Source organism: Phalangium opilio, unplaced genomic scaffold, assembly GCF_054372755.1.
Source record: "Phalangium opilio isolate 3A_F unplaced genomic scaffold, DU_Popi_V2 ptg000022l_1, whole genome shotgun sequence".
Classification (NCBI taxonomy): Eukaryota; Metazoa; Arthropoda; class Arachnida; order Opiliones; family Phalangiidae; genus Phalangium; species Phalangium opilio.
The window spans coordinates 593,211-737,389 of record NW_028324154.1 but is presented as its reverse complement, the minus strand read 5'-3'; the positions used below and the strand labels follow the sequence as shown (position 1 = coordinate 737,389).

The 144,179-nt window shown below is 38.6% G+C and overlaps 2 protein-coding genes and 1 long non-coding RNA gene across 3 annotated transcripts; 2 read left to right on the top strand and 1 right to left on the bottom strand.

Annotated features, from left to right (window-relative positions):
• The first annotated feature begins 52,549 nt into the window (after positions 1–52,549).
• Positions 52,550–60,737, top strand: LOC149694574 (uncharacterized). Its single transcript, XM_089867421.1, has 2 exons — positions 52,550–52,648; positions 60,015–60,737. The coding sequence occupies exons 1-2, from the start codon at positions 52,550–52,552 to the stop codon at positions 60,735–60,737; spliced, it is 822 nt and encodes a 273-aa protein (XP_089723547.1).
• An 869-nt stretch (positions 60,738–61,606) lies between these two features.
• Positions 61,607–82,281, bottom strand: LOC149694573 (uncharacterized). Its single transcript, XM_089867420.1, has 11 exons — positions 82,278–82,281; positions 78,758–78,866; positions 77,926–78,056; positions 77,360–77,435; positions 72,496–72,596; positions 65,132–65,312; positions 64,945–65,080; positions 64,527–64,803; positions 64,264–64,376; positions 63,739–64,191; positions 61,607–61,639 (listed from the first exon to the last, which is right to left on the bottom strand). Exons 1-11 carry the CDS (start codon positions 82,279–82,281, stop codon positions 61,607–61,609), a joined length of 1,614 nt encoding a protein of 537 aa, XP_089723546.1.
• Positions 82,282–82,944: 663 nt separating this feature from the next.
• LOC149694572 (uncharacterized) lies at positions 82,945–94,568 on the top strand. Its single transcript, XR_016382514.1, has 4 exons — positions 82,945–83,027; positions 83,111–83,202; positions 93,794–93,905; positions 94,543–94,568. It is a non-coding gene; the product is annotated as an uncharacterized LOC149694572 (long non-coding RNA).
• The last annotated feature ends 49,611 nt before the right edge of the window (positions 94,569–144,179 follow it).

Sequence of the window (144,179 nt, the reverse complement as noted above, 5' to 3'; positions counted from 1 at the left end):
AACTACAGGCCCGGATGATACATACAAACAGAAATACAAACTAAGACCTAGGGATTTTTTTCGTTTAAAGCATTCCAAGGTAACTCCTGATGCGTGAGCTGAACTAAATTGAATTCGAATTTATATACTTTCCCTTCATATCCTAAGGGATATAATAGAAGTATTTACCCCATCGCTAAATATAATGATGGCAATATAAAGCTTTAAACAGTTGCTAAAATATCTACGAGTTTGCGTTGACATGACTTAAAATTAATTAATCGCAGAAGTCCATTAAATTATCGTAGTAAATAACAATTACAATAGCTGGTATAGCGTACGTCTCTGCTGGGGTAAGAACTTCTTTAAACTCCATGGATGGGGGGTTAGTTTTTCCCCCTTTTCCCAGCCCTGTTAGAAATCTCGAGCTCCTCTCTTGGAAGTCTTTCTTCACGAGAACGGGGCGCGACTTCTTCAGCCCATGAACGCTGGATCTCTAAATGGACCGGAAGACGGGGAAGACCCCTCAATAAAGCACGTCTGCTTTTTAAATAATAAAAAAGGAACGGCCACTCTCGTTAAATGTTTTTTAATAGGTTTATGAAGAATCATAAAAAAACTGAATTGTCTTGACTGTTCTCAAATTCACAGCCCCCATCCCTTCCCCTGATGCTATGCTAGAGAGCGTTCAGTTTTGGTTTTACACTAGAATAGGGCGTTTTCCGTTCCCTTTAGAGATACAGCGTTCATTTTCAGCCAGCCGCCGTATTCTGCAGGCTTAGCCTTCCGCGCCCACTTGGATTCTCGTCGCTCATTGGTCCGTAAAGGAACTGGATTCTGGCTTCTTATTGGCGGCTTAGGTTTCGACTTTCAAGACGAAATTGAATTGCGGATGTCCACAATATTTGAAATACGGTTTTTCGATTGGTAAATCGTTCAGCGCCGTCAACCGGTTAACTCACCCGTGCTTTTGGTTTAGTTTCTGATGCTGAACGTAGCAGACTACACTTCATCATTGTTAGAGGCGACTTGGGTACACCGGTACGGTTCATATTTTGCTAAGAACGGAAGCCTATTTGAACTTTTTGAAGAAGAGCGACTTACCTAAATCGTCGCATTGGACGGGTATGCTTTTATTTTATCAATTGCAAATTATCTGTGACAATATATTTGAATAAAATAAACGTTCATTTATAGTGTAAGACGTTTCAGCTCGTGATCGAAAATTATTTTAACCAAGGCTTAGGTGTTATGTAAGTTTAATCATTAATGTGACTTCATTTATCGTTCTGCGTCGTTATTAAATAACATGAGCATCGAATGAGCCAACTGACCATTATTAAAGCCATTCAATTCTCATAATAATTATATAATTAATGCAATATAGAATATTAATTATAGTATATAATATTATCCTACTGATATGCTGAAGTGGGTTCACTCAAGGGTAATGAGACAAAAACGTATAAACTTTCAAAGTCGTGTGATATAATCAAAGAAAGTAATTATGATAGATGGGTTTAAAAGTAAATGTTGCAGTACGTTCAACTGGTAAATATGGTTACTGAAGTGTCTAAGAATATAAATTTGAATGAGTTTTTGTTGTGCTAAAGATTTGAGATAAAACAGAGGTTAAATTGACAGAGTGCCACACGAATGGGCTACTACAGTCAATATTGATGACGTCCACGGTTCAATCTATAATAAAAACTTGAAATTGTTATAATTAACATCAAATACCATGTATTTACTACTTTATTTAGAAAATATTACAAAAATTTAATAACGTTTTAAGGCTTCACAAAGGTTTGATCTTAATATACAGGATTTGCACATCTGGAGGAATCATTCCATTTACACCAGGAGGACAGAAACCCGTCTCTTTTTGTCCTCCATGCAGCCCGGCCTTCTGGTGTAAGTTTCATTTATGCTCCATTTGTGTAAACAATCTATATACAGGATTTGCTGCTACTTATATCACCTCAAATGAAGTAACATCAGCCTGCTTGTGTAAAACATAAGAGACAATGTTTAAATGTACATTTGGATGTAAAAGGTTATAAATAAGCAATTATATGACAACGGCAAAAATTTGCTCTCTTGTCATGAGAGTAGCGACAACGTTTCTTCATAAACTGGTCAAAATAAAGCTATATGTTCTGAAATATCGTTCTGTATAAATTTATTATAATTATAATTTTAAATTAGATTTTTGGTAGAAAGTATGAATTAAACTGATTTGAAGCCGACATATTACAAGAAGCTTCCTGTTTCGACTTTTTCGTTTGCCTAATTGACCATTTAGGCAAATCTTAGATTTAAGTGATAGTAGAGTGTAAGTTTGCCTAATATAGAAGTGCGTCGTCTTTATATGTGAAACTGGAGAAGCTACAACGTCAGTTAAATCGTTAGTTGAAAAGCCAAAATAAGTTGAACGCAATCCATAAGATACGTTTCATTCAAGGTTATACCATAGAGTGTGCGACACTATCGAAACAGGGTGAAGTCATAATGGTGTCCTTTCCTTCGAGCATTTATATGTCGAATGTCATTCATGTAATTGGTAATCTTCACGATATGTATCACTTATTATTGGTACAAGTACTTGTATTGATATTCGATCGAGGTACTGAATACCAACAATTAGTACTCATCCAGGACTAACAGAAATTAGAAATGCCAAGATTAAACCCGGGAATTATAACCGAAAATCTATTGTTTTAGACTTTTTCAACCTACAGCAGCGTTTTTACGCTCGTTTTTCTCAGCTTATTACTTGGTGACATGATACATTCTACCAGTGAACTGGAATGGTATATCAGAACAGTTACGTCTTCAATTTCTGTGCATTGGAATCTCTCTTTCATAAAGACAAATAGGCTCTCCAAAGCCTAACCAGTGTATTGCGCACAATATATCTTAGATAGTCTTGCATGGTTCAGCTACACACGCCCCTTTCAATGATAAAACACCTCTGCTACAAGGTTTTTGACGACCAGATTTAACCCCTGTTACAATGCTATATTTTAGTAAAGATTCTGAAGTTATATTATTAAAATGTAAAATTATACTTCGTCTACCATAAAGTACACTATCGTTACACATTAAATACTTGAATAAACTTCCATTCCAGAGTCATGTTACCGAGATACAGTACACTAACCCTAAACATGTTTGAATTGGGGAAAATAGTCTGCTATTTGAAGGTTCACGAAATAGATGGCGTAAAGAACCTAAACATAGAGGTTAAAGGTTATTGCACCGACCTTTGACGATAAGCGACACAAAATGCTGACATTACACCGTACGTTCAGTGACAATTGAAAAGCTAACTGAACTGAACCACTATCTTTCCTTGCTTGCATGAACATCCTATCTCAACCCAGAATCCAATTTCGCCTCGAAACCTAAGCTGCCAATGAAAAGCCAGAATCCAGTTCCTTTACGGACCAATGAGCGACGAGAATCCAAGTGGGCGCGGAAGGCTAAGCCTGCAGAATACGGCGGCAGAGACGAGATAAGCGTGCGTCGGTTTTTTTCCCTAACGCCCATGTGCGAACTCGTGACCTATGACGACACCCTTGTCACACCAAATTTATTTCCCTCTCTCCCTCACATTTCGCGAGAATTATTCAGTACGTTTTGGTGGGCAGACGCGTTTGGCTTACCGAAGGCTGAAGTGCCATATCCATACGTAGTTGTTTTTAATCCAAGGTTTATCATCGTTGGTATATACGCCCCTCACGTGACGGTAAGCCTCGGCTTCCACGTTGGTAACTAATTAAGTTAATTAATAAATCTTAATTAATTGTTGTAGCATGGCTGCCAGAATCCTTGGAGCTTCCACTCCTTGGATCTGGCAGGGCTTTTGCCTCCATGCTACATGCTCCTCCTCCCTTTCTTACTGCGATATTTTGTAACTTGAGTTTTTTTACTGTTGACGGTCGACGAGAATAGTTCTCTCTTTTTTTGATTTAAATTCTCCTAATACGGAGGAAGTCAGTGTTAATCAAGTTTGGTTACGGGATTTTTATCCTTTTGTTTTTTCGTCAATAAAGTCAAGAAGATTAGTCTTCGTATTTTGGATGTTAAACTGTAAGTTGTGTTAAATTATTTTTATGGCCCTCTGGAGATTTCTCCCTTCGTTAAATTATTCTTTTGAGGGTTACATAAATGGCGCCCGAACAGGGACTCGAAATGACTAGGCCTTAAGCCTTGGTCAGTCCCGTAGAAAAACTGTTTATCATTGTCGGTATATCCGCCCCCCACGTAGCGTAAAGCCTTGGCTTCCACGATGGTAAATGATTAAGGATAATTAAATTAATTCTAGATTAATCATGATTAATTTAAATAATAAATTAAAAATTAAAGTATCTTTGTAATTAATATACCGAATTTAGATAACTTACATGATTATTTGTATAGACTTAAATTGTTTAACTATTTTGACTATTGTAAACTTAACTTAAAATAAATAATGGCCTATTCGGACAATAAACAACAATGGAGGTCGCCTCGAACATCTGAGGATGAGGAGGATGATTCTACATTACATAAAGGGGAAGATAATTCGAAGGAAGATCTGTTTGCCTCTGCGGGGGATGATGGCGACACGCTAGAGAATTTTAACCGCATTCTTCGCCTTGAAGAAGAGAAGGATGAAGAGGATTCTGATACAAGAAAGAGGACGGCCACCTCTTCAGTATTGGATTTTCTCCCTATCAACTATTCCCTCATAAGAGCATTCCCGCTCCCCATGGAAGTTCAACTCCCTCAAATTTCCCTCCTCAAACTGGGATTGATTCCCTTGTTCCTCCCAAATCCGCGTCAAAAAACGTTAGGCCTAAAGTTAGTTTTGCTAACACCTTACCTTCTCCTAAGGTTAAAACTACCGGAACTCAAATGTCTCCGTCTCGACAAATCCCTCTATTTGGACCAGACACTACTGACGAGGAATTAAGATCCTTTATACTACCTTTACTCCAAACCTTGGCAGATAATTCTACCACACAGGCTAATTCCGTGGCCCAAAATGTAGCAATAAATAGAGCTATAGCTACTAGTTGGGATAAATTAGTCAGGGATCTACCCACATTAATAAATAGAAGTACAATTCCTCAGACGGAAAAAGTCCCTATTGAGCCGCCGGAAAGGTTAGCGTTTATGGGATCGTCTAGCGATAATGCCTCAGAGTTTTTAGCTGCTTTTGAGGAATATGCTAAATTTCACAAGCTATCGAATCAAGATAGGTTAGCGGCATTACCTCTCCTTTTACGAGGGCATGCTTTGTATTGGTACAGGGATTTAATCCGTCAGTATGACGATATTTGTAATTCAAACCCAGCTCATCCTCATTTACCTTGAAAGACATTTAAAAGACACTTTAAGGCACAATTTAGAGACTCTGAAGCTGACTCTAAACTTAAAATAGAGATTTCCCAAAGGAGTCAGAAAGATAAGGAATCTCTAGAGGATTTCTTCGGGGATGTTATGAAGTTAAATTTAGGGATGACCCATCCTCTTTCCGAAAAGGAGTTAGTTCCTATAATTAAAAGCAATTTAAAACATGAACTTAGAACTACCCTCCTTTTCTTGCAATTTACTACAATGGAACAATTAAGGAATTCCTGTAAGACAGTTGAAAAGGATATCGAAGTTAGGAAAAGGAATGCCGAGAAAAGGGAAAAGAGGAAATCACCCCCTAAACCTAAGGCTATAGCAAAGGCTGAATCCCCTTGCCCAGCAAACTGAGGCTCCGCCCATAGTCATTGTTCCCCCGGGCATTGTAAAAGTCCTTGTAATCCCCTACTTCTCCTTCACAACCTAAATGGGAATATCCCTTGAAACCCTAGAGCTCAAAATACTTCAAGTAATCAGACAACATATATAACAGAAGCTTTAACCAGAGATTTAACCAGAGATCTAAGTCCCCTGGTCGTCAATTGGCTTTGTCCTACCCAGTTCAACGTGTTATAACATGTTATAATTGCCAAAAACCAGGTCATCTTGAACCCGACTGTCAAGAAAAAAAGATTAGCAAGTCGGGGGAAACCAAAGCGGGAGAGGTCCCTCTCCCGGTGCCCAATAAGTTCCCCTAACAAGAAGCGTGTCGCGTTCCCCTGAGGATTGAATCCGTCAGGAAAGGTTCAGTTTATAAAAGGGTCACCATTCCCGTTACTTTTGAACACGCGACAGTTCACGCTAAGTTATTAGATAGGGGGCTGATGCCTCTTTTGTCAGTTTAGATCAGTGGCTAAAAATTTGTAAATTTAGAAACTCTTCAGAATTACCTGAAGATGAACAATTGGATTGTGTAGTTTGGGGCGACGGCCGATATTTATTTACAAAAGGTTCTCAAGAACTAGAGTTTACTCTTAAGCCAAACGAAAGTGAGAAACAATTTAAATTTAAATTCTACATAGTTCCTTCCCTCATTAGTGACTTTATATTGGGTCAAGACTTCCTTGCAGAAAACAGGGTCAAGTTAGATTTCGAATCATCTCATTGTCTAGTGGGTAACTTAAAGATCCCTTTTTCAATTCCATCTGAAAAGGATCCAATAGATAAGGAGATTGTGAATAGTATTAGGAACGCAGTTTCCGCAGCCCCTATCTCTGACGAACAACGTCATCAATTAGAATACCTTTTATTGAAATATCCTGAGTTGTTTTCGGTTAAAGTAGGAAGAACAGGACTAGTCTTCCATGAGATTCATACGGGAAATAGTCCGCCCATAACATCTCAGCCTTATGGTGTAAATCATCAGAAAAGAAAATAATAGAACATGTCAGGGATATGTTAGATGACGGGATAATCAGAGCCTCTGTATCTCCTTGGGCTTCGCCCGTAGTTTTAGTTGATCAAACAAAACGGGGTAAACCCTATAGGTTTTGTATTGATTATAGAAAACTAAACAGTGTCACCAACAAAAACCCTTATCCTTTGCCTAATATAGAGGATATGCTAGCTCGAGTAGGAAGACCGAAATACATTACAACACTTGACCTTAAATCAGGGTATTGGCAAGTGGAAATGCACCCTAAGAGCAGACCTAAAACTGCTTTTGTGACTCACATGGAAAAGTACGAGTTTAATGTACTCCCTAGCCCTTTCCAGCGTTTAATTGACGAAATTTTTAGAGATGCCGATTATTTCCAGCTAATTGACTATTTAGATGACTTAATCTCTCTTAGTGAGGATTGGGACCAGCATTTGACGTGTTTACAATACGTCCTAAATAGGTTAAAGGAAGCGGGTCTCACCCTACAGTTAAAAATGTCGGTTCGCTCAGAAAGAAGCTACTATTTTTGGTCACATAGTAAATAAAAAAGGAGTGCATATAGATCCTTCAAAAATCGAAGCCATTGAGAAATTCCCTCCTCCTAATAATGTTAAGGAAGTCCAGAGATTTTTAGGGATGGCAGGTTGGCATAATAGGTTTATTAATCATTACTCCCAAATAGTAGCTCCTATTTATAAACTTAGAAGTTGGGAAAACCAAAATATTACCTCTCCGTGTCGAGAAGATTATATAACCTTAAGTATCCAATGAAAACGTCGACCTTTTTGCCCTCATCCTTTTACATACAAAAATCAAATACTCACAAAAAGAAGTGGCAAAAACCTGCTGGCTCTTTACAACCACTTAATTTGACTTAATATCCAATTTCCAACAACAATAATATACCTGTAGTTTAATTGACAATCTACTAGCATCGAAATTCTCATTAAGAATGGCTCCCGCGGATAAAAAAGGGCAATTTTCAACTAGGTGGGCGTTATCTCATTAGATTTGAAAAATATCATCATGCCTAACCGTTTGGATTTTTTTAAAGCAATCTTAGCACCAAAAAATATTTTTTGATACAAAATAAATGTTTTATATTCTTATTAAGAATAAAACAAGAGGATAAAAAAGGTCTGTCCTCTTGTAATTTTTTAAGCTTTTATCATGATTACTCTATACAACACTAACAAGGAGTATAAACCTATTAGTGGAAGCAGTATTTTTTTTCCGAAACAATCTCGCTTATGTTTATCCTCTCTAGACTTCGCTAAAAACGTATTACTCCTACGTACAATATTAATAGACAGGCAAGGATTCATGCCATTAAAGGAGCGCAATATAATCCATATTTTCATTTCATATACAGAGAAAAGAAATTATTATGTTTCTGAGAGGAGCTTCCCATTTTTGTTGTTGTTTTGAAAAATATATCGCAATGCACGGGCCTTGATAGATATAGGAGGCAATGTATGAAATATATCACAATGCACGGGCCTTGCTAGATATAGGAGGCAATGAAGGAAATATATCGCATGCACTGGCCTTGGTAGATATAGGAGGTAATGATAATTTCTCTCTTTGCACGAGAGGTTTATCTTTAATATTTAAATAAATATAATTATTTTTAATTATTTTAATATTCAATAATTAACATTAATAAAATAAAGTTATACCTATTATCTTCTCAAACTTTGCTAATATTGACGTTTAAAGTGAAGGGTACCCCTCTTGCCCGCTTTCTTCAAATTTTGGGGTATATATACGATTCGTTTCCATTACAATAGTAAGGAAAAAGCGCTATTGCGAAAACCTTTGGTGGCCGATCCCACCTTAGGGAGGCTAGACGTTTCTCGTAACCCTAGCTGATCGCCGCCTATATCCTAAAACCAAACGATGATAATGGAGTAGAAGCCAATGATACAGATTGGTGTCTATGTGGAATAGACGGAAGACAAGTGGATGGTGGTGTTAGAAGCTAGTGTAAGTGCAGACTGGTGTCCAAGTGGAATGGACGAAGACCAGAAGATGGTGGTGATTAGAAGCCAGTATGTACAGACTGGTGTCCAAGTGGAATGGACGAAGACCAGAAGATGGTGGTGATTAGAAGCCAAGATGGTGGTGATTAGAAGCCAGTAAGAACTCAACTCAGGTGGTGTGAGAACTCAAGTAGAGGAGCCATTTCCGTGACTGTGAAAGCAGTTCGGAAATGGCGAACACGTTTGCTCCGATACGCAAACTGCGAACGCGGTCACGTGGGTATAACAACGGACAGACAGACAGACAGACACACAGACAGACAGACAGACAGACACGGCCGTTACAGAACCTCTCCTGGACTACGTCACACGGAGAGGTAAAAAGGAAGGATCAGAAATTTATTTGGGGTATCGAACAGCAACAGGCGTTCGAAAAGATCAAGGAAGAAATTTGTAAAGCTCATCCTTTAGCTTCCTTTAGAAGGGATTCCCCGTGCATTCTAACTACAGATGCTAGTGATGCAGGGTTAGGTGCCCTTCTTTCTTAAATACAAGATATTAAAGAAGTTCCTATAGCCTATGCTAGTACAGGAATAAAAGATGCAGAAACAAGGTACTCCACTAGCGAGAAGGAATGTTTAGCCATTTGTTGGGCAGTTAAGAAGTTTAGGCCCTTTCTAGAAGGTCGTAAATTCACTGTCCTTACTGACCATCAGGCTCTACAGTGGTTATTTTATATCAGGGAACCTAACTCTCGACTAGTTAAATGGGCTATGTACCTTCAAACATTTGATTTTACTATTAAACATAAGAAAGGAGTAGAGAATGTAGTAGCTGACGCCTTATCGAGAGCTCCGATAAACGTCTTAAGCATTAACTTTAGCTCCTCTACTTCGAATTCTACTAGTAATATGGATCCAACTAGTAGTAGTACATGTCAAAATTCTACCGGTAGTAATAATAGTTCATCAACGTCCTCTAGTGATTCTGTCGAAGGTCAAATACGTCCCCCAGGTCCTAGAGCCTTATATTCAGTATTTACATTAGACGATGAAAGAAAATCTCAAAGGGAAGATCCATTTGTTTCCCCTATCATAAATTCCTTGCAAGGACCTAATCCAGTTGGTATAAAATGTTCGAACTAAAAAATAATCTTCTATACAGAAGACCTTATAGGAATTATCCTGAGAAAATTTATTTACCACCCCGTTTAAGGCTAGAAGCCATGCGGTTACTACATGACCACCCTTTATTAGCTCACAGGGGCAAAGATAAGACCCTAAATAAAGTGACTTAGATATTGGTGGCCAACTATAGTCAGTGACGTCCAGGACTATGTTAGAGGATGCACTTTATGCCAACAGTTTAAGGCTAGGAACAGAAAAAAGCCTGGGCTAATGCAACCCTCTGAAATAACAAGTCCTTGGGACCAAATTAGTGTCGATATTATGGGACCTTTCTCTCGAAGTAGACACCATTACAAATACCTAATAGTCTTTGTTGATTATATGACTAAATTCGTGGAAATGATACCACTTAAAACCATTACATCAAAGACTTGTGTCCAAGCTTTCAAGTCTATTATTTCTAGGTGGGGAGCTCCTAAAGCTATCCTTAGTGATAGAGGGGTACAATTTACCTCGAATCTTTGGCTGCAAACTTGCAGAGCTTTCAGAATTAACCCAGAGAGAGCTTTCAGAATTAACCCAAAGTTTACCACCCCCTATACGCCTAAAGGAAATCCCACTGAAAGAGTAAATAGAGTAATAGGCGAGCTTATATCATTTTATGTAGGGAATCATCATGATTAATTGGATGAATCCCTTGACCTTCTTCAATTTGCTATCAATTCTGCACCCCATGAAACCACGGGCAGATCCCCTTTTTTAAATTTAGGGCGCGAGCCACGTCTCCCTTTGGATTTAGAAATTGAAGAACCCCTTCAGGACCCTGATGACCCTAGTCGTACAAAAGCTTTAAAAGTTCTTAAGGAACAATTAGAATTCAATAATGAATTATCTAAGTTAGCCAAGGGTCACCAGAAGAAATACTATGACCTCCGTCATGACCCTCTTGAGTTTGAGGTAGGAACATTAGTATGGATGGAAACGCATCCTTTATCAAGTACGACAGGTCAGCTTATGAAAAAGCTCAGTCCCTAACGGGCAGGTCCGTTTAAAATAGTTGCAAAACATTCTCCCGTTGTCTATGAGTTAGAGGACGCTAACTCAGGGCAGAATTTGGAAACGTTAACCTAGAGCATCTAAAACTCTACTGGACAAACGTAACTGTCTTCGATAATGCCGGAAATGCCCCTACTTCCCAACCCGACGTTGCAGATGATCCTGAGTCTAGTCCCGCAGCGAACGTTGGTACCATGGACCACCCTCCTACGGCGACTTCCTCAACAACTTCATCTGAATCATCATCATCTTCTTTTTCACCGTCACCGCCTCAGGACGGTCAGGAAGTCGATCAACTGATCATTCCTGCTATTTCAGATGTCCCTCATACGTCGACATCAATTACTTTAGATGATCAAGCAGCGGATCAACAGATCCCTCCTGCGATTCCAGATGATTCACATCAACCAACGGACTCTGATAGTTAACCGGGCATGGCCCTTTTTGAAGACCCTCCTCTCATTCTCCATACCTATCATGATATGCGAGCTTTCCAGCTCTATCATCCATCTACTGATAGTCCGCCTTCTGCGGAAGGGGAGGCTTCCCCGTCTGATCATGAAAAATCAGTCGAGGAACCAGAGCTACACAAGTCAACTTCCAGTTCTACAGAAGAAATTTAGGGTTTCGCGAACAACCCTTATTACGAAGAAAGGCGATCTATCTTCAGCAACCAATTGGCGCCCGATACCGTCTCCAGCGTGGTACAGAGGCTATTCCATCTAATCCTCTAGAAACGTCTCATGGACGCTCTACCTCTAAATCCAGCGCAACAAGGTTTTCTACCAGTCGACGGTCTTCGTGCGAATACGGCTATTCTGGACCATGTCGTGAAGGACTGTAGGAAAAAAATCAGGGGTCTGTCTCTTGTCTCCCTAGATGTGGCGAAAGCATACGATGGGGTATCCCATAACTCCTAAAGACAGGCTCTTCAACGCCTGGGCCTCGAAACGCGCATGATAACATACATCCTCAGTAGCTACGAGGCGTGCTCAACGACGATTTCTTGCGGTCCTTTAAGGGTGGCCGACATCCCTGTCACCCGGGGTGTGAAGCAGGGCGACCCCATGTCTCCAATTCTCTTCAATGCCGTCATGGACGAGCTTTTCGACATGCTTCCCGACTGTATTGGTGCGTCTATAGGGCGAAGTCTAGTCCATGCTCTGGGTTTTGCGGACGACACCACGCTTATAGCAAGCTCATAGAATGGTATGCGGGAGTTACTGAAAATCACGACCTCATTTTTGCCAGTCGATCGCTACATCTCAATGCGTCCAAGTCCCGATCTCTAATATGGCGCAAGGATGGCAAACGGAAGAAGCTTATATTGGTCATGGACCCCATTTATTCCATAGAGAACGCGATGATCAGTACGGTGACCTTCGACCATTTACTGACTTATCTGGGCCTTGTCATCACCGCACATGGCGTTCGATTTGCCGACTTCTCGCAATACCAAAGGGGTCTGGATGCCCTTGGACGCTCTGGCCTGAAACCCAGCTACACATGTTGCGGTTTTACCTACTGCCACGATTTATACATCTGTTGACCATGAGCCACTTCACTGTCGGGTCACTGACGGCGTTTGATCGTTTGACGAAGTCTTTCGTGAGGCGTACCTTGGCCCTCTCGCACTACTCACCCGTGGCTTTCTTTTTTGCTTCGGCCAAAGATGGTGGCCTCGGCCTCATGTCAGCAAGATACTCGATACCGCTACATTCCTTTAACCGCCTACTCAATCTACAGACAAGCGTTGCCCCAGCGGTTAAAGCGTACTGCCAGCTCCCATCCTACGCCAAAACTTTGCAACGCCTCACTACACTAATGTCACCAATGGAGCCACAAAAATCGGCTGTTTCTGATTATTGGCGAGCCTCACTAGAGGCTACCGTCTACGGGGCTGGGCTGAATTCCGGTCACCAACGAGTATCCCACGCGTGGGTTCATCGTCCTGAACTAGTTTCGAAGGGGTTTATGTTTCAAAAACTGATCAAGACGAAGTTTAACCTCTTACCGTGTCGCAATGCTCCGTCAAATCGCGGTGAGCGTCTATGCCGCAGTGGCTGTGGTCGTATAGAGACTCTTTCGCTCACTTCGCAACAATGCCCTCGTTCCCACACGGCTCGAATCGCCCGTCACGACAAACTCGTTTCTTAACTTTGTGATCATGGCCGCAAGAGGGGCTTTACGGTCCATAGAGCCTGGTCTGCACTGACGTTACCGTTCGGAAACCGGACTTAATCTTCCTTCCCGATAACGAACTAGTTGTGGTGGACGTTACTGTTCCTTGGGAGACGCAACGGCCTCTGGAAAGGCATTACCAGCAAAAGCAACGGTATTATTCGCAACCCGCTGTGCTTCAGCAACTGCACTTAATCTACCCTAACCATCGTGTTATACGGACTGAAGCTTTCGTTGTGCCGGCAAGGGGTGAGTTTTGCTGTGCAAATACTACAGTCTCGACCTTTTTGGGCCTCTCACATCATCAACAACAATTGCTTAGCCTCATTGCGATCGAGGGCACATTACGGGTGCACACGCAGTTTATGAAACTGATTTGAGTCCCAAACTTTCCTACATGATACCTTCCTAAGTCAAGGTTAGATTTACCCTTTCAATTTATCTTTGCCGATTTGAGCGACAACACTTCCGGCTAATAGTTACCTTAAAACGTTAATTGATGGGGTGCTCTCCATCCTTAATCTTAGACCATTTGCGACGTAAAAAAATAAATAAAAAGGAGACAAAAAAAACAACTGTTTATTTTAATATTACTACTTCCCTTTTTGAATAGGGAAAAATAATACTTTCAGTTAAACCTTCTCTATATTTGTATAGCTTTAACTTAATTTCAAACAATTACTCTCTTGTTCCTTAGATTACTTACTTAACTTAGAATACCTTTTGGTTCACAACAGTGTTCAAAATTCTCATTGTCTTCTTTCCTGGCCATTTCTGTTCTTGTTGTTATTTTTATATATCGATGTTGGCGAGACTGAACCATTTCCATTTAGTATTTCTGTGATTGAGGATTCGCTGCTGCTGTATTTTTCTGTCTATCCGAGACGTAAAAACGGATAAAATAAAATGATCTTATACTCTTTAAGAACCATGGGGCATTACTTGGGCCAAGGCATCCGTGCGGCGGCTTGTCATTTTTAAAGGTGTCCTGTGGGAATTGAAGTAGGTATTAGGCATGCGCCTATGTACACGTCCGTGATTTAAGCACGTGAGAGTCGGTCACTGCGGTATTGAGCTGCAGGCCAATGTACAAGATTTGTCCTAACTCCCTTTACCACTCATTAAAGTCCAAGCCAAGAAGTGTAAAAATTATGGTCTCTGGCCCAAACCCAACCTTAATGAACGTACAAAATACTAGTAATTAAGTGTTATTCTCGTTATTTCTGTGACAATCTTTCATAATCTGCTATATAGAATAAATGGCGAGCTCTAAAAAATGCGCAGCAGCGCAAGCACTTTTTGTACACGGTGTAGAAGGAGGACTTCGATGTCCTCAATTCCAGGGAACGGTCTTCGCGGACCACGTTACTTGGCGAAATCATATCTTGAAGCATGGCTTAACCGCAACATATAAATGCGGACTATGCAATGACACTAAAACTTCTATAGGAAGTGTTTCCACTCACTTTACACACTGTAAAAAGAAAGCTGACGCCTATTCGAGACAAAATCGATTATCCAGACAAGGGCATTTCCGGTGATACCAGCACCCATCAAGGAGGAGCAAATGGCGGAAATTGAAACGGTGTCAAATGCTTTAATGAGATCAAAGTAGACGGTGTAAACTGAAGCTTCATTTTCAAGCCATTTCACCCAGTCAGTAGTTGCCGTCAGTATATTAGTCACGCATGATTTTTTACGCAGAAAACCATGTTGGGAGAAATGGAAGAACTGAGTAGCTTTAAGATAGTTGTCAATTTCAATTTTCGCGATCCGTTCGCTAGTTTTGCCGACTTGACTTGTTAGGCTAATTGGACGAAAGTTCTCCTTTTCAAGACGACTCCCTTTTTTATGAATCGGAGTGACATCCGCGGTTTTCCAGTCCATCGGAACAGTACCTGTACAGAAAGAACGATTGAACAATTAGGTTAATGGGCCGCAAAGGAGAGTAGCCGAATTTCTTAAAAGTCATCGGCGCTGGGAGATTTCGAGACAAAGAGTGAAGAAAGCTCATAGAACACATCCTATTCAGTACAGATGAAAGTGTTTAAGGCACAGCGATCGAGTGACTGTGCATGTTTGGAGGTCTTGGCAGAAACCTCCACGACGTTAGACGAAACCCCCGCAAAGTATGCGTTTAATAATTGTGTGATCTCCTCCCGGTTGGATGTCAAAGAGCCATCACGACGCCGTAATTGTGAGATGGAGAATTTTCGCGAACGTTTTTAGTTAATATAACTGTAGAAAGCTATAGGGTTGGATTTTATCATGGAAGTTAACCGCGTATCCTTTTTTGCTGGGCTTTCCTGGCAGCATTTGTATAGCCATTACGAGCCTTTTATAGTAGTTATACGCTTGGTCAACGAGTATTGTTAGCTTTCTGCTTCTTTAGTCGTGAATAGCGTGCCCAGGTTTGTTACTTATATTCATATGATTTCGTCGAACGAACATTAATAGGTGGCCTTGCTGACGATATTTTGCGTTAAGGAATGTAATACGAGATTCCACGCTGTAGAATTAAATAAAACTTCGACCGGCATTCATCGAGAGTGGGATTGTTGAAAATATCTATCCAGTCTTGATTTGATAAATAAGGGTAGAAGTTGTCATAGTCGCCCTTGGAATAGTCTCGTGTGAGTAGAGGAATGGTACTGGACGAAAACACTGGAAACGCGCAATTAAATGTTAAAACATCATGGTCGCTGGACGCGATGGGCGACTGGTGAGATAGATTGCAAACAAGCAAACAATCAGACACTAGGAAGAGATCCAAGATGATTGGTGTGGTACTGGTGGTTCCCGCGCGGGTTGGTTCAATGACTATTTGATGTAGATTTAAATCCTGAACCCTTTCTAAAAACGCTTTCGATGCCAAAGTTGCTCCGCATAGTGAAGTTAAGTTCGACCACTCAATTTCCGGATAATTGAAATAGCCCAAAATCAAAAGTTTGCATTGTTTCATCAAACTGTAGTCGTTAGCAACGGTAAGGACAAGGCGGACTTGCTCATGGTTATAAAAGGAAGGAGAGCGATATATAACCAATAATAATAGACTGTCCTTGTCATTAGTAGAAAAGCACAGTTAAAAAATCAAGACCAATAGTTGAAGACCATAAATCATCTTGATCCGATGGAACAATAGAAATTGCTTCGGCAAGATAGTCGTAGTGTATATAAAGAGCTACACCGCCACCATTGGACGCGGCAACACAATCCGTTCGAAACAAGTGAAATTTGGGAATTGATCTTTCACTATCCAAAATGTCCGGCTTCATCCAAATTTCAGTTAAAGCTACTATTTTCGCGTTGTGAAAGCAAATCAGAGAGGACAATTCAGCGAACGCATATTGCCCACGTACACTTTTTATAAGGGATGATAGAAGATGCCCGGAGAGTGTTAGTGGTAGTGGTTGAGTTAATGTTATTCGGAAGCAAGACATTGGAGTGGTTGACAAGTGTAGAAGAGACTGACTTAGAAAACTCAGTTGACTGTGAAGGAACCGGTATTGGAGCGTCAAGAACGGCTAGTTGTTTTGGTTGAAAATGTGGTACGTGGCCGAATGGAGTTAAAAACGGACAGATTGGATGAACTAGCGGTAGAACGTAGAGCGGTGTAGGGATGCTTGTTGGTAAAGCGCAAGCTTGATGAGTAACGCGTTGAGAAGATTGTATTGGTAGAACAGGTGTTAAAGTAGGTCACATCATACGCTGGATGACTCGAGTCAGGAACAAGTACGATACGGCGTTGAGCAGATGGCGGCAACTGAACAATTTGGCCTTTCCGAATTCCAATATTAGACTCTCCTCGGTCTCTTCGACGACGAAGTTCAGAAACCAGGTCTCTGTTACGCTGGCGCTAGGCTTCTGTCCGATCGGGGATTGCGACGAAGTCTGTTTGGAATCTAATACGCATTTCAGCGTCTCCACTACAAAATAATGACGATCCTTAACTGTGCTGAAGCGAAAGAGTATCGGACGTGGTTTCGTAACCGAAGGGTCAAAACGACCGAGGCGCCGGAATTGAATCAAACTAATTTCGCGCCAGGGGAATCCTAGATCATGCAGAAGTTCTCTAAAGAAACCACCGAGATGGACATCAGACGAATCCGGTATATTAAAAATTAGGGCATTCTTCTTCCTATAGGAAATTTCGTCTGTTCTGCTAGATTCATTGTGCTCTGGGCGGTCACGAGACACTGAGGAAAACATCCGATCTTTTTGCCTGGGAGTCGTACGCTTAGGGCTTTGAAAAGCAGCTTCGCGGCTAGATTCAGGGACGCAAATACGAAAAGGATAGCCAATAACTTCCAACAGGCTTTACCTATCCCTAAATCCATTCTGGGGAATCCAGAAAGAATTCCACGAAGACGATGGACTCATTTTCCACGTAGATCGGCTGTACATCCCAGTCGGTCAACGCCCTGAGCTACTATGAGACATTTATGCGGCACAACAAGGAATAGCAGCTTGTCTGGCAAGTGCCCAGCTCCACGTCTACTGGCCACAGATGACACGAGACATAACAGATCACGTCAAGAGCTGCGACACATGTCAGAGGCGAAGCCGAGCGAACGTATTAACCCCGATCCGCCCCTACACACCACCGCAACGTCCTTAGCAAACAAAAACAACTGTCATCTTTCAAGTAATCGACAAGAAAATGATCCTGCTAGTCGATTACTTCAAAGTTCGTGGAGGTGGAAGAATTGAAATCAACGATCACCGAAGCAATCATCAACTTCTTGAACCCTCACTTCGCTAGACATGGAGCACCACAGACCCTAGTATCAGACAATGGACCGCCATACTATCCCAGCAACGTCCGCGACTTTCTACAACAATGGGGAGTAAACCACACGACGTCCAGCCCCCACTATCCGCAATCAAACGGACTAGCGGAGCGAACCATACAGACAGTTAAAAACATGCTCCACAAGGCGCAACAAGACGGGAAGGACATGAACCTAATCCTCGTGGAGTATCGATCAACGCCCAAGGGAAATCTACCATAGCCGGCGGAAATGCTCATGGGTCGGAGAATCCGCACAACGTTAACGACATCATCCCGAACTCTTCTCCCACATTTCCCAATAAAACACGTCCAAGACCAGCTACAAGAGCGGAGAAACGCAATGATCGAAAGTCAGCAAACAGCGAGAATACCAAAGCCCTGCATTAAACGTTTACCACTATATAGGGCCCCGTCAGTGGGGAAAGGCAACCATAATCTCCAGAGCGCCAGATCCACAATCATTCATAATCCGAACAGAGTCCAACCAGATTCTCCGGAGAACCCGTCATCATCAACGATCCGAGTACCAACCAGAGCAACAAAAACACCCAAGACAGAACCCTAGCGAAGCGAGAAATCCCGCAAGGCACGCCAACCTAATCCCCCCTCCACCAGAGACCAGATATACAAAGCCGTATCATCCCCGGGCTGGACAAATCGCACCTAGAGCCTTCACCAGCCCTCCCAGCAATGGTTGAAATATCGCATCAGGCTCACCGTCAATGCCAAGGCTAATCAACACCCCTCCATCTCCGTTCCTAAACTCAAGGCCACCATCGCCATCAAGTCAACGTCAGATTCCTCCATCACCAATTCCAGACACAAGACCACAATTCCTGAATTCGACAAGGCAAGATCCGACCAAAGCGGAATGTTCTACCACCCCCCCCCCCGCACAATACCACGACATAGAAAGAACTCTTCGCTACTAGGATAATTTTAAAGATTGTTTTAACCCTTTGAATATTAATAAGTTTTAGAACATGTAAACCCAAAATTAATTTTACCCCTATGGGGAAACTTTATCATTGTATAACGGAAACGGTATTGGAAAGGAAGATGATATACTTTAGGTCAAAAATAGCCCAAGTTAGGTAAAACATAGCCGATAGATAAGGGTTGCCTATAATCTCCGACAATGAGGCTTCACGTTTCAGTATGTAACTAGCACTGCTTAAGAATAAAGTTATGTAAAACCCGACCTGACCTGCTCTCAGTATCATATCAGTGTAATGAAATCTGACTGCATCATATATATCTAAGCCTCGATCTTTTTAGACTACTGTTTAAAGCATTTAAGCAATTGTAGAAAATTTTCCCAACGCTCCTTTCAGAAATCCAGAGTTTGTAAGAAAACTATTTATTAGTAGTAGCGAGTCTCAGCTTCATTGGTGTTGAAATGACTTGCTGAAAATGTCGCAGCTTAGAATTATTAAATAAATAAGGATCTAAGTGTTCCACAATATCTAATAATAGGTCATGGCTTTCAAGTCCCGTAAAGAAAAGAATATTTTCCTTATCGTCCAAAAAAGAAGAAGGGCCAAAATGGTGCTTTTCTAATTCTTCTCTATGCTTTTGCAACTCGGTGTTCACTTTGGCTAATTTAGTTTGAAAATGTAAAATTTTACCTTCAGCCTCTCTTAATTAGTTTCGAGAATATTTATAACACCTAACGTTTCTTTATATTTTAATTCAGCACCTTCAAGTTCAAACTTCAGAAGCCAATTAGAAGTGTTCACGAGGGTGGACCTTAAAGTATCTTATGCCTACTTTTCCCAAAATAAACAGAAGAGAAAATCTCTATCAGTCCCAAAGGAACGATGTTTCATTAAGTCTTAGCCTGTTATTGCTTTCAAATTATTGTCATTTGAACGATATTACTAATTTTGATATGTTTTCCTCCAAAATATTGCTACTTTTCCCAAATTATTGCTAGTTAGTTTATTTATAGTCACGTTTACCACAATTTGCCCATTTCACCAACTTCCAGAATAAAACCTAGTTTTAAGTCAACTCGAAAGTTAAGAAAAAATATCCGTATTTAATTGTTGTTGAAACAATGGCATTAAAACAGACTTTAAGATGATCTCCGTGGGAACATCTGGTATATTTCTGGTCAGCCCCCATCGGAAATTAATAATGCCGATTCTGCGGTTTTGACTAAACCGCCTGAATTCAGGGGGTGCGAAATCAAAGGTTGTGACATCTAAAGCAAGGAATATCAATAGACCAAAGACTTCTACATAGGTTAAGCCCGAACAAAATGATTTAAGTCAAATAGAATGCTGTAAGTGCGGACTCTTAGGGCATTATGATACAACCTGACCGAACAAACAAGAAGTCGCGCAAAGACAGGCTTCGGAAAACGCGAAAGCGGGAAGACCAAAAGGGGATCGTCTTTCTGCCGTGCGAAGAAAGTAAAGCCCCTTATAGAATTTGGCTCTATGGATGTGCGTCGCTGTGAGGTTGATCCTCCCGTGGCCATAGAAGTCGTGAATTCGCATGGGACTTTCGCGACTCGACTAGATTCAGGCGCTGATGCGTGTTTTATCAGCTTATATCAGTGGCGTAATTTAGTCCGAACTTTAAAACCAGACATAGTTCTTCCGGATATAGAAGAGACTCAATGTATAGTGTTAGGCGATGGACGTTATATCTTCACAAAGGGACGCGCGCGAATAGACTTCCGCTTAGGACAATTGAAACTAAAGCAAGAGTTTCACGTAGTTCCCTCACTGCCAAACGATTTTATTCAGGAAAAATTTCCTGTACAAACATCGTGCCGTTATGGACCTTGGTACAAAAACTTGTCAGATTGACGGAACAACGTTTCCATTCGTGCTTAATCTCCCTGGGTTGAAGACTCCAACACCTCAGTTTATAGAGGATGTTAAACAAGCTCTCGCGTCACCTACACAAAAGGAAGACTCAAGAACTCTTTTATTACGATTTCCAAAACTATTTTCGGAAATAGCGTGACGTACTTACTTAGTCTATCACGAGATACACACTACCACCGATGTTCCCGTTAGTAAACGCGCGTATCGTGTTAGCGACGAGAAAAAAGGATTATTGAAGATCATATTCACGAAATGATCCGCGATGGAATCGTGAAGCCCTCCGTTAGTCCTTACGCGTCGCCTGTGGAACTTGTCCACCAGAAATGCGGAAAGATACGTTTCTGCGTTGACTATCGCGCTTTAAATAAAGTGGCCGTGAATGATCCTTATCCGCTTCCGAGAATAGAACTGTTAGAAAAAATGGGTGCCCGAAGTTCATCACAGCACTGGACTTAAAGAGCGGTTATTGGCAGATAGATCTCCATCCGCAAGCAAAAGCAAAAATCGCTTTTATCACGCATGCGGGAAAATACGAATTCGAAGTACTTCCGTTCGGTCTATGCAATGCGCCGTCGTCGTTTCAACGACTCATCGACGAAGTCTTCAGGAATAGACATCACTTCCATCTGTTTCTATCTGGTTGACATCGTCATTCCATCCAGTACTTGGGCAGACCATTTTCAAGCCTTGGAATATGTCTTTCACCGACTGTCTGAAGCGGGACTTACGCTTCAGACGAAGAAATGTCGCGTTGCGCAAAGCGAAGCGACCGTGTTAGGGCATATTGTAAATGAACGAGGGATTCATATTGATCCTTCCAAGACTAGGGCTATCGTAAACTTTCCCGTCCCAAAGAAGGTGAAAGAAATCTAAAGATTTCTGGGCATGGCACTCTCGTTTCATCCCGCAGTATTCCAAGATCGTTGCCCCCGTTGAATCACCTTAAGAAGAAAGACGTTCCGTACCAGTGGAAGGAAAAACAACAGAAAGCGTTCTAGGCCATCAAGGATGCGATATGTATGGCTCCTCCTTTAGCGGCTTACAACCCTTAGTTTCCCTGTAGTCTAACCACGGATCCTAGTGACGCCGGACTTGGAGCTATCCTGTCAAAAATCCAAGATGCTGATAGGAGCTCGAGGGAGAATTCTCACCCCCTCCACCCTCTCCTCTCTCCCACATTGACGATTCCAGTTCGCCCCCTGAATCCGGGGAAGACGATAATGAATTGTCCAACCCAATTCCTGTAAATCCTATGCGATTTGTAAATCCTTTTCGTAAAGGATGGAAACGTGAGATAATCATGAGGAAGAGACCAAAACCTGGAGGTCCTGAATTGGACATAAATTATCACCTGTTTTTGAAGCGTCTCTCGCTCTCCCGTCTTAAAAGTATCCCAACACGTTTTGCAGTTGATTTTTACAGTTGAAGGAAAAGGTGTCAAATAGTTGTATAACAAAAGAATACATTTGCAATAGATTTTATAATTCAACAAAAGGATTAATTTTAACAAAATAGTTGGTGCGTCATTCCGTCAGGCGAGGGGTTTTTCAACAATGACCTTAGGTCTTTAAAGATTTTAGGAAAATATTTCGTCAATCAATCAATCAAATATTGACAGGTCTATTTAAGGAATATGGGTAATAATAGATAAATAGGTCAAGTTTACTATTGTGTAATTTATTTACTCGTCAGCTGTTATGGAGGCAAGTACAGAAAGGTTGTCAAGAATGCGTCTGATCTTGGAGTTTAACCCCCAAAAACTACTCATTGTACTATTTATCTTATTGATTTTGGGAATGTTAGAATTCCTCAATCTCTGGTTTCAGAACTTTGACATAAAAATGCGCCTACAGTCTGACAATGGAACAGTCAAGGACAATATATATTTCGCGATAGCTACGTAGGAAATATAGTATAAAACCCTCGAACTCGACAGAGGAGAGTATCACAATTCGAGAAAACCTTAAACGTGTAAGATGGAAAATCAAGAAGCTGGCAAGAGGAAGATTGGCGTAACTAACTAACGAACGAAAAATCAACGGTAGATTCCACATTTCTAGAGAGTTGTTCCTGACAACGGGGTTCGTGAACGGCACCCTCGATCCCGAGATTCGCTTATGTAGGAAGCAATCTGTAAAAAGTTTCGCCATTTCAACAAGTACATGGGAGAAATTGATCCCGCGTTTACCCGTATTAGCAGGCTGCACGGCGGGCCACGAAACCAATAACTTTGAAATCGTTTTAACCGATAACGCAAATGAAAAAACAACTGTTGTGGCGTATCATAATACGTGTCACATTAAAGATTTACTAAATGAGGATTCCATTGTTTTGGACAGTCTGGAAACAGCGGCATTGAACTGAGTTTCAAACGCCGTTAAGGAGCATCTTATTAAGTTAAGTAACCATGAAATTGTATTCACGCACATGGCTGATATTATTATAGAATTTTATAATTATATTTATGATAATTTATATGGCGATCACGATCGCATGCCATGTTTAGATGGGCAGCCCGAAAAATTCGACGCCGTGGTGGGGTACTTCACCAATTTTGTAACCTCGTACCAGGTGGTGATGAAATTTAACAATGTACTTCAAGAAGAAAATCTTCAAAGTAAATTTTATAATTATAATGTATTCTCGGTAATTTCGAGTCAAATAATATTTTTAAAAAAGCCGAATGCATATGTTAGCTCATTTTTCAATTTTTATCTATAGACTTATTTGGTTTTTCTTTGATGTTTCAAAATAAATTGAATTTAAAACTGAAAAACTGTTCCATTTTATATAACAAATACTAAACAGAAAAGATATAAATTTCTATCTTTTCTAGTTTTAAGATTTTAAGCCTAAGAAATATAAAAGTAGATATAACTAAAGTGTAGGAAAAACTGTTAAACTTGTCGATCTTTTTATGATCAAAGCTTATTTTAAATAAAAAGAAGTAAATAGGGTAAAAACAATTTATTTTATAGAGTTAATATTTACATTTTTTTACTCTCCCCTCCCCCACCTCAATTGATTGAGACGGTTTGCACGTTTCTCCCCAAAAACGGATAGATATTATACAAAAACCAGTTTTGCTTCGCAGTCCTTAAAAAACTGCATTTATACACAATCCTGGGCGATACATTTTTAAACCCACAAAGGGCCAGAAACAAGAAATTATTATATGCAGTGCAATTTGAAATTAACTTTAATCGACATGAAAAATTTGATTTTAATAACGTAGTTCAAACATTTTTACGATTAGAAATTTTACAACAAAAACGGGTATAAATGCGGCGTTTCTATATTTTCCCGTATGAAATTGTGTAGAATATGTTCTCGTAAAAACTTATCCACGTCAAATAATTAAGGCGAACAAATATAAAATGAGCTTTTAGAATTTTAATTTTTCAGCGCGGAACAGATAGAAAATAACACTTATTTCGATTAAAATTTCGCTCTACTACTCCTAAAACGAAATCAATAATTATGATTTGTGACTTAAAATGGAGCGTCGTATTTCGGAAATTTATCATACATTCTTTATATGTTTTGTTGCACCCTGTATGAGTTTTAAACTTCAATTTGAACTCTAGTCATAATTGTCCTTGATTTTAGCTCTTTGTTCCGAAACGCCGCATTTATACCCGTTTTTATTTTAAAATTTCTAATCATAACAAATGATTCAACTACGAAATTAAAACAAAATTTTTCATATCGATTAATCTTAATTTCAAATTGCAATACATACAATAAGTTCTGGCCCTTTGTGGGTTTCAAAAAGTGTCGCCAAGGATTGTGTATAAATGCAGTTTTTTAAGGACTGCGAAGCAAAACTCGTTTTTGTATAATTATGTAATATTTAAATTTAAATTAATAGTGATTAAGAACTAAATTAATAAAAAATAATTAAAGTAATATTGCAATACTTAAAATTTCAGCCTACTGAGTCATCGTTTTTTTTCTTGCATTGGTAAAGAACAAGACTTTTTTATAATTTTGGAAAGGGGTAGAGCCTCAAGGAGTCTACCCATTCAACCGAATACCATTGGAACGAATCCCATTCGTCCGAAAATTTCTAGCCAGTATTTTAAAATCTAGCCCAATGGCGGTTTTCTATTAAAAGGGAATATTTATATATAGAGCCAATTTAAATTTAGACCAAGGATCAATAAATATAAATGGGTGGGGAGGTTTTCACTTACAAAAAAGAATATACAAAAAAAGATTAAGAGTAAGACGATATGGGGTAGTATTGCTTAAAAAACATATGTAAAAAACTGTAAAAAACTGTTAAAAATTAGTTCTCATTCGGATATTTTTATCACATTATTGTCAAAGTTGCAGCTGAAGAGGGACCGCGGTCCGAAAGCTCCTGCGTATATTTAAATTAATAAATAATTTTAAAAATCTCCATGAAGTATCAGACTCATTTTATTTAAATTTAAATAATTAATTGAACCATGGATCAGAAGTTTAACATTTATGAGAATATTTTCCCATTCAATCGAATCTCATTGTAACGAATTCCCTTCAACCGAAAGTTCCAAGTTAGTATATTAGTTTATTTGATTTCGAAGTGGTCTGCGTCCCACCGTGGTCTAGTGGTAAAGCGTCGGATCGTCACGCAGAAAATCTTCGTTCGAATCTCCATCACTAAGGTGAGTTTACTAAAATCGAATTATAAGTATAATTCTGAATGATCGATAATAATCGAATTTAATTCCTTGCAGGTGCTGAATTTAGAAGGCGAATTTATAATTCAGCAGTATTAAGGATTTCACAACGATAAACATAGCATTGTTTGGTTGAGTTACAAATTGGATGTTATAGCTGGGGTATTTTATTTTGGTTTTTTAGGTTAGGTTTGGTTAGGTTGGGTTATGTTAGGTTAGGTTAGGTTTGGTTATGTTAGGTTAGGGTTGGTTATGTTAGGTTAGTAATATTTTATAAATGATTTAACAATGTTACGCCTTTTCCAAAATATTGATGTTAGCTTCTTTGACTTCTCAAATAATTTGCCTTTTCCAAAACATTACTGTTATGTTAGGTTATGTCTGGTTAAGTTAGGTTAGTAATATTTTATCAAACATTTAACAATGTTACGCCTTTTCCAAAATATTGATGTTTAGCTTCATTTACTTCTCAAATAATATGCCTTTTCCAAATAATTACTGTTATGTTAGGTTAAGTTAGGTTAGTAATATTTTATAAATAATTTAACAACGTTACGCCTTTTCCAAAATATTGATGTTAGCTTCATTGACTTCTCAAATAATTTGCCTTTTCCAAAACATTACTGTTATGTTAGGTTAGGTTTGGTTAAACTAGGTTAGTAATATTTTATAAAACATTTAACAATGTTACGCCTTTTCCAAAATATTGATGTTTAGCTTCATTGACTTCTCCAATAATATGCCTTTCCCAAAACATTACTGTTATGTTAGGTTATGTCTGGTTAAGTTAGGTTAGTAATATTTTATTAAACATTTAACAATGTTACGCCTTTTCCAAAATATTGATGTTTAGCTTCATTTACTTCTCAACTAATATGCCTTTTCCAAAACATTACTGTTATGTTAGGATTGGTTTGGTTAGGAGGACGTCTCTTCCTCTTTGGAGCGGTTATACACTTCAAGTAAGTGTATCCCTTATGGATTGAAAAAGTAAATAAATAAAACCATCAAATTCTACTCAATTTGAGTCTTTTTGGGTATGCAATATTGGGTTAATTGGAATAGGAGAACTGGGAATTGGGCTGAATGAGGTTTGAGTAAATGGGAATAGGGTGTTTTAAAATGGGTGAAATGGGGGGGTAGCCTTAATTAGTACCCATAAAGTTATAAGTGCAATATGACCTTACGTATATTTACGTACAAAATATAAAAACATTAATTGGCTAAAACATTTTTATAAAAAGATAACTATAGAGGCTTTTTAGACTAAATTAGTGCAATAATTTACCGCTAAATTTGGCTACATTGCGGTCGAATGGGAATCTTTCGAATGGGTTTCGAACGAATGTGTTTCGATCGAATGGGCCAGGAGCATGCCTCAAAACTACTCAATGATAACTTGTAAACGGTGGGCTTTAAGGGGACCCTACACGCTCAATAATTTCCTCAAAAAACCTGAGGCCCTTTGTTTAAGTTACAAAGTATAAATAAAACGTTATGCAGACTAACATTGGGTGTAAAGGCTGCATTATATAGGCAAAATGTCATATAACAATTTCGTCTACAAATCGCACAATTAATATGCCCTTTATTTTGGGGCAGACGTGCGTGACACTTTACCTTTAATTTTAATATTGTCTAGACTATAAAAAACCCGCTTTTTTCACGACTATTTTGATTTTTAGTTGATGCTCCTAGAAACGAACGAAAAAACTTTTACTACAATCTTATTGGATAAAAATCTGTTGCTGTCTAAAAGGATGAGGGGGGATGAAAGTACGTCGTTCCCGCCTTTTGGGGTTTGTGATGACGCACCCTAGAAACGAACGGAAAAACTACTACTGCAATATTATTGGATGAAAAGCTTGGGTAGAAGGATGGGTTTGTGTGGGGGGGACTAAGTGGGAGAAAGTGCGTGTTTTTGGCAACGAACAAGGCATTTGCCAACTTTTGAAAAAAGGTGTTGTTACTGATTTATATTCATTTTCTACAACATGGAGATAATTGATGGAAAAAGAGATAAGTCAAAGGTGTTTGTATATAACGACTTTGCGTACTTAAAAAATAAGACCTCAGCTGGGAAAGTGTATTTTATGGGTTGAGGAAAAGAAAGGGTCATATGGTTCAGGATGGGGTTGATTTTCCTCTTTGCGATGCGACAGCAAATTTTAACAAAAATAAAAATATTTTCGTTTTAAGTAAAAAACACAATCACGGCAAGGATATTGTGGCTGTTGATAACTTAAAGCTTCTGTCGCGTTTAAAGAGAAGGGTCATTGCAGAGCCAGAACAAACGCCTTAAAAAATATTTTTCAATGAGAATCCGAATTAACCAAAAGATACTGTCTCGTACGACGATGTTAGAGAAACCTTAATTCAGTTTTGGAAAAGTAAGCTTGGAGCTCTTGGGGGTAAAGATCAAGGACAGAGAGGTGGGTTAGTAGTTGAAACGCGGCAGCGAGAGTTCATGGAGGTGAAGTACAAGTTGTACCCGTGGAAGGAAGGGGAGTTGTAGGTGAGGAGCAGGTTAGTGAAAGTCAAAACGTTGGCGGGAATGGGGCGAGAGTTAATGGTCAAGAAGAGGGAAATTTAGGAATGGCAGTTCAAGAAGGGGAGATAATAGATATTCCTAATGACGGTTCAGAATTACCAGGTCAAACTATGGAAGGACCGCAAATAACTGATACAATGAAAACAAGTGAAATAAATGATTTTTTGTGCAGAGTATGCCATAATGTAATATAAGAACAATTGCATTTCCTTGCTATCACGCTTGGTGTGGCCAAAGTTGTAAATATAGTATAATTATTTCTACTATTAGATTCGAACTTGTAAATGACAATACCATTAAACCTATTTGCCGTCTTTGCAGTTGTGAAGTTATAAAATTTTGTGATATCAGTTTAGTGCGTTAAATTGGGTGCGGTTAAGGTAGAATAGTCAAAGGGGAGGGTTTGGGATATATCTCAAAAACGGTTTTAGATTAAGCCTTTAGGAAATAATTCGGGAGGAGGAAAATTAATAAAAAAAACAAATATCTCAAAAACGGTTTTAGATTAAGCCTTTAGGAAATAATTCGGGAGGAGGAAAATTAATAGAAAAACAAAAAAAAATCTTAGCTAACCATGATTTCATTATTTGTAAATATTTTATTCAATGGCTGTTTTTTAAAAACAAGCAAACAATCACTGAATAAGATTATTTCCAGTCATTTACCTAACTACTTTCACATTTATCTCCCACTGTAATTTATTTATTTTAAAATAAAGTCTTTTATTTCAACTATACTAGTGTCAAATACTTAATTGATACGACCGTTTGTATATGTAAATGTAGATTTTTAGAATATGAAGCATGTCAACTTTTTTCAAAATCCTCTGGATAAATGGCCAATCGATATATTATGAATTCAAATAGCCTATACGTCGTTTACCAGGCAAATTCAAGGGGGGCTGCCATTGCGTCTTAGTAGTTTTTGATACCGCCATCTAGCGTCGAAGTAAAGCGTAAAATTCGGTATTTTTGTCTCTTTAAAAGTCGGTGTTTAAAGCCATCTAGCCTTCAAAAGCAGGAAGTTCATAACCATCGTCTGAAATCCTTTGGCTCGGTGAATCCGATGATTTGAACATATTTTTTAATTCTCATTGCTAATTAGTAAGTTTTGAAAACTAAAAATGGCAAGCTCGGGTAGAACATGTTCCGTTCTTGGCTGTAAAAGTAGTGATAGGGATTTAAGGAAGCGGAGATCGCGGGTTTGCAAACTTCATTCAGGACCTGACAAAGGGTTAACTCTGTGTCACAAAGAGTGTTGTTGTCCGTTGCCATTTTTAAAATACGGAATAAAATCAAAGTACAAAACTCGCTCACTAGATGGCGCTTACCAAAAACTACTCACATTTTTCAAATGGGAGGTAACCTCGTACATCACGTATTCACACTAAGGGCCGTGCATTAGAAGTTGCAATGTTTGGGGGTATGAGTTATAGCGCTTCTATAGAGTTAACGCGTAAACTAAACCACGATGGACGTGTGGGAGAACTTTTTCAAATTTGAAAATAAAATAAAATGTCTAGTATTTAAAACCGAGATAGTACAATTAAAACGATGTTAAGAAGTAAAGTGTTTAAGTTCTTGTGGAGACGGTGCTTTGATATTAGAAGGCCGCTATAACTCGCTAAGCCTCGGCGACGGTATGGGATAATCGGCGAGTAGACGGCGATGTCGGCCGATGCCGTCCCGAAAGCGCTGCGTATAAGATGCCCGTAAGCCTGGGAACCCAATTTAGTGTGTAGAATTTCACTAACTACCACAATTTTACGTCTATCAATTTAATTCCATAAAATTTCACTAACAACCCCAATTTTACGTCTATCAATTTAATTCCATAAAATTTCACCGCGGAAGTTCAATTAATACTTTAACAACAGGTAATACAACACAGTTTTATAAAAATAAACTCATTTGACTTCAAAGACTTCACAAACTGTATTTGATTTCATATATGATTTCAAGTGACTTCAATATAATTTGTAAAGATTTTTAGTGATTTCAACATAATTTATAGACCTCAAGTGACTACAATAGAATTAACAGGACCCTCAGCCGAATTTTGAAAATATTTGTTGGAATATAGGTATTTTTTCATGAAAATATAGTATTTTATAGCACGGTTTTCCAGAATTATAGGATTATATAGCACGGTTTTCCAGAATTATAGGATTATATAGGACACAAAAACATTAATTTTATTTTATTAAAGAATCAGTACTGCAAACAGGGGCCGAATAATTAAGAAAAATGTTCAAAAACATACCGTCTATACTAATAGCATTACACCCAATTTTAGAGGCTCATAGCTCTGGGTCTCCTAAAGATACGGGGATGCCCTTTGAATATGGTATAGTTTTATTTGTCCCTCATACTTAAAACTTGGTGCTACGACAAACAGGGGCTGAGTAATTAATTAAATTGATCACAATCATACCCTCCATAGGGTATTTTTACCCCGGTTCTTCGTTCAAGATAATTATCACCATATTATGAAATTAGAAAACTTTTATGTGCTTAGCCTAAAAAATCCATGCGCCAGTGTAGGGATGTAAGCCTAAATTGACAAGAATTAGGACGTGTTAAGCCTAATTAGTAATGGCCCTTACGGAGGCGACACTGCGAACCCGGGTCATTATGGAAAAATTTGAGTAAAAACCCAAATTTAAGAAAAACTAAAAAAAAAGGGAGAGCGCGACTTCTTGGGTCCTAGCGTGTGAACCAAAAACTAAAACTTAACACACCAAACTTAATTGGTACCTCACTTGTTTGTGATATTTGGGTTATAAGTTTTTAAAAATTTGAGAGGTGAAAAAACAAAGGAAAAAAAACAATAGGGTAGAAATCTGAGCCAACTAAGAAAATTCTGTGATAGGCAGCGGTATAAACTATGTTTTCGTTTTCGTTTTCCTATATTATGCGAATGATATTTATAATCAAAATCTGGATTAGAAATGAAAGAGCAAAGAAATTTTGTGACACTACAACTTTGATTTCATTATTTTGGCGATTCGGGGTGGAACTATTTGGTAAAGGAAACCTGAAATATTATTGGCTGAATCGCGGTTATCACGTTCCAACCGAATGCATTGGGGTGGTAGTAACAGCGCCTCTCTCTACCGAGTCTAGTCGATTCTCCTTCATTCGGCAACTTTTGCTTGAGAGTAAAGGTTCTGCTGAGTTTCTATCTTTTGCGATTAACTAAAACATGGAGATATTTTATGGAGGACGAAGCAATTCATAGGTTTTCTGTACCGTGACCACGGATACGTGCAAAATAGGGGTCGGGAAAGAGTTAAATTTAATTTAAAGTGTTTTATGGCCGGGAGAGATGGGGGTTCACAACGTTGTGGCGCGACTGCATCAGTGTCAGTTACAGGGGAGAATTTCCGTTTAATAAAACCTCACAATCATAGACGAGATCTTGTAGCTATAGATAATTTTAAACTCATGTTAAGTCTTAAGAAAAGGATGTTAGAAGAACCGGGAATGGCTACTAGCAATTTATTTGAACAAGAAAAAGTCAGGTTTAGTCAATCGAATCTAGTGTACCTGGAAGTTAGAAATAGACTCTATAAATTTAAGAATCATCATAGTACATCTGTAGCACGGGAAGGTGGTCAACGTCCCGAAGTGTCCCATTTGCAGAAGTGTATTGACGGAATTTCGATCATTTTTCACAGCGTAAAGCGCTCTCGGTGGGGTTGGGATTAAATGGATCGTAAAGGGGAGTGTTGGGACAAATAATTAGTGTTTTTGAAGATCTAGTTAAGCTTTTAGGTATCTGGAGCATACGAAATGGTTCATAACGCAATAAAGACACCCCCAAGATGGAAAATGGTATGCCATCAGCCATTAATCATGATTAACTAACATAATTAATAAAATAAAAGGTTTTTTTTACAGAAAGCAAAGTGACTGGGGGTGATTTAATTCTGTGGTTGTATATTTTAATTTTTAAAAAGAAAACTATCACTTAATTATTTTGTTCCCACTCATTTTTTATGCTGCAACCTTTTACTACTTTCCTAAATCACACCTATCCTATCCGAGGACAATAAATTACTGCTCAAATGCTTCAAGACTTATAACTCAAAATCTTTATATATTATATTTATTTTTTATGTATTTACTAGTAAAATAAAGTGTAGACTGTTTTCAAACCTTTGTGCATAAATGTAATAAGTAAACAATGTTTATTTTATAAGCATGCTTTTCAATAAAGTTTTCGGCTTATTTTTCACTGTATAATTATAACAGAAGTTAATGAATTGAAGTTAGTACTATTTTGTTCCCACTAATTTTTTATGCTGCAACCTTTTACTGCTTTCCTAAGTCACACCTATCCTCTCCGAGGTGTACTGCTCAAATGCTTCAAGACTTATAACTCAAAATCTTTATATATTATATTTATTATATTTATTTATTTTATGTAATTACTAGTAAAAAAGTGTAGACTGTTTTCAAACCTATGTAATTACTAGTAAAAAAGTGTAGACTGTTTTCAAACCTTTGTGCATAAATGTAATAAATAAAAAAATGCTTATTTATATAAGCATGCTTTTCACCGCTTTTCACTAAAGTTTTCGGGGTATAATTATAACAAAAGTTAATGAACTAGTAATTAAATTAGTAACCAGCGTTGGCGACATGTAATTAATGTTGCCAAGCAGCCATTAAAAAATATGCACCATTGACTGTTCACTATAAGTATATTTATTGTAGTAGGTATATCGAGAGTACGTAAACGATGTGGCTTAATTATGGGCTAGACCATGTTGTTACCATCGCGAGCGGGTCAACAACGTGGGCGATAACATGACCATATATGGTCATCTTGAATCTTGGAAACCACGCCAGACATGGGACCCCGTGCACTTCGCGCGGGACCGAAGGTATAAAAGGGGACCCTGGCCAAGACTCTCGCTCTATCTGCCTTGCACTCTCGACCAAGGACCTCACCATCTCACGCTGCCGCTGACGACAAACTCGACCCTCTATTCCACGATGATGGCTCTCGCTCGTAATCGTTAAACCTATTCCGATCCATTCCCGCAGCCTCCAGGACCTCGTGGGCTGCTCGACCAAAAGAGTGCGATGAGCAAAGGAAAAGGTATCGTTAAACCTTAAACTTATTTAAAGTATGAGCTCTATACGCAGACCAGAAACTACCCCAATTTTATTATAACAAAATCATATCTCGGAAGTATTTTTATTAATATCAATACGATGTTTTTAGTAGTAACAATTTTACCATATAAAAAATTATTTATTGAAGTAAATCTGGTTTTTAGAAACTTAAATGTCGCAGTTAAGTAAAGATTAAATTGGAAAATGTATTGAAAACAGAGTGCAATTAATTCTTGCGTCGTTCTCGAACTAGTTATCATTAAGAAGTATAGGTAGTGTCATACTTATGTAACATACACACATATTGTTGTACTGATGAGCAGTATGCAAAGAAAGTAACAAGCAATCTAACATACCATTATCCTCAGGCAGGGGTATCTTATTCGCCAAACACATGTTATGAAGAATGCAACAAGCTGTTATAATGCGGCACACTTTGTCCAGATGGTAGCATAATTTGCCTCCCTAGCCAGCAAGGCAACGAAACCGTGACTTGAGGACGCCGTTGAGGCGCTCGATGACGTTTCGTCCTATAAAAACGAACATAAATTTCACGGAACAAACTATTACCGGCCACACAAGGAAATAATGCACAACCTACTACGAATATGCCGGGTGTTAAATTCAACCTCTGCCGGCGATTGTGGGCGGTATACTGGCACCATGAGCCACGGTTGAAAGCTGTAGCCTCCATCACCAATAAGGTAACCATGGGGCATGTCCCCTTCAACAAATGTCTCAAACAGCTTGCTATTTCACCAGATGAATGAGTCATGAACGCTACCAGGGCACCGAGCCGCCACATTCATGATGGGCAATTCGTTGTCGCTGACCTATTGTAAACGAAACATTTTAATTAAAACGGATTTGTTATGAATAAAGCAAATTGTCTCACAAGTTGAACGTTAATGGAGAATGTCCCCTTTCTGTTCCTGTACGCATTACTGTTTGGTGAAGGGCCTTTCATTGGAACATGCGTACAATCAATTGCTCCAATAACGTTTGGTAAGTTGCAGGTGGCCATAAAAGACGCCTATGATCGTAACAATTACAATAAATAAACGTTCCTTTGGAAAGCTAATATCTGAGTAAATTCATACCTTCATTAATCAAAAATGTCTTGATTAGAATCAAGACCTAAAAAGTATCGATAAGACTGAGGTTATCACTTGTCTGAAGGATCAGATATTAATTTTTCTTTTTAATTGAAACTTAAATGCATGCTTAAGAAAAAACAACGTTCCATTACCGTTTTCCGTTGAAATAAATTATTTTACTGCTAATCAATTTCAAAAATTTACTTATCTCGGCTTTTCGACCACAATTCCATTCCCCGAAAACATTTTATCATTACATTAATAACTTTTGGGAGAGTACGTGTATGGTTTAGCGTTCCTAAAGACGTTACATCCCCATTCGAGACCGGCACGCTTCGCAGTGGAACATTTTAATTATTCTAAAACCAATGGCGCCAAATTCAATAGGGGCAGTAAGATTTTTACTCGCGGTTTTTGCAAAATGATGTAATATCAAGTGTACTTTAGTCAACCGTCGTATTGTTCTCTCTCATAGTTCAGGGCATGATCAGTGTTACTGCCCAATTTCTCTCTCTAGTTTCTAACAATGGTTAGAGACTATTTGACCTGGCACGGCATAACGTTATATACATTTGTAAATTCAAAGTAGCACAAAAGGAAAAAGAATCCATTTTTTTATATTTAGGTTTGAAATAAATAAACTCATTAGTTATAACTAATATAAAGTCAAGGGATTGGCACCGGTAATGAGCAGCAAAAAGAGAGGAAAGTTTGCTTCAAGTTAGCAGAGGGACATGGTAGTGAAAATAGTAATCTAGAATTTTGTTCGTTCAAACCTTAATATATCATGAAAAATTCAAGTGAGGAGGCAACACTACCTAGAAAGATTGATTTTGGCAGATAACAGCGAAAAAATTATGTTCTGCACACACTGGGACTATGGGAGAGTTTCAGGGCCGCAGGTCGCACATGATGAAATTTCAACTCCAGTTTACATCAATTCTCCCTGGTCGTACTAGTAGCAGGTAAAGCTATAGTTTGCTCAGGTCCTGTTAGTCTCGAAAGGGTTATATAGTACTTGTAACTTTTAAAAGGTTGTTTTCATGGCTAAACAGACCGCTATTACAGTTTTTTATTGTTTTATAGGTTATTTTTACACGTTATCTCCCAGAAGTAATTAATGTAATGATAAAATGTTTTCGGAGAATAGAATTGTGGTCGAAAAGCCGAGATAAGTAAATTTTTGAAATTGATTAGCAGTAAAATAATTTATTTCAACGGAAAACGGTAATGGAACGTTGTTTTTTCTTAAGCATGCATTTAAGTTTCAATTAAAAAGAAAAATTAATATCTGATCCTTCAGACAAGTGATAACCTCAGTCTTATCGATACTTTTTAGGTCTTGATTCTAATCAAGACATTTTTGATTAATATCTGTTCCTCCAGTCTTCATTTTAATTAAGAATGTTAAGAAACTGTTTTACATTTTCAAAATCTGCACTTAGCAGAAACATGTATAAAGGGGACCCTAACTTTTAGCTCAATCAGACATTTATTTATAATGATACTTCAAAAAACGTATATCATTAAAAGTTTGTATTCTTATTGTAATTAAAATAGTACAATTTTTCACAATCATTTATTGAAACGCGAGGCGCCCCCCTAAAAATTCCAGAAATAGGACCAAATTGACAGTTTTTAAAAATTTTTAAAAATGCTGATTTATGTCCGTTTAACATTCGCTCAAAATTGTCATAAGCCCAATTTGAAATTCGGATATCCTTAAAATTTCACAAAGACGATCTGAGATTGTCAATTTCAAACTTTTTTTTGTAGCATAAACTTTTTGATATTAAGCTTAAAACCTTAAACAAAATATAGCCAGGGCTACCCTAAAAGTTCACAAAGATGATCCAAGAATGTTAATACGCCTAAAAAGTGCCATCTTCAAAATATGTAGTAGGGGAAAAGAGAGCGCGATCGAGTGGGCTATGCTAGTGGTTGGAAATCGCTGGGGTTGGGACAGGGATAAGGGAGTTGAGATGGATTGGAAATGATGATGGGCGACCTGCAGAACCGTATCTCTCCCAATGTACCTCGCGCACGCCCCTACCCTTGGTAGGCGATTGCTAAGTGCTGCCGCGTAGCGCCATTTTATTTGTATGAGAACTAGCTTCTATTTTGAAGATAGAGGGAGCGCCCTTTACAATTTCGTCCAGTACGACCCTACCTAACCGCTGAGGGTGCTGGGAGGACTATGGTGCCGAGGGTGTATATGGAGTATCCTATGGAGCAAATGTTTACAAAGGAGAGAAGGGACAAATAGGACTATTACATAATCAAAGGTTATGCCCGTATATCTAATATAGCCAGAGTTACGAGCTTCCAAAACTTAGTGTAATGTTAATCCTATGGAGGAGGCAAAGTACCTACAAGTACCCACAAGCACCCACAAGCACCCACAAGCCCTACAAGCCCCCACAAGTACCTACAAGCCCCCACAAGTACCTAAGAGCCCCCACAAGTACCTACAAGCCCCCACAAGTACCTACAAGCCCCCACAAGTACCTACAAGCCCCCACAAGTACCTACAAGCCCCCACAAGTACCTACAAGCCCCCACAAGTACCTACAAGCCCCCACAAGTACCTACAAGCCCCCACAAGTACCTACAAGCCCCCACAAGTACCTACAAGCCCCCACAAGTACCTACAAGCCCCCACAAGTACCTACAAGCCCCCACAAGTACCTACAAGCCCCCACAAGTACCTACAAGCCCCCACAAGTACCTACAAGCCCCCACAAGTACCTACAAGCCCCCACAAGTACCTACAAGCCCCCACAAGTACCTACAAGCCCCCACAAGTACCTACAAGCCCCCACAAGTACCTACAAGCCCCCACAAGTACCTACAAGCCCCCACAAGTACCTACAAGCCCCCACAAGTACCTACAAGCCCCCACAAGTACCTACAAGCCCCCACAAGTACCTACAAGCCCCCACAAGTACCTACAAGCCCCCACAAGTACCTACAAGCCCCCACAAGTACCTACAAGCCCCCACAAGTACCTACAAGCCCCCACAAGTACCTACAAGCCCCCACAAGTACCTACAAGCCCCCACAAGTACCTACAAGCCCCCACAAGTACCTACAAGCCCCCACAAGTACCTACAATCCCCCACAAGTACCTACAAGCCCCCACAAGTACCTACAAGCCCCCACAAGTACCTACAAGCCCCCACAAGTACCTACAAGCCCCCACAAGTACCTACAAGCCCCCACAAGTACCTACAAGCACCCACAAGTACCTACAAGCCCCCACAAGTACCTACAAGCACCCACAAGTTCCTACAAGCCCCCACAAGCACCTACAAGCACCCACAAGTACCTACAAGCACCAACAAGTACCTACAAGCACCAACAAGTACCTACAAGCACCCACAAGTACCCACAAGCACCCACAAGTACCCACAAGCACCCACAAGCACCCACAAGTACCCACAAGCACCCACAAGTACCCACAAGCACCCACAAGTACCCACAAGCACCCACAAGTACCCACCTGCACCCACAAGTACCCACAAGTACCTACAAGCACCCACAAGTACCCACAAGCACCCACAAGCACCCACAAGCACCCACAAGCACCCACAAGCACCAACAAGTACCCACAAGCACCCACAAGTACCTACAAGCACCAACAAGTACCTACAAGCACCAACAAGTACCTACAAGCACCAACAAGTACCTACAAGCACCCACAAGTACCTACAAGCACCAACAAGTACCTACAAGCACCAACAAGTACCTACAAGCACCAACAAGTACCTACAAGTACCCACAAGCACCCACAAGTACCCAAAAGTACCCACAAGTACCCACAAGCACCCATAAGCACCTACAAGAACCCACAAGTACCCACAAGCACCTACAAGAACCCACAAGTACCCACAATCACCTACAAGTACCCACAAGCACCTACAAGTATCCACAAGAACCCACAAGCACCAACAAGTACCTACAAGCACCCACAAGTACCTACAAGGACCCACAAGTACCTACAAGCACCCACAAGTACCTACAAGCACCAACAAGTACCTACAAGTACCCACAAGCACCTACAAGTACCCAAAAGTACCCACAATCACCCACAAGCACCTACAAGAACCCACAAGTACCCACAAGCACCTACAAGAACCCACAAGTACCCACAATCACCTACAAGTATCCACAAGCACCTACAAGTATCCACAAGAACCCACAAGCACCTAAAAGCACCCGGGCAAAGTACCTACAAGAGCTCAAACGCCATGTTTTTCATGCTTAATTACCAGTCGTAGGTAATCTTGTTAACTTAATATATGTGTGGGCTACTTTTCCAACTTAACTTGTTAGCTAACACAAGCTTAGGTTCTCTTGTTTTTTTACCACTACGAAAATTGGACCAAATAGCCTTAACCGTGCTAACATCATAAACTGACTATTATCCATGCTAAAATATCGCAGATTGGGGTAGTTTTTAAAATTTAAAATTAAACATACTTCAAATTAATTTTTCTCAAAAACCTTAAAAATGGTCCTAGAAAAAGGTTTAAATTTTGATATAAAACCATTCCCAAACGTAACAAACGAATATTTCATGTCAAAAAGGTGGCCACAAAATGGATAAAATTCTAAAAAAACTCCATGTTATTTCTATGGGAAAATTTAACTTTTTCACCAAAAACACTGACAAATTTATGCAAATGAAAACCACCCTTAGCAACTTTATTTTTTATAAAATAAACTAATGAGTGGATCTTTTTGAAATTTTAACCACATATTGAGGGCCCGAATTGTAGTTCTGTGGAATTTTTTCAAAGCAGTTAATACGATACAAAAAAAGTTATAACCAATCAAAAAACCATCCTTATACATTAAAGTCGGTATGAAGTCTTATCTAAGAGAGCTATCGCTCTCCTAGAATAGACCTTACAGACGCCTCATCTGTTGGAAACGATATCAGATCGCTTTTAACATTCTAGGAGAGCGGTGTGTGTAGAACATAATTTTTTCGCTGTTATCTGCCAAAATCAATCTTTCTAGGTAGTGTCGCCTCCCCACTTGAATTTTTCATGATATATTAAGGTTTGAACGAACAAAATTCTAGATTACTTTTTTCACTACCATGTCCATCTGCTACCTTGAAGCAAACTTTCCTCTCTTTTTACTGCTCATTACCGGTGCCATTCCCTTGACTTTCTGTTCGTTATAACTACTATCATGAGTTTATTTATTTCAAACCAAAATATAAAAAAATGAATTCTTTTTCCTTTTGTGCTACTTAGAATTTACAAATGTATATAACGTTGTGCCGTGCCATATCAAATAGTCTCTAACCATTGTTAGAAACTAGAGATAGAAATTGGTCAGTAACACTGATCATGCCCTGAACTATGAGAAAGAACAAAACGACGGTTCACTAAAGTACACTTGATATTACATCATTTTGCAAAACCGCGAGTAAAAATGTTACTGTCCCTATTGAATTTCGCGCCATTGGTTTTAGAATAATTAAAATGTTCCACTGCGAAGCGTGCCGGTCACGAATGGGGATGTAACGTCTTTAGCAACCTTTTAAAACGCAAAACCATACACGTACTCTCCCAAAAGTAGTTAATGTAATGATAAAATGTTTTCGGGGAATGGAATTATGGTCGAAAAGCCAAGATAAGTAAATTTTTGAAATTGATTAGCAGTAAAATAATTTATTTCAACGGAAAACGGTAATGGAACGTTGTTTTTTCTTAAGCATGCATTTAAGTTTCAATTAAAAAGAAAAAATAATATCTGATCCTTCAGACAAGTGATAACCTCAGTCTTATCGATACTTTTTAGGTCTTGATTCTAATCAAGACATTTTTGATTAATTAATTATGGCATTTGTGACCTGTTCAATGCTACGACTGACTGACGCCTGAATCATGCCGTGTTCGTAGTTGCTGGCCAGAGCGTGCTGAAAGGTCCCCGAGTCATAAAACAGCAGTGTTACAAGCACTTCATCCTCCACCCCAATAACATCCACACCACGGTCGTGGTCTTTTTCCAATTGCGGCCTAAGAGCTAGGCATAAAGCGCGCACACTTAAAATATCCAAACGATACTGTGAAAGAAATTCCTTCTCAGGTAACAAGAACGCATTACGCCTGTGTCGGAGTTATTGCTCGTCATCGAAAACGATAGCAATAGCTATGTCGTTAGCTATCTGCGCCATAATTAATACTCTTACCTGATATTAAAGGGTGTACTTTTAATATGTATATGCGACAATAAATAAATCTTACTTTTCCCGCTTTAAACTCAATGTAATATGCTTTTCAGTGCTAAGATGAAACCTATAGCGCCACAAGCGTGAACTTTTCACTGTTTTCAAACTTCCCGCCATTTCGGGTGCTGCTATCCTCACCGCTTGTGGCGCTGCGATTTCGCAAGGTTGAGTTCATATATCCCGCCATTTATGGTGCTGTTCTACTCTCCGTTTTTCCGCTAGTGAGCCTAACATGATAGCCGGATATCACGTGACCCACTAATACGCCGAGGGGGCGTGGTCGTATTAGTGAGTGTTCAGCTGAATACGGCTGCAGAAAACTTTCCAAAAGGATGACGCGACAAGTTTACTACAAAAAATTTTAAGTTTACAAAAACTGACCCGAGCCTGGTCCTATAATACGGTGGTTGACTACAGGCCACGACTGGAGAAAAATCGCTACTAACTAAAACTTTTTAATCGGTGTTTGTTTTCACGACGGTTTTCGAAAAAGAACAAAACAAGGGGAGGGGTTATGAGGAGGCGATAAGGACGGCGGATGACTGAACATAACCAAAAGGGCTCTGCCCAGCCAATCGTCGTCTGCAACGGCTTCTGACTAAACTGTTGCAAGGTCTTTGAACTTTTCTGCACTTCCAAAATAGATGTCTTGAAATAAGGTTAGTAGAGTTCCGATTACTTTTGGGGACATCGGCCGGCTAGTCTGGAAAAAGTCAGTGGCTATTTTCAGAGGCCGAAACAACTCCAAGAGTTCTTTGGCTTCTTCCACGTCGTCTTGTATCGGAGGTTCGATGTCGACTTTGCCTGCATTTTTCGAGTCCTTTTTGGCTTTGTTAATGACATACACTAGTCCATCCAGCATGTTGTCCTGTTTAATGAGAAACACAATGGAGAAAGTCATTGCATGTATTAGTCGATAATACTATTCACTGCTACAAAATAAATGTAATCATATTATTAAATATTTAATTCAAAATGGTACTCGGTTTGAAGAAATGTGTACTAAATTGAAATATTCGGGATCTAAGCGTTCTACATTTTTTAATTGAATCAATTTATTTGAAAGAAACTTTTCATGCTCATAGTTCAATTTTTAGCCAATATAACTAAACTACTTACAGGTTACAGGAGGAAAAATTTTACTTATCCCAAAAAACTGAACATTCTAAACATTTAAAGTGGGGGTAAATATTTTCAACAAGATTTATTAAATCTGATCGTAATTCAATGCGATTAACGACCACCCTTCAGCAGTTTTAATCACAGTTAGATTGATTAAAAGTGATTAGAATATTTTGATCCAGATTAGAAGGTTTAGAATGCTTAGATCCCGATTAGAATGTTCAGAATTCTTAGATCCCGATTAGTATGTTAAGAATGGTTCGATCCCGATTAGTATGTTAAGAATGGTTCGATCCCGATTAGTATGTTAAGAATGGTTCGATCCCGATTAGTATTCTAGAGGGCCGGTAGGCCCTTCTAGATAAGAACCCACACCCTCCCGTAATGTTAAAGAAATAATTCACAGATTTTAGGCTTAGCGTCCCATAGAAAAAGCATGGGATTATTGGTGGTCCACTCCATCGAATAACTCAGAAACTACTGCGAAGTTAAGGTTCGGAACACTTTTGAATTATCAAGCAACTATTGAATGTTGAACTTCTGAAGTTTGATTAAGAACAATTAAGTCTAAGTATTTTATTTTAATTAATTTATAAATAATGGTAAAACCGTTACATATATTACACTGTTGGCATATAATTTTGTATAGCCACCAACGGGTTTGTGGAACATAGGGTAACGCATCTGCCTACGGAGTAGAAGATTGCAGGTTCGAGTCCAGGCAAGCTCTGAGTTTATTTTTACAGATCTTTTATGCATCACAAAAGAAATAATCCTATAAATACAATGTTTTAATTATTTTTTTTTTGTTACGAAGTACGGGCATGTGGCGTGATGGATAACGCGTTTGCATTCGAGACAAAACATTGCAGGTTCGAGTCTTGGAAAGTTCGTTGTCTATGTTTGATGAAGATTCTTAGTAAATAGAAGGGAAAGTTCTTAAATAACAAACTTTCAATGAAATGTGCGCGTGTTGGCTCATGGTTTAGAAATAACTTTTTTTTAAACCTATACAAAAAGGTAAACTGAACTTTACACTGAGATATGTGCCTTTGCTAGACTATTGCTGTAAAGTTTTGTTGTGAAAAAGTGCACCCCCTTGGTTGCGAAACCTTGGGTCTAACTCTGAAAATTATTTTCACGTCGTAATGTTAAGCTCCGTAGAGATTAACATTAAGAGTTAGGATTGAGTATATATAGAAAATCCCTGGCGCGGTTTTCTAAATTATGGGTCATTTAAAAATTTTTTCGACAAAGTTCCGTGTGCTGTTTTTACTTCCGGCCCAGGTCAGGATAGGTGAACCTATCTCAGGGCCGTAAATCAGCACGGGACACTAGACATTGTCCAATAAATATTTGAAATGTTCCATAACTTTTATTTAAAACTAAAGGGGTCACGGTTGACAAGCATATAATTATTTTTATAACAGATTAATACAAATTAAGGCTGAAGGAACAGATATTATATAAAAAAGACTTGGTTAGCCCAAGCCTTAAAAACAAAACGATAAGAGTTTTTCCAGTTGACTGAAGCGTGGATATTATTTTTTCTATTGAATTTTAAAAACAATCCGTATTTTACTATTCTTTAGAATTTAATTCAATCACCTGATTTTACGGCTAATGGATTAGTTTCCAGTAAATTAATTGAAATAAAAAATTACTTATCTCAGATTTTTCAACAACAATTCCAATTTCCTGAAACATTTTATCGTGCATTTATTATTTTGAGGGATATCGTGTAAAGTCAATCAAATTGACACTTTCTTTTTAAATTTCCGAGAATTTTCCTTTCAAAAGGTTTTAAACACATCAAGCTTTAATAATGTTGTCAACTAAACAGCAACTCAACCAACACTTCTAAAATCTTGCCCACAAGTTCTGATATACACAGTTCAATAATTATGGCTGTGCTAAAAGAAGAAACGAACACCTTTATCATATATAAGAAAGATGATGACAGCCCCTTTTGGATTCGAAAAGACCGCATATAATACATTATTAATGAAAGTATTATTTGAAAATTAAAGTACGTTCTCCCTTGAAAATGAAAAATTTCATGATAAAATGTTTCAGGAAAATGGAATTGTTGTTGAAAAATGTGAGATAAGTAATTTTTTATTTCAATTAATTTACTGGAAACTAATCCATTAGCCGTAAAATCAGGTGATTGAATTATATTCTAAAGAGTAGTAAAATACGGATTGTTTTTAAAATTCTATAGAAAAAATAATATCCACGCTTCAGTCAACTGGAAAAACTCTTATCGTTTTGTTTTTAAGGCTTGGGCTAACCAAGTCTTTTTTATATAATGTTAAGAATGTTTCGATCCCGATTAGTATGTTAAGAATGTTTCGATCCCGATTAGTATGTTAAAAATGGTTCGATCCCGATTAGTATGTTAAGAATGGTTCCACCCCGATAAGTATGTTAAGAATGGTTCCACCCTGATTAGTATGTTAAGAATTAATTTAGTGTGACAATAAAGTTAAAAGTAAGATTTTCTTCACGTTGCGGTGTTATGCCATGGTATGGGTGTTCTTTTTTCACATAAGTCAAGCGTCGGTGTCAATGTGCTTAACCGAAGTTAATAATGCCATTATTGACAATATCTTTGACAGGTTTGTGTAGGTTTTCATACTGTTGTCGGACTTCTACTTTTATTAATATTTCAAGAGATTTCAACCACTTTTTTAAAAATTTGTGCGAAAAAAGTGTGTCACTCCCATAGCTCACTCCTTTGATTTTTCGAACGTAAAATCCGAAAATTTGTAATACGCGCTTCCGCACAGGAAAAATGGATTGTTAGATGGGGAGTTGAGAGCGTGTGCGCCAAAGCGTGATCGTGTGGGCTGTGGTATATATCCTCGCCAGGCCTGAGGCCACTGCAGTGCAGCTCGCATGCTGCAGACTACAGTCTGGGAAATAGCCCACTTCCTCTGGTCCAAAACCAGTTCAATATTTTTTTATTGGACTAATAAAAAAATGGGGTTACTGGTCCCGACTCCCAAAGGATTAGTTTAAAAAAATCCTTAATTCCCCAACCAGGGTGGGAAATAAGGATTTTTTTAACTGGACGTTTGGCCAGCAACCCCCCCCCCCTGGCCTGCAATATATATTAATGTCATTTATACGCATGCAAACGTCATACCCTTCTATCTCTTACCTTAGTGTCATCCCCCGTACCAGGTGCGTACAGTATCCCCTCTTACAAAAGGGCCCCTAGAGGGAGGGATACACAGTCCAACTGACCTCTCTTCCGACACTACTCCATATAAATTTGTCATTACCATTGACCGGGGCGCTTCGTCTGCTAAGCAAAAGAAGTCGATACTTTAAATATTTGAGTTAATGTCTGAATACTGGTTACCCATGAATTTTCTCAGTGGTCCCGTGGGCCACTGACCCCCCTCCCATTTAATTTAAACTGTACCAGGCAATTTTGAAACTGGTAATTTGCCTTGTGCCACCGCCCTATTTCCCACGCTGACGTGCACCCGTGCAGCCAAAGCGTGATAAAGTAAGCTGTGTTTGATTTTTTGTTCGCGCTGCTGTTTTTTAAAGCTTCAGTTTAAGTTTTCAAATTTTAGGTATATATCTTTTAAGATGAAGAAAGGTAAATTGCTTTACTCTCGTAACTTTAATGCTGATATTAGAGTTGTATTGTGAAGATATGTATAGCAATGTCCAATTATGAATGAACTCAAAAATTTTATTAAAAAAGATTGGCTTTGGCGTCTGCAAAGGCCTTGGGCCATTTCCGTTAAGACCTGCGTTAATGGTTAAATACGCCCTAGTTATGGTTTTCTCTGAGGGATTACATGTTCACATGTTTAAAGTGTAAGCAGACGACAATCGGGTTCTACTGTTGCCGTGTGTTCGGGGCTTTTCATCCCTATCATTCCGATTTCGATTTTTGTAAAGTAAACACTTTAATTTGGTAACTCCGCCAGAACGAACTCTAGTTGAAACCACAAAAAAGGGTAAATAGACTGTGCCCTGTCTGCTGCGAGTTATGTTATTTCTATGGGAAAATTTTAACGTTTTCACCAAAAACACTGACTAATTTTGTGCAAAGGAAAAATACCCTTAGCAACTTTATTTTTTATAAAATAAGTTAATGGGTGGATCATTTTGAAATTTTAACCACATATTAAAGGTCCAAATTTTAGTTCTGAGGCATTTTTCAAAACAGTTAACATAATACGAAAAAAATTACATCCAATCAAAAAAATCCCTTATACATTAAAGGCAGTATGAAGTCTTATCTAAGAGAGCTACCACTCTCTCAGAATATGCATTATTTAGAATTGTAAAAAAACCTTTTGGAATTATATGAAAACCTTTAAGAATTATATGAAAACCTTTTAGAATTGTATGAAAACCTTTCAGAATTGTATGAAAACCTTTCAGAATTGTATGAAAACCTTTCAGAATTGTATGAAAACCTTTCAGAGTTGTATGAAAACCTTTCAGAATTGTATGAAAACCTTTCAGAATTGTATGAAAACCTTTCAGAATTGTATGAAAAGCTTTCAGAATTGTATGAAAAGCTTTTAGAATTGTATGAAAACCTTTCAGAATTGTATTAAAACCTTTTAGATTTATAGAAAAACCTTAAAGAGTTATATGAAAATATATAAGAATTATATGAAACGGAGTGTCCATTTTTGCCCGGATTAAAAATCCGGGCAGAAATAGCCCTGAAACATTAGTCGGCTATTTGTGCCCGGTAGCCAAAAATTAATTCAAGCCCGGGCAGAAATAGACGGTCCACAGTGGGCCGTCTATTTCTGCCCGGGTTATCAAGTGTTCTTTCCAAACCGGGCATAAATAGTTGCCCATTTATGGATGGCTTTTTTTGCCCAGGTGCTCAAGTGTTATCATTGTTTTTGCGATGGCAACAACCCTTTCTATAAGCAAAATAAAGCAAACTCCATTTATTTAATTATGTGATTAACCGTAAAGCAGATCTACAATAGGACAGGCTTAATGGATATGTTTTCCCCACCCGCCAACCTCGAAAAAACAAAAAACCACTACTAAACTTAACCTAAGTTTACTTTCTCAACCATGCAGTTTTTTCTCTCGCACCGTCGTATAGATTATGAGTCGATAATTTGCATTCCGTAAACTCTAGGCAATTTATCAAATACCGCGTACATTACCGATTTATATCTTACCGTAATTTTAGAATGGTAATTTACCGTGGTAAAATTTTAAAAGTGTTCGGTAATTTAACGTGGTGAATGTCCCTTTTTGCTTCATAGTCCCATTCATTTTACCTTTTAATTCGTCATACAGTATTTTTATGACATTTACGTAGATGTGCCGTTTGGATATTACCCATAGATTATCTCCCCATAAATAGGAAAAAATAAGACCCTCAGTTTTCATTGGTGTCGATAGTTCTATTCTTGGGTTATATCTGTCACGGCCAACTTAGATCATCTCCTTCGTCGCCTGTAAGGCCGTCCGATTTCGTGGGCGCCCTATGCTAATGGTAAAAGTAGCGAAATCCCGCTAGTGCGGCAATTCTCGGGTAGGGGGCGCTCGCATCCGGGACAAACGTCTTAATACATTACTATGGGGAAACTATGCCTTAAAACTGCACTTTTTATCGGATTTTTTTATATTTTTTTGATATTTTAGGTATCTAATTTTTACATATATTATAAAATCAAGTAAGAGCTATCTTTTGAAACTAATTTCATAATTTTCCGTCCATTAGTTTCGCTGCAATCATTGTCGAAACATTGGAAGCGTAAAAACTCGAGATTCGCGGCTAGAAATCTAAGCCTTGGTCATTTAAGACCATGTGCATGCCATGTGGGCCTCCAGCTGAATGGTAGTGGTAGAGTACAGTACAGATTTTTAGTTTTGAAGTGTTATTATAGATGTAGTATCAGCATCAATGTGAGCAAATAGTTGTTTATTTATACATAAATTTTATTTATAATTTTTTGTTAAATAATAAATATTAAATAAAGGTTGGTGGTATTTTAAGGAAAATTATACTTTTCAGATCTTACGGCTAACTGGCTTATACTGCAAGTGTTTCACTCTTTCAAATTTTTGCGAAATGTTATGCATTAAATTGTCGAGCAGTGGAGGAACCAATCGCTTCACTATAAGCATTGCCATTTTCTGAACATGATCTCCGTTGCCACAGTCTAATACTGGACATTTTTCCAGTTTAGGTATTAGCATACATTCTAGCTTTCGGAGGATCCCAGATGTTGGTAAGTACGGCAGTGCGGCTTCAACAAAATTTTGAATTATTTCTAGTGTTGCGACGAACGGTTTGCTAGGGTATCGAAGGTTTCCCTGGTCAGACTTGTAGATCAGGCCAAATAGAGGCGAGTTAGAAGCCGCTGTACTAATTTTTTCATAACAGCAATTTTCGAAACCACCATCTTTCTCACAGTACCGAAGTATCACCCCACCGATGTAAGCCAAACTAGGTTGTCTTCCCAGCGCGCAGGCTGCTGGCTTTGGTCAGGCCGGCATGCACCCAGGGGTCGTGGCACTGCAGGTGCCCTGCATGCCTAGTTTGGCGATTTCCTTTGATTCCGGCTGTCCTAGTTAAAATTTCCGCATAGGTAAGCCCCCAGGGTCGTAGGGGGGTACGCCCGAACTGGAGTTGGAGAGGCCCTTTCATGATCCGAGGAAGAGACGTCCGGGGTGGACGCCCCGGGCCCCGGAATTAACCGGGGGTGTGGTTCGCCCAGCTGGTTGGAGGCCTGGAGGATTTTAAGGGAGGACACAGCTCTGGTTCAAAGTGCCGAGGGACCTTTGTCACCCGTCGCCGGTTGACCTCTCTGTGCCGTTGGCGGAGGTACCACTACGACGGCTACTGTTGGGTAAGACCGATTTTAATTTAACTTTTGACCATGGCCACGAACAATAGCAATTCAAGTGTTCTTGACGCTTTAGCGCCTCCTGAAATTAAATTGCAGAACTCTTTCCAAGCTTTGTCTTCTGATAAAAACATGGAAACTGATCATTCGACTCAAGCTTCTCACGCTACTAATGAACTGACAGATGATGGTACTGATATTTTTCTGGACTCCCACACCCATCCCACTGAAGCTCTTGATATGGCTAGGGACTATTTTTCTGAACTTGACACCATTCTTACCGATGAAAAGAATCGAATCAATAAACCGGTTGGTTTGGAGGTTCGCACTATCTTTCGTAATTTAGAGTCACTCGTTGTTGAGCAGAAGCTTGAAATGGCAAAAATGCAACGCCGCTTACTCGAGCAAGCCAAACAAAGGAATACCCTTGCGACCCGCTCAGACCCAAGCTTCGCCTCAATCGTGGCGGAAAAAATGCTTGTTCAATCTTCATATCCCAAGGCTCAACAACGTCCGTCCAAAGTTCCAACTAAATCCACACCGAAGCCTACCTTTGATTCCAAGCCCGAGAATGTCCTAGTCGTTTATCCAAGGGTCTCTTCAGAGGCCCTAAAACAGAAATTGGTACAACACGTTAACCCTTAGACTCTTATGATTGGGGTTCAAAATATTAGGCCCTGTCGAAATAACGGACTAGTTGTCCGCTGTACTAATAAAGAAGATGTGGCCACTTTTAAGTCGCACATAGCTCAACTTCAACCTCTACACAATGAACTCAATATGGTCCAACCTCAAAAAGCTAATCCGAAACTACTCCTTATTGGTGTAGCTAAAGATGTGGCAAAGGACGACCTCCTTGATTGTATGACTCAACAAAACGACTTACCCATTGATATATCCTCTATTTCTGTCCGATATGCCCTACTGGTAGAAATAATACGACAAAATGGGTTTTAGATTGCACACCTGAATCCTTTGCTCACTTACTGAAAATGAAAAAAGTATTTTTACAATGGTCTTCTTGCTTTGTCAAGGAGTACATTAACGTCCCACGTTGTTTCCAGTGTGGTCTTCTTGGACACACTCAATCCGCTTGTACTTCTCCCATCCAGATATGTTCCGGATGTGGTGGCAATCACACTTTCAAAACATGCACAGCCCCTACTAAAGTTTGTCGTAGCTGTTCTAACGCCAATGAAACGTGCAACGCTAAATACTCAACGGAGACCGCCGACTGCCGCGTACTTTTAAATCGAACTTAATACCGCTACCAAAACCTGGTACCACTTGGCAAGCCCTTCGTTTGGGTCTAAACTCTAGAGTGATGCGGTTTATTGTGTTTGAAAGAGAAAAGTTAAGAGTAGAAATTAGAAGAAAGCTTGAATTTTTAAACTGGTCCCGCCCCAATTCCCATCAAAAAACTTAATTATTAATTTTTTCAATTAAAAAACCAGTCCAAGCAATTAATAAATTGGTGTTTTGGACCAGTGGATGTGTGCTATTTCTAAGTCTGGTAGTGTAACAATACTCCTGTTAAAAAGGCACAAAAACAGTAACACCCCCCCCCCAAACTTTTAAATTTCGCACCTTTTAAATAGCTCTCTTTTCAATATGGGAAAAATGCTTTTAAATGACAATTTATTTAAGAGAGAGAACTTATTCGTTTGTTTATTAATGGCATTGTGGATGTCCAATGGAGTAATGATTTGGTGGTGGTAGGGATTATCAGGAAACTGCGAGTCGTCCATCGTGTAAGTATCAAGAGGATCTGTGTTATCCACGGAAACGCGCGAGAAAATTGATCTCGGAATATCTCAGCGAGCTCATTTGGGGCGGAAAGTAATTCAGCACCTCGTTTCAATGCAATGGAGGCCAAAATTACCTTGGATGAGACAGAGCATCTTGACAGAGATTATTGGGCATAGCTGCCCGATCGCGTGCGAGTAAACGCCTGACAAAAGCTCGTAAGCGTCGGAATTCATCAGCATCTGAAATTGAACCGGTGCGGTTCTTTTTCTTAAAGTAATACCTTTTCTGTTTTAGAGCTAGTTGCAGAGACGGAGAATACCATTGACGATATCGTGGGTGATATTTCCGAGCTTTTTTTCGGAATAGCTAGAGTCATGGCTTCTGTTATACGACTAGTAAGTTCCTTAACACAGTGATCAACATCCCTGGACGGTAAGACAGCTGACCAATCATAATTGCGAAGTGTGGTGTACAGTAGGTAATAGTCTCCCTTTGGGTAAATGAACGCTGCACCTGGCGGCGAAGAGCATTTGACACTTTTGACGGAGATGGTAACCGCAAACGGGGGATGGTAGGCATCAATAGGTACGAGGGGAGAATCAAGTGGTGCTAATTGCAAACCATAGATATTGGCAAAACACAAGTCTAAATGATTATAAACAGGGGGACGGGGATTAAGCTGATTTAAATCAAGGGCAAAACATAAGTCGAAAATGGGTGTAGCCTTAGAAGGTATAGGGGAGGAGCAGCCCTGAGTGCCATATGAATCCCAGTCAACGCCTGGAAGGTTAAACTCTCCAAGTAACAAGACGTCAGCCCGAGTAGTGTCCATGTTTGATATCAAACGATGCGAGTATTGGCTATATTCTAAGTCAGTGAGCGTGAGTGCGAAGTAGGTACTGCCAATTATCAATGATCTGTTGGAGGCAAGTATTATATCCACGAAGACACTCTCAGGAGTGGCCTCGAGGTCCTTGCGACGACTGCAGACGAAGGATCGCTTAATGGCTATGAGAGCACCCCCTCCCCGAACGTTGCGGTAATTTGGATCAGGTCGATCAGCCCGGTAAACCTTATAATTTTGAGGGAAATAATCGCAAGTACAGTGTGCCCAATTTAACCATGATTCAGTTACACAAATAATGTCCAAGTCTAAAGTGCCAACACTGTTAAAAATGCATCAGATTTTGTTCTAAGACCACGCACGTTTTGGTACGCGTTTTTGACATAGTGGAAAAAAGTTAATTGTCAGGATCAGGAACGGTGTCGTCCGGGGTAAGTTCAGAACTGTGCTTATGTTCGTCACGAGGGACACCATGGAATTCGGTGATGATACAATTCACGGCCAAGTAGCGGGGCCAGAAAGCTGGGTGAATTCATCCGGGTCGTCGCAAGTCACATAAAATGAGGAATGTTTTGCCTCAGGGTTCTTGGGTTTAATGCGAATACAACGTACAGAGGTAATTCCGGCTTCATCTGAGAGAGTTTCTTGTAATTCGCTTGACAGCAAGCAATGATAATGATTACGTTATTTACAAAGATTTATAGAAGGCCTTAGTGGAAATTTATTTACGTTATTAGTATACAACTTTAGTGCTAGCTATTTCTATTGGCGTATAATATTAGCAAGAGAAAAGGATAACACATTTGTTCATATTGGCTCTTGTCCATAACCATTGATACAAGCTTTATTTCTAAAAGTCTCTCTCGGACAATGTTGGCGTTACTAACGTAACCTATGAGACGTTTATATTTAATTCCTTACCTCGATAGTATCTGGCTTTGTTTAATATTTCAAAAATGCGTCATGAAGACAGTCGTTTAATATTGAAAAAATGCTTCATGAAGACATTAGTCGTTACAGCTCTTTTCGGCGAAATTCGTGTTTCACTAGGAAGTGTAACACAAAATATCCATAATTCCAATTACTAAAATTCAAAAACCTATATTTACAAACCTCCAATGACAAAACAAACTTCTTTTCCAAAAACCCACGTCATACCTTTTCAATGCTGGCCATTGTACAGGTGTGATAGTTGTCAGCCATGGTGGTCCGAGAGACCTAGGAAAGTTACTGGCCAGGGCTTCCCTAATTCACCTTATCACGCCTTACAATTTATAGTGTCTTCCACATAGTCACTGTCCCAAAAGGTGTTTCACCTCTGTAAAACTCCAACCTTTACGGAACGTTACTATTTTCAACCAGTTTGTGTGTAGATTAGTTTTCCACAAAATAACCATCGTTGGCGTCAGCCTACCTGGCTTAGACCCAAGAGGAAGGGGTAAATAAAAAGAAACAGAGACTCGCTCTTGACCCGACTGCCGAGAAGGTGAACTAAAAAGTTTAAAAGAAGGGCTTATCTTCAAGGCAGAAAAAAAACTAAGAGATAATATGTCGGGAACGCGAAGTATTAAAGAATCGTCGGAAAGCACGAATCGCCTTCAACGCCTAAATCGATGGTTTCCAGAAATGGACATTCCAAGACAAATCGTAAGACTGTGCTTTAAAATTTTCTGTTGCTTCCTCCACTTCAATGGTATGCTAGGTGATATTACAGTAAAAGAAAATTTATTGAATTAGGGATAGCGAGATGGCTAGCGATGTGGCTTAGTTATGGGCTAGACGCCCTTGTTTTATTGGCAACATTATTACATTGAATGTTGCCAGATTAAATTGTTGCTGGTGATTTTGCGAGCTATGTTAATGATATATTAAAATTTAAATGGAAAAGTTACATTTAAAATTTTGTAATTGGAGCCTTTTAATGCATTATAGTCATAATGTAATTAATTTTAGTGTTAAATAGGAAAAAATTTAGGCTGAAAGAACAACTCGCGTAGTTTAATCTTATTTTGTTATTTCAGTTAAGGGTTATCTATAGTTACCCAAAAAAACCTGTTGTTTTCGATTAATTTCACGTTCAATATGGTTATTAAGATGAAATTAACGGCTTATCTTCTTTTACTAGTGTTACGGCTTATCTTCTTTTACTAGTGTTATTTCAATTTATTATATGAGTTTGAACAAGAAATTCTTCTTAACTGCAAACTTTAGAAGAGTGACTGTTTGACTCTTGCGGAACCATCACTATCTTGCCCCAAAACTTTTAAATATCGCGCCTTTTCAATGGCTTTCTTTTCAAAATGGGAAAAATGCTTTTAAATGACAATTTAATTAACCGTAAGAATTAAACAGGAAAATGGAGGCTGGGTGAAAGATAAGTGTAGTTTTAATTTTAATTTGTTAGTTTAATTATAAGATATCCATGAATTTACCCAAAACACGAATCTTTCACATTAATTATAGTTGATTAAGTTTAATTTAACGGCTTATCTTGTTTATCTAGTGCGGATTTAGCTTATAATACAAGTTTCAATAAAATATTAGCTTTAATTGCAATTACCCTAAAATTTTAATGTATGCGCTTTTGATGTATTTCAATGATCATTCAAATTAATTTCAAAGTGAATTAGGAAACATCTTTAGTGCAGTTTAAATTTTAGCCGTAAATTCATCATTATGGTACCCTAAACCTTTTCGGCGGCAATTAAGGTACTTTAAAGACACTTTAAATTAATTTAAGTGTGAAATAGAAAATATTGGGCTTTACCAATGGCTTGGGTAGTTTTAATCAAAATTAAAGAGTATATCCAAAAAATGTATGTATTGGTTTAATTTCACGTTAACTATATTTAATCGAGTTAAAATTAACGTAGGACTGTGTTTTGGCAGTGTACATTTAGATTATAAAATTAGTTTAAATGTATACTTCGCCTTAATTGCAATTTTTAGTGTAGTTTTCCATTCGCTTTTTACACTAAAGTTTTGAATTTCGCGCCTATTAAGGTACTTTGAAGATAATTTAAATTAGCTTAAGTGTGAAAGAAAAAACATGGGGCTTGGGTAGATACAATCTTAATCAAGAACGTCATTTAAGAGTTATCTGAGTTTTCATCCAAAAAATGTTTATTTTGGTTTAATTTCACGTTAAATACACTTAATTACGTTGAAATTAACTTGTCGGCCCTTGAAAATCCGAGTGAGAGGTAGTGATTTTCGTGCCGGACCGTACCCATATCCGCAGCAGGTCTCCAAGGTGAACAGCCTCTAGTCAATAGAAAAATGTAGGCAAGGGAAGTCGTCAAAACCGATCCGTAACTTCGGGACAAGGATTGGCTCTGAGGGTTGGGCCGATCGGGCTGAGGTCCGAAGCGGGTCTGGCACTGCACCGGGACTGGGCGAGACCGACCGGCAACGGTTTGGTTGAGCCCGGACCAGCGTCGAGGCCTTCCCGTGGAATATTTCAGCTGCGCGGCGTGCTGGGTCTCGTGCTTGGCGCAACCGTTTCGGTCGGCAACTAACAGGAAACTCAGAACTGGCACGGACCAGGGGAATCCGACTGTCTATTTAAAACAAAGCATTGCGAAGGCCGTTGAACGGTGTTGACGGAATGTGATTTCTGCCCAGTGCTCTGAATGTCAAAGTGAAGAAATTCAACCAAGCGCGGGTAAACGGCGGGAGTATTTATGACTCCCTTAAGGTGCCGTTGTCTCGTCGTCAATGTGACTTCGAGCGTGCTCTTGAGGCTTTTATATCCACCAAAAATTGTTCTGCATTTCTATGTTGGATTCAATGGACGGTGGCCGGGGGGGGTATTTAAGAAACCGGTGTTTCAAGCGAGCGTTCGATATAGAAAAGTCTTTATAGTTTCCTGTCTCCTCGTTGCGTGCCGCATTTCCTGGGGTATGCCCGGACTGATCTGATCGGTGTTCTGAAGAATTCTACGCTTAGGGGAGCCCCTGGGCGATCGCTATCGCCAGTAATGCCAGCTTCAGGTAAGGTGCATGGCTGAAGGGTTCGACCCGACAGTCATGCTCTGCCCTAACCCTGGGTGTTTGGCACGTGCCTGTATTCGAGCCTTCGAGGATGCGTGGTTGATTCGCTGAACTCTTTTGGATCTTTCGGTCTTGTTACCATACCCTGTGATCGGTTGCTTCGATGGAGTGGTACGTTAGTGGTCGCAGAATCCCTGAAACCATAAGTCGTAGATACACCTCTGTGGCCTTTCCAGTTGGTCACAGGTATGGGCCGGGTAACGCCAACGTATCACGCAAGTGTCCAACCTCACCGGAGGCACAGAAAATACTTTTCCGGCCAGGAAGGGCCGACTGAAGGGAGGCGCTGTAAAAGAAAGTCCCTCAAGAACTCTCACGGGGTGCGAAGTGCACGTACCCAAGGGGCAGGTTATCCCTAGGGGAAGAGAGTTGTCTTGACTTAGCAGACCAAGCACGAACCCGGACTAGGTCCAGGGAGCCCGTACCCGGCCCTATCCCGGCGGGGTGTCAACTTGTCGGGATATTAAAATCAGGCAATGAGTATTTCAAACCAAAGTCAAAAAGAGGGCTCAGTGCAATTAGCTGAGTCCCCTGACCATACTATTGCTGCGATTTTACCTACTCCAAGCGGGATTACTGAATCCCACAATCGATGTGAGACCTGTCTCAGAGCTTTTAGCTCAAAGGGTGGCCTTGGGCTACACAGACGCTCTGCTCATTTGCTAGAATATAATGATGGTATTTCTACCGAGCGTACCAATAAAAGATGGTCTGAAGAGGAATTGTCCCTGCTTGCCTCCCAGGAGGCCGAGTTGCAATTGGCGGGCACTCGGTTTTTTAATAAGGCTTTATTGGAAAAATTCCCCGAAAGAACATTAGAATCCTTAAAGGGCCAAAGAAGTAATTTTCATAATTTACCAAAGAAAATCGTACATTACAGTTAGCGATTTAGAACAGACGGAAAAATTACAAAAACAATTGAAGATCAAATAAAATTTTAATCATTATTCCCACCGCTAACAATCGAGCAGTTCACTAATGTTCGTCGTAAACTTGAAGCGTAATGAAAAGAACTGTCCGGAAATGAAATTGTTGACAGTAAATGGCTGAATAAAGGAATTAGTGAACTAAAAAATCATGATTAAAAATTTTATAGTAGAAGAAAGTGTGACTTTTACAAGGAAATGAGAAAAGGTCTTATAACGGATGTAATTTTTAATTGCAACTGTTGCAATAGTATTGGTCGATTTGATCACCGCCGAGTTCTCAAGAATCTCGCGGCGTTTTAAGCTGGAAAAATAAACTCACGTGATCAGCCGCCATTTAAGGGGAGAGGGATTAGCTAACTCGATCACGTCCAATTAAGGTTTCTCAGAGAAGGCGGCACTCCTCTCGGAACTAAAAACTTCCTTGTTCAATTCATTTTAATTTAATTAACCTCACTTTCATTAGAATTATAACCTGATATCAACAATGGTAAGTGGCACAACTCAGAACCAACTACCACCCTGCTCAGTGTTCCTCGAAGAAATAGAGTAGCTCCGTGAACAACTGAATATTGCCGAGTAACGCCATAGACCACTCGCTCCGCGCTAGCGGACGCTGCGCTGCTCTTGCTATGGAAGCCCTTTCAATCGGCCAAAGAGTGCATTTTTCGAATTCTTGGCCGGAAATTCGAAGTCAGCGAAAATTAACATTAAGATTTTTTGGCCAGATCCTCTGTCCTATTGATCGAAATGACCTAAAATAATTTTAATGAGACGTGTGTTTTAACGTGTTTTATTATTCTAAAAAGGAGTCGTGCATATAGAGTGGATAGTTTTTATTATTGTTATTATTATTTTCAAAGTCAAAATGATGGGTTCAATGCTAAGACTGAAGATATCTTTGGATCTACTGGTCCAAATGTCATGATCTCTTAATGAGAGGTGTGATACAATATATTCCATTATATTAAAAAGGATTCAAGCTTTTAGCGTGGATAATTATTTTCATAAAAATTTATTTCTAATGTCATAATTGTAAATAAGGCACTTAATGCACAATATCTTTGGATCTAATGGCCCAAAGGTCCTGAAAATTTAATGACGGGGCTGTTTGACAATTTAGATAAGACACTGTTTTTGCTCACTGCAGTGCACAATGTCCTAAAAATTTTCCAGTGAAATAGGGGGTCACTGGACATATGTCCTAAAATAAATTCTTATTTCCGGCCCTGATTTTCCGGAGTGGCGGGAGTGCTCTACAAATGAGGAGTAGAAGGGATAAGACAAGTAGTAAAAGCATTATAAATTTGGGAAAATGTAAATGTATAGTTAAGCTAATTCGTAACTTAGACTTGAATTTCTACTCTTAGGCAATCTTAAAGCCGTAAAACATTTATAACTTTAATGGTCTTATTGTAATAATCAATGTCTTATCACGTTCCCATCAATATTTGACTTTTAAATATGAAAGAACTATGACACCCTTATTTATTTGCCTTTCAACTGAAGTGGTAACAATTCTGTTAAACTTGTATTGTCTAAAAATGTCTTAACAATATACATACCAAATCCACAATTAATAAAGAGTAAACTATTAAGGGACTGGCCCCACTATTTTGATAAAATAGTTTCGTGGAACCACAGTAATTGGGAATAAAATCCTTTGTTTTACTACGATAATGGCTTACAAATATAAATTAGTATTTAAATAGAACAATACTATCATACCGACTCGTGTACGAAATTAAATTTATCTAATTTCATCGAATCTGGTATAATGTTTTTTGTGACTTCACAGATGAGGTGAATTGTTTTGTGATCACACAAGTGACATCATTACATAGTATTTGTGATCCCACAAGTGAGATCATGAAATAGTGTTTTGTGATCCCACAAGTGAGATCATGAAATAGTGTTTTGTGATCCCACAAGTGAGATCATGAGATAGTGTTTTTTGAGCACACAGAATAAGTAAACATTTGAATTTCTAGTCATACTTAGTTTAACCATTGCTTAAGTATGACAGTTGCATGCAGTTAATGGTAATTGCGATTAAATTTAAGGCTTAGCGAATATTGATTGAATGTAGTGTCGTTAACTGTCCAACATTTCTTGTAACACGACATTAATTTAATTTAATTTAATTGGGTTTGGTTTGGCGATTGGTGTGGTTATGAGACCTTGATTATTAATAATAAGACAGTTAAAGTAAAAAATATTATGGTTTTCGCGTTGCCTAAGAGTAGAAATCGAAGTTTAAGTTGCTATTTAGTTTTGCTAGAATTAGATGCGGGATTGGTATCTTATTAGGAGGCCTTGACAGTTAAAATTGAAACAATTACAGTTGAAAGAGATCCTTTCATTGTTTGCTTTGAGGTTACCTAAGGGTAAATACAATTTGAAGTTAATAAATAGTTTAAATAAAAGTTAAACTTGAATTAAGATTATTAGCAGCTATTATTCAACAAAATATTAAATCATTTCTATTCAACGCACGCATTGATTTAAATTTAAAATAAAATTAACTTTAAATCTTTTAAATTCATTGAAGCACTAAAAGTCACAAATTTATATAAATTTTTAATGAATATTTGTATTAAAAAAAGAATCTAATTTTTCCCTAGGCACAATAAGTAGAATGCTTTCACTAGTTTGTGTCTTATCCCTTATATAATACCCTTGCTTTGGATTGCACGCTGGGTAAATTGTCTTCCCTCATCCTCGCCTCTAGACTCGGATTCGGCTGCTGCCTCGGCATCTAACCATCATTCTTGATTCTTCATTTCTACGAGCGAGGTTATTATCATGTTATAATTCTAATCAAAGTGAGGTTAAGTTGATGAAATATCTGGGATTTGAAACCTTATTTCTGGGAGGCTGTCAATATCTGGGATTTGAAACCTTATTTCTGGGAGGCTGTCAATATCTGGGATTTGAAACCTTATTTCTGGGAGGCTGTCAATATCTGGGATTTGAAACCTTATTTCTGAGAGGCTGTCAATATCTGCGATTTGAAACCTTATTTCTGGGAGGCTGTCAATATCTGGGATTTGAAACCTTATTTTGGGGAGACTGGAAATATCTGGGATTTGAAACCTTATTTTGGGGAGGCTGTCAATATCTGGGATTTGAAACCTTGTTTTGGGGAGACTGGAAATATCTGGGATTTGAAACCTTATTTTTGGGAGACTGGAAATATCTGGGTTTTGCAACCTTATTTTTGGGAGACGGGAAATATCTGGTGAGACCTTATTTTTGGGAGACTGGAAATATCTGGTGAAACCTTATTTTTGGGAGACTGGAAATATCTGGTGAAACCTTATTTTTGGGAGACTGTCAATATCTGGGATTTGAAACCCTATTTTTGGGAGACTGTTATGAACCGATACCGATCGATACCAGGTACAAACATGAACCGATACAGATCGATACCGATATGGTATCGGGTCATCCCTACAGGCGCGTACTAAGAAAGATTTTCGCTTATTAGTTGTTAATCGGTTTCAAAAGATAAATGCTTTTGCTTTCCGTGCAGAAAGTATAATTGGAAAATAGCATTAGAATCTAAGAAAGGATTTTAGCGTCATGCAGCGAGTAAAAGTCACACGAGTTCTCTAGTCATTTGGGAAGATGAAAAATCTAGAGCCTCTAACAATAGCGATATTCAAACACAGCTATGCCGTAATCAGATATCTAATAACCGATACTATATAAAAAGCATAGCTGAGATCATTCAGTTTTTGGCTGTGATTGAACTAGCATTTCGGGGATTCAACAGTTACAGTATTGAAACAATACGTCATATAAATAATGGTGAAGAAAACGAAAACTCTGGAGGTCTTTTCGTGTCTCCGTTTCCTCTATACTATTCAAAAGGATTGCAAATTAAAATCAATAATTAAGTCAATACCACGTAACGCTTCTTTTCTTTCGCCGGACATACAAAATGAAGTGATTGATATTATGTCTTCTATGGTACTAGAGCAAATAGTTTAACTCTACCAAGAAAGCGACATCAAACTGTTTTGCTTAAAGGCAGATGAAACATTAGATTCCGTTGGTATTGTAAACTTGTCCGTTGTTTTGCGATTTGTGAAAGACGGAGTGGATGTAGAACGATTTTTGGGTTTATTCAAGTTGTCAAGCTTGAAAGCTATAGACATGACTGACCACTTAATAGAAATATTAAGTAAATCTGGATTCTCACCCAAGGAAATTACTTGCCAATGCTATGACGGTGCCAATGTCATGTCTGGAAATGACGGTGGAATTCAAAGGATAATGCAAAACAAATTAAAGAAAACGATCCCTTACGTTCACTGCTACAATCATCAGCTTCACCTAGTCATAGTTCACGCTTGTGAAAAAAATGTTGCCATTAAGGAATTTTTCAGCCTCTGTGGTTCTCTTTACAACGTCTTCCGAAAATTCACAGTTAGTCAAGTCTACGAAGGAACACGTTTGAAGAGACTCTTAGACCAAATATGGACAGGTCATTTGGCCACATCGTGTGTCATAGTAGAAAACACGTCCGATATAATGTCTGTTTTAAAATATTTTTCATTGCCGCCAAAATCTACTAACATCGCCGTTGAATTGAGCATCGAAGCCACCGGTCTTTTACACAGTTGCGGAAACATAAGATTCATTCTACTAGCAATCTTCATGAAAGACACATTAAAAAATTTTGAATCCGCAAACAAGGCTCTCCAGGACAAGAAAATTCATTTGGCTGTTGCAGCAAGGTTAGTTCAATAGTGTATCCATATTATGCAAGAAAACAGAGGGGATGGTTCGGTTTTCGAAACGCAATATGAAGCTGCTATCAAAGTCTGCAGAGAACTCGATATCGACGATCTGCCCATGAAAACCCATTTAAAACGTATTTCCAACGAAGTTTATGACTTTGCTATTTCGGAAGCATCGGAGCGATTCTATAGTCGAAATATTGAAAATTTAATTGCGTTTGACGCCCTTTTCCTAGATTTGGAATTATTTCTCGATACTAGTCAAGTCGAAGTACTTCTGAAACATTCTCTAGTCGACACAACTGTGTTTAAAACCGAAGCAAAAGTATTCAAAAGTTTCATTTTAAGAGATCTAAAAGCAAAGTTAACAATAGAAAATAGTATTCATAACGTTCTATCCACAATGCATCCATTTAGAAATATTTTTCCAAATGTATATAAGGTTTTTGCAGTAACCGTAACTTTTGGAGCCTCAGCAGCGACTTGCGAGGCTAGCTTTTCCTGCCTCACTCGCGTTTCTTCAAATCAAAGACAAGCTATGTCTCACGAAAGAAAGAGCAGTTTAACATTAATAGCGTACGAAAAAGATCTTACAAGAAATATTGATTTAGAAATGTTTATAAACAAATTTAAAGAAGAAAAGCCTCGTCGGCTGGCATTGTAATTCTTTTCCCGGTATAAAAAATTGCTTCATTTGTCAGCAAAAAACACCTGTGGAATACTGATTGTCTGACAACTTATTTATGGTATTTTTTTTAAAAAAATTGGTATTTGTCATGCCCCCTTACGGAAAGATATTAGAGAGTATAGACGCCTGTACACCGAATTAATTCGGTATACAGGCTGCCTTTACGTAGCCCCATTTGTTGCCCCCCTTTTCTATCTATCTTGTTCCTCTAGATGGTACCGTGCCTGAAGGGGGAAAATATGGTTGGGGGGGGGGGGTTGACGGCACGTATCACGTGATATTGTTGGCGGGAAATTTGAATTTATTTTTGGTGTATCGGTATGAAGTCACGTGACTTGTCGATGGTGACTACATTCAGTGTCCATAGTGGTATTGTAGGATATTGTGTACATTTAGGGGATGATTTATTGGTAATTCTATAGGTTCTGTAGGCCCTTTCTACACCATCCTGTAATGCTATTCTCTTTATGATTTTGAGGTATCCATGTATGTTCATGTCATACTAAAGAACTAGTTTTAATTGAGATAAGGTTTACATTGAAAAAAAGGTTCAACTAACCATATGATGCGGTACTACAGTAGGGTGTTATAGTTAGTAAACGAAATACAAGGTTAGAACAATAGTACATTTTAATACCATAAAAGAGGAATTACGGAAGTTTTTGCACAGTTTGGCATTTGATTAGAAGTTAAAATGAAGCAGTACTGCTAAAAAACTCAGAACATAAGGATTACATTAGTTTTAATACGAATTTGGAGAATAAGTACAATTACTTGAGTTAAAATGCGAAATATTACTAAAAAAACATTAGAAAATACGGGTTACGTAGAATACATGGCAAACAAGCACAATACTAGTTATTAAATTAAAAATCCTCATAGGATTGACTGAACAATATATTTTTTCATACGCGCTAAAATATTGATATACGGTTAAAATGCGCAATCGTTACTAAAAACATCATTAGAAAATACGAATTATAATGGTTTTGATAACAAAAAATAAAATGCAAAAATAAATAAATAAATAAAATGCAAATACTTGAAAAAATAGTAGTACAAGATGATTAAGCACATAAACATTTACCATCATAGAAAATAGAAATATATTACTGCATGCGTGATTATTTAGTACATATATATCCATGTACCTTCTATAAAACACCATAAATAAAATTGATTCACATTAGTTTTAATACGAATTTGGAGAATAAGTACAATTACTTGAGCTAAAATGCAAAAAAATTACTAAAAAAAACATCATAAAATACGAATTACATAGAATACATGGCAAATAAGCACAATACTAGTTATTAAATTAAAAATCCTCATAGGATTGACTTAAAAATATATACGCGCTAAAATATTGATATACAGTTAAAATGCGCAATCGTTACTAAAAACATCATCAAAAAGCAAGAATTACACTGATTTTGATATCAAACAAATTCACTAAAATGCAAAATTAATGCTACTTCAAAAAAAAGCTTACTTTTATACAAGATGATTAAGCGCATAAACATTTACCATCTTAGAAAATAGAACAATATTACTGCATGCGAGATTATTAAGTACATATATACCCATGTACCTTCATAGAAAATATAACAATACTACTTTTAAAAGCTACAATGGATATTATACTATTTTAGTACAAATATCAGGCTAGTTATTAAACTAAAATGTTCACGGGATTGACGAAAAAATATATTTTTTCTGACGCGCTATACACGCTAAAATACTGATATACGATTACTGATAAAAGTATGGAAATATTACTAAAAAACGTTTTAATTATCATCAAAAAATAAAAATTACACTTATACAAAACAATTGAATACTTATTTTTATACTAAAGTGCTAATATATACTAATTAAAAAAGCTTACTAAATGCAAAAATATTACCAAAAACGCTGCGTATTCGTTACAATATTGTTACATGTTATTAATTGAAATACGTTAATAATACTAAAAATAATACTTGAGATAATACTTGAGATACTAATTAAAATACTGCTACTGGGTATCTGAAATATATACAAGTAACTTATGTCGAAAAAGTCAAAGATTCTAGTTAATATAACCGTATGGGGCAGTTTTATAGTCAGATATTATTCTAACTTTATCCACTACGACCGGATATGTTTTGGTCTGGTTGATCGTGATCAGAGTGTGATCTTGCAGACGTCTGATTTGAGGGCCAATAGGGACTTGAACCGAGTTCACTTGGGGCTCACCTTCATTGTTTACTCCCAGAAGTTTCTTCATTGTTTCGAAATTTATATTATTTTCTGTAGAGGCGTTTAAATAAAATCCTTCAACTTTGATAATGTTAGTTTTTTTGCCGGTTTTAGGGTCTAGAATGTCCATAGAATATTTCTTAGGTCCAGCACTCCCCCATTCACAAATATAAGCGTCTTGCCCATAAGATTCTAATTCATTTTTGAGCTCCCCTAAATAATCGCCAGTGGGTAGCAAATAAGCGCCGTCTGGCGAGAGGTACACTAAACTATCCGAGTCACAATAAAAACAAAGCTCTCCGACCTTTTCAAGGTGCCTTAATAAATGTAATCGTGCCATAGCTGTTGTATAACAAGCGATAACTACGTTTCTGTATTTGTGCACATTCTCGTTTTCTAGAATGTGTTCGTACTTTACTAGTACGGTGTTTTCGTTGATTGTTAGTAAACTTTTAACCACCAAGTCTGGATTTAATATTAATCCGTACAATTTGTTGGCATCTTTGATTAGTTCTGTAGAGGTGTGTCTTGTTTTCTGGCCAAATTTACCCCAAAAAGAGTTGAGCATAAGTTTGCTAAGGCATCTGAGACCTTCATTTTTCTCTACTTTAGTGATATCCAGTTCTGCACCCTCTGTGTCTTTGAAACTTTTGACATAGTTCTCCTTATCTTCTTGAGTCTGGCAATCTGCTGGAAAGCCGCTAGCTAGGGTTTTATACTCTAAAAAGGTATTAACATAATCTTAAAACAGTCCTCCCTGTTTTGTTTCGGAATCGTACTGTGTCACTTTGTATGACCAAGCCTCGTACATTCTTGTGATTGTGTAACCATTCTCTACTGCATGACGTAACTCGTCGACTACCCATGTACCTCGCAATTCTCTTTTTTCAGGAGTATGTTCGCAGTCGCCTTGAAACTGGGTTTTACAACATGTGTAACATAATGGAAATGTTAATTTTCCGTTAATACGAACAGGCAAAACTGGGTGAATGAGGTTTTGGGCCGGTAATACGTCGCATTTAAGAAGACCATCAAATGAAAATATGTCGGGAAAGTTGTCTAATATGATCTCAGGATGCCCTATAGGTATCTTGGTGGTTTTATTCATGAATGGGTATAGAATTGTGAAATCCACGTAGTGAATTCGCTGCGATCCTGTTGTTTTATGGTATAGTTTTGTTGCGCAACATCTCCCCCCGAAGAATGCATCACGAGGGTCTAATCTTTTTACTATTTTAGGCATAATATCATTATGGTTTAAAAACTCTATTATTTCGGGTTTATTTACTTTTTCCTTCTGCCATGCGCACTCCCATTTGACATTTACTGTATAATTGAGAGATTCTAATTTGGCTAACATGATCATGCTTCTAATATATCTGGAATTCAGAGTCTGTGCAGGGTCTCCGTGCAAAGCCTTGTTTCTGTTTAAAGGAAAGTGTATTTTACACCCATGATAGAAACACCCCCAGTACTCGAATATTTCCTTGTTGATTTCACAAAATCCGTCTACTCTAAGTTTTTGGATTCTGGTTTCTTTCCCTCTAAAGGAGGATTGGATAGTTATGTTTCTTTTGTGTGCAGTCCACTCTAACCATTCTATAGCCCCTATCGACTGATTTTCGCTAAGTCTATAATAATTAGCGGGTATGATGCCTATAGTATCAGGTTTAAGATAATTTCGGCGAAACACGTGAGAGCAAACGCCAGGAAGAGTAATTGCGCCGCAATTAAATGGATCAACGCCTGTTACTTTAAGTAGTAGTGTACGAAATGTTATACATCCCAGGAATAGTAAAACCGTATCGTTCTCACAATAATAATTGAGGTCGTTCAGGTAGTCGAAACCGTGACCTTTACTATCTGCGGAGCTATGCCATTTTAAGAAGGCATCTAAATTCTTCCTTGTAAAATATTGACAACCATAAGCTTCGATAGGGGGCAGATTACTTTCTATAACATAGTTGGTTTCATTCTATTTACATCAAAATTATGTTCTATTACATTGAATAACAAGTTTGGAAAACCAAAATATTACCTCTCCGAGTCAAGAGGTCTACTACTACAAACTTATTTACCTAGATATGGAATTATTTCACTTTTTTGAAGTAGAAATTTACGAAATTTTGAAGCAGTATTTCAAACATAGTGAATGTACAGTAAAGTAGACGACATTTTACATCCAAATCTTGGACACATGGAAATCAGTCATTGGGGAAAAGAACAGGAAATGAAGTCTACGCTTCAGCTGTTTACCGTATATTCTGATAGCTACATTCACAACTGGTTTGCAGTGTAAACACTATCGTCTCGTCTCGTCTCACCTCAACAATATTCTTAATTTGCCAACATGAATGTTAACGTTAAATAACACCAAAGCTAAATTGTAGCTAGACGCACTAATAGTCAATGTGCACCATAAAGGGAATAATAAGTCTGTACCTACTACCCGTATACCACAAGCCCTTTTACTAATCTAATTGCCACCATCTTTTCTTCTATTATAAAATCTTAACCTGATTATTTAAGAGTGTATTTAACTTTCGGCTCACTCTGAACCGTTGATGTCTCTTCATTTCAGACACGAAAATCAAAGCCAAAAGTTTACTTCACCTCAGGCCTCAATTATTTACTCTTTGTTTCACTAAGCCTATTGCGGATAATGCGCGCTTGTTATACCCGCCGGAGTCTAGGTCTTAGTTTTCTTCATGAAATCACTAAACCAAGGATTATTCTATATACAGATGTAGTATAGCTTAAGTAATATATAAACAGCCATTTCAAATAACAATAAAAAAAATCTTTGGAATATCAAAATGAAACAGAGCTTTAAAGCTACAAAAGTACTAAATGCATCATAATTACGAAAAATATTTCCACATATTCACTTTATATTATGGAAAAAGGGAATATTAAGGTTCTGTATGATTTCTTAACACATCAACACAAGGCTAACTGCTAACGCGACGCACTAGTGTAACAATGGACGGACACACACAGACAAAAACATAAGCTGCTTTTTAACTCTTTCCGTATTAATTTTGAGTTGAGAAACAAGATTATCTTAAATATTAAAATAAATATAATTAATATTAAATATTTTCTTCGTCAGTTGTTTGCCTTATTGAGCGTTGCATCGTTTTGATAAAGAACAATTAAACATTCTTGAGAAACCTGACTAATATTGGCGTTTGAAATGAAGCATACGCCCGTTGCGTCGCCTTACTCAAATAGGTAGTTTATAAGGGTGTCGAACTACACTTTAAAGCAAGAAAAACCGCAATTGCGAAAACCTTTGGTGGACAACCCACCCTAGGGAGGCTAGACGTTTCTCGCAACCCTAGCTGATCGCCGCGAATGTCTTAAACCAAACGATGACGATGGAGTTCGAAGCCAATGAGACAGATTGGTGTCTATGTGGAATAGACGGAAGACCAGTAGATGGTAGTGTTTAGAAGCCAGTATGTACAGACTGGTGTACAAGTGGGATGTACAAAGACTAGAAGATGGTGGTGATTAGAAGCCAGTATATACAGACTGGTGACCATGTGGGATGGACGAAGACAAAAAGGTGGTGGTGATTAGAAGCCAGTAAGTACAGACTGGTGTCCGTGTGGGATGGACAAAGACCAGAAGATGGTGGTGTGAGAACTCAAGTAGAGGAGCCATTTCCGTGACTGTGAAAGCAGTTCGAAAATGGCGAAAACGTTTGCTCCGATTTGGAAACTGCGAACGCGGTCACGTGGGTGTAACAACAGACACACACACACACACACACACCCACCCAGACACGTCGAAATTAGAACCTCTCCGTGACATACGTCACTCGGAGAGGTAAAAAGTGAGTTAGTATTGAACGAACAGGTTTTAACCAAGCACTAAGCTCACAAAACTCCTGGCCATTCACTAAGCCTAGGTTAACTTCATCAAATTCGCTTGCAAAGTCATGAGGATAGTAGACATGATTGGCTTAAGAAAGAATTAGCGAAAACTTTTCACCCTTACAGATGTACTCCAAATCCAAAACACTGGCACCAAATTCACTAACTACTTTCTTAATTGCTATTAAAAACAATTCCGGAATAATTTCCGGACCCTCGCTTTTAGACGGCCCCATTTTGAACCCCTGTGAAGACGCTTATCCGTACAACGCAAGAGGGGTCGTAGTCAAAGCGACAGAGGTAAACAGGAATTACGTATTTTTGGCCCTCCTTGTCAGCAACGTCACCAATACGTAGTTTTAGTGAGCCAATAAGATAAGTTAATTTTTTGGTTACGTGTTGAAGGAAGGGGGTCTATAAAAATAAATCTATCCCTGATATTGGCTTAACGTGATTAATCAAGTTGAAATAATTACTGAATTTAAAGGCAATTTTTAATTTCACTATTTTTTATTGATAAATTGTAAACCGGCAAGAATGGATAAGAGTATGAGTCGTAATCCATATTAAATTTAAAGAAAACTACACTAAGAATTTGATAAACCGTTGAAAAACCTTAAAAATGCCTTAAATCGTAGCTCGTGTAAGCAACAATTAAAAAACCACTCGACTTTGCCTCTTTTGCCCCTGTTTGTCTGCAGTTTTCTTAATTCTTGTTATCTAAGAAAATTGCCATTTCGCTCGCTACCATTTTCACGCAAAGACCACGAGAACTTAGGGCCGTAATTCTAATTATCGATGTGAACAAAATTAAATGGACCATAATTATTGGGGGTGGGGTTTCAATCGGCTACCCAGTTACCTAATTGCTTTCCCTGCGAAAAAATCTACAGTTACGGTGTGGGTTAAAAAGCTATAAATCTCTCTTTTAGTGGTCTGGTAAAAAGCTGCAGTTCATAATATATTTAACACTTCTACCACGCTGGAACCAGTTGAAAAGTACGTTGGAAGTGATTTGGGCATATGTGAGTTTTAACCACATGAGGCACGTCTGATGAAATAGAGAGGAAAATATGTGCTGGAAAAGAGACAAAAATGGGGTGTTCTCCGTCGAACGGAAAAATATGTACAAATGGCATGTTTTTCCTACGCTGTAAAGAAACTAACCAGAAAGGGGGCTTTTTTAGCCACATCGTATGATGAACATCTACGATGTGGGTCTTAGTTTGACCTGGCCTGTTGGTGGTGGTGGTGGTGGCGGCGTCGTGAAAGAGAACTGCCTTAGACAGTATAAAATTTTTCGATCGGCACTGAAGGGAGAGTGTATGGGAGAGAAATTAATACGGGTAATAATTCTATCACCGTTTAGGGTAGGGCATCGAGGGGCTATTCACTCTGATTTTATGCACGGTAAATTATTTAAGCATTGTAAAAGATAGCGCTATTCACTCATTAGGGTAAGGTATGGAGGGGTTATCCACTCATTAGGGTAGGGTATAGAGGGGCTATTCACTCGTACGATGTGGCTACTATTACGAGCCCTTGGGTCGCCTTGTTCGAAATGAGATGAACTAGAATTCTAAATGCTTCACTGAAAAAAGGGAAATTGGCCTGGACTAAAATTAATCTACAAAGGTTCTGTTTGGCTGAGCTCAAAAACTAAAGGACTCTGCCGAGTTTATAGGAAGAGGTGAATTTTTGGATACATGCAACTTCAAAAATAGTTTTTGATGGACAGCAATGAAATAGCTACATTAAATCTTATCACTTACCAGCATAAATCCGATTTTCAGTTCAATACGATTACACAGATCATTGCTGTAACGATAATTCAAAAATCTTAAGTGAACTAATTATTATATCGAATTATGTTTTGAAGAATAGAGTTCTTATACTACGCATTATAACAATATCAAAACACACGAAATACTTTAATTGTAATTCACAGATAGGTACTACTCAATGTTTAAACAATAATTTTTTTTTTCTACATCTGTATTCTAACGCTACGAAAAGTATTGGACCGCCGAGAGTAGGTGTGACGGTATAAACCCAAAAATTACCCCTTCTTTCCCCCCTTTCAGGGGGGGGGTAAATTTTTTGGTTTATACCTTCACCCTTTGCAATGGGGGAGAGATGGGGGGAATTGATGAAGTCACGTGATGGTGTTGGCGGGGGGGGGAGGAGATGGGGGAATTGATGATGTCACGTGATGGTATTGGCGGGGAATTTGAATTGTTGCGCCACCTGGTGGTGGTTTTCTTGATGACGTCACGGCTAATTTTGATGACGTCACGTGGCTGATACCTGTAAGGATAGGCCTATGCTAGGCTTATGGTATGGTAGATCCTGAAATGTAGGCTTATGCTAGGCTTATTCTATGGTAGATCGTGAAAGATATGCTTATGCTAGGTTATTCTATGGTAGATCCTGGTAGGCTTATGCTGTATTAGATCTTGAAATATAGGCTTTTGCTGTATTAGATCTTGAAACATAGGCTTTTGCTAGGTTTATTCTTGGTAAATGCTGAAAAATATAGTTTTAGGCTAAGTTATTCTATGTTAGATCCTGAATGATTGGTCTATGCTAGGTTATTCTATGATAGATCCTGAAACACTAGCTTACGCTAGGTTATTCTAGTTGTATAGGCGGAAGAATCAGAGGTTGTATTAGGTTTAGAACATTTATTGAGCACGAAAATTTGATTTTTCATAGAAATATTACTACCGTTTTTTCATACGAATAATACTAAGATACACATGAATATTGATTAAAATACTGGTATTTATTTAATACTACCTAAAAAAATACCAATTTTACCATGCACAAGTAACCTATTAGAAACTAATACTGAATTGCATACGAATAATACTAAATTACAAGGGATTTATATAAAATACATGCAAAAGTTATAGCTGACTACAACTAAATACACATGAATATTAATTAGAATACTGGCATTTATATAATACTACCTTGAAAAACACCAATTTTACCCTGCACAAGTGGCTTATTAGAAACTAATACTGAATTTCATACGAATAATACTAAATTACAAGGGATTTATATAAAATACATGCAAAAGTTATAGCTGACTCCTAGTAAAATGCACATGAATATTTATTAAAACACTGGCATTTTTGTAATACTACCTAAAAAACACTAATTTTACCCTGCACAAGTGGTTTATTAGAAACTAATACTGAATTGCATACGAATAATACCAAACTACAAGGGATTTACATAAAATACACGCAAAAGTTATAGCTGACTACTACTGAAATACACAGGAATATTTATTAAAATACTGGCTTTTATATAATACTACCTAAAAAAATGACCAGTTTTACCATGCACAAGTGGCTTATTATAAACTAATACTCAATTTCATACGAATAATACTAAAGTACACATGAACATCAACTAAAATACAAACATTGTTTTGATGCAAAGTGAAACATACCCTTTTTTATGAAGCAAAAGTTGATTTGTATTAACTATGATTCTTGTACCTGATTTAAATTTCTGGTGAATCATCTGTCCATTTGTAACACGGGAACAAGTCCTTAATCCGGTATTTAAACTCACCGCACAGTGTACAAAAGTTTCGCTCGTCAAGAAGATGTCTTCGCTCTTTATGGGTCGACATACGGATAAGGTTTTTAGATTGAACTAAAACACAACGTCTGAAGTCCGCACAGTCACGTGATATGTAGAAATAATTTTATTGGCCGCAGTCAGGCACGTCTTATACAGTCCCATCACAATGAGGGCAGTGTAGATGACCCGTACGTGGCATGGGGGCATACCCTAGTTTTTTGAGGTCTTCATGAACATTTTCGGCCATACCGAAAGAGATGTGGACAGATGAATGAAATATACCGGAATATTACTTATTATGCTAAAAAACGTACCGATCTTAACATTTCCGAGTAAAGTATACACGAATATGGCTAGACTGTCTCATATGTTTTCTATTTAGCGCACATTTTAAGGGACATTTTTACCAAAACAAGAGTTGCATATTACGTAAGGTGCATCGGAGGAAACACGTGATTCCTTACTAGCCTTTTCATCAACCTTTCTCTCCTGAGTTCGGAAGTGAAATGACTCTCTATAGTTTACAAGATCCCCTTTTGGCCACCCAGGTGTGTGTTATATGACATTAAGTGGGAGGAGAGGGTCGAACTTGGTTCTTAACAAAAGAATTTATCCCAATCTGTTTTTACTTATACGTAAACACGTTCATACGTGTCGTAATGGCTTTTGGGGTCGAGGTCGAAACAGTTGGGGTAAAAGAGAGGGGTAGAAACTATTGGTGATAAATAAATCGAATATTTCTATCATCATATTCATTCATCATCATGAACTCGGAGCTGCAGAGATATCATACTTTTTACTCCTGGCCTCAAGATGGAAACTATAAAAAAGCTTTAAGCAGAGCGGGGTTTTATTCGTTACATACCGATGATCTAGTACTGTGCTTCGAATGCAACGGCATTTTATTAGCCTGGAAACCCACCGATAATCCTTACGAAGAATATTTGAAACATTTCCCTAAGTGGAACTTTATCAGAGGTGGGCCCACAACAAAACATACCCTTTAGCTTAGATGAAACAGAGACGTACACCAAGTCAATAAAAAACAAAATAAAGACCGAGGAAAAAACACCTAAAAACCCCAAGAAAACACGGAAGAAATTTATCATACCTTTAAAGTTAAAACTACAGATCTCGAAAGATTAGTCTTGGAACTTTAAATCACTTTGTAGAACTCTCATAGACCAAATTAGAAATAGGAATGGGTTGGGGGAGGGGGGGAGTTGGTGACGTCACGTCGTGATGATCTTGGCGGGAAATTTGAATCGGTGGTGGATTTCTGTGCGGCATATTTTAGTGTCCTTGGCGGTAAATGTATGCTTTGTCAACGCAAGGTTCCGCTCTTGAATTAGGTTTACCTTTGATGTTTGGTCGATAGTGAGTTTCTTCAGCTGTTGCAACCCCTCCCCCTTTTTCAATTCGGAACTTATTGAAGATAATGGCTAGTTCTGTTGACCATCTGTATATCATTATCAACATTTTTTTGAGTCATTACTTTGCCACCGACCAAATTGAAAATAATATTTTACTTCTTCTGTAATTCCATAAATATGCCTGGGAAACAAGATGCCAGCCACTGTTAAGGCGCTGACCGAGTTTTATGTACTCTCCTCTTTTTTTCTCAACCTGTCAATATTTGATTGATTGTGTAGGATTATAGTTTTGTAAGCTTATAACAAAGGATGCTTTTGTAGGAACAAATTTATAAAGACTAAAATATAAATAAAGTAAAAAGTTATTTATTTTCTTTAAAAGTATGGGTTTTAATAATAAGAATATTTTTTCAATATTCATTTTAAATTGCATTTGATTTAACCTATAGTAATTTCTTCTATCTTCGTAAGTAAGATGATAAATTTTAATATTATTTTTAAATCTTACGTAACTCATTAAGTTTTTCTTTGATATACAAACCGTTTAGTTGTTTTCTAACGTAAAGTTCCAAGACTAATCTTTCGAGATCTGTAAAGGTATGATAAATTTCTTCCTGGTTTTCTTGGGGTTTTTCAGGTGTTTTTTCCTCGGTCTTGATTTTGTTATTTATTGACTTGGTGTGCGTCTCTGTTTCATCTATGCTAAAGGGTATGTTTTTTGTGTGCCTACCTCTGATAAAGTTGCACTTAGGGAAATGTTTCAAATGTTCTTCGTAAGGATTATCGGTGGTTTACCAGGCTAATAAAATGCCGTTGCATTCGAAGCACTGTACTAGATCATCGGTATGTAACGAATAAAACCCCCTCTGCTTAAAGCTTTTTTATAGTTTCCATCTTGTGGCCAGGAGTAAAAAGTATGATATCTCTGCAGCTCCAAGTTCATGATGATGAATGAATATGATGATAGAAATATCGATTTATTTATCACCAATAGTTCCTACCCCTCTCTTTTACCCCCACATTACTTAATATATGAAAAAAAGAAAACAGTATTAAAAAGGTGACACATTTAGTTTTTAAAATACAAAAGAGATTACAAGGAGTATTTCTTAACAAAAGGATTAAGTTATTCTTTACGGGCGCGTTTCAACATGTTTGTAAGATGACGTCATTCTTCAAACAATCTCGTCCAAACTCTGAAACCAGTGATTAAGGAATTCCAGCATTCCCAAGATCAATAAAATAAATAGTACAATAAGTAGTTTTAGGGGGTTGATCTCCAAGATCTGACTTATTCTTGACAACCTTTGTGTACTTGACTCCATAACAACTCACAACATACAATGGGGATGGGGATAGCGTAGCAACCTCCCGCACATAAAGGTAACGGACCCTTCAGCGTGTCAGAGTGAGTTATTTTTACAATCATTTTATTATGCCCTTAAGATCTTTGTTGACCCCCTCCCCCACCCCCTTGGGTGGAGTATTCACCTTTAAGTTATTTATCCCAAATTCTTAATCGATGTGAAATTTTGCCAAAATTAAGTGTTTTTGGTGAAACATAGAGTAATTTTGATAAATTTTACTTAACGATTTTAACAATTTGAAATGTTTTTCAAATGACGCGCTTCGTGTGAGTCAAATGTCACGTCAACGACTGATTTCGTTTCGATTGTTCATTCATTTTCCCATGTATTCCTATGGGTTTTTAGGAATTGTAAATTATCGTTTTCGTTTCTATGGATTGTAACGCAAATGATCAAAAAATTTTCAATTGTTTTTTACTTCTAACACGAATTGCATATCTTAGTAGAATTTAACTCAACGTTTTTAACAATTTGAAAGGTGTTTTCAAATGACGCGTTTCGTTTCGGTAAATTATAAACTAGAGGGCTGATTTCGTTTCGGTGGTCTATTCAATTTCCCATGTATTCCTATGGGTTTTTAGGAATTGTAAATTATTGTTTTCGTTTAGAAGGATTGTAACCCAAATGATCAAAAACGTTTCGATGGATATTTACTTCTAACACGAAATGCTTTGTGAATGATGCTTCTTACATTACCGTTTTACGATTTCCACAAATTTTTTGATAACGAGGTCGATAAATTTGATAAATATAGTACGTATTAGGTTATTGTATCGGTATAAGGATATATTACATCGGTATAATGATATGTTATCTTTCTGCGAACGCTACGAAAACATGACTTGTTGAGACATGTCCGGATGATGCCCTCGGAGCAACCAACTGGAATCAATTAAATGTTTGACCCCCTTCTCCAATTAACAAATCAATAAATCACTCTAAATACAAAGTCTATTAATAACATTAAAATGATTCGACCCCCCCCCCCAAACCCATTAAGACACGCCTGGACATGTTTACGTATAACTAAAAAACAGATGGGGATGAAGGTTTACCCTCGCCCCCTTTTAATGTCATAAAACCTTGTGGGTAGTCCAATTAAAGAAAGGACAAATTAAATTCCGATGTATCTAAGAAACAGATGAAAAGCGATAAATTCTTTTGTTATGAGTCAAGTTCGACCGCCCCTCCTCTTTAATGTCATATTACACACACCTGGGTGGCCAAAAGGGGATTTTGTAAACTATAGAGAGTCATTTCCCTTCCGAACTCTGGAGAGAAAGGTTGGTGACAAGGCTAGTAAGAAATCACGTGTTTCCTCCGATGCACCTTACGGTAATATGTAATTCTTGTTTTGGTAAAAATGTCCCTTAAAATGTGTGCTAAATAGAAAACATAAGACAGTCTAGCCATATTCGTGTATACTTTACTCGGAAATGTTAAGATCGGTACGTTTTTTAGCATAATAAGTAATATTCCGGTATATTTCATTCATCTGTCCACATCTCTTTCGGTATGGCCGAAAATGTTCATGAAGACCTCAAAAAACTAGGGTATGCCCCCATGCCACGTACGGGTCATCTACACTGCCCTCATTGTGATGGGACTATAAAAGACGTGCCTGACTGCGGCCAATAAAATTATTTCTGCACATCACGTGACTGTGCGGACTTCAGACGTTGTGTTTTAGTTCAATCTAAAAACCTTATCCGTATGTCGACCCATAAAGAGCGAAGACATCTTCTTGACGAGCGAAACCTTTGTACTCAGTGCGGTGAGTTTATATACCGGATTAAGGACTTGTGCCCGTTATACAAATGGACAGATGATTCACCAGAAATTTAAATCAGGTACGGCAGTGACTTTCGAGATGAAATAGAATTGTGGAAGCATCATGGTTAAATACAAATCAACTTTTGCTTCATAAAAAAGGGTATGTTTCACTTTGCATCATAACAATGTTTGTATTTTAGTTGATGTTCATGTGTACTTTAGTATTATTCGTATGAAGTTCAGTATTAATTTCTAATAAGCCACTTGTGCATGGTAAAATTGGTGTTTTTTAGGTAGTTCATGTGTATTTTAGCCAGTATTCAGCTATAACTTTTGCATGTATTTAATATAAATCCCTTGCAGATTAGTATTATTTGTATGAAGTTCAGCATTAGTTTCTAATAAGCCACTTGTGCAGGGTAAAATTGGTATTTTTTTAGGTAGTATTAAATAAATACCAGTATTTTAATCAATATGCATGTGTACTTTATTATTATTCGTATGAAGTTCAGTATTAATTTCTAATAAGCCACTTGTGCATGGTAAAATTGGTATTTTTTTAGGTAGTATTAAATAAATACCAGTATTTTAATCAATATTCATGTGTATCTTAGTAGTATTCGTATGAAAAAACGATAGTAAAATTTCTATGAAAAATCAGATTTTCGTGCTCATTAAACCTAATAAAACCTCTGATTCTTCCGCCTATACAACTAGAATAACCTAGCATTAGCCAGTGTTTCAGGATCTATCATAGAATAACCTAGCATAGACCAATCATTTAGGATCTAACATAGAATAACTTAGCATAAGACTATATTTTTCAGCATTTACCAAGAATAAACCTAGCAAAAGCCTGTGTTTTTAGATCTAATACAGCAAAAGCCTATGTTTCAAGATCTAATACAGCATAAGCCTACCAGGATCTACCATAGAATTACCTAGCATAAGCATATCTTTCACGATCAACCATAGAATAAACCAAGCATAAGCATATCTTTCACGATCTACCATAGAATAAGCCTAGCATATGCCTATCATTCAGGATCTACCATAAGCCTACAATAGCATAAGCCTATCCCTACAGGTATCAGCCACGTGTCGTCATCAAAATTAGACGTGACGTCATCAAGAAAACAACCACCAGGTGGCGCAACAATTCAAATTTCCCGCCAACACCATCACGTGACGTCATCAATTCAACCCTTATCCCCTCGGACAACACCATCACGTGACGTCATCAATTCCCCCCTATCTCTCCCCCAATGTAAAGGGTGAAGTTATAAACCCAAAAATTTTACCACCCCCCTTAAAGGGGGAAAGAAGGGGGGTAAAATTTTGGGTTTATACCGTCACCCCTACTCTCTGACGCTTTCATCGCCACTGTGCAAGGATCAGTTTTGCGTCTAATTTCTGTCAATAGTAGTAATGAGTTCCTGAAATAACTATACTTTAGGTGTTAAAACTAAGCAATTATATTATGACAGAAAACTACTTCTAAAAAATTACTGAGAGCATTTAAAATTTTATTTAAAAACTAGCAATATTTAATAATAATTGTATTATTTGAACGAAGACAGCTATAATCAGTTATAAATATTAAATAACTATAAATTTGTGAGAAATTACTAATACTAACAGTGACACTTTATTAGTGGAGGTGCTTCACCAATATTAGACATTTAACATTTAAGTTGAACATTTCTTACCTTTCCATCTCGATGTTTACTTCAGTGCGCTGAGTGATGAAGAAACTCTTTAAGGATGGTAGATAATATAATGTTGCTAATATGAAAACTTTCACCAAATCTTCTTACTTAGTAAAACCAATAAACCGTGTTACATCGTCAGGATAACGACCTTAAATCCTGCCATTGCTAATTGTCATCAAGATTGTTTGAAAGCTCCTACTTGCTTAATTGATAGAAATTACATAGAAAAAACACAGAAATTATTATTTAAACGATTTTATCTTACTGTCGGTTCATTTAAAATGCAAATTCATTAAATTTATCGAACGAAACTAAATTTCCGCACTGAAGGAAGGGAATTTTTGACAGAGGTCATTCAGACGCAAAAAAAATTCATTTCATTCGCAAAATATCAACACCGTATTTCTTGCCTTGAAACAGGGGAATCGATATAAATCGTTATGTTAGACGGTTACACAAATTTTCTCAAGGAAAGAGAATGAGATTTCAATTTCAAGTAACCTATTGTTGAAAAACATTTGAAGAACTTCTCTAAAGAGACCACACTGTTAGAAAAAACCGACCTGAACTCATCCAAGTTTGAACATTTTCGACCAAAGAAGGGCGGATTAATAAATGCCTTGCCAAGTTTGCACGATTGTTACCAAATTTGCACAGATCACAAAATGGCATACCAAGTTTGCACGTTTTTGACCTAAGATGCACAGATCCCAAAATGGCATACCAACTTTATTCGCTTTTGACCCACGTTGCACAGATCGTAAATTAACACGCCAAATTTGCTCGCTTCTGACCAATTTTGGCCAGGACATATAAAACCCGTGAAGTGTGCTTTAAGTTTGCATAGATCGTGATCGGGTTTGGAGCTGCATGCTCTATCTTTCAAGGTACTTTAAAAACAAAAAGTTTATTCTGAAGTAAATTCGTTAAATTATATTTAGATCAAAAGTAACATTCTGAACGTGTTTTTTACATTAATTATAAATATATCATCGCTCAATGCGAAGACTTTTTTCCTACAAAATAAAATCCAATACATATCGACCAAGCGGAGCTTCCGCTATCTATCTAGGCCCGTCGATTTTTATGTGGGGAAATACCCAGTTTCATAGAGGAAATATTTCTACCCTATATGTGTACAAGATGGGGAGTTTATTACCGTTGCGACAGGGGTCCTCCCTAAATTATCGTTGATATTTTAGGAGCCAATCATAAAAATTTGATGAAAGAGAAATTTCACCCTTAAATTAACGTAATGGTTTTAGGGGCTATTCACTTTGCTGAATCTTTTGGTTAGATTTTATGAACAACAAAATTATTTATGAGATTTTAACATTGTTATTTATTTAGTAAAACAAAACTTCTTGAAGTTGCTAATTCACAGTTTTATTATACCATAAGAGGAATTTTTTTTCACCTTCATAACCTTTCAGTTTTTGAATCTTTGGTTTTCTATCCTTTACTTCTTCGGCATGATTGTTTAATAAAGGTCTTCGGAAATTTTCTGAAACATTTACTTACAATCCGCGACTCCTCTACGTCTAAACCTTGCTTTAATATTGTAGTAGCCGATGGGGTCACGACGCTGATCTTATTTTTATTTTACGGTACTAAAAGCGCCACCAAGCGAGAAAACACGGCGAACTAAATTAGTTAAAAACATTTTCTCACCTCGCGATAGACACGGGCCTAGCTAGATCAAAACTACCGAATGATAAAATAATGCGCTGTCGTATTCAACAGGGTAGTAGTATCATCCATTGTAACTTCCCATAAGCCCCTATAGAGGCAAAAAAAAGGTGACGAAAAATTACTCTATTATATTATTGTACACTGAGAGAAAAAATCGTAGTTTTAACAGATATTATTCATGTTAAATTTACGTAAACACTTGTCATGACGATTTCACTGCAAATCACCGTGTTTTATGCAGACCCACCTTTAGTTATTTCCACGTGACTAACAGTATTTAATGAATAACGTTTAAGACCTATACTTTTAACACTAAGGCTTGTCGTTTCCGCAAAATAACCCTAGTATGTTCTACATGACCATTGATTTTAAGAAAAAACATGCTAAGATGTGTCAATTTTACTTGTTATCGGTATTTTTACATGAAGTCTGTAAATAAGACTTTACTGAAAATACCTGTTTTTTAAAGGAATACTTCACGTTTTTATAACCGGACCAACATAAATTCGTTGAAAACGATTCATACATGTACTTTTAACACTAAGGCTTGTCGTTTCCACAAAATAACCCTAGTATGTTCTACATGAGCATTGATTTTAAGAAAAAACATGCTAAGATGTGTTAATTTTACTTGTTATCGGTATTTTTACATGAAGTCTGTATTTAAGATTTTACTGAAAATACCTGTTTTTTAAAGGAATACTTCACGTTTTTATAACCGGACCAACATAAATTCGTTGAAAACGATTCATACATGTACTTTTAACACTAAGGCTTGTCGTTTCCACAAAATAACCCTAGTATGTTCTACATGAGGATTGATTTTAAGAAAACACATGCTAAGATGTGTTAATTTTACTTGTTATCGGTATTTTTACATGAAGTCTGTATTTAAGACTTTACTGAAAATACCTGTTTTTTAAAGGAATACTTCCCGTTTTTACAACCGGACCAACATAAATTCGTTAAAAACGATTCATACATGTACTTTTAACACTAAGGCTTGTCGTTTCCGCAAAATAACCCTATTATGTTCTACATGAGCATTGATTTTAAGAAAAAAACATGCTAAGATGTGTCAATTTTACTTGTTATCGGTGTTTTTACATGAAGTCTGTATTTAAGACTTTATTGAAAATACCAGTTTTTTAAAGGAATACTTCCCGTTTTTACAACCGGACCAACATAAATTCGTTAAAAACGATTCATACATGTACTTTTAACACTAAGGCTTGTCGTTTCCGCAAAATAACCCTAGTATGTTCTACATGAGCATTGATTTTAAGAAAACACATGCTAAGATGTGTTAATTTTACTTGTTATCGGTATTTTTACATGAAGTCTGTATTTAAGACTTTACTGAAAATACCTGTTATTTAAAGGAACACTTTCCGTTTTTACAACGGGACCAACTTAAACTCCTTACGATTCATGCTTGTCGATTCCGCAAAAAAGAATTAATTTTGTTTACAAAGATGTCCCTTATATATTCATTTTAAGAGATATTCAATGATTTGTGGAAAGTCTTTTCGACGGGCACACAAATAGTAGCGTGACATAAACCTTTTAAAGGGAGCGTGAAGTGGGAAATAAGTTATTTTCATCGATTATTCTACTAGTAATAATCTGCATAGTGAAACATCCAGGAAATACCTCTGAATAATTTTAAAAATAAAAATGGATTAAGATTTCATCAATAATTTTAAATAAGCCCCTCCGACCAATCGCGTAACGCTCTGCCTTTCAGTGAACAAAAGTTACGTGGCACGCTCTATTTCGAGCATTATTTAGCAGGAGATATGATAAATTTTGCGTGTAATGTAATAACCGTAACACGCGACATTGAGCGCGTGACCTGGAAGTTTTTGTTCGCTATATGCAGGATAGGCTCGAGGATAGGTCTTATAATTAGTAGAATCGATTAAAAATCACTTCATTTTCCTCTTCACCCTACCTTTAAGGCCAGTGAAAGTCCCTGCTAACATGGTTTACGATAACATCCCTCCTTCCAAGACTCTATACAAAAGCTCTTGCTAGTTAGTCCTTCGCTTCTCAGGTGTGGGTTTTTTAGGGGAATATCTCCAAAACCACCATAGAAGCGAAATCCTCCAACGCAACTATAGAGGCGCTATTTCATCGTTACGAACCCCCCCCCACTAGGGTTGAGCAAGGAGTGAAGCCTAAGAAATCAGCAGGTTGTGGTGAAACGTATGAAATAGAGAATTTGTAAAAAATAACAAAATAAAAAAGTAGCATCGGAACAAGTTGAACAACAAACAAAGTAAACAACAAAAATAAATCTCGAAAACGGGAACATTCACTTAAACATGATTTGACAATTTTAATTTTCTGTTCGTCTTACTTTTTCAAGAAATACCTATGACAAGTTAAAATTTATTTTCCTTTGACTGTCTCGCCAACACCGAAACAATAAATTTCCCTTTTATATGTTTTCTTTATTACATTTCGCGAAAATGGACGAATTAAATAGATTTCTTCTTTTTACTTTTGGGCGAAATTTGACGGAATAAATTTTGCTCTTATCCGGCAACAACTTCGAATAGTTATGACTTTTGTTGTGGTTGTATAACGGGTATTAAAAGTTATTAAGGGTTCTACTTTTGGTATGATTGAAAGGGATTTGGGGTTATGTGTATTATTTAAAAGCTTGAGTTTTTTCAGTTTTCCATATGTCGGATCTAGGGTTCGAAAATTACGGTAATTTTGAAAATGGTAAATTACGCCGTAATTAACCACGTAAATTACCGTTCATGTTAATTTACGAAAATTCAAAAATTAAATTATACTGATAATTTTTAAGCTAAATAATGAAAAATATCACTTGAACACAGCTATTCTTTTTATAGCATAGTATCTTACATTATTTAAACACCGAGTTTTGATGTTTGCAGCTCAAAATACTTTTGAACAGCAACATACACTTTCTTCTTCTTACCAATTTTGAGAATTATTGCTATTTCATGTTTTTAGAACAAAATTCTAGAGAAGGGCCGAAACCAGTTTAAACCGATACCGATATATCGGTTTAGTCAAATTTCGGTACCGATATTGGTATTGGCTAATCTCTAGAAACTAACAACTACAGCTTTCCGAGTTTCCAGCTGAAGCAAACGAACTCGACAACAAGAATAGACGAGAAAATCAAATTTAATTTCCTTAATCAAATTTTTCCTCGCTTGCCGTTCGACCTTTTATGACTTACTCATGTCTCATGGGAAGAAATGAGTGTGCCTGCACGGGTAGAGCAAAATATGGAGCTTTTAGACCATTTTCCAAGTGAAGGAAATGAAAATTCGGTGGTAAATTACCATCGTGGTAATTTACGCTGGTAAATTACCACGGTAATGACCAGGGTAATTACCGTTTTCGTAATTTACCCGAGAAAATTGTAAATTACAGTTGCCCTGGTAATTTACCGATTTAGAACCCTAATCGGATCCTTCTAGTTTTGTATTTCTAAATAGTGGTAAAATATTGATTGTCTTTAAGTTTTTAATGTGGGAAAAAACAATATCCGAACCTTCAGCCATCTGAAAAAAAAACACCTTATCGATTGTTTTTTACGGCTTGGCCAATACAAGTCTTTTTTTTATATAATTTCAGTATAAGTTTTGACCTCCTACTAAGCTATACCTCTAACGCATTGGTAAATTCCTCTTTTTGGAGAGTTAAGGGGGGGGGGGTTGGTGTAGAAAGCTGGGTGTGGAATCACGTGGGAATGCTTTTCTGTATAAGCAAAGAAAAGCTGCCCGGGGCCAGTGCACAATCAAAGGCAATCTTGCAGAAGGGTAAAGAGGAACTAGCCTAGTTTAGCAGTGTTCTGCGATCGGTCGTCACCCGCCGCAGTCCTTGAGACCTTGACTTACAAGTTCTGGAAGTTCTGGTTAGTCAAGAACAAACTGGGAAGTTTTATGAAGGAACCTGGTTGGAAACGTCTATAATTATCCAAAAGGTACCTGCATCCGAAAAATAATTATATCCAGAAATGTGATTTTACTATAAATATACCGGTATATAATTTATTAAATATTCCAGTGTGCTCATATGGTATATTCTTCACGGTGGAATTTTTCCTTCGAGTCAACTTTATTTTCACCAAACGTCAATTCGCTTCAACGGATAGAAAGGTATGTCAGCACTTTAATTACAGCTCTTAAGTTAAATCAAAAATGTTCATAACCCCCGACAAAAGGAAATATTGTAGAAAAATTAAAATGTTAATCTCGTTGTGTTTGGGGAAAATCGGAAATTTTGAAAAGTGGGATGTAGTATCAAATCTAGATTAAAGGGGTGAATTTCTCTCAAATAATTCCCCTACATATTTATAAAAGTTATCGAGTAAGTTAATTTCCCTTTGTGTTCGGCGGACTATTTTAAGGTGGGGACGGACATAAAAAGTGTACCAGTCCACCGGATTTTTGTAATGAATATTATTATACAATAATTCCCCTACATAATTGTAAAAGTTATCGAGTAAGTTAATGGGGCCAATAGGGTGAAGTACGTATCTCGTAGGATTTCGCGAGGCGTCGAGTTAAGGCTTTTTTCCGCCATTTTATGATTGCGTTTTTGGCGGGAAATCGCGGATTTTATTCTAATATGGGTTAAAGACCGACGACCCGCTTCCAGCAAAAAAGGGGCATCGAGAGTTGGAGACTAACAATGGGGCGACCTTGACGATTTTCTAGGAAAAGTTGGAAGGGTTCTTGCCGAGGGGTCGGACATATGGCATTTTGGTGTTCGGAATTTTGAAAGCAATATAATGTAGGAGGGATTTTCATTTGTCAATTCTGCATTCTATAGGACGTATCTAAAGATTTTGGAATTTCGATGAAAATGTATGGGATTTTGGCTAGTGCCCGACCCCTCGGTTCTCGCTAACCGTTTCCCCTGCGGGAGTCGAAAATTTACGAATGGAAAGTTTTCCACACACACAGGGGAATTACGGGCTGGTCACACTTTCTATAAATTCTGCTTAGAGAGAGGTGCTTGGCCTCTCGAACCAACCCGCTATTCAGCTTCGATAGGGATTATAATAGTGGAAAACTACCCGTTTTTTAGATTTTAGAGAGATAAACAGATTTTTTCTTTACGTTAGTTTTTGGGCTTTTTTAGGTTTTAATTTTTTAAATTTTAGGTGTGAATTTTCAGTTTTGGAATATTAAATTATGTTTAAGTTATTTTACATGTGGTAGCCTATGTAAGAAAATTTCCCTCGGAAAGTTGCCTCTCTCTGATTGGATGAATTCAAATATTGGGCCGCCAAGTGCTTTTTTACGAGAAAGGGTTGACTTGCACTAGCTAAAGCTAGAGATACGTACTTTCCCCTATTTTCTTCTGAAATCACACTATTTTCCTTTTCACCCTCCCTTTAACGGAATTGGCAAATGAGATCATGCCATTGCCCCCTATATCTATCAAGGCCTGTGCATTGCGATATTTCTCCTTCTTAAAAGTGACATTTTAGTTCGCCACTTTTTCTAACGAGAGGCGCCGTTTCTCAAACTTTTTTGGGCGCTAATTCTCCGAAATGACGTCACTTCTCAAATTTCGCCAATCCTGTTAAAGCGGGCAGGCTCTATAGAGGAATTCATTCATTGACTGTCGCATCTGTGACGTTTAGTCACCTTTCAAACTACATTATTCTATTGAAAATAAAGTCGATGTTCCGGTAAGTCTCATAAAAGGCTTTGGACTTCTAAGTTCCCTTTATCAAATAAAAGCAACTTGTTTCATTCTCCCTTTAAGAAATTTAAAAAATCCAAAATCAATTTGGTATAGGAAGCTAACAGTTGGGCCAGGGGGGAAAGCTAGTACGACGTCATTCAGTCCCCTCTCTGGTTGGAATATCTGCTCGTGGAATACATTTTCTAACCAGTGGGTGGAGTCAAACGCCAGTGAGAGATAGAAGGGTGTGAGTAGTGTCGGTAGAGAGGGGAGTAGACTGTGTATCCCTCCCTCTAGGCGCGCTTTTGTAAGAGGGGATACTGTACGCGCCTGGTAGGGGGGATGACACTGAGCTAAGAGATAGAAGGGTATGACGTTTGCATACGTAGAACTGACATTACTCTATAGGTTTTGGATTTTTGGTAAAACCATGGGATTTGTAGGAATGCCCGACCCCTCGGGTTTAACTTACCGGTACGTTAGAGGCAAAAAGAAGACTGGGTTCGATTTCTTATTTAAAAAAAAAGCCCTATTCATTAGCAAAAATTTTCTAGCAAAATATTTATTTAGGATTTTATTTTAAACTTACTAGGAAAGTATTTAGTGACGTGGTCGATGAGAAATTATAGGATTTATATTAATTTTCAGATGTGGTTCACGTGTCCCATGAAAACTTGCTCCAATTTTACCACTAATCAATTCCAATCGTACTTTAAACATTGCTCATATCATAAACATCTACCCTCAGTGAAATATTATTGTAGCTTACCATCATGTGAAAAAGTTTTTTTATAAATTTGACACTTTTAAAACACACACGTACCGCTACCACAAGTCACTATTAAATTCCAATAACACCTCGAATAACGATTCTAATATTTTGAATAAAACTCCACCCAATCATCCGGGATACAACTGCAATATTTGCAATTACCATTGCAGGCTCTTAAAAGACCTTTCCCTCCATTTCAAAGTACATGATCGGGATAAGGGACAAATGTTTTCGTGTCCTGTAGTTGGGTGCATGCTTCGAAGGTATGCAAATCTAACTTCACTTAGATGCCACTTTAATCGAATGCATAAAATAGAGTATAAAGAAAAGCGTGAAACACTAACTGAAGTTGATGGTTTTTCAGCCCAAGATAGGCTCGATACGATAAATTTCGCAGAACAAGATAATGAAGTTCTTAATATGGCTGCCAATGTTCCAGAGTCTCACGCAGAATTAGATTATGAAAGGGAACACTTAGCTAATCATTCCAATTCTGAACCAGAATCGGATGATTTGTTTGCCACCAGCCTTGGCTTGTTTTACCTTAAACTTCAGGCCAAAAAGTTTTTACCAAATTCCACAATTCAGTTTGTAGCGGAAGAAATATCAAATTTAAATCAGCTAGAGAAATCCTGTTCAGCTAAAAAACTTGAAAGAGATCTAGAAAAAAATGGAATCCCAAGGGATGTTATAGCTAAGGTCCTCGATAGCTACTCCGAAAGTTCCGTTATGGAGAAAACAAACGAGGATTTAAAAACTATACATTTGAGGAAAAAGTTTTACAAAAACAAAATGAATTATGTAGAACCAGTTCAGATATTGGTAGGACATGAAAAAGGTGATAAATGTTTCTATCACTACGTTAAAATAAGTGAAACGTTGACCGCTCTTCTGGCGAATGACGATGTTTCCAAACTTATAAATTTCCCTAAACCTACCTATGTTCATGGGAAAGACCAGGTTTTAAAGGATATTGTACACGGGAAAGTTTTTAAAAAGTATTATATAGAAAATGAAAAAACCCTACACTTGTTAATATTCCAAGATGCTTTTGAAACGGTCAACCCACTGGGTTCTGCAAAAACATTACACAAAATAGTCGGAGTTTATTATACTCTAGTAAATATACCACCCGAGTTTAGGTCTACCGTAGATCATATGCAGTTAGTTCTTTTATGTAAAGACTCGAATTTTAAACTTCTTGGTTTTAATCGTTGTTTAAGGAGATTCGTTATGGACCTCAAGACCTTAGAATCAGATGGGTTTTTATTTAACGGAGAAAAATATGTGGTGAGAGTAACTAGCCTCTTGTAGTACAGGAAAAATAGGTTTTAACCCACAACAAATTGTAACAAAGCTGAAAATTTCAGATCTTATAGATTTTTGGGCGCTCTTTAACGTGGTGTGGTCTCCCACACTCTCCCATTGGAGGAATTTCCGCCATATTGGAAAATGGCGGACAAAATCGAGAAAACGTTTAATAACTCCGGTTCTACTTAACCGATTAACACGTAACTAGGCTTCAATTGTAGCTCACCTTCAAACACATAATTCACCTCTTACGATATTTTGTCGTACAACTAACCGGAAGTTCACAATCTGACCCTGAAGATTAGCCTCGTAGAAAAAATGGGGATTTTAAGCATTTATGGTTTCTATTTTCAGAATACGTTTCCAAAATTAAACATATAGTTCCTATTACTGACAAATTTTGTTTCTTTTCTGGCAAGAGCTATAATGTATAGTACGGGAGAGGGTAAAACAGCCTTTTTACCATCATAAAACTTAATATTTTAATATATACCATTGTTCGCCCACACTTGTCAATACGGCTAAAGTTGAGTTAAAGCGTTTGAAACAAAGTTAACATAACCAAGTGTGTACTTTAAATGAAGATTATGGAATTGAGCTTTTGAATTAGCTTCTCTTCCACCAACAAGTGCGGCAGCAAAGCAACATTCAAGTTTATCACCAAGTTCAAACGTGGCTTGGAAGCAGCCTAAATGCTAGAGAATGGGGTTGGAGACAAGTAGGATCTGAACTGAAACCAATCGTTACCACTCTACAACCTGCTCCAGCTGAGCTTCTGCAGATGATCCCTCGTAAATGCAAGGAAGTCTGTGACTTGAAATATGAATGCGGTAAAACTGGTCCAGTCTGTTTTTCAATTTGTAGACAATGCAAGGGAGTATCTTGTTCAAATGAGATTTTGAGGCTCAACCTCAAGAAGAGGACTATGATTAAACTTAAGTTTAACCAATATTGATAAATAAACTTATATACAAGTTGGTAAACCAAAATAAACCTCTCCGATACGAGGCGCAATTAATAATTTTAAGAAAATAATTAAGAAAATATAATTGATATCAATTACTTTAGTCGTCAGTAGTTTAACGTAATTCTACTGAAGTCGTTTTAAGAAACTTAATTCCTAAAATAATTTTAAACATAGCTATTGTTGACGTTTGAATTCTAGCGTATGCCTCTTTAACAATTTTTCGAAATTTAGGGTATATAAGGCGATTGATTCACAATAAATGATAAGAAATCCGCAATTGTATGAACCTTTGGTGGAAGCCCTGGCGAGACGTTTCTCGTAACCCTAGCCGATCGCCACACACACCTTGATTCTAACGTTGGGAGTAGAAGCCAAAAATTACTGCGAACACGTTTGCTCCGATTTGCCAACTGCGGACGCAGTGACCGACACACAGACAGACACCCCCCCCACACACGTCCAGTATAATGCTTCTCCGTGACGTCTTCGACACTTAAAGAGGTAAAAATATAATGGGAATAATATATTTTAGGTTTAAAACCCGCTTTGCATTTATTTCGCTTGAAACTGTTTCGAAATACTCAAAAATTAGATTTGCCTTACCTTCCGGGCTGGATTGTGAACTTCCGGTTAGTTGTTGGACAACATGTCTTTAGGATAAATTATGTGTTTGAAAGTAATCTACTATTGAAGCCTAATTACTTGTTAATCGGGTTAGTAGAACCAGAGTTATTAAACTTTTTCTCGATTTTGGAAATGTATTCAGAATATAGAAACCATAAAATGCTTTAAATTCCCATTTTTATATGAGGTTAATCTTCAGAGTCAGATTGTGAACTTCCGGTTAGTTGTAGGACAAAATATCGTAAGAGGTGAATTATTTGTTTGACGATGATCTACAATGGAAGCCTAATTACGTGTTAATCGGTTAAGTAGAACCGGAGTTATTAAACGTTTTCTCGATTTTGTCCGCCATTTTCCAATATGGCGGAAATTCCTCCAATGGGAGAGTGTGGGAGACCACACCACGTTAAAGAGCGCCCAAAAATCTATAAGATCTGAAATTTTCAGCTTTGTTTCAATTTGTTGCGGGTTCCCTCTGGTTTTGAGCTAAAATGACTGTACTATTGGGAGATAACTTAGGTAATCACGAAATTGGTGGTTTTCAAAGAAACTTCACGAATGGGTATATTTGCCTTTTTTGTCACATTAAGGCTCAGGACATAAAAAATGGAAAAATATTCTCTGAAAGAACAGCCGAATCTTACAAAAAAGACGTGAAAAAATTAAATTTGAACAAAGAGCTGATTTCTAGCCGCGGTATTCAAGTCAATTCGGTATTTAATGAACTTGAAAACTTTCATGTTTGCAATCCTGGCCTGGCCCCATGTTTAGCGCATGACCTATTCGAAGGTGTTGTGGCATACGACTTGTACCAGTTTTTGTCCTACTTTATTGTAGTAAAAAAATGGTTTTCTTGGAGTTACTACAACTGGAGAATATTGAAATTTTCGTATTTGGGGAAAGATATGGGAAACAAGCCGTGTGTGGCGAAAGGTCATTCTAAGAAACTAGTTGGCGATGCTTCTCAAATTTGGTGCCTTCTAAGACTTTTATCACTGCTTTTCAAAGAGAAAATAAAAGATTATTCTGATCCTGTTTGGGGGTTATACTTGCTATTGAAAAAAGTAGTTGAAATCATAACATCTCCGAATATATCAAAAACTGAAGTAGTGGTACTAAAGCGCATGCTTTTGGAATATAAAATGGCTTTGGTTGAGCAGTTTCCTGAATATAAATTAAAAGCTAAGCACCATTATGTTATTGACCACTATCCGTCCCTTATTCTCCACTTTGGTCCTTTAATTCGCTTATGGACCCTTCGTTTCAAAGCAAACATTCAGTGTATAAAAGATACGCTCAAAACACCAAAAACTTCATTAATATCACTAAAACTTTGTCAGAAAAACATCAACTTCAGCAGGCCTATTTTTTATCTGGAACACCCTTTCCGCCAATTATTGAGCTTACTAGCACTAAAGAATTTAATCACAATATTTTTGGTAACGAAATTCATCTCGAAAGTGTTCAATGGAATTTTAATAGAAAAAATACTGTGTTAGCGGACAAGTTGGGTTTTAAAGGCACATCCTATGAAAAAGGAAATTTTGTTATTTTTGAATCGGGAGAAGATTACATAGTTTTTGGTGAGATAATAACCATGATAGTTTATAAAAACTCCACCGTGATCGGCTATGTGTCCCTTTACAACTCAGCTTCATTACCTAATTTACATTTATATGAGTTGACTGAAATAGGGAAAAAGGTAGTAGTAGAGATTTCTGATCTCTCAGACTTTTATCCACTGCCAAGCTATCACGTTTATGGAAAAAGATTGGTTTCGCTTAGCACTCTGTTAATCATCCTATGGCTTGATTAAAACAAATGCAAAGTAAAGGACTGAAATAACTTCTCCACCAATTCCCAAAAAGGGAAAAATCCATGGTACATTTAAACTAAAGTTATTTGTAGGCCAATTTTAAATGTCGAAGGTCTTATGCCGTACTTTTTGTTATTCATTAGATGACTGCAATTGAAGAATTCACCGAGGTAGACGAATTCGTCAAAAATTCTCTCCATAATTTGACATGGGATGAAGTAAAAGAAATTACGAAACTGCTGAAGGATATAGGCGGGGAAAAGGTTTGCGATTTAAAATATTTAACTGAAGATGAATTAAAACCATCGAGGCTAATGCCACTTCAAATAAGGAAACTTATATCAAATGCAAAACAAGCGGCAGGAAAAAACTTGAATGAAGGTATCTCTAAAAATTTGTATATTAAAAAAAATATAGTCACAATCAGTTTGATCATGATATTTAAATCTTCGCATTGAGAAGAGGCAGACCTGCTTGCTAACGGGTGGCCATTCTCGTTACCACAATAATAATAATAATAATCTAAGCTTTTGCCTACGAAGGGATTTCCACACTAAGCCTGTGGCTTGTTTACAGGTGGGTCCCTTTACAATGCATAGAGGGGTGGTGGCTAGCCCCTATGCCACAGCTAACCGACAGCGCCCTATACTAACTATTACCGTTAACCTCTGCAAGTTTTGATGGAAAGGAGAAACCGGGTTAGACCGCGGAGGAAAACTCCTTTAACAAGCGGGGAGAGAACTTGCAAACTCTACGCAGAAGGATTTGTTCCCAGATTTTCACCCGGTGCCACAGTCCGGGATCGAACCCGGGATCCTCTTGCTGCGAGGCGAAAGCGCTAACCGCTACGCCACCCCACCCAATGGTTTATACTCAATGTTTGGCTAAACTTTACTTTAGCTCGCGCATTCAAAATACAGTTTTTTCAATAAATATCATTTATTCAAGGTTAATTATAGGATAATTAGTTAAAATTAAGGTGCGGAAATTAATTAAAATATATATTTTCCATGTTTTTCTATATTTTACCCTTCATATTAAAGGTTAGGTTAGGTTTGGTTAGGTTAGGATAGATTTTTAGATATTTTATGGTATTTGGTGGCTAGGAAGAAGGAACTGGTCGGGTTTTTATGGTAGTGAAAATATTGATTAAAATAGTTTCCGTGACTTAAATTTAATTAATTATCATATAATTATCTCCAAGTAATGATATTTATTGGAAAAACTGCATTTTGAACGCGCGAGCGAAGTAAAGTTTTTCCCAATGTTTAAAGGGAGGATGAAGTTATGAAACGAGTTGCATTTATTTGATAAAAGGAGTTATTATAAAACTCACCGGAATACCCCCGTTTATTTTTAATAATTATTTAAAGTCCTCAATATTAAGCCTAAAAGAGCCTCCTCTATATTAATATTATCCTTTTCAAACGTGAAATTCTACCGCAAATTCTTTCGCGCGCGACGGTCGGTTATATTCATGGGCTTCGCGTGCTTTTGAAATGATATGGCAAATGAAATCAAAGGGAAGAATTTGCGGTACAATATGCGGAAGCTCTTTTAGGCCTAATGTTGCAGACTTTAAAAAATAATTTGCAAATAACGGGAATGTTTCCTTAAGGGGGATAAGACGGCTGACGGACCCCCCTTTATATATATTGCCCTATAATGATTAGAAGATTAGGCCTAACATACATTAAGCCTAACAGGATAGGTTAGGTTTTGTTTGGTTAGGTTAGTATATAAAGGGGGGTCCGTCAGCCGTCTTCTAGCCCCGGTAAGTTTTTTTATTAATGGCTTTGGATTTCTAATAGCTTCCTTTATCAAATAAAAGCAACTTGTTTCAATGCTTCACCGTCCCTTTAAGAGTTTGGATGGGGGTAAACGATTAGAACGAAAACCCTACCCAAACAGCTCAAATTACTGACCATATAGTGCAAGTCAACATATACTTTTGTGGCATTTTTAATTTTAGTCTTTCTTTTTTGAAATATTTCAGATCCTGAAGTAACTATTTGCGCCGACGTTGGCCCTCTTGAAACGCAATGTTCCAGTGGTTCTAAACACAAGAGGAAATCTCTAGAACCAGTAAGTTGTAAAGCTTATATAATTGTACAGTATTGGAAGTTGAAGAGTAAAATAATCGATTTTCTTCGATTTTTCTACTTGCAATAAAACCATGTTTGCTTGAATGTATAATTATAAATGTTTATTTCGATTAAGTATGGAGGGATTTAACCATCCTGGTCTGATAAATACAAAGTGACCTCGGACATATTCACAAGACAAGTGCAGAATCACCTGGAAAAGGCAACCATATTGCCTGAAAACATTCGACATTTAGTCGTCCGTCAGCTTGTCGAGGCATCTTTGAAAAAATGTTTACGTCCATCGAGGAAGGACATGAGAAGTTTGGCAGAAAGCTTTATGAAGAGCTTCCCAGGAAGAGTCTTGGACCAAGTAGATGGAGAAATAATTCAGGATAAAAATGGTCATGATGGCTACGGAAGCTTGGTGATTCAGTTGTATAATAGACTAGAAAACTTATCCAGGGTTAACGAAAAAATAATGCCACGAGTTCGAGATGTTGATCCGGCTAAAAAGGGTCGTTTGGGCTTAGAACACAGTGAAGAGTATTATTTCAAGCCTGAGATCAATGAAGCTGACGAAGTCTCTTTAGAAAAGCTAAGGACTGAGCTAGTTAAAATGGCAATGGAAAATCATCCTTTGGAGGGTGTTTTAATGGAAAAATTTAAGCAAACGTATGCTCTGCAAAGAATGGAAATTAACGATGGCACAAATGTCGATGAATTGCTAATAAAATGGCCGTATCTATTTGAATTTCACGGAGCCATGGCTCATGTACAAGAATTAGTTAGAAAAGACTTGGAAAAAAACTTTCATAATTTTTTTTTAAAGAAGGAACAATAATTTTTGCAATTTTTTTGCTAAAAGCAAAAAGACTGTATGTGTAGAAGTGTTGTCCAATTTAAAGCTATGCCAAGAAAAAGACAACAATTTAGTGGCCGGGGCAGTTATCCTGCTCATAATGGAACATTTTCATGAAAATGCTACGGATGTATTTTTTCATTTTGAGGTAACTAAAAATGGTTAGTTCTGCCATCAGAAATTAACATTACCTCTTTTTATATTTTATAGTCTGGAACTGATAAGAAAGAAATCGAGAAAAAAGTTCCTATTCATCCAGCTCTTATCATTTTGGGTGAAGTATATTTGAAAATTAACTTGTAAATCTGACCTTAATTTATGTCAATAATAACCTAAATCTGCTCTTTTTAGGTTCTAAAATGGGCACAGGAAAAGCTTCCCAGTTGATGGTGAGCATTGACAAGAAGATTATAAATGACCATCTACCTGGAAATGAGTTAATTTCAGCACTATGTTTCTATTTTAGCACGTTCTACGTGTTTAATATAAAATATCCACCGTCATGCATTGCAACATTTTTGTTTTTTCAAAGGTATGTACTTTCGATCATTTTTGTGAGTGCTTAAATATAGCATAATGGCGATTGTGATAAATCAATGAATATTTAATTTTCAGGTATTTGGCAAAAATAAGTACAAATAGTACAACGATTAAGACTGCAGTTAATTCAAAACTCACTGGGTTAATGAACAAAGTATCTCAAATCGATTGGACTGAATAACAATCTGTAAGTTAAATTTTCAATCCTAATTTTCTGGAAAAAGAATTTCTGTAATTTTAACACGGTTAAACAAAGACTAATGAAGTTTTAAAAAGGTTTTGGCTACAAACCTAAATTTTTAAATAAATTTTTAAAAGTTTCAAAAATGCTTTACCAAAATGGCTTCAGTGTAGACTGATGCTGCGCTCGCGTGAGATTTTTTTTAAGAGAGCATAAACTGCCCAAAGAAATTTTTTTATCGATTTATTTTAAGTCATATTTCAATTAACGGAAGACTTAGTTTTAACAAAGTAAATCGATTCAAAAATGGTTGCCTGGGAACTTCACGCTCCCTTTAGACGTAGTGCCATGCGGGTTGTTGAAGCGTGTGATTGCAAACTTACGCTACTGACGATTTTAGGCTGTAGTATATCATTTATTAATTTCTTTATGAATTATCTAAAATTAGTCTCAAAAACCTCTGGTTGATATCTTGAACGTTTTTTAAATAATTAAGTTTTAAGACGTGAAAACAAATCAGGAAAATGGAATCATTTAAATTAATACGAAGCTAAGGATCCCCACTTTCTTACAATGGCCTTCCAATAATTAGAAAATAGTACCTTTCCCTCCATAATAAACTTTTTATTGTTTGTCTTTTCAGAATTCCTTGGGCTCTTCTAAATAAACCAAATGTAGACTTTTCAAAATAAAATGTCATGTTTCTTTAAATTACAATTTCCTTATTGTAAACTGAAATTGTTCATTAAACCCAACAGGCTTTGTTTAATTTATCTGTTAACTTGAATAGTTCAACTTTATATCTTTGGAATTTACAGCTTTGTGTGGAAATACCATGTTAGTTCATAACATTTAGAAAATTGAGTTAAGAAATTTACAGGGAATATATTTAAAATTCTAGTCAACTCTCTTAATGCATCTTTACCTGGACATAAGTATTTCTGTAGTATTTACAGAAGCTGTACTTATTTTATGCAGTTTAACACCTGACAATTTAATCTACTTTCTCAAGGGAGGTTTTACTGGAATATTTCACAGAATTTACGTTTTTGTACTGCTAAATAAAACAAGGGTTTTAATGCACTATAAACGGGACACCTTTTTGAAATTGCGTTTTGGTTCCTGTATAATCTACCAATATCCCTCATGATATTGTTACACGAGCCTATTCTATAGAATATACAAGTGTAGCACTTTCAAAAATTGCAGTTTTGTTCCTGTAAAATCTACCAATATCCCTCATGATATTGCTATACGAGCCTATGCTATAGAATATACAGATTTACGCCTATTAAAAAATGTAGTTTGGTTCCTGTAAAATCTACCAATATCCCTCATGATATTGTTACGTTTTTCATCCTGTAAAATCTACCAATATCCCTCATGATATTGTTACGTTTTTGATCCTGTAAAATCTACCGATATCCCTCATGATATTGTTACGTTTTTCATCCTGTAAAATCTACCAATATACCTCATGATATTGTTACGTTTTTCACCCTGTAAAATGTATCATTAGTCCTCATGATATTGTTACGTTTTTCATCCTGTAAAATCTACCGATATCCCTCATGATATTGTTACGTTTTTCATCCTGTAAAATCTACCGATATCCCTCATGATATTGTTACGTTTTTCATCCTGTAAAATATATCATTAGCCCTCATGATATTGTTAAGTTTTTCATCCTGTAAAATATATCATTAGCCCTCATGATATTGTTACGTTTTTCATCCTGTAAAATATATCATTAGCCCTCATGATATTGTTACGTTTTTCATCCTGTAAAATATATCATTAGCCCTCATGATATTGTTACATGAGCTAATGCTGTAGAATATACTGATTTTCAATGTTAATCTGAGAGGCACCGACCCGGTAAATATTACATGAAAATGGTATAATTAACATGCAAAATTTCTTGGCTATTTACATGTATCTCTTGTACTTTTAACTGGTTTTAAACATGTGTTTTTAACTTGGTAAATTAGTTAAAACCACCAGTCTACAAATGCAGTTTTGGCAAACGTAAAACCTGTTTTTATAACATGTTGCTACCTATATTTTAGAATTACGGAATATCCCGTTAATTTGACAAGAAATTCATGGAAACACCAGTTTCCATGAACTTCCTGTATTTTAAACTGGGTATTTTTCTCTCAGTGTACCACCTAAAATGAGAAAATTTTAAGCAATAAAATTATGTCTTGACTAGTTGGTAAAGGGCTAGTGTGTGAAAATTTGATAATGAAATTTGTATTGATTTTTACTTTTTAATAATTTGTAGCAAAACTATAATTTAGTTATTATAATACGTTGCGGCTAATACAACGAGCGAAGGTTGCCAGACGTATCATAATTATGTTGGCCATATATATATATAATACAGTTGTATACTATTTTACTCGGTAGGTAGTTTTTATATATATATATATATATATATATATATATATATATATATATATATATATATATATATATATATATATATATATATATATATATATATATATATATATATATATATATATATATATATATATATATATATATATATATATATATATATATATATATATATATATATATATATATATATATATATATATATATATATATATATATATATATATATATATATATATATATATATATATATATATATATATATATATATATATATATATATATATATATATATATATATATATATATATATATATATATATATATATATATATATATATATATATATATATATATATTTATATATTTATATATATATATATATATATAAAAACTACCTACCGAGTAAAATAGTATATTTTTATTGCATAAAAGCCTATTTTTACCTCCCCGAGTGACGATGACGTCACGGAGCGGTATTACACTGGACGTATCTGTGTATTTGTCTGTCAGTCTATCTGTGAATGCGTTCGTAGTTGCCAAATCAGAGCCAACGTATTCGCAGTATCTGAAAAGCGTTCGCAGTTCACAGAAATAAATATTGGCTTCTACACCATTATTATGGTTAGGGGTAAGGTTACGAGAAACGTCTAGCCTCACAATGGTAGGGCTTCTACCAATGTTTCAAGAAATTGATGCTTTTCTTTTATCATTTACAGTGATTCAAACCCCTTATATACGCTAAGTTTACAAAAATTGTGAAAAAGGTGTTCGCTAGAATTCAAACGTTATCCATAGCTATGTTGAAAATTATTTTAGGAATGACCTTTCTTAAAAAAACTTAACTAGAATTAAGGTAGATTACTGACGATTAATATAATAAATATCAATTATATTTATTTAATTATTCGAGAAAAACCTTAATTTGGTAAATAGCCCCTCGTCTCGATTCGGAGAGGTTATTTTGGTTTTCCAACTTGTTGCGAACAGTACCCAAAAAATTGAACTTCAAAGCCAGAGACTGTAATATCTCACCGAAGTCTAAATTAAGTAGGAATAAAAAAGGCGTGTCGCGTGTTACCCTTCTTTGGACGCTTGTAGGATTAGGCCTAAAACGTTCACTAACCGTTGGATGGAACCAACACGATTTTATGTTTTGGCGAATCGACGCCACTAGACCAAAGTTTGGTAAACGTCTTTTTTCGCTGCTGATATAATTTGCATCTTTTAAAGACCAAGTGAAATCATTTTAAGGTAAGCATTTATTTAATATAATTGATAATTGCCTACTGCAGTGAATCCCACATCTGATTTTTTTCTTTCAAACAAGCCGCCATTCGATGTGGGTTTGACTATTAATGTTCATGTTCCTTCCTTTTGATACCATAATCAAAATTATTAGTAATATAATTTGACGCCCGTAGGTTGAAGTTAGGTAACCCTCATTTTTGATAATAACTGTGATCACCTATTCAAAACAAAGTACAGATAATAACAAGTTGGAAAAACCAAAATTTTACCTCTCCGAGTCAAGAGGTCTACTACTACAAACTTATTTACCTAGATATGGAATTATTTCTCTTTTTTTGAAGTAAAGATTTACGAATTATTGAAGCAGTATTCCAAGCATTGCGAATATACAGTAAAGCAGACGACATTTTACATCAAATAAGAAAAATCTTTGACACATGGAATCAATGGGGAAAAGAACAGGAAATGAAGTGTATACAATTTGGAGAGATATAACCTTTATGTGTTTGTAAAGGCCCAATTGTCTACGCTTCAGCAGTTTACCCGATATAATCATAGCTAAATTCACAACTGGTTTGCAGTGTAAACACTATCGTCTTGTCTCACCTCAAAAATGTTCTTAGTTTGCCAACATGCGTGTTAAGGTTAAATAACACCAAAGCTGATTTGTGACTAGACGCACTGAAAGTCTTGCGCACCATAAAAAGAATGAAAACTCCGTAGCTAATATCCGTTACCCATTAGCCCTTTCACTGGTCTAATTGCCACCATGATCTTTTCTTCTATTATAATATCTACACCTGATTATTTAAACGTGTATTTAGCTTTCGGCTCACTCTGAACCGTTAATGTCTCTTCAATACAGACACGAAAATCAACACCCATAGTTTACTGCACCTTGGGCCTCAATTATTTACTCTTTAGTTCACTAGGCCTATTACGGATAATACTTGATTAAACCGACAGAGTTTAAGTCTTAGCGTTCTTCTTGATATAACTAAAGCAAGGATTATTCTATATACAGATGTAGTATAGCTTAAGTAATATATAAACAGCCATTTCAAATATAAATATTAAAAATGTCCTTGGAATATCAAAATGAAACAGAGCTTTCAAGTTACAAAACTACTAAAGGCATCGTAATTACGAAAAATACTTCAACATATTCACTTTATATTATGGAAAAAGGGAATATTAAGGTTCTGTATGATTTCTTAACACATCATTACAAGGCTAACTGCTAACGCGACGCACTAGTGTAACAATGGGCGGACACACACAGACAAAAACAAAGACTGCTTTTTAACTCTTTCCGTATTAATTTTGAGTTGAGAGACAAGATTATCTTAAATATTAAAATAAATATAATTAATATTAAATATTTTCTTCGTTAGTTGTTCGCCTTATTGAGCGTTACATCGTTTTGATAAAAAACAATTAAACATTCTTGAGAGACTTGACTAATATTGGCGTTTGAAATGAAGCATACGCCGGTTGCTTCGCCTTACTCAAATAGGTAGTATATAAGTGTGTTGAACTACAGTTAAAAGCAAGAACAACCGCAATTGCGAAAACCTTTGGTGGACAACCCACCCTAGGGAGGCTAGACGTTTCTCGTAACCCTAGCTGATCGCCGCGAATGTCTTAAAACCAACGAAGGCAATGGAGTTAGAAGCCAATGAGACAGATTATTGTCTAAGTGGAATAGACGGAAGACCAGAAGATGGTGGTGATTAGAAGCCAGTAAGTACAGACTGGTGTCCGTGTGGGATGGACAAAGAGCAGAAGATGGTGGTGTAAGATTTCAAGTAGAGGAGCCATTTCCGTGACAACGAATGCAGTTCCGATTTGGAAACTGCGAACGCGGTCACATGGGTGTAACAACAGACACACCTACACACCCTTACGGGCACACGATTGACACTTGGGGACCAGTAAGGAGTGATTGATATCTGAGGACCCAATTAACTTTAGTTCATTAAGAAGAGGATTTAAAAATTAGTTGAGCGCCGTAAAGCATATAACTAAACACTCGCTGTGGAAAAAGAACCCAAGACATTTATATGTAGGGACCTTAAAACACACGATATTTCCACCGCATAAATGGTGACCTTAATTCCAAATTACTTTGAAAATTCTGATATAGGTCTCGCTAGGTGAAAGTCCCCACTTGTCAAAGAAGTCACTTTGTGGATCTTGAAAGTGTGTAATCACAAAATGTCCCCAGATATAAGGTAGGAAGACGGTTTAGGTCCCCACTTGTAAACCTGAAATTAGCTCAAATTAGCTCAAATCTTAAGTGTTAAGCTAGAAATAGCACTGATTACTTAAATTTCATACTGATAGTCAATATTTTAACTATAAAATCATGATATACATGAAATTATAAATATGTGTGTTTAAAAGACCCCATTTATCTGTTGAAATGACAGTGAAGGTCCCCTCTTGTAAACCTGAAATTAGCTCAAAACTTAAGTTTTAAGCCTTAAATAGGTCCGATTACCTAAATTTCAATATAATAATTAATATTTCTACTATAAAATTATAATATACATGAAATTAGAAAATGGGTGTTTAAAAGACCCCACTTGTCTGTTGAAATGACAGTGAAGGTTCCCACTTGTAAATTTTTCGATGATAAAAACTGATCTTGAAATACTTTATGTAACCATATAGGCTTTGACACCAATTCAAAATCTAAAAATTTATACACAAATGTCCCCAGATATAAGGTAGGAAGACGGTTTAGGTCCCCACTTGTAAACCTGAAATTAGCTCAAAACGTAAGTGTTAAGCTAGAAATAGGACTGATTACTTAAATTTCTCTCGTAATCAATATTTTGACTATAAAAATATAATATACATGAAATTTTTATTCTCATAATCAATTTTTTAACCATAAAATTTAATGTACATGAAATTTGAAAATGTGTGTTTAAAAGACCCCACTTATCTGTTGAAATGACAGTGAAGGACCTCACTTGTATATTTTTCGAGTGTTAAAAGAGATCTTGAAACACTTGATGGAACCATATAGGCTTTGACACTAATTTAGAATCTAATGATTTATACACAAATGTCCATAGATATAAGGAAGGAAGACGGTTTAGGTCCCCACTTGTAAACCTGAAATTAGCTCAAAACTTAAGTGTAAAGCTATAAATAGGACTGATTACTTAAGTTTCATTCTCATAATCATTATTTTAACTACAAAAATATAATATACATGAAATTAGAAAATGTGCGTTTAAAATACTCCACTTGTCTCTTGAAATGACAGTGAAGGTCCCCACTTGTAAATTTTTCGAGTGTTAAAAGAGATCTTGAAATACTTGATGGAACCATATAGGCTTTGACACTAATTTAGAATCTAATGATTTATACACAAATGTCCCCAGATATAAGGTAGGAAGACGGTTTAGGTCCCCACTTGTAAACCTGAAATTAGCTCAAAACTTAAGTTTTCAGCTATAAATAGGACTGATTACTTAAATTTCATTTTGATAATCAATATTTTAACTATAAAATCATAATATACATGAAATTTGAGAATGTATTGTAAGGGCTAGCTTCCTCACACCTCACAAAACTTCCTTCCCGGGAATATGTTCAGCCCGTCTTAGCTAAGAGGGCATACGTATATTTTTTACCAACGGTATAAAAAGTCATGGTCGATGCTTAAAAGGGGAAGTTCAACGAGTAGTGATTGTGCGGGGCGTTAAGCCGGTATTTATTAAACTAAGTTGTATCTTTTATTTTGGACTTCATTTTGCGACATAATAAACATGGACTTTTTGGTAAATATGAAAGGCTACCTTGTCTTAATTTAGATACTTGTCTTTTTAAAGACTTAAACTAGGGTCGGGTCTGACTTATTCTAATCTGGGTAATTCTGAACGGGGTTCGACAGAACGGTTACAGAATTTGGCGAGCTTGCCAGGACCCTAGTCGGTAATTAGGACAAACGTGTGGCCTAATGGCGGAAGGTGGTGAAGAGAGGATAAATGCCCCCTGGGGTGGGGAGGACGAAGATTGGCTAGGAGAGGGAGAAGAACCTTCTTCTGAGACGTTAGGGTTAACTCAAATCCTTCAGAAATTACTTCAAGGAGTTCGTCACCTCAATGAGAATATAAGTAAATTAAAGTCTGAAGTAAGGGGGGAACTTCGGAATAGTCCGGCCCCCTTAGGCACTACCCCCCAGTATGCACAACCTCCTACGGTGACCCAGGCTAGAGGAAATAGACCAAAGCCGCCCCTCCATTTGGTTTTTAGTGGGAGGAAGGGGGAGAATGCCCCGGAATTCCTCCGGTCCTTCACGGAGTACGTGTCGTATTATTCTATGGGGAATGGTGATATCCTAGAACTTATTCCCCTGGTATTCCAGGAAAGGGCCCTCATCTGGTTTCGTCAGCTTAAAGATCTAACCCCCTTGCTCACGTGGACGGAAGTGAAAAGGCAATTCCGTAGTACTTTCTTCACTAGTACCACGGAGCATAATACCAAAAGGGAGATTAATCAAGGTAAACAACTCTCCGGTGAATCGGTTGATACTTACATTAGCACAATTATACAACTTAACCAATCCCTAACTAGCCCATATGGGGAGGAGGATCTAATTGAAATAATGAAACGCAATGTCGATCCTCCAATCTATGCCCACCTACTTCTTAAGGACCTGCCCACTATGAGACAGTTCTGCGAATATTGTCATGAATTAGAGGGGGTGGTGAAACGGATCCCCAGGGATAGGGGACAGGTTGCCCGGAAGGAAGAGTCAAAAGGGAACACCCTCAGTAAAGGGACCACAGTTTCGGGGCCCCAAAAGATTGTGGCTCCGGTCACAGCTAAAGCCCGGAAGGGACAGAGGGGCTCGAAGAATACGCAGCCTCCTTCCGCTTCTCCCCCCTCCGGAGGTTATTGGTGTTATCTCTGTAAGGTACGGGGACATCAAACCCGAGATTGTCCGGAAACCCCCCCCCCGACTTCCCGTTCGGGAAAAGGAAACGCGGGGGCTGGAGAAGGGGCAAAGCCTTCCGCGCAGTAAAGAAACCCTCCTTAACCCTTGGCCGAATATCCACTCCAGCCCCGGAGCCCCGACAGATAGCTGTCCCGGTGGAATATGAGCATGGGTCCTTCCTTACTTACTTAGATTCGGGGGCCCAAGCCACTTTTATTCATATTGGCCAATGGAGACCAATCTGTAGGGTCCGAGGGATCGATGATCCGGATATTCCCGATGAATCGCGAACTGTCATCTTAGGTGACGGACATTATATTTTTACGCGGGGAAAGGTAGAGTTATCCTTCCGAATAGGATCTAAACCCTTCACCCATGACTTTTTTGTCGTACCCTTTTTGTTTTGTGATTTTATCATAGGGAAGGATTTTCTAGTTAAATATAAGGTTTTGTTAGACTTTGATCGTCTGCTCTGTAGAATCGCAGACAATGGATGGAAGACAAAGGGAAGAGCTGAGAAGAGTTCTTACTAAGTTCCCTCGGTTGTTTTCGGACGAAGTAAGAAGGTGTCATCTAGTTTACCATGAGATTAGAACTGGGGATGCTTCCTCGATAGCCAGTAGAGCGTATCGGGCAAGTGAATCTAAGAAAAAGATCATCGAGGAGCATATCGAAAAAATGGTCCGGGATGGGATCATTCTACCTTCCCTTAGCCCATGGGCCTCTCCAGTAGTATTAGTTCAGGAAAAAGGGAATAAAATCCGGTTTTGTATAGATTTCAGGAAGTTAAATCGGGTTACTATCAAAGATCCTTATCCTATACCTCGGATTGACGAAACACTTGGAAAAATAGGGTGTCCTAAGTATATCACTGCTCTAGACTTAAAAATCCGGGTATTGGCAGCTGGAATTACATCCAGACAGCAGATGCAAAACTGCCTTCATTACTCATACCGGGAAAAATGTGTTTAACGTGATGCCCTTTGGCCTGTGTACACTCTAAGAAAAAAGCGTTCAATGGGTATTCAAACTTGAACGCAATTGTTCATTCTTGAACAGTTTGGAAATATTAGACGTTCAATCGTGAAAGGTGTGCTGGATTATCCACGATGACATTGAAGGTGTTCAATCTTGTCAGTTTGCCTAATACGTTATGAGGTTTATTTAAAAAAGCTTCATTAAAAATAAAATAATATCCGATAATATCTCAACAATTTACTGTAACATGCTTCTTTATCCTAAATTATATATAAATTGGTCTTTACAAACATCATTTTACAATAATATCAAATTAAATATCCCGGATTATTGCCTATTTCACCTTTCCCTTATATATACATAAAACTTGAAATCGTTTGAGAGTTTAATTCTTTGCTTCGCCATTACTATCGGAGAAAAATGGCCATGTTCACATTCGTTAAGTGCAGTCCTCGGAGGCTATTTATCACTTTTCGTAAACCGCCAAAGGTGCGGGAATTCCATCTAATCGAATTTCAACATTTTGATGCCAGTCAAATTCGAATTCGGTCCATTAGAAAGGAAACAAATATCGGAGGTTCGCTAAACTATTCAAAACTGCCACCTTAATTATGCCTATTTGTCACTAAAGTCATTCAAAACTGCCATTGTAAGCTTTCCAAATTGTCATTTCTACCATTGAAAATTGACACATTATGTGTGCCAAATTGTCAACTATACTGTTCAATTTTGCATCTTTAAGAAGAAATCTACCACACAGTGTTCAACAATGAGCATGAAAGTGCTCAACCTAGCACACTTTTTTGGTGTTAAATTTTGGTACCTGTAATTACTGTTCAAAATGGAACGCAAAAGTGTGCTCCCAGTGTGTTGAGGCTTTGCACAATTATTTGTTCAGATTGGAACAAATATTTCTTAGAGTGTAATGCCCCCTCAAGTTTTCAACGAGTGGTGGATGAGATATTCAAGGAGGGAGACCTCTATTCTGTCTTTGTGTATTTAGACGATATCATAATACCCTCTTCGACCTGGGAAGAACACCTGGAGGCTCTGGAGTACGTTTTTCATCGCCTCGAAGATGCCGGGTTAACCTTACAGTTGAGGAAGTGTAAATTCGGTCAATCAGAGGCTGTAGTCTTGGGACATATTATTAATGAGTCCGGTATCCATATAGATCCGACAAAACTCGAGGTCATTCTGAATTTCCCTAGGCCTTCCAATGTGAAAGGCGTTCAAAGATTTCTGGGCATGGCCGGGTGGCATTGCCGGTTTATTCCCCATTTATCAAAAATTGCTGCCCCCTTGAATAAATTAAAACGTAAGAATACTCCCTTTATATGGGGACCCAAAGAGGAGGAGTCCTTTTCAAAACTAAAGGACGCTATATGCAAGGCTCCCCCCTTGGGGGCCTATAACCCACAACTACCCTGTATTTTGACCACCGATGCGAGTGGGGAAGGATTAGGGGCTTTTCTGTCCCAGAAGCAGGAAAGCGTGGAGATACCACTTGCTTACGCCAGTACCATGTTGAATGGCGCGGAAATTCATTATACGACCACCGAGAAGGAATGCATGGCCATTTGGTGGGGAATAAAAAGGTTTAGGCCGTATTTGGAGAACCATCCCTTTACGGTGATTACGGACCATAGGGCTTTGCAATGGCTATTCAACCTTAGAGAACCCAACTCCCGATTAGTTCGGTGGGCTATTTATCTCCAGTCCTTCGATTTCAAAGTTATCCATAAAAAAGGGGTGGAAAATGTAGTGGCGGATGCCCTATCAAGGGCCCCCTTGAGTCTCTTGGTTATGGGCGTGGACAGTATAGCATCGGATCGGGATACAGGGGAGACTTTGGAGTCTCCGGATCTTTCAGGGAGCGAGGAAGCTAGCGCGTCAACCTCGAAATCCTCCAGTGAAGGCTCCCAAAGCATTTCCTTTTCCCCTCATGCTATGTACCATGTTTTTACCCTGGAGGATATCAAGAGAGCCCAAAGAGACGAACCTGCCCTCAAGTCTCTTATAGACCTTCTGGGAAAACCCCACGCCACACATCATCTAGTGGAACTAAGAAATGATATACTTTACCGAAAAGCTTTAGGGGCTCGCCCGGCGAAAATCTATTTGCCCTCTCAATTCCGTAAGGAAGTGTTGAGACTTCTCCATGATCATCCCCTTTCGGGCCATAGAGGCCGGGATAAAACCCTAGAAAGGGTTCAATATCGCTACTGGTGGCCTACTATTCGACGGGACGTGATTTTATATGTCCGGGGGTGTTTACTTTGTCAACGGCATAAGGCCCGGAATAGGAAAACGCCCGGGTTAATGCAATCCACAGAGTTAACCACACCCTGGGATATGCTTGGGGTAGATATTATGGGGCCTTTGCCAGTGAGTAAACAGAGCCATAAATATTTGCTGGTATTCGTAGACTATGCCACCAAGTATGTCGAGTTAGTTCCATTAAAGGATTTTACCGCCCAAACTTGTGCCAAATCCTTGCAGCGCTTGATAGTCAGATGGGGTTCGCCGAAACGAATTCTTAGTGATCAAGGAAGACAATTTGTTTCCAGTTTATGGAAAGCTACCTGTAAGCTCCTTAGAATCACCCCTCGATACTCCAGTCCCTAGCATCCCCAAACTAATTTAACTGAAAGAGTGAACCGAGTAGTGGTAGAGTTGATTTCTCTATATGTAGGAAGGGACCATAGAAAATGGGATACAAATTTGGGGTTATTGCAGTTCGCAATGAACTCCGCCCCCCACGATACCACTAAACGGTCCCCTTTCTTTTTAAATCACGGAAGGGAACCTCGGGTTCCGTGGGATTTGGAAATAGGGATGCCCTTAGAAGACTTTGAAGAAAGACTCTCCGCTGTAGAGGAATTACGGACGCAACTCGAATTGTCCAAAGAGTTAGCTAAGAGGGCCCAAGATCAACAGAAGAAATATTACGATCAGCACCGAGAAGCCACGGAGTATGAAGTGGGCTCCTTAGAATCACCCCTCGATACTCCAGTCCCTATCATCCCCAAACTAATTTAACTGAAAGAGTGAACCGAGTAGTGGGAGAGTTGATTTCTCTATATGTAGGAAGGGACCATAGAAAATGGGATACAAATTTGGGGTTATTGCAGTTCGCAATGAACTCCGCCCCCCACGATACCACTAAACGGTCCCCTTTCTTTTTAAATCACGGAAGGGAACCTCGGGTTCCGTGGGATTTGGAAATAGGGATGCCCTTAGAAGACTTTGAAGAAAGACTCTCCGCTGTAGAGGAATTACGGACGCAACTCGAATTGTCCAAAGAGTTAGTTAAGAGGGCCCAAGATCAACAGAAGAAATATTACGATCAGCACCGAGAAGCCACGGAGTATGAAGTGGGAACCTTAGTGTGGTTGGAGACACATCCAATTTCCCGTGCCGATAGTAACTTCATGGGAAAATTAAGTCCAAAGTGGGAGGGTCCTTATGAGATTACGGTGAAAATCAATCCCTTAATTTATAGGCTAAGAGATATTACATCCGGTCAGGACGTGGGTACTCGGAATATCAGTCATCTTAAGTTATATCATACCCAAAGGGGCCTATGGCCGGAAAATTCATCCTCGTCGGAAGCTGCTACCGAACGAGGAACTGGTATTGAGGAGGAGGAGACCAGTCCAAACTCTCCTGTGGAGGACGATGACCCAGAGGTCACCCCAGCCGTCGCTCTGGACCATACTTTTGACCCATCAGAGATGACGTCCCCATCTGAAGAAACCGATACGAATATGGAAGGATTCTTTTCTGATCCTCCCCCTACTCTCAGGACTCAGTTTATCGCCCCAGACGAGGCTCTAGAACTCATTACTCCACCCCATTCCACTAATTCGGATAGTACCTTAAGCAGTAGAGACGATAGCTCTAGCTCAACGGATGAGGACGAAGCATGTCCAGAAGTCTATGCCAAGCCCTTTAGAATGGGATGGATCCGGGAAGTAGTGTATAGAAATAAGGTCAGACCTGGCGGACCGGTATTGGATATCTATTATTTTCCCCCAGGGGACAGGGTAAAAAGGCTTGGATCCCCCTATGAAGTAGGGGTCTACCTGAGAATGAATAAGATCTCCCTGTTAGATACCGATAATTTCTGTTTTTCTCGCCGCGCTATTTCAAAACCCCCATGGGAACAGGTACGAAAAGCTAACCAACCGTTTTCTCGTAACTAGATTCCTGGTGGAACTTTTTATGTTCGGTAATTTGCGGGACGAGGGGGAGTGGAAGCTCCCGGGACCCTGATGCTCTCAGCACCCAGAGTAATCATCAGCATTGGAGCCCTGATTAATCAAGAGGAGGAATTGACAGCCCTTACCCCCCTTCCTATGGAGGTGGAATTTCGTGGTAGATGGTCGGGGTTCCCCCCTGGATTGATCCTGAGGACGATGGACAATGTTCGACTCTCTCTCCTGGGATACCAAAATTCAACCACTCTGGTAACTCCTATCATCATTGAGGAACGCCGACCCTTGGTAAGAATCAACATACCGTTAATGCGCCGGTTGGAAATGGGGCTTTGCCCGTGTACAATCTGTCATCTCCGAAGCCATGGGATTGTGAGGGTCACTATTCCCCTTTACCTAGGCCTCACTCATCCTGTACCAACCTATTTTCCCCATGCCATTGAGGTGACGCACCAAGCAAGCCAGGTGAACCTCGAGCCGGAGGTTAAGGACCAAGAAAGCCAGGTGAACCCCGAGCAGAAAGTAACCGCGAGTCAAATGGAACCCCAAAGGGAGGAGGACGTCTTGATCCTAACACCCGATCCGCAGGATTGGGTAGAGCTTAATCCATCCAGGGTGGACGGAACAGTACCTGGCCCCAGCCGTGAACCGGAAGGACCAATACCAACTCCCTCCCGGTTGGGCTGTGCCAACTTCAGGTTAGAGCCCGGGAGACGATATGAATACCCCTGCATGCACCTGGACCATCCGGCAAATTTTTGGCCGCAACGTCGACCCACTATTTCATTGGATTCGGGGCTAAGCGAAGCCCAAAAGGGCGAAGGCAGACATCCCCTGCTAAACGATAGGAGTTCTCTTCGCCCGGACAACGAAGTCCAGCGATGCCATAGATGTCAGGCAACGACCCACTTCGTCTCGGCCTGTCTTTTCCCCAAGATGAACAAGAAACGAAAATAATAGCCAGAAGCTCTACCATGACTTTTTCTTTTTTGGGTGGGAGAATGTAAGGGCTTCCTTACACCTCACGTGACGTTGGAGAGCTTTTTTTAAAAAACTTCCTTCCCGGGAATATGTTTAAAAACCCCACTTGTCTGAACGAAGCCGTTACGGCTGGACCTAGCCCGATGTTAGACGTAATCGAAGCGATAGTACTCTGATTATTTGATATAACATTTTGAGGAGTATTAGATAAACCTCCTGTGGTCGAGGGTGGCGTGTGTAAAGTTAGGGCTGCTAAGAATTGCGTTTGAGCTTGAGTTTGGGCCAGGATAAAGCTAGACAACATTTGTTGTATCTGGGCAATATCGGCGGAATTTGGCGTACTCGGCGTTACGCCAGAGCTCATTGTCGTGACAATTGTGATGCTAGCTCCGGAATTCGCAGCCACCAACGACTGTGAGACCGGAGAAGATACTTGCGAAGCCTCGGACGACATGGGTTCGAAATTTTTGATATCCAAATCACTGTCGAGAAACGAGTCAGTATCTTCGTCGGAATTATGACCGTCCGCGTTCAATAAAGGATCGGGAATGGGACGATTTCGCGTGTTATATTGGCGAATAAGAGCGTTGTTTGACTTAGCCATAAACGAGAATGTTAACAAAGTATACAATAACCAAGTCTCGAACGGCGAAATACAATAATAATAATAAAAAAAATTGGGAACCAAAATTGAACGTGACCTGAACGATGAGATGAGCTTCAAGGTTGACGTGAGTGTGAATCGAAGACACAAGATGTAGTCCAGAAGAGTACAATGTCTATTGTTAAGGCGTACACAAAGTTCGGCACGTAAAAAGTTCGATAATCGTCGACGTCCCCGCAGTCTGTGTGACGTGAAAGTTTAGAACCGTTGTCCCGCAGGTCGAACGGTGAAATCCCCCGTTGAAAAAGGACAAGAACGGGTCCTTAGATGTCGTCCCGCAGTCCGAGAAATATCCAGAACAGCCAAAGTACCGGGCCCCAGAAAAGACGTTGAATCCCGCAGTTTTCAACGGAAAAGCGAGACATGAAAAACGGCAGGTTGGTGGAGTCCAAGTGACGAAAAGTCACGGCCAGGAGAAAGGGTGAAATTTGGCGTGTACTACGTTGAGGATCAAGAGATCAGAAGCATTTAATAAAATGCAGGCCGGCGCCTCCACCAAATTTGTAGCGGTCGATAGTGTTATTGAGCCTACAGGCTAATTAACGAGCTACAAAATTTTAACTTAATTTTGACTAAGTTTTAATAATAATAAAGCCGGTTGGGGAAAGTTTAAAAATAGTACACTTTATTGCGACCCTCTCGAAGGAGAGCCAAACCAAATCTAAAGAAATATACAAAAAAGGGTAGCAAGGGCTTACAAGGTAAAGTCCTTTGCTCCGTGTTGACGATAAGCCGATAACAATCAGTTTCTTTCCTTCTCTATTCAAAAGCTCTAGTTAGCCCCTTGCTCCAAAGGTGTGGGTTTTTAAGAATCATGGAAAATCTCCAAAACAAGAGAGAAGCCATCGAGGATGGAAAATGACCAGGCGTTACAATATTTGGACTGAAATAACCAAACCAAAACTTCCTAGCAAATATTTGAGAGACTACGATGATGGTTCAATTTGTAAAAATCACCCCACTTTTGGCAAAGATAGCTCTGCTCTACGTTTGCATTTTCAATTAGATGAGGTTGAACTAAACAATCCCCTGGGAGCTAAGAGGGGCAAACATAAAATTTCCTTAATATATTTTGTTGTTGGAAATATAAGTCCGGTTTTTAGAATTAAATTAAGTAGCATCAATTTGGCTCTTGTTGTAAGGTATCCTGATCTTAAACAATATGGATAAGAAAAGGTTCTAAAACCCCTTCTGGATGATCTCGAAGTTCTGCAATTATCAGGAATTTCAGTCCGTAACCAGATTCTAAAGGGGGCATTAGCTACAATATCTGCAGATAAAATTTCAAGCAATGGGTTGGGTGGATTTCAGCAAAGCTTTTCTTCTAATCGATTTTGTAGGGTGTGTATGATTAGAAAAGAGCAAATATCTGAAACGTTTTATGAGCATGACATGCTAATTAGATGTCCAGAGGTCCACCAGTATCATTTACAAGCTATACTAGAAAATACGGAAAATCAATCGATATATGGAGTCAAAGGACCGTGTCCTTTATCGGTTCTTCCTCATTTTGAAGTAACAGAGTCATTACCTCCCGATATAATGCATGATTTTTATGAAGGCGTTGTACCATTAGTTCTTAAACTTGTTTTTAATCATATGATAAATGAAAATATGACATCTTTGATTAGTATTAATTCCACTATTGAAAGTTTTCCATATGGCGAGCTGATGGTGAAGGATATGAGTATTCCTATTTCTAAAGAAGTTCTTCGAGGTACATGTTGACTTGTTGTCACAGCTGCCCAAATGAAGTGCCTTTTGTACATCTTTCCCTTAATGTTTGGCAATGTTATTCATAATGAGGACGAATATTGGAAATTGCTACTTACGCTTATTGAAATATTAGAAATAATAATATTCCCAGTAATTAACCCCACGTGGATGCCATATTTATACGAACTTGTAAATGACTTTAATTTTATTATGAAAGGGATCCCAAATGGACGATTTATACCAAAAAAGCACTTTGTCACGCATTACGCGAGACTCATTTTAAAATATGAACGTTTAATTCTGTTGTGGTGCATGCGGTTTAAGGGAAAGCATCAGTACTTCAAAGAAGTAGCTGAAAGTTCCCGCAACTTCATTAACATTTGCGTAACACTTGCTAAAAGGCATCAGTTGTTACAGTGTTATGAAAGAAGTGGAGATGTCGGATTAGAGAGAGACGGTTTTGTTAAAACCCTCTGCATTAAGTTTAACACATTACCCTTGACACTTCGTTAAGAGTTACGGACATATTTTAACATGCCTGCGTTACCCAAATTGCTTCAACAATTAGAATTAAAAATGTAACGTATAAAACGAACTTCATCTTTCCAGTAACTATGCCTTTACAAAAATGTTCTTAAGAATTCCAAAGGCCATTATTTGGAACCCTATGGACCCCTTGGGATCATTTTCTAAAGGAACAATTCCCAAAGACTTTCTTTTCAATTTCCTAAAGAAGTCTTGAGACAAATGTCCAAAGAATGTCTTGCGATTATTTTCCAAAGAAATTCTTTAGGAATTCTAGAGATTAATTTCCAAAGAAGGTATAAGGTTTATTTTCCAAAGAAACTCTTTAGAAATTCTAGAGAATAATTTCCAAGGAAGGTATAAGGAATATTTTCAAAATAAATTCTTTAGGAATTCTAGAGGTAAATTTCCAAAGAATGTATAAGGTTTATTTTCCGAAGAAACTCTTTAGGAATTCTAGAAATTAATTTCCAAAGAAGGTATAACGAATATTTTCCAAAGAAATTCTTTAGGAATTCTAGAAATTAATTTCCAAAGAAGGTACAACAAATATTTTCCAAAGAAATTCTTTACGAATTTTAGAAATTAATTTCCAAAGAAGGTTTAAGAGATATTTTCCAAAGAAATTCTTTAGGAATTCTAGAAATTAATTTCCAAAGAAGATATAACGAATATTTTCCAATGAAATTCTTAAGGAATTCTAGAGGTAAATTTCCAAACCCTTAAAAAATCTTCTTAAGAGTTCTAAAGGAATTTCTTCGGAAGCCTACGGAGCCCTTGGGATCATTTTCTAATGAAACGATTTCCAAAGACTTCCTTGGAATTTCCTAAAGAATTTTTGAGATCAATTTCCAAAGAACGTCTATGGAATATTTTTCAAGGAAATTCTTAAGGAATTCTTGAGATAAATTTCCAAAGAAAGTCTGGGGTTTATTTTCCAATGAAATACGTTAAGAATTCTAGAGATGAATTTCAAAGGGCCAGATATATTTGCAATTATGCTTTACATATAAAAATCTCAGAATATTTTTACCCAAATTGTTTAGCTAAAGTTTTCTTGCTTAGACATTGACTTGATGGCTAAAAAATTAAAAACGTTTCACGAAGGCTTGTCCCGTAGCTAAGGCTCAGCAAGTGCTGAAATGGTTTATCATATTTACCTATTTTTGTTTTTGCCTTTAATAATCCGTGAGGTGTTTAAGCAAAGGATAAATTTAATTAAAAGTAAAATACGCGTAATTAAAATCGTTATGTTTAGATTTACAGGGAGTATAAGCTGGCAGTCGAAATTATCGCTTTTGAAAAGTAAAACTAACCTAAAATTAATTCATTGGTGACATGTTGTATCTTTATTTCGAGCGTAATTAGAGTTCCAAATAAATATTTTTTTAAAAAAAATTGTAGATAAAATTAGGTTAAACGCGTTTCTGGTTCTCAAAAACTCTCAGTGAAAATACATTATTAAACTTAACAACAACATCTGTATCTACTGCTTGGTCATTGAAGCCTCCAAAACCCACTTAGTACCCCATACATTTGCACAAGGTTAAAACTTTCAGCCGTTATCGGTTAGTTTTAAGTCGATCAAATGTCTGACTTTAAAAGCAGTTTCGCACTGCATGCGAGAAGTGCCCGCGCTATAATTAACTGCACTCCCTGTATTTGGATATGGTTCTGTATGTGAGAACTATCCTCGTTTCTAGAGGGCTAAATTAATTTACCCCTTAATCTTCCCTATATTTCCCAAGAAAATTCCAAAGTTATTACGCAAGAAAATCCCAAAGTAATTTCCCAAGAAAATTCCAAAGATTGTTCCAAAGCATTTTCCAAAGAAGAAGGCCAATAATCCCCAATTTCTCAAAGAACCCCATAAGGATTTCTAAAGAAATTTCCCAAGGAATTTTCTAAAGAGTTCTAAAGAAGATTTTTGTAAGGGTGAATAAAAGCGATTTGCCCATTTTCTTAAAGATATATTATCTGATTGAAGTGTTCGGAAGATGGCACGTGTGTGGTGGCCTTTTAAGTTTCCAAATATATTTAAAACATAATAATTGTTATGAGGTTCAAGAGTTGAACGAGTGGCTGGTTATAGAGCCAGGGCAGGAGATTGATAATTGTGCGTTGGAAATGTATAAACATGAATCCAGCAATGTTAGTATATTCAGTCACAGAATTTGCAATGTCGATAGTTTAAATCAGACACGTTTAAAAGGCACTCCATTTGTCTTATGTATATAAACTTTCATTTTTCTTTAACAAAATATAAAAGCTTAAAAACATAATCTAATTAATTTTTAATTATATTTAAGTTGTCATTTGTCTTAAATTCTTTATGGAGCTTCAAACTATTTTTATTTTCTTTAAGAAAACATAATCTAGAATCGATAGAAGCTATCACATTACGTGTGAGCAAAAAAAGAAGTGTATTAAGGTTTTAGCCAGTGCTGTGGAAACAGAAATCTGTAGAGAGATAGAAATTGTTTTCCAAACAAAAATTGACACAGTGCAAGTGTTTAAATTTTAGCTGACCGAACACGTATCAACCATTTTGGCCAATGTCAATCACATTGGTAGTTGACGTTGATAAGAAGCGCGAAAACACAGTCCTCAACCTTATCAATATTGATGCTGTTTGTTGAGATGGCCATACGATTATATTAGGCTTTATATGTCATGCATACTATAAAGATAAGTTAAATCATTTGTGGTACCTGTATACGCCTGGTCCTAGCCATCTAGCCCTAGCAATTTAACTAAGTTTCTTAACGTAGTCTGTTTTAAAACTATTAAAATGACCTTCATACTTTCGATCCCAAAGTGGCATATTATCCAAATATTAATGTGATATTATTTACAAGCATATGGATATGTACTGATAAAGGATAGCTTATAATATTTATATAGAGCACAATATCTAACTATCCAATAGTCAAGTCTTGCTGGCATCCAACACGCGCTATATTTTTATCTACAATATTTATGACCTCATACGAAATTCTTCAACTATCTTCCTGTGCTCCTTCTTCCACTCATTCTTGGTTAGAGCTCGGCATTATCTATCCATTATCCAAGTTATTTTATCCTTATCCATACTCTAAAATTATCCACAGAACGTACATGTTAAATCGTATTATAATCCACAAATATGTTTATAAATAATCGGTTATCCACCAATTTGTGGATAATGGATAGAAAATGGCGAGCTCTATTTTTGGTTATACCTTTTTTATTTTTCCCAATGTTTTCATACTAATATCAAACAAAACTACGAGTTATTGCATATAAAGAGTTCGCCATATTGCTGCCTCAGCATCTAAGCACGTGATAAGACGTTTTCTAATTGGCTAGTTGTCTCATCAATCGAAGTTGATGTCGACCACAGTAGACTTGAGTCTACTGCGGTCAACCATCAATATTGATCCTCAATTTAGTTGATATCAACAAAAATCAATGAAAAAACCGTCAATTTTAGCGAAAATTGATACGTGTTCGGTCAGCTGTAAACAGCCTGGGACGACTGGCCTGATTGGGATTTCAAGGATGGCCTACCGGAAGATAGATCAAAAATTAAAGTAATTCCAGAAAAGGAACAAAAATCATCAAATAATGTTGAAAATGACATCAGGTAGATCGTAAAATAGCTACACAGAAAAAAAGTGTTTAGAAACTAAACTCTTGCCTAAACACGACAATGCAACAGATATTTGATCATGTTAAGTGAGAATGGGGTTTAGGTTTGCAACACCTTATGTTTAGGTTCAAAATGTGTTGATCGCTTGTCATATCTAGTATTAAAACATGTTTAAGGTGGTATATGTAATGTTATTATATTATAATGCTTAGTAACAAGACGTGTTTACACGATTATATGCCTAGTTGGATAACATGTTTTCAAGATTATATGTTTAGGTTTTAAACATTGCTAAAACAGGCAAAGATAGAAGAAGTAAAATAGCTGTAATTTTTACTGATCAAACAAAAAGAGGTAAGTGCTCTTTCTGATGTTAAAATATTTTTGTTAATAATTAAAGGAATAAATCCAATGATATTTACTTCTATCCCCAACCAAATTGGAAACCATGAGGTACTTTAATTTAACGCGTTCGCCTCTCCGCTTTAATCGCTGAAAATACGCTTTCGTGAGTAAAAACTTTTCAACTTGAAAATAACTACGCTGTAATCGCTTAAATTACGCTTTCGTGAACCGAACTTTAACTTATTTCGCGAGTAAAACTTTAAAACAATGGATGACTTTACGCGCTTAAAATCCAAACGTACTGCCACCAAGCTATCCGCTTCTCGCGCTAAGAGAAATTTAGAAATGGAGTTAGGAAAACCGAGTCCCGACTACGCCGCTATCGAAGGATACCTCGCTATCCTAAAGACAAAAGAACTTAATCTCATTAAAATAAATGAGGCAATGGAACCCTTTTTTACCACCGCGCTTGAGATGGAATAGGAACAACAAACATCGCAGGATTATATCGACGATCTCGTTATAACCCAATCACGAGGACGACACGCTCTTGAGGACCACGATCAAGCCGCTACCGCTATAGCAGCCGCCGCTAGCCTCACCGCGAACTCCTCGACGAACATCACCCCAGTCACCACGCTGACCGGGTCGCAAACGCTAGCCGCCAACGGGACGCAGACCCCGTTGACCGGACGTCAATCGCCTACCAGTAGCGGCCCCCTAGTCGCCACGTTGACCGGACGTCAATCGCCTACCAGTAGCGGCCTCCTAGTCGCCACGCCGACCGGGTCGCAATCGCCAGCCGGCAACGGGACGCAGACCCCGTTGACCGGATCTCAACCGCGTACCAGTCACGGCCCCCTAGTCACCACGCTGACCGGGTCGCAAACGCCAGCCGTCAACGGGACGCAGACCCTGTTGTCCGGATCTCAATCGCTCATCGCTAGCAGCACGCCGACGCCGCCAACCGGAATTGCAACGCCCACCGAGAATGGAATCTCTAGCCTACCGGGTGCCGGCCAGATGACCGCTGCCCTACCTAGCACCGCTCCAGCCACAAGACCGCCAAAATTGGAAACCCGACCAATCTCTGGACAAATCAAAGGCCTCGCTCTATACGCGGAAAGGGAAATCGAAAGCACAGAACGCGCCTCCGTGTTCACTCGCGCTACCGCTCAAAATTTAGAACGGAGATTCTTCGAAGCTGATCGCCGACCCCCCGAAAGACCGTCGCAACCACGGGACTTCAATCGGTACGATAGCCGAAGGCTAAGGCCTCCTAACCACGCGCTCCAAACCAACCGGATGACACGCATCACCTTTGCCGCTACGTCAAGTCCGGTTCTCTTGGCTGCCGACCTTCCCACACGCGGACACACGATAACGACACCGCCTAAAAAAGTCCCTTATCAACATTAACGCTTTCAATTCGCTGGAAAACCTATACCGTCACACCGCTTGGCTTCTACGTTTCCCTCATAACCTTCGCTTCAAGGATCAAAGACGTACGAGTGAGCCAACCGCCAACGACATTCGCCTTGCCGAAATATATTGGGTCCGCACTACCCAAAAGGAACAATTCCCGGAAGAAGTCCAACGCCTCGCCAACGGACAATCCATCGCCAAGAACTCCAAGGTCCTTATCCTGCATCCACACCTGGATAAATCGCGCTTTACTACGCTGAACGTCATCCGCAGATTCTCGCTCTTAACCACTCATTTACGGAACTTTAAGTGAATCGCTTTAATGAACATTTTAATTATTGAACTCCTGGTTCAATCGGGGGGAGCATGTCGAATCTAATGTTCGAAGTTTCGCTTTAATTACTCAAAACGTGATCCTCACTTCACATTATAAACTTCTACCGTACAATTCTAAATTTACAAGTGTTATTCTTAAGATTTCTATACAACCCTTTCCCCTTTGTATAACTTGAAAAACCTCTATGAATAGCCATCGCTTATAATCCCTTTCAACCTCTGACCTTTTACAAACCAAGTTCAAACACCTTAACTTGTTTAACCTCTGACCTCACCTAAAAGTATAAAAACTCGCCTCTCCCACTATTTCGACAGCAGAACTCTTTTGGTCACTCTCGCTAAGACACCATACTCTCGCTCTAGGTCAAGCCTCGCTTATAGGTTAACCCGCTCTCGCTTTCTTCGCTGGCTATACTCAGCGCTAGGACTTAACGCTTAAACGGTCCTATCCGGGTTTTAGACCTCGAACAACCGACCCTCGCGTCGAACTTTAACTTAGTATTTTTTAACGTATTACTTTAAATTAGTCGTTTTTTTTGCATTTATCATTTTTGGTTTAATAAAACTTACGTTATTTTTTATTGATTTAAATCGCTCCGTTTATTATCGCCCAAAAACTCAATAACGCGGCTACTAATTCACGAACCAGTCTACACAAACCTTTAGATAAATTTCAGTAACCGCTTCCACATTTGGTTCAGGGCCAGCATGTCGAATCTAATATTCGAAGTTTCGCTTTAATTACTCAAAACGTGCTCCTCACTTCACATTATAAACTTCTACCGTACAATTCTAAATTTACAAGTGTTATTCTTAAGATTTCTATACAACCCTTTCCCCTTTGTATAACTTGAAAAACCTCTATGAATAGCCATCGCTTATAATCCCTTTCAACCTCAGACCTTTTACAAGCACACGTGCAAAACCAAGTTCAAACACCTTAACTTAGCAAAACTAATATATTTTAAAAAATTTTTGATCCAATTTTATTGATAATAAGATTAAGTTACTTTAGGGATAACAACGAAAAACGAGTGCCACTTCTTGTGCGTAAACAAAATTTCCGTTGAACTTCAACTTAGCTTTATTTAAACGCTTCCTTAGCATTGCGCCGAATCCCATTCAGTCGAACCAACCCCATTCGACCGAAAACCCTCACTTTGGCGGATTTACGATGCTGTTCAATGGGACAATCCCATTGCACCGAAAAACCCGCACTTCAGGTTTTTCCCGATGGAATTTAAATTAAATGAACTTAAAACAATTTACGGCCTACGTAAAATGAACACTAGATCCAAACATTTTCTAAATTATTATTTTAGAACTAAGGATTACAAGAACAAAATAGTAATAAATCAGCAACATATGACATAATAAAATCAATTGCTAATATTGATTTACTTTTTATATTATATTCATTATGAAAATACTTTAAGCCAGCCGTTTTACTGTACTTGAAGTGTATAACCGCCCCAAAGAGGAAGAGTCGTCCTTCTAACCAAACCAAATCCAACCTAACCGAACTCGAAAAACCCTGATATCTTGTCAAAAAGTCACGGAAATTCCTCGAACAACCCTGATATCTCGTCAAAAAGTCACGGAAATTCCTCGAACAACCCTGATATCTCGTCAAAAAGTCACGGAAATTCCTCAAACAACCCTGGTATCTCATCAAAAGTCACGGAAATTCCTCGAGCAACCCAGATATCTCGTCCAAAAGTCACGGAAATTCCTCGAACAACCCTGATATCTCGTCAAAAAGTCACGGCAATTCCTCGAACAACCCTGATGTCTCGTCAAAAAGTCACGGAAATTCCTCGAACATCCCTGATATCTCTCGTCAAGAAGTCACGGAATTTCCTCGAAAAACCCTGATATCTTGTCAAAAAGTCACGGAAATTCCTCGAACAACCCTGATATCTCGTAAAAAAGTCATGAAAATTCCTCGAAAAACCCTGATAAATCTTAAAAAGTCATGGAAATTCCTCGAACAACCCTGATATCTCGTCAAGAAGTCACGGAATATTCTCGAACAACCCTGATATCTTGTCAAAAAGTCACGGAAATTCCTCGAACAAACCTGATATCTCTCGTCAAGAAGTCACGGAATTTCCTCGAAAAACCCTGATATCTTGTCAAAAAGTAACGGAAATTCCTCGAACAACCCTGATATCTCGTCAAAAGTCACGGAAATTCCTCGAACAACCCTGATATCAAGTCAAAAAGTCACGGAAATTGCTCAAACTACCCTGATATCTCGTCAAAAGTCACGGAAAGTCCTCGAGCAACCCTGATATCTCATCAAAAATTCACGGAAATTCCTCGAACAAACCTGATATCTCTCGTCAAGAAGTCACGGAATTTCCTCGAAAAACCCTGATATCTTGTCAAAAAGTAACGGAAATTCCTCGAACAACCCTGATATCTCGTCAAAAAGTCACGGAAAATCCTCGAACAACCCTGATATCTCGTCAAAAAGTCACGGAAAATCCTCGAACAACCCTGATATCTCGTCAAAAGTCACGGAAGTTCCTCGAGCATCACTGATAAATCTTAAAAAGTCACGGAAATTCCTCGAACAACCCTGATATCTTGTCAAAAAGTCACGGAAATTCCTCGGACAACCCTGATATCTCGTCAAAAAGTCACGGAAATTCCTCAAACTACCCTGATATCTCGTCAAAGGTCACGGAAATTCCTCGAGCAACCCTGATATCTCATCAAAAAGTCACGGAAATTCCTCGAGCAACCCTGATATCTCATCAAAAAGTCACGGAAATTCCTCGAACAACCCTGATATCTCGTCAAAAAGTCACGGAAATTCCTCGAACAACCCTGATATCTCGTCAAAAAGTCATGGAAATTCCTCGAAAAACCCTGATAAATCTTAAAAATCACGGAAATTCCTCGAACAACCCTGATATCTCTCGTCAAGAAGTCACGGAATTTCCTCGAAAAACCCTGATATCTTGTCAAGAAGTCACGGAAATTCCTCGAACAACCCTGATATCTCGTCAAAAAGTCACGGAAATTCATCGAACAACCCTGATATCTCGTAAAATGTCACGGAAATTCCTCAAACAACCCTGATATCTCATCAAAAGTCACGGAAATTCCTCGAGCAACCCAGATATCTCGTCCAAAAGTCACGGAAATTCCTCGAACAACCCTGATATCTCGTCAAAAAGTCACGGCAATTCCTCGAACAACCCTGATGTCTCGTCAAAAAGTCACGGAAATTCCTCGAACATCCCTGATATCTCTCGTCAAGAAGTCACGGAATTTCCTCGAAAAACCCTGATATCTTGTCAAAAAGTAACGGAAATTCCTCGAACAACCCTGATATCTCGTCAAAAGTCACGGAAATTCCTCGAACAACCCTGATATCTAGTCAAAAAGTCACGGAAATTGCTCAAACTACCCTGATATCTCGTCAAAAGTCACGGAAAGTCCTCGAGCAACCCTGATATCTCATCAAAAAGTCACGGAAATTCCTCGAACAACCTTGATATCTCGACAAAAAGTCACGGAAATTCCTCGATAAACCCTGATAAATCTTAAAAAGTCACCGAAATTCCTCGAACAACCCTGCTATCTCGTCAAAAAGTCATGGAAATTCCTCGAAAAACCCTGATAAATCTTAAAAATCACGGAAATTCCTCGAACAACCCTGATATCTCTCGTCAAGAAGTCACGGAATTTCCTCGAAAAACCCTGATATCTTGTCAAAAAGTCACGGAAATTCCTCGAACAACCCTGATATCTCGTCAAAAAGTCACGGAAATTCCTCGAACAACCCTGATATCTCGTCAAAAAGTCACGGAAATTCCTCAAACAACCCTGGTATCTCATCAAAAGTCACGGAAATTCCTCGAGCAACCCAGATATCTCGTCCAAAAGTCACGGAAATTCCTCGAACAACCCTGATATCTCGTCAAAAAGTCACGGCAATTCCTCGAACAACCCTGATGTCTCGTCAAAAAGTCACGGAAATTCCTCGAACATCCCTGATATCTCTCGTCAAGAAGTCACGGAATTTCCTCGAAAAACCCTGATATCTTGTCAAAAAGTCACGGAAATTCCTCGAACAACCCTGATATCTCGTCAAAAGTCACCGAAATTCCTCGAACAACCCTGATATCTAGTCAAAAAGTCACGGAAATTCCTCAAACTACCCTGATATCTCGTCAAAGGTCACGGAAATTCCTCGAGCAACCCTGATATCTCATCAAAAAGTCACGGAAATTCCTCGAGCAACCCTGATATCTCATCAAAAAGTCACGGAAATTCCTCGAACAACCCTGATATCTCGTCAAAAAGTCACGGAAATTCCTCGAACAACCCTGATATCTCGTCAAAAATTAACGGAAATTCCTCGAACAACCCTGATATCGCGTTAAAAAGTCACGGAAATTCCTCAAACAACCCTGATATATCGTCAAAAAGTCACGGAAATTCCTCGAACAACCCTGATATCTCGTCAAAAAGTCATGGAAATTCCTCGAAAAACCCTGATAAATCTTAAAAAGTCACGGAAATTCCTCGAACAACCATGATATCTGTTCAAGAAGTCACGGAATTTCCTCGAACAACCCTGACATCTTGTCAAAAACTCACGGAAATTCCTCGAACAACCCTGATATCTCGTCAAAGGTCACGGAAATTCCTCGAGCAACCCTGGTATCTCGTCAAAAAGTCACGGAAATTCCTCAAACAACCCTGATATCTCGTCAAAAGTCACGGAAATTCCTCGAGCAACCCTGATATCTCGTAAAAAAGTCATGAAAATTCCTCGAAAAACCCTGATAAATCTTAAAAAGTCATGGAAATTCCTCGAACAACCCTGATATCTCGTCAAGAAGTCACGGAATATTCTCGAACAACCCTGATATCTTGTCAAAAAGTCACGGAAATTCCTCGAGAAACCCAGATATCTCGTCAAAAAGTCACGGAAATTCCTCGAACAACCCTGACATTTCGTCAAAAAGTCACGGAAATTCCTCAAACAACCCTGATATCTCGTCAAAAGTCACGGAAATTCCTCGAGCAACCCAGATATCTCGTCCAAAAGTCACGGAAATTCCTCGAACAACCCTGATATCTCGTCAAAAAGTCACGGAAATTCCTCGAACAACCCTAATGTCTCGTCAAAAAGTCACGGAAATTACTCGAACATCCCTGATATCTCTCGTCAAAAAGTCACGGAATTTCCTCGAAAACCCTGATATCTTGTCAAAAAGTCACGGAAATTCCTCGAACAACCCTGATATCTCGTCAAAAAGTCACGGAAATTCCTCTAACAACCCTGATATCTCGTCAAAAAGTCACGGGAATTTCTCAAACAACCCTGATATCTCATCAAAAGTCACGGAAATTCCTCGAGCAACCCAGATATCTCGTCCAAAAGTCACGGAAATTCCTCGAACAACCCTGATATCTCGTCAAAAAGTCACGGCAATTCCTCGAACAACCCTGATGTCTCATCAAAAAGTCACGGAATTTCCTCGAAAAACCCTGATATCTTGTCAAAAAGTCACGGAAATTCCTCGAACAACCCTGATATCTCGTCAAAAGTCACGGAAATTCCTCGAACAACCCTGATATCTAGTCAAAAAGTCACGGAAATTGCTCAAACTACCCTGATATCTCGTCAAAGGTCACGGAAATTCCTCGAGCAACCCTGATATCTCATCAAAAAGTCACGGAAATTCCTCGATCAAACCTGATATCTCTCGTCAAGAAGTCACGGAATTTCCTCGAAAAACCCTGATATCTTGTCAAAAAGTCACGGAAATTCCTCGAACAACCCTGATATCTCGTCAAAAAGTCACGGAAATTCCTCGAACAACCCTGATATCTCGTCAAAAAGTCACGGAAATTCCTCAAACAACCCTGGTATCTCATCAAAAGTCACGGAAATTCCTCGAGCAACCCAGATATCTCGTCCAAAAGTCACGGAAATTCCTCGAACAACCCTGATATCTCGTCAAAAAGTCACGGCAATTCCTCGAACAACCCTGATGTCTCGTCAAAAAGTCACGGAAATTCCTCGAACATCCCTGATATCTAGTCAAAAAGTCACGGAAATTGCTCAAACTACCCTGATATCTCGTCAAAAGTCACGGAAAGTCCTCGAGCAACCCTGATATCTCATCAAAAAGTCACGGAAATTCCTCGAACAACCCTTATATCTCGACAAAAAGTCACGGAAATTCCTCGATAAACCCTGATAAATCTTAAAAATCACGGAAATTCCTCGAACAACCCTGATATCTCTCGTCAAGAAGTCACGGAATTTCCTCGAAAAACCCTGATATCTTGTCAAAAAGTCACGGAAATTCCTCAAACAACCCTGGTATCTCATCAAAAGTCACGGAAATTCCTCGAGCAACCCAGATATCTCGTCCAAAAGTCACGGAAATTCCTCGAACAACCCTGATATCTCGTCAAAAAGTCACGGCAATTCCTCGAACAACCCTGAATTCTCGTCAAAAAGTCACGGAAATTCCTCGAACATCCCTGATATCTAGTCAAAAAGTCACGGAAATTGCTCAAACTACCCTGATATCTCGTCAAAAGTCACGGAAAGTCCTCGAGCAACCCTGATATCTCATCAAAAAGTCACGGAAATTCCTCGAACAACCCTTATATCTCGACAAAAAGTCACGGAAATTCCTCGATAAACCCTGATAAATCTTAAAAAGTCACCGAAATTCCTCGAACAACCCTGCTATCTCGTCAAAAAGTCATGGAAATTCCTCGAAAAACCCTGATAAATCTTAAAAATCACGGAAATTCCTCGAACAACCCTGATATCTCTCGTCAAGAAGTCACGGAATTTCCTCGAAAAACCCTGATATCTTGTCAAAAAGTCACGGAAATTCCTCGAACAACCCTGATATCTCGTCCAAAAGTCACGGAAATTCCTCGAACAACCCTGATATCTCGTCAAAAAGTCACGGAAATTCCTCGAACAACCCTAATGTCTCGTCAAAAAGTCACGGAAATTACTCGAACATCCCTGATATCTCTCGTCAAAAAGTCACGGAATTTCCTCGAAAACCCTGATATCTTGTCAAAAAGTCACGGAAATTCCTCGAACAACCCTGATATCTCGTCAAAAAGTCACGGAAATTCCTCTAACAACCCTGATATCTCGTCAAAAAGTCACGGGAATTTCTCAAACAACCCTGATATCTCATCAAAAGTCACGGAAATTCCTCGAGCAACCCAGATATCTCGTCCAAAAGTCACGGAAATTCCTCGAACAACCCTGATATCTCGTCAAAAAGTCACGGCAATTCCTCGAACAACCCTGATGTCTCATCAAAAAGTCACGGAATTTCCTCGAAAAACCCTGATATCTTGTCAAAAAGTCACGGAAATTCCTCGAACAACCCTGATATCTCGTCAAAAGTCACGGAAATTCCTCGAACAACCCTGATATCTAGTCAAAAAGTCACGGAAATTGCTCAAACTACCCTGATATCTCGTCAAAGGTCACGGAAATTCCTCGAGCAACCCTGATATCTCATCAAAAAGTCACGGAAATTCCTCGATCAAACCTGATATCTCTCGTCAAGAAGTCACGGAATTTCCTCGAAAAACCCTGATATCTTGTCAAAAAGTCACGGAAATTCCTCGAACAACCCTGATATCTCGTCAAAAAGTCACGGAAATTCCTCGAACAACCCTGATATCTCGTCAAAAAGTCACGGAAATTCCTCAAACAACCCTGGTATCTCATCAAAAGTCACGGAAATTCCTCGAGCAACCCAGATATCTCGTCCAAAAGTCACGGAAATTCCTCGAACAACCCTGATATCTCGTCAAAAAGTCACGGCAATTCCTCGAACAACCCTGATGTCTCGTCAAAAAGTCACGGAAATTCCTCGAACATCCCTGATATCTAGTCAAAAAGTCACGGAAATTGCTCAAACTACCCTGATATCTCGTCAAAAGTCACGGAAAGTCCTCGAGCAACCCTGATATCTCATCAAAAAGTCACGGAAATTCCTCGAACAACCCTTATATCTCGACAAAAAGTCACGGAAATTCCTCGATAAACCCTGATAAATCTTAAAAATCACGGAAATTCCTCGAACAACCCTGATATCTCTCGTCAAGAAGTCACGGAATTTCCTCGAAAAACCCTGATATCTTGTCAAAAAGTCACGGAAATTCCTCAAACAACCCTGGTATCTCATCAAAAGTCACGGAAATTCCTCGAGCAACCCAGATATCTCGTCCAAAAGTCACGGAAATTCCTCGAACAACCCTGATATCTCGTCAAAAAGTCACGGCAATTCCTCGAACAACCCTGAATTCTCGTCAAAAAGTCACGGAAATTCCTCGAACATCCCTGATATCTAGTCAAAAAGTCACGGAAATTGCTCAAACTACCCTGATATCTCGTCAAAAGTCACGGAAAGTCCTCGAGCAACCCTGATATCTCATCAAAAAGTCACGGAAATTCCTCGAACAACCCTTATATCTCGACAAAAAGTCACGGAAATTCCTCGATAAACCCTGATAAATCTTAAAAAGTCACCGAAATTCCTCGAACAACCCTGCTATCTCGTCAAAAAGTCATGGAAATTCCTCGAAAAACCCTGATAAATCTTAAAAATCACGGAAATTCCTCGAACAACCCTGATATCTCTCGTCAAGAAGTCACGGAATTTCCTCGAAAAACCCTGATATCTTGTCAAAAAGTCACGGAAATTCCTCGAACAACCCTGATATCTCGTCCAAAAGTCACGGAAATTCCTCGAACAACCCTGATATCTCGTCAAAAAGTCACGGAAATTCCTCGAACAACCCTAATGTCTCGTCAAAAAGTCACGGAAATTACTCGAACATCCCTGATATCTCTCGTCAAAAAGTCACGGAATTTCCTCGAAAACCCTGATATCTTGTCAAAAAGTCACGGAAATTCCTCGAACAACCCTGATATCTCGTCAAAAAGTCACGGAAATTCCTCTAACAACCCTGATATCTCGTCAAAAAGTCACGGGAATTTCTCAAACAACCCTGATATCTCATCAAAAGTCACGGAAATTCCTCGAGCAACCCAGATATCTCGTCCAAAAGTCACGGAAATTCCTCGAACAACCCTGATATCTCGTCAAAAAGTCACGGCAATTCCTCGAACAACCCTGATGTCTCATCAAAAAGTCACGGAATTTCCTCGAAAAACCCTGATATCTTGTCAAAAAGTCACGGAAATTCCTCGAACAACCCTGATATCTCGTCAAAAGTCACGGAAATTCCTCGAACAACCCTGATATCTAGTCAAAAAGTCACGGAAATTGCTCAAACTACCCTGATATCTCGTCAAAGGTCACGGAAATTCCTCGAGCAACCCTGATATCTCATCAAAAAGTCACGGAAATTCCTCGATCAAACCTGATATCTCTCGTCAAGAAGTCACGGAATTTCCTCGAAAAACCCTGATATCTTGTCAAAAAGTCACGGAAATTCCTCGAACAACCCTGATATCTCGTCAAAAAGTCACGGAAATTCCTCGAACAACCCTGATATCTCGTCAAAAAGTCACGGAAATTCCTCAAACAACCCTGGTATCTCATCAAAAGTCACGGAAATTCCTCGAGCAACCCAGATATCTCGTCCAAAAGTCACGGAAATTCCTCGAACAACCCTGATATCTCGTCAAAAAGTCACGGCAATTCCTCGAACAACCCTGATGTCTCGTCAAAAAGTCACGGAAATTCCTCGAACATCCCTGATATCTAGTCAAAAAGTCACGGAAATTGCTCAAACTACCCTGATATCTCGTCAAAAGTCACGGAAAGTCCTCGAGCAACCCTGATATCTCATCAAAAAGTCACGGAAATTCCTCGAACAACCCTTATATCTCGACAAAAAGTCACGGAAATTCCTCGATAAACCCTGATAAATCTTAAAAATCACGGAAATTCCTCGAACAACCCTGATATCTCTCGTCAAGAAGTCACGGAATTTCCTCGAAAAACCCTGATATCTTGTCAAAAAGTCACGGAAATTCCTCAAACAACCCTGGTATCTCATCAAAAGTCACGGAAATTCCTCGAGCAACCCAGATATCTCGTCCAAAAGTCACGGAAATTCCTCGAACAACCCTGATATCTCGTCAAAAAGTCACGGCAATTCCTCGAACAACCCTGAATTCTCGTCAAAAAGTCACGGAAATTCCTCGAACATCCCTGATATCTAGTCAAAAAGTCACGGAAATTGCTCAAACTACCCTGATATCTCGTCAAAAGTCACGGAAAGTCCTCGAGCAACCCTGATATCTCATCAAAAAGTCACGGAAATTCCTCGAACAACCCTTATATCTCGACAAAAAGTCACGGAAATTCCTCGATAAACCCTGATAAATCTTAAAAAGTCACCGAAATTCCTCGAACAACCCTGCTATCTCGTCAAAAAGTCATGGAAATTCCTCGAAAAACCCTGATAAATCTTAAAAATCACGGAAATTCCTCGAACAACCCTGATATCTCTCGTCAAGAAGTCACGGAATTTCCTCGAAAAACCCTGATATCTTGTCAAAAAGTCACGGAAATTCCTCGAACAACCCTGATATCTCGTCAAAAAGTCACGAAAATTCCTCGAACAACCCTGATATCTCGTCAAAAAGTCACGGAAATTCCTCAAACAACCCTGGTATCTCATCAAAAGTCACGGAAATTCCTCGAGCAACCCAGATATCTCGTCCAAAAGTCACGGAAATTCCTCGCACAACCCTGATATCTCGTCAAAAAGTCACGGCAATTCCTCGAACAACCCTGATGTCTCGTCAAAAAGTCACGGAAATTCCTCGAACATCCCTGATATCTCTCGTCAAGAAGTCACGGAATTTCCTCGAAAAACCCTGATATCTTGTCAAAAAGTCACGGAAATTCCTCGAACAACCCTGATATCTCGTCAAAAGTCACCGAAATTCCTCGAACAACCCTGATATCTAGTCAAAAAGTCACGGAAATTCCTCAAACTACCCTGATATCTCGTCAAAGGTCACGGAAATTCCTCGAGCAACCCTGATATCTCATCAAAAAGTCACGGAAATTCCTCGAGCAACCCTGATATCTCATCAAAAAGTCACGGAAATTCCTCGAACAACCCTGATATCTCGTCAAAAAGTCACGGAAATTCCTCAAACAACCCTGGTATCTCATCAAAAGTCACGGAAATTCCTCGAGCAACCCAGATATCTCGTCCAAAAGTCACGGAAATTCCTCGAACAACCCTGATATCTCGTCAAAAAGTCACGGCAATTCCTCGAACAACCCTGATGTCTCGTCAAAAAGTCACGGAAATTCCTCGAACATCCCTGATATCTAGTCAAAAAGTCACGGAAATTGCTCAAACTACCCTGATATCTCGTCAAAAGTCACGGAAAGTCCTCGAACAACCCTGATATCTCGTCAAAAAGTCACGGAAATTCCTCTAACAACCCTGATATCTCGTCAAAAAGTCACGGGAATTTCTCAAACAACCCTGATATCTCATCAAAAGTCACGGAAATTCCTCGAGCAACCCAGATATCTCGTCCAAAAGTCACGGAAATTCCTCGAACAACCCTGATATCTCGTCAAAAAGTCACGGCAATTCCTCGAACAACCCTGATGTCTCATCAAAAAGTCACGGAATTTCCTCGAAAAACCCTGATATCTTGTCAAAAAGTCACGGAAATTGCTCAAACTACCCTGATATCTCGTCAAAGGTCACGGAAATTCCTCGAGCAACCCTGATATCTCATCAAAAAGTCACGGAAATTCCTCGAACAAACCTGATATCTCTCGTCAAGAAGTCACGGAATTTCCTCGAAAAACCCTGATATCTTGTCAAAAAGTCACGGAAATTCCTCGAACAACCCTGATATCTCGTCAAAAAGTCACGGAAATTCCTCGAACAACCCTGATATCTCGTCAAAAAGTCACGGAAATTCCTCAAACAACCCTGGTATCTCATCAAAAGTCACGGAAATTCCTCGAGCAACCCAGATATCTCGTCCAAAAGTCACGGAAATTCCTCGAACAACCCTGATATCTCGTCAAAAAGTCACGGCAATTCCTCGAACAACCCTGATGTCTCGTCAAAAAGTCACGGAAATTCCTCGAACATCCCTGATATCTAGTCAAAAAGTCACGGAAATTGCTCAAACTACCCTGATATCTCGTCAAAAGTCACGGAAAGTCCTCGAGCAACCCTGATATCTCATCAAAAAGTCACGGAAATTCCTCGAACAACCCTTATATCTCGACAAAAAGTCACGGAAATTCCTCGATAAACCCTGATAAATCTTAAAAATCACGGAAATTCCTCGAACAACCCTGATATCTCTCGTCAAGAAGTCACGGAATTTCCTCGAAAAACCCTGATATCTTGTCAAAAAGTCACGGAAATTCCTCGAACAACCCTGATATCTCGTCAAAAAGTCACGGAAATTCCTCGAACAACCCTGATATCTCGTCAAAAAGTCACGGAAATTCCTCAAATAACCCTGGTATCTCATCAAAAGTCACGGAAATTCCTCGAGCAACCCAGATATCTCGTCCAAAAGTCACGGAAATTCCTCGAACAACCCTGATATCTCGTCAAAAAGTCACGGCAATTCCTCGAACAACCCTGAATTCTCGTCAAAAAGTCACGGAAATTCCTCTAACAACCCTGATATCTCGTCAAAAAGTCACGGGAATTTCTCAAACAACCCTGATATCTCATCAAAAGTCACGGAAATTCCTCGAGCAACCCAGATATCTCGTCCAAAAGTCACGGAAATTCCTCGAACAACCCTGATATCTCGTCAAAAAGTCACGGCAATTCCTCGAACAACCCTGATGTCTCATCAAAAAGTCACGGAATTTCCTCGAAAAACCCTGATATCTTGTCAAAAAGTCACGGAAATTCCTCGAACAACCCTGATATCTCGTCAAAAGTCACGGAAATTCCTCGAACAACCCTGATATCTAGTCAAAAAGTCACGGAAATTGCTCAAACTACCCTGATATCTCGTCAAAGGTCACGGAAATTCCTCGAGCAACCCTGATATCTCATCAAAAAGTCACGGCAATTCCTCGAACAACCCTGATGTCTCATCAAAAAGTCACGGAATTTCCTCGAAAAACCCTGATATCTTGTCAAAAAGTCACGGAAATTGCTCAAACTACCCTGATATCTCGTCAAAGGTCACGGAAATTCCTCGAGCAACCCTGATATCTCATCAAAAAGTCACGGAAATTCCTCGAACAAACCTGATATCTCTCGTCAAGAAGTCACGGAATTTCCTCGAAAAACCCTGATATCTTGTCAAAAAGTCACGGAAATTCCTCGAACAACCCTGATATCTCGTCAAAAAGTCACGGAAATTCCTCGAACAACCCTGATATCTCGTCAAAAAGTCACGGAAATTCCTCAAACAACCCTGGTATCTCATCAAAAGTCACGGAAATTCCTCGAGCAACCCAGATATCTCGTCCAAAAGTCACGGAAATTCCTCGAACAACCCTGATATCTCGTCAAAAAGTCACGGCAATTCCTCGAACAACCCTGATGTCTCGTCAAAAAGTCACGGAAATTCCTCGAACATCCCTGATAAATCTTAAAAATCACGGAAATTCCTCGAACAACCCTGATATCTCTCGTCAAGAAGTCACGGAATTTCCTCGAAAAACCCTGATATCTTGTCAAAAAGTCACGGAAATTCCTCAAACAACCCTGGTATCTCATCAAAAGTCACGGAAATTCCTCGAACAACCCTGATATCTAGTCAAAAAGTCACGGAAATTGCTCAAACTACCCTGATATCTCGTCAAAGGTCACGGAAATTCCTCGAGCAACCCTGATATCTCATCAAAAAGTCACGGCAATTCCTCGAACAACCCTGATGTCTCATCAAAAAGTCACGGAATTTCCTCGAAAAACCCTGATATCTTGTCAAAAAGTCACGGAAATTGCTCAAACTACCCTGATATCTCGTCAAAGGTCACGGAAATTCCTCGAGCAACCCTGATATCTCATCAAAAAGTCACGGAAATTCCTCGAACAAACCTGATATCTCTCGTCAAGAAGTCACGGAATTTCCTCGAAAAACCCTGATATCTTGTCAAAAAGTCACGGAAATTCCTCGAACAACCCTGATATCTCGTCAAAAAGTCACGGAAATTCCTCGAACAACCCTGATATCTCGTCAAAAAGTCACGGAAATTCCTCAAACAACCCTGGTATCTCATCAAAAGTCACGGAAATTCCTCGAGCAACCCAGATATCTCGTCCAAAAGTCACGGAAATTCCTCGAACAACCCTGATATCTCGTCAAAAAGTCACGGCAATTCCTCGAACAACCCTGATGTCTCGTCAAAAAGTCACGGAAATTCCTCGAACATCCCTGATATCTAGTCAAAAAGTCACGGAAATTGCTCAAACTACCCTGATATCTCGTCAAAAGTCACGGAAAGTCCTCGAGCAACCCTGATATCTCATCAAAAAGTCACGGAAATTCCTCGAACAACCCTTATATCTCGACAAAAAGTCACGGAAATTCCTCGATAAACCCTGATAAATCTTAAAAATCACGGAAATTCCTCGAACAACCCTGATATCTCTCGTCAAGAAGTCACGGAATTTCCTCGAAAAACCCTGATATCTTGTCAAAAAGTCACGGAAATTCCTCGAACAACCCTGATATCTCGTCAAAAAGTCACGGAAATTCCTCGAACAACCCTGATATCTCGTCAAAAAGTCACGGAAATTCCTCAAATAACCCTGGTATCTCATCAAAAGTCACGGAAATTCCTCGAGCAACCCAGATATCTCGTCCAAAAGTCACGGAAATTCCTCGAACAACCCTGATATCTCGTCAAAAAGTCACGGCAATTCCTCGAACAACCCTGAATTCTCGTCAAAAAGTCACGGAAATTCCTCTAACAACCCTGATATCTCGTCAAAAAGTCACGGGAATTTCTCAAACAACCCTGATATCTCATCAAAAGTCACGGAAATTCCTCGAGCAACCCAGATATCTCGTCCAAAAGTCACGGAAATTCCTCGAACAACCCTGATATCTCGTCAAAAAGTCACGGCAATTCCTCGAACAACCCTGATGTCTCATCAAAAAGTCACGGAATTTCCTCGAAAAACCCTGATATCTTGTCAAAAAGTCACGGAAATTCCTCGAACAACCCTGATATCTCGTCAAAAGTCACGGAAATTCCTCGAACAACCCTGATATCTAGTCAAAAAGTCACGGAAATTGCTCAAACTACCCTGATATCTCGTCAAAGGTCACGGAAATTCCTCGAGCAACCCTGATATCTCATCAAAAAGTCACGGAAATTCCTCGAACAAACCTGATATCTCTCGTCAAGAAGTCACGGAATTTCCTCGAAAAACCCTGATATCTTGTCAAAAAGTCACGGAAATTCCTCGAACAACCCTGATATCTCGTCAAAAAGTCACGGAAATTCCTCGAACAACCCTGATATCTCGTCAAAAAGTCACGGAAATTCCTCAAACAACCCTGGTATCTCATCAAAAGTCACGGAAATTCCTCGAGCAACCCAGATATCTCGTCCAAAAGTCACGGAAATTCCTCGAACAACCCTGATATCTCGTCAAAAAGTCACGGCAATTCCTCGAACAACCCTGATGTCTCGTCAAAAAGTCACGGAAATTCCTCGAACATCCCTGATATCTAGTCAAAAAGTCACGGAAATTGCTCAAACTACCCTGATATCTCGTCAAAAGTCACGGAAAGTCCTCGAGCAACCCTGATATCTCATCAAAAAGTCACGGAAATTCCTCGAACAACCCTTATATCTCGACAAAAAGTCACGGAAATTCCTCGATAAACCCTGATAAATCTTAAAAATCACGGAAATTCCTCGAACAACCCTGATATCTCTCGTCAAGAAGTCACGGAATTTCCTCGAAAAACCCTGATATCTTGTCAAAAAGTCACGGAAATTCCTCGAACAACCCTGATATCTCGTCAAAAAGTCACGGAAATTCCTCGAACAACCCTGATATCTCGTCAAAAAGTCACGGAAATTCCTCAAATAACCCTGGTATCTCATCAAAAGTCACGGAAATTCCTTGAGCAACCCAGATATCTCGTCCAAAAGTCACGGAAATTCCTCGAACAACCCTGATATCTCGTCAAAAAGTCACGGCAATTCCTCGAACAACCCTGAATTCTCGTCAAAAAGTCACGGAAATTCCTCGAACATCCCTGATATCTAGTCAAAAAGTCACGGAAATTGCTCAAACTACCCTGATATCTCGTCAAAAGTCACGGAAAGTCCTCGAGCAACCCTGATATCTCATCAAAAAGTCACGGAAATTCCTCGAACAACCCTTATATCTCGACAAAAATTCACGGAAATTCCTCGATAAACCCTGATAAATCTTAAAAAGTCACCGAAATTCCTCGAACAACCCTGCTATCTCGTCAAAAAGTCATGGAAATTCCTCGAAAAACCCTGATAAATCTTAAAAATCACGGAAATTCCTCGAACAACCCTGATATCTCTCGTCAAGAAGTCACGGAATTTCCTCGAAAAACCCTGATATCTTGTCAAAAAGTCACGGAAATTCCTCGAACAACCCTGATATCTCGTCAAAAAGTCACGGAAATTCCTCGAACAACCCTGATATCTCGTCAAAAAGTCACGGAAATTCCTCAAACAACCCTGGTATCTCATCAAAAGTCACGGAAATTCCTCGAGCAACCCAGATATCTCGTCCAAAATTCACGGAAATTCCTCGCACAACCCTGATATCTCGTCAAAAAGTCACGGCAATTCCTCGAACAACCCTGATGTCTCGTCAAAAAGTCACGGAAATTCCTCGAACATCCCTGATATCTCTCGTCAAGAAGTCACGGAATTTCCTCGAAAAACCCTGATATCTTGTCAAAAAGTCACGGAAATTCCTCGAACAACCCTGATATCTCGTCAAAAGTCACCGAAATTCCTCGAACAACCCTGATATCTAGTCAAAAAGTCACGGAAATTCCTCAAACTACCCTGATATCTCGTCAAAGGTCACGGAAATTCCTCGAGCAACCCTGATATCTCATCAAAAAGTCACGGAAATTCCTCGAGCAACCCTGATATCTCATCAAAAAGTCACGGAAATTCCTCGAACAACCCTGATATCTCGTCAAAAAGTCACGGAAATTCCTTGAACAACCCTGATATCTCGTCAAAAATTAACGGAAATTCCTCGAACAACCCTGATATCGCGTCAAAAAGTCACGGAAATTCCTCAAACAACCCTGATATATCGTCAAAAAGTCACGGAAATTCCTCGAACAACCCTGATATCTCGTCAAAAAGTCATGGAAATTCCTCGAAAAACCCTGATAAATCTTAAAAAGTCACGGAAATTCCTCGAACAACCATGATATCTGTTCAAGAAGTCACGGAATTTCCTCGAACAACCCTGACATCTTGTCAAAAACTCACGGAAATTCCTCGAACAACCCTGATATCTCGTCAAAGGTCACGGAAATTCCTCGAGCAACCCTGATATCTCATCAAAAAGTCACGGAAATTCCTCGAACAAACCTGATATCTCTCGTCAAGAAGTCACGGAATTTCCTCGAAAAACCCTGATATCTTGTCAAAAAGTAACGGAAATTCCTCGAACAACCCTGATATCTCGTCAAAAGTCACGGAAATTCCTCGAACAACCCTGATATCTAGTCAAAAAGTCACGGAAATTGCTCAAACTACCCTGATATCTCGTCAAAAGTCACGGAAAGTCCTCGAGCAACCCTGATATCTCATCAAAAAGTCACGGAAATTCCTCGAACAAACCTGATATCTCTCGTCAAGAAGTCACGGAATTTCCTCGAAAAACCCTGATATCTTGTCAAAAAGTAACGGAAATTCCTCGAACAACCCTGATATCTCTCGTCAAGAAGTCACGGAATTTCCTCGAAAAACCCTGATATCTTGTCAAAAAGTCACGGAAATTCCTCGAACAACCCTGATATCTCGTCAAAAAGTCACGGAAATTCCTCGAACAACCCTGATATCTCGTCAAAAAGTCACGGAAATTCCTCAAACAACCCTGGTATCTCATCAAAAGTCACGGAAATTCCTCGAGCAACCCAGATATCTCGTCCAAAAGTCACCGAAATTCCTCGAACAACCCTGATATCTCGTCAAAAAGTCACGGCAATTCCTCGAACAACCCTGATGTCTCGTCAAAAAGTCACGGAAATTCCTCGAACATCCCTGATATCTCTCGTCAAGAAGTCACGGAATTTCCTCGAAAAACCCTGATATCTTGTCAAAAAGTCACGGAAATTCCTCGAACAACCCTGATATCTCGTCAAAAGTCACCGAAATTCCTCGAACAACCCTGATATCTAGTCAAAAAGTCACGGAAATTCCTCAAACTACCCTGATATCTCGTCAAAGGTCACGGAAATTCCTCGAGCAACCCTGATATCTCATCAAAAAGTCACGGAAATTCCTCGAGCAACCCTGATATCTCATCAAAAAGTCACGGAAATTCCTCGAACAACCCTGATATCTCGTCAAAAAGTCACGGAAATTCCTCGAACAACCCTGATATCTCGTCAAAAATTAACGGAAATTCCTCGAACAACCCTGATATCGCGTTAAAAAGTCACGGAAACTCCTCAAACAACCCTGATATATCGTCAAAAAGTCACGGAAATTCCTCGAACGACCCTGATATCTCGTCAAAAAGTCATGGAAATTCCTCGAAAAACCCTGATAAATCTTAAAAAGTCACGGAAATTCCTCGAACAACCATGATATCTGTTCAAGAAGTCACGGAATTTCCTCGAACAACCCTGACATCTTGTCAAAAACTCACGGAAATTCCTCGAACAACCCTGATATCTCGTCAAAGGTCACGGAAATTCCTCGAGCAACCCTGATATCTCGTCAAAAAGTCACGGAAATTCCTCAAACAACCCTGATATCTCGTCAAAAGTCACGGAAATTCCTCGAGCAACCTTGATATCTCGTAAAAAAGTCATGAAAATTCCTCGAAAAACCCTGATAAATCTTAAAAAGTCATGGAAATTCCTCGAACAACCCTGATATCTCGTCAAGAAGTCACGGAATATTCTCGAACAACCCTGATATCTTGTCAAAAAGTCACGGAAATTCCTCGAGAAACCCAGATATCTCGTCAAAAAGTCACGGAAATTCCTCGAACAACCCTGACATTTCGTCAAAAAGTCACGGAAATTCCTCAAACAACCCTGATATCTCGTCAAAAGTCACGGAAATTCCTCGAGCAACCCAGATATCTCGTCCAAAAGTCACGGAAATTCCTCGAACAACCCTGATATCTCGTCAAAAAGTCACGGGAATTTCTCAAACAACCCTGATATCTCATCAAAAGTCACGGAAATTCCTCGAGCAACCCAGATATCTCGTCCAAAAGTCACAGAAATTCCTCGAACAACCCTGATATCTCGTCAAAAAGTCACGGAAATTCCTCGAACAACCCTAATGTCTCGTCAAAAAGTCACGGAAATTCCTCGAACATCCCTGATATCTCTCGTCAAAAAGTCACGGAATTTCCTCGAAAACCCTGATATCTTGTCAAAAAGTCACGGAAATTCCTCGAACAACCCTGATATCTCGTCAAAAAGTCACGGCAATTCCTCGAACAACCCTGATGTCTCATCAAAAAGTCACGGAATTTCCTCGAAAAACCCTGATATCTTGTCAAAAAGTCACGGAAATTCCTCGAACAACCCTGATATCTCGTCAAAAGTCACGGAAATTCCTCGAACAACCCTGATATCTAGTCAAAAAGTCACGGAAATTGCTCAAACTACCCTGATATCTCGTCAAAGGTCACGGAAATTCCTCGAGCAACCCTGATATCTCATCAAAAAGTCACGGAAATTCCTCGAACAAACCTGATATCTCTCGTCAAGAAGTCACGGAATTTCCTCGAAAAACGCTGATATCTTGTCAAAAAGTAACGGAAATTCCTCGAACAACCCTGATATCTCGTCAAAAGTCACGGAAATTCCTCGAACAACCCTGATATCTAGTCAAAAAGTCACGGAAATTGCTCAAACTACCCTGATATCTCGTCAAAAGTCACGGAAAGTCCTCGAGCAACCCTGATATCTCATCAAAAAGTCACGGAAATTCCTCGAACAACCTTGATATCTCGACAAAAAGTCACGGAAATTCCTCGAACAACCCTGATAAATCTTAAAAAGTCACCGAAATTCCTCGAACAACCCTGCTATCTCGTCAAAAAGTCATGGAAATTCCTCGAAAAACCCTGATAAATCTTAAAAATCACGGAAATTCCTCGAACAACCCTGATATCTCGTCAAGAAGTCACGGAATTTCCTCGAAAAACCCTGATATCTTGTCAAAAAGTCACGGAAATTCCTCGAACAACCCTGATATCTCGTCAAAAAGTCACGGAAATTCCTCGAACAACCCTGATATCTCGTCAAAAAGTCACTGAAATTCCTCAAACAACCCTGGTATCTCATCAAAAGTCACGGAAATTCCTCGAGCAACCCAGATATCTCGTCCAAAAGTCACGGAAATTTCTCGAACAACCCTGATATCTCGTCAAAAAGTCACGGCAATTCCTCGAACAACCCTGATGTCTCGTCAAAAAGTCACGGAAATTCCTCGAACATCCCTGATATCTCTCGTCAAGAAGTCACGGAATTTCCTCGAAAAACCCTGATATCTTGTCAAAAAGTCACGGAAATTCCTCGAACAACCCTGATATCTCGTCAAAAGTCACGGAAATTCCTCGAACAACCCTGATATCTAGTCAAAAAGTCACGGAAATTGCTCAAACTACCCTGATATCTCGTCAAGGGTCACGGAAATTCCTCGAGCAACCCTGATATCTCATCAAAAAGTCACGGAAATTCCTCGAACAAACCTGATATCTCTCGTCAAGAAGTCACGGAATTTCCTCGAAAAACCCTGATATCTTGTCAAAAAGTAACGGAAATTCCTCGAACAACCCTGATATCTCGTCAAAAGTCACGGAAATTCCTCGAACAACCCTGATATCTAGTCAAAAAGTCACGGAAATTGCTCAAACTACCCTGATATCTCGTCAAAAGTCACGGAAAGTCCTCGAGCAACCCTGATATCTCATCAAAAAGTCACGGAAATTCCTCGAACAACCTTGATATCTCGACAAAAAGTCACGGAAATTCCTCGAACAACCCTGATAAATCTTAAAAAGTCACCGAAATTCCTCGAACAACCCTGCTATCTCGTCAAAAAGTCATGGAAATTCCTCGAAAAACCCTGATAAATCTTAAAAATCACGGAAATTCCTCGAACAACCCTGATATCTCTCGTCAAGAAGTCACGGAATTTCCTCGAAAAACCCTGATATCTTGTCAAAAAGTCACGGAAATTCCTCGAACAACCCTGATATCTCGTCAAAAAGTCACGGAAATTCCTCAAACAACCCTGATATCTCATCAAAAGTCACGGAAATTCCTCGAGCAACCCAGATATCTCGTCCAAAAGTCACGGAAATTCCTCGAACAACCCTGATATCTCGTCAAAAAGTCACGGCAATTCCTCGAACAACCCTGATGTCTCGTCAAAAAGTCACGGAATTTCCTCGAACATCTCTGATATCTCTCGTCAAGAAGTCAAGGAATTTCCTCGAAAAACCCTGATATCTTGTCAAAAAGTCACGGAAATTCCTCGAACAACCCTGATATCTCGTCAAAAGTCACCGAAATTCCTCGAACAACCCTGATATCTAGTCAAAAAGTCAAGGAAATTCCTCAAACTACTCTGATATCTCGTCAAAGGTCACGGAAATTCCTCGAGCAACCCTGATATCTCATCAAAAAGTCACGGAAATTCCTCGAGCAACCCTGATATCTCATCAAAAAGTCACGGAAATTCCTCGATCAACCCTGATATCTCGTCAAAAAGTCAAGGAAATTCCTCGAACAAACCTGATATTTCTCGTCAAGAAGTCACGGAATTTCCTCGAACAAACCTGATATTTCTCGTCAAGAAGTCACGGAATTTCCTCGAACAACCCTGATATCTCGTCAAAAAGTCATGGAAATTCCTCGAAAAACCCTGATATCTCATCAAAAGTCACGGAAATTCCTCGAGCAACCCAGATATCTCGTCCAAAAGTCACGGAAATTCCTCGAGCAACCCTGATATCTCATCAAAAAGTCACGGAAATTCCTCGAACAAACCTGATATCTCTCGTCAAGAAGTCACGGAATTTCCTCGAAAAACCCTGATATCTTGTCAAAAAGTAACGGAAATTCCTCGAACAACCCTGATATCTCGTCAAAATTCACGGAAATTCCTCGAACAACCCTGTTATCTAGTCAAAAAGTCACGGAAATTGCTCAAACTACTCTGATATCTCGTCAAAAGTCACGGAAAGTCCTCGAGCAACCCTGATATCTCATCAAAAAGTCACGGAAATTCCTCAAACAACCCTGATATCTCGTCAAAAGTCACGGAAATTCCTCGAGCAACCCAGATATCTCGTCCAAAAGTCACGGAAATTCCTCGAACAACCCTGATATCTCGTCAAAAAGTCACGGGAATTTCTCAAACAACCCTGATATCTCGTCAAAAAGTCACGGAAATTCCTCGAACAACCCTGATATCTCGTCAAAAAGTCACGGGAATTTCTCAAACAACCCTGATATCTCATCAAAAGTCACGGAAATTCCTCGAGCAACCCAGATATCTCGTCCAAAAGTCACGGAAATTCCTCGAACAACCCTGATATCTCGTCAAAAAGTCACGGCAATTCCTCGAACAACCCTGATGTCTCATCAAAAAGTCACGGAAATTCCTCGAAAAACCCTGATATCTTGTCAAAAAGTCACGGAAATTCCTCGAACAACCCTGATATCTCGTCAAAAGTCACGGAAATTCCTCGAACAACCCTGATATCTAGTCAAAAAGTCACGGAAATTCCTCGAACAAACCTGATATCTCTCGTCAAGAAGTCACGGAATTTCCTCGAAAAACGCTGATATCTTGTCAAAAAGTAACGGAAATTCCTCGAACAACCCTGATATCTCGTCAAAAGTCACGGAAATTCCTCGAACAACCCTGATATCTAGTCAAAAAGTCACGGAAATTGCTCAAACTACCCTGATATCTCGTCAAAAGTCACGGAAAGTCCTCGAGCAACCCTGATATCTCATCAAAAAGTCACGGAAATTCCTCGAACAACCCTGATAAATCTTAAAAAGTCACCGAAATTCCTCGAACAACCCTGCTATCTCGTCAAAAAGTCATGGAAATTCCTCGAAAAACCCTGATAAATCTTAAAAATCACGGAAATTCCTCGAACAACCCTGATATCTCTCGTCAAGAAGTCACGGAATTTCCTCGAAAAACCCTGATATCTTGTCAAAAAGTCACGGAAATTCCTCGAACAACCCTGATATCTCGTCAAAAAGTCACGGAAATTCCTCAAACAACCCTGATATCTCATCAAAAGTCACGGAAATTCCTCGAGCAACCCAGATATCTCGTCCAAAAGTCACGGAAATTCCTCGAACAACCCTGATATCTCGTCAAAAAGTCACGGCAATTCCTCGAACAACCCTGATGTCTCGTCAAAAAGTCACGGAATTTCCTCGAACATCTCTGATATCTCTCGTCAAGAAGTCAAGGAATTTCCTCGAAAAACCCTGATATCTTGTCAAAAAGTCACGGAAATTCCTCGAACAACCCTGATATCTCGTCAAAAGTCACCGAAATTCCTCGAACAACCCTGATATCTAGTCAAAAAGTCACGGAAATTCCTCAAACTACTCTGATATCTCGTCAAAGGTCACGGAAATTCCTCGAGCAACCCTGATATCTCATCAAAAAGTCACGGAAATTCCTCGAGCAACCCTGATATCTCATCAAAAAGTCACGGAAATTCCTCGATCAACCCTGATATCTCGTCAAAAAGTCAAGGAAATTCCTCGAACAAACCTGATATTTCTCGTCAAGAAGTCACGGAATTTCCTCGAACAAACCTGATATTTCTCGTCAAGAAGTCACGGAATTTCCTCGAACAACCCTGATATCTCGTCAAAAAGTCATGGAAATTCCTCGAAAAACCCTGATATCTCATCAAAAGTCACGGAAATTCCTCGAGCAACCCAGATATCTCGTCCAAAAGTCACGGAAATTCCTCGAGCAACCCTGATATCTCATCAAAAAGTCACGGAAATTCCTCGAACAAACCTGATATCTCTCGTCAAGAAGTCACGGAATTTCCTCGAAAAACCCTGATATCTTGTCAAAAAGTAACGGAAATTCCTCGAACAACCCTGATATCTCGTCAAAATTCACGGAAATTCCTCGAACAACCCTGTTATCTAGTCAAAAAGTCACGGAAATTGCTCAAACTACTCTGATATCTCGTCAAAAGTCACGGAAAGTCCTCGAGCAACCCTGATATCTCATCAAAAAGTCACGGAAATTCCTCAAACAACCCTGATATCTCGTCAAAAGTCACGGAAATTCCTCGAGCAACCCAGATATCTCGTCCAAAAGTCACGGAAATTCCTCGAACAACCCTGATATCTCGTCAAAAAGTCACGGGAATTTCTCAAACAACCCTGATATCTCGTCAAAAAGTCACGGAAATTCCTCGAACAACCCTGATATCTCGTCAAAAAGTCACGGGAATTTCTCAAACAACCCTGATATCTCATCAAAAGTCACGGAAATTCCTCGAGCAACCCAGATATCTCGTCCAAAAGTCACGGAAATTCCTCGAACAACCCTGATATCTCGTCAAAAAGTCACGGCAATTCCTCGAACAACCCTGATGTCTCATCAAAAAGTCACGGAAATTCCTCGAAAAACCCTGATATCTTGTCAAAAAGTCACGGAAATTCCTCGAACAACCCTGATATCTCGTCAAAAGTCACGGAAATTCCTCGAACAACCCTGATATCTAGTCAAAAAGTCACGGAAATTGCTCCAACTACCCTGATATCTCGTCAAAGGTCACGGAAATTCCTCGAGCAACCCTGATATCTCTCGTCAAGAAGTCACGGAATTTCCTCGAAAAACGCTGATATCTTGTCAAAAAGTAACGGAAATTCCTCGAACAACCCTGATATCTCGTCAAAAGTCACGGAAATTCCTCGAACAACCCTGATATCTAGTCAAAAAGTCACGGAAATTGCTCAAACTACCCTGATATCTCGTCAAAAGTCACGGAAAGTCCTCGAGCAACCCTGATATCTCATCAAAAAGTCACGGAAATTCCTCGAACAACCTTGATATCTCGACAAAAAGTCACGGAAATTCCTCGAACAACCCTGATAAATCTTAAAAAGTCACCGAAATTCCTCGAACAACCCTGCTATCTCGTCAAAAAGTCATGGAAATTCCTCGAAAAACCCTGATAAATCTTAAAAATCACGGAAATTCCTCGAACAACCCTGATATCTCGTCAAGAAGTCACGGAATTTCCTCGAAAAACCCTGATATCTTGTCAAAAAGTCACGGAAATTCCTCGAACAACCCTGATATCTCGTCAAAAAGTCACGGAAATTCCTCGAACAACCCTGATATCTCGTCAAAAAGTCACTGAAATTCCTCAAACAACCCTGGTATCTCATCAAAAGTCACGGAAATTCCTCGAGCAACCCAGATATCTCGTCCAAAAGTCACGGAAATTTCTCGAACAACCCTGATATCTCGTCAAAAAGTCACGGCAATTCCTCGAACAACCCTGATGTCTCGTCAAAAAGTCACGGAAATTCCTCGAACAACCCTGATATCTCGTCAAAAAGTCACGGAAAATCCTCGAACAACCCTGATATCTCGTCAAAAAGTCACGGGAATTTCTCAAACAACCCTGATATCTCGTCAAAAAGTCACGGAAATTCCTCGAACAACCCTGATATCTCGTCAAAAAGTCACGGGAATTTCTCAAACAACCCTGATATCTCATCAAAAGTCACGGAAATTCCTCGAGCAACCCAGATATCTCGTCCAAAAGTCACGGAAATTCCTCGAACAACCCTGATATCTCGTCAAAAAGTCACGGCAATTCCTCGAACAACCCTGATGTCTCATCAAAAAGTCACGGAAATTCCTCGAAAAACCCTGATATCTTGTCAAAAAGTCACGGAAATTCCTCGAACAACCCTGATATCTCGTCAAAAGTCACGGAAATTCCTCGAACAACCCTGATATCTAGTCAAAAAGTCACGGAAATTGCTCCAACTACCCTGATATCTCGTCAAAGGTCACGGAAATTCCTCGAGCAACCCTGATATCTCATCAAAAAGTCACGGAAATTCCTCGAACAAACCTGATATCTCTCGTCAAGAAGTCACGGAATTTCCTCGAAAAACGCTGATATCTTGTCAAAAAGTAACGGAAATTCCTCGAACAACCCTGATATCTCGTCAAAAGTCACGGAAATTCCTCGAACAACCCTGATATCTAGTCAAAAAGTCACGGAAATTGCTCAAACTACCCTGATATCTCGTCAAAAGTCACGGAAAGTCCTCGAGCAACCCTGATATCTCATCAAAAAGTCACGGAAATTCCTCGAACAACCCTGATAAATCTTAAAAAGTCACCGAAATTCCTCGAACAACCCTGCTATCTCGTCAAAAAGTCATGGAAATTCCTCGAAAAACCCTGATAAATCTTAAAAATCACGGAAATTCCTCGAACAACCCTGATATCTCTCGTCAAGAAGTCACGGAATTTCCTCGAAAAACCCTGATATCTTGTCAAAAAGTCACGGAAATTCCTCGAACAACCCTGATATCTCGTCAAAAAGTCACGGAAATTCCTCAAACAACCCTGATATCTCA

Bases quoted from the DNA above. Each gene is read 5' to 3' on its own strand.
- LOC149694574 (XM_089867421.1), top strand. From the start codon at position 52,550: ATGTCGGGAACGCGAAGTATTAAAGAATCGTCGGAAAGCACGAATCGC. The intron at 52,649-60,014 runs GTAAGACTGTGC...TTTTGCTTAAAG, and splicing joins TGGACATTCCAAGACAAATC to GCAGATGAAACATTAGATTC.
- LOC149694573 (XM_089867420.1), bottom strand. The intron at 64,804-64,944 runs GTAAATAAACCC...ACAGGATCGCAG, and splicing joins GCGCATGGCAGAAGGAAAAA to CGAATTCACTACGTGGATTT. The intron at 64,192-64,263 runs GTAGAGAAAAAT...AAATTTGGCCAG, and splicing joins CAGAACTGGATATCACTAAA to AAAACAAGACACACCTCTAC.